The 144,179-nt window shown below is 36.8% G+C and overlaps 1 long non-coding RNA gene across 3 annotated transcripts; it reads right to left on the bottom strand.

The window, feature by feature from the left end:
* Nucleotides 1–39,850: 39,850 nt before the first annotated feature.
* Nucleotides 39,851–142,587, bottom strand: LOC127482920 (uncharacterized). 3 transcript variants are annotated; one of them, XR_007908841.1, is made up of 7 exons: nucleotides 142,200–142,587; nucleotides 139,106–139,385; nucleotides 136,153–136,455; nucleotides 127,174–127,432; nucleotides 119,970–120,112; nucleotides 118,319–118,565; nucleotides 39,851–39,958 (listed from the first exon to the last, which is right to left on the bottom strand). It is a non-coding gene; the product is annotated as an uncharacterized lncRNA (long non-coding RNA). The 3 variants fall into 3 exon arrangements; XR_007908842.2 differs by lacking the exon at nucleotides 39,851–39,958 and adding an exon at nucleotides 100,043–101,458; XR_011388362.1 differs by lacking the exons at nucleotides 39,851–39,958; nucleotides 139,106–139,385 and adding an exon at nucleotides 100,042–101,458.
* Between the last annotated feature and the right edge of the window lie 1,592 nt (nucleotides 142,588–144,179).

The following is a 144,179-nucleotide window of genomic DNA, read 5'->3' as shown; positions in this document are numbered from 1 at the left end:
CATTTTCAATTAACTTTATACACAGAAGACCAAGTCTATATTAAGTAAAGATTTCAACAATATCCACACACAAACACACACACACACACACAAACTGGGAACAAGTTTTACAGTTAATTCTCATAATACAATTCATTGAGGATAGAAATCCTGCATGGGAAGTAAGTGTACAGTGACTTCTGTTGTTAATTTACCAATTAACACTTCTATGTATGACATCAGGGATCACCCAAGGCTCCTTACATGAACTTCCAAGGCTATGGAAAGCTTTTAAATATACAACCTCCGTCATTATTTAGACAAGGCCATAAGCAAAGTGGAAGTTCTCTCCTCCCTTCAGAGAAAAGTACATCCTTCTTTGATGGCCACATCTTTCCACTGGGGTCTCTCTGAAAAAGATATTTCATATAGGACATTTTTTTGCAACAGTGTCTTGGCTTTCCATGCCTAAAATGCTCTCATGGGCTTTTCAGCCAGACTAGGAAGTCTTAAGGGCTGATTCTGAGGTCAGAGTGTTACTGAAAGAAATTGCCATTCTATGAGTCTGCTGTGAGGACTGCTTCCCAGGTTGGAGCATTCTCTCCTTTTTAATCCTATCTATTATTATTACCAGACACTTGATCCTATTTATATGATCACTTTAACACTTAATTCTATTTATATGTTCATCTTAACACTTAATATGATCTCTTTAACACTTAAGATAGCATTTTTATCACTTAGCTTAATGGGATTTGGGATCCCATGGAAAGTTTTTAAACTGTGTCCTTAGAAGTTAGTCTGTAGGAACAAATGCAAAACAATACAGCTTTACAGTTACAAACTTCCTCCTTTTTCTCTTATTCCCTCTATTATTTTTTACTGAGATATATTTTCAATTGACACATATGATTAACTCTGTTAAGTAAAGAGTTAACATACAGTATTAAGAGAAAAAACAGTCCTTGACAGTCGAGACAAGAGCTCTTCAAGTCATTGCTTCTCAAAGTGTCAATTTCACTTCTACAGTTTTCCTTTCAGGTGCTCTGTTAGTTATCATAAATCAATGAAAACATATGCTATTTGTCCCTTTGGGACTGGCTTATTTCACTAAGTATGATGTTTTCCAGATTCATCCATTTTGTTGCAAATTACTGGATTTCTTTTTTTTTTTACCACTATGTAGTATTCCAAAGAATACATATCCCATAATTTCTTTACCCAGTCTTCAGTTGAAGGGCATTTAGGCTGATTCTATGTCTTAGCTATTGTGAATTGAGCTTCAAGAAACATGGCGGTACAGATGAAACTTTTATTTACTGATTTCATTTCCCTTGGGTAAATTCCCAGAAGTGGGATGGCTGGGTCATATGTTAAACCTATATTCAGGTTTCTGAGGAACCTCCGTACTGTCTTGCACAGTAGCTTCACCAGATAGCATTCCCATTAACAATGGATTAGGGCATTTGTTATTGATTTCTGTCAGAGCCATCTAATTGGCATGAGATGAAAAATCATTGTGGTGATGATCATTGTGTGTAAACCTGAGCATTTTTTTTCAAGTGTCTGTTGGCCATTAGAATTTCTTCTCACTTTGCCCATTTCTCAACTGGATTGTTTTTTGTGGTTGTTGAATTTCTTGAGCTCTTCATAGATTCTGGATATTAATCCTTAATCAGTTGCATACTTTGCAAATACTTTCTCTCAGTGTGTCAGTTGCCTCTTCCCTTTGATGAGTGTTTCTTTTGCAGTGAAATAGCTTCTTCATTTGATGTAATCACAATTATCAATTTTGGATTTGATTGCCTGTGCTTCTGGGGGTATTTTCCAAGAACTCTTTACCTATGCCAATGTCTTGCAAAGTTTTTCCCATATTCTCTAATGATTTGATGGCATTGGGTCATAGATTTAGGTCTATAATCCAATTTGAGTGGATTTTTGTGTAAGGTGTAAAGGATGGGTCTTACTTCATACTTTTGCATGCAGAGATTAAGTTTTCCCAGCACCATTTGTTGAAGAGACTGTCCTTCCTCCAGACTGATTTTAGCTCCTTTGTCAAAGATAAGGTGGTTGTAGAAAAATGGATTGATTTCTGGTGTTTCTATTCTGTTCCATTGGTCTAACCATCTTTTTTTTTATTTTTTATTTTTTGCTAGTACCAGGTGGTTTTGATTTTAACTTTCCTGTAATATGTCTTGAAATCTGGTATCATGATGCCTCCAGCTTTGTTTTTCTTATATACGAGATTGCTTTAGCTATCTTGCATCTCCTGTGTTTCCATATGAATTTCAGCATCATTTTTTCTGGATCTGCAAAGAATGTTCTTGGTATTTTGATTGGGATCACATTGAATCAAAAATGTCTGAGCAGGGCTGGCCCTTTCACTCAGTAGGATAATTCTCTTCCTGTTTTGCCAGCATCCCATACGGGTGCCAGTTTTAGTCTCAGCTGCTTCTCTTCCAATTCAACTCTGTTATGACCTGGGAAAGCAATAGGAGATGGCCCAAGTGCTTGGACCTCTGCACCCACGTGGGAAACACGGAAGAAGCTCCTGGATCCTGGCTTCAGAACAGTTCAGCTCCAGCCATTGCAGTCACTTGTGGAGTGAACCAGCAGATGGAAGACCTTTTTTTTCTCTCTTTCCCTTTCAGTGTCGGTAACTCTACCTCTCAAACAAACAAATAGAATTTTTAAAAATGTATGGACATTTTGATGGTATCAATTTTCCAATCCGTGAACGTGGAAGGTTTTCCATTTTTCTGTGTCTTCCTATTTCTTTCTTTAATGTTTTGTAATTTTCATTGTAGAGATCTTTGATTTCTTGATTAAATTTATTCCAAGGTATTTAATTTTTTGTAGCTTTTGTGAATGGGATTAATCTTAAAAGTTTTATCTCAGCAATGACATTGTCTCTGTATACAAAAGTTATTGATTTTTGTGTGTTGATTACCAAATTTGCCAAACTCTTGTATGCATTCCAATAGTCTCACAGTGGAGAACTTTGAATCTCCTATATATACAATCATATCATCTGCAAATCGGGATAGTTTGATTTCATCTTTTCCAATTTGATCACTTTCATTTCATTTTCTTGCCTAATGTCTCTGGTTAAAACTTTCAGGACTATATTAATAATGATGGTGAGAGTGGACATCCTTGTCTGATTCCAGATTTTTGGGGGGAATGCTTCCAGCTCTTCCTCATTCAATTCAATGCTAGCAGTGGGTTTGTCATAAATTACTTTGATTGTATTGAGGAATGTTCCTTCTATACCCAATTTGCTTAAGATTTTCATACTGAAACTATGTTGTATTTTTATCAAATGCTTTCTTTGCATCTATTGAGATAACCATATGATTTTTATTTTTCAGTTTGTAAACGTGATGTATCACCTTGATAGATTTGTGAATGTTGAACCATCCCTGCATACCAGGGATAAATCCCACTTGGTCCAGGTGAATGCTCTTTCTGATGTGTTGTAGGTTTTGATTAGTCAGTATTTTTTGAAGATTTTTGCATCTATGTTCATCAGAAATGTTGATCTATATATAGTTCTTTTTCTCTGTTGCATCATTTTCAGGTTTAGGAATTAAGATGATGCAGGCTTCATAGAAGAAGTTTGGGAGGATTCCCTCACTTTCAATTGTTACGTATAATTTGATAATAATTGAAATTAATTATTCTTTAAATGTCTGGTAGGATTCAGCAGTGAAGCTGTCTAGTCTTGGGTTTTTCTTTGTTGGGCCGTTCTTTAGCACTGATTCAATCTCCAACTTGATTATTGCTGTGTTTGGGTTTCTACATCTTCACAACTCAATTTTGGTAGATTGTATGTGTCTCTCGTGCACATTTTAGAACTTTTTTTTTATGCTTTAATGTTGGAAGTTTGACCACAATTTGTCTTGGTGAAGATCTTTTCTGGTTATTTCTAACTTCTTTTCTTGTTTTTCTGAAATTTCTTGAGAATATTTTTTTAAAAAAAGCTGTATTGAAATATAACCCATATCTATATAACTTATAGAATTAAAGTGTAAGATGCAACTTATTTTAGTTTATTAACATAATTGTGTACTACAACACAAATCCTTTTGAATTATTTCCATCACTTTGGCCCATTAGCAGTCCTCCATATTTCACCTCTGTTCCTGCAGCCCAGGGCAACCACTATTATCCTCTCTCTTTGTAGGTTTGAATCTTCTGTAATTTTGTATAAATGAGATCATACATTATGGGCCTCCTAGGTTATATTGATTTAGTATAACATTTTCAAGGTTCAACCAATGTTGTATATGCAGGTATATTTCATTTTACTGCCAAATAATATCCTATTTAAGGCAATTATATATTATTCATATAGTCATTGCTTGATGGACATTTGATTTAGTTCTAATTTTTTGCTATTATGGATATGCAGCTATGAGAATTTGTGAAAAATTTTGTGTGGAAATATATTTTCAATTTCTATAAGTGTACACATACGTAGTTAGAGACACCATTAATGAATCATTAGGTAAATCCATATTACATATTTGAAGGAATTGGAAAACTGTTTTCCGAGGCTGTTTTATTTTTTTTTGCACTCCTACCAGAAATTTATAAGAATTCTGATATTTGCTCTCTTTACCAACATGTGTTCTTTTCTTTTTGACAATGGACATTATATTTGGCATTATATAGTTTTTCAGTGTGGTATTGATTTAGTTTCCTGATGATAATGATATTCAGCATTTTTTAACTTGCCTATTATTAGCCTTTTGTACTTCTCTTTTAGAGAAATATCTTTCACTCAACTTTAATTGGATTATTTCTTTTTTTATTGTGAGATTTTTAAGATAAATATTTACTGTCCTATGTATATATCTGTGATTTGACAATATTTTCTTTCATTCAGTTTGCTTTCTTTTCACATTTTGATGATTTCTTTTAAAGTAGATTTTTGAACATTGAAGATGTCGAATTTACCTATGCATTTATTATTTTGCTACTTATGTTGTTGATATGACATCTAAGAAACTACTGCCCAATATTTATGCCTTTATTTTTTCTAAGTTTTTTTTTATAGTATTAGCTCTTAGATTTACATCTTTTGTCAATTTTGAGTTAACTTTATGGTATGAGAGGGTTCTAAACTAATTATTTTGAGTGTGTCTAGATATCAGTTGTTAAAATGATTAATTTCCCTTTTTGTATTATTGGAGAATCCTTGCCAAAACTGGTAAAGAAGTGAATATTTGGCCTACTGGGTTATGCTGATGTTTGAGAAACCTACTCACATTTTGGAGTTCGAGCTGTATTTGAGTCTTGTCTCTGTTCCCATTTCCAATTTCCTGCTAATGCATACCCTGAGAGGCTACAGGTTATGATTTACATACTTGAGTCCTTATCCCCTACATGGGATACCTGGACTGAGTTCATAAATTTGGCCTGGCTCAGCCCCAGCCATTGCAGTCATTTGAAGACTGAATCAGTATATGGGCGATCACTGGCATACCGTTGGTAATCTAGAAACCTATGCTCATAGTTTAGTCAATCGATCTGGGCAAAAGTGCTGAGAGAATGCAACGAAAAGAGTCCTTTAGTTCTGAGCTTCTCTTGTAGGCAACTTATTTTTACTTATTGAACATAATTCTAAAAGATTTATTTATTTGTTTGAAAGGCAAATAATCAGAGAGAAGGAGAGAAAGAGAGACAGTTCTATCTCCAGGTTCACTCTCAAAATGGCTGCAACAGCAAGGCTTGAGCCAGGCTGAAGCCCAGAATCAGGAACCAGGAACTCATTCCTAACCTCATTCATATATATCTATATAGCTAGATATAGATATAGATACAATATAGATGTAAACATTCATATATATATAAATATCTTCTCAGGACTCTGAATATGTTGCTGCTTTATTTTTGTCTTCTAAAATGGAGTCTTCTAGGACAAAATCATCTAAGATAAAGTCAGTTAATTATTTTACTGGTTTTCCCCTGTATGAATTATTTTTCTGTTACTGCTTGCAAATTTTTTCTTTATGTGTGGCTTTCAGAATTTTAACTACGATGTGATATCTTTGTATTTATCCAAAGTTCATTGAGCTTCTTTAAGGCATAGGGCAAGGTTCTTCATCAATTTGGGAAAAATGGGGGCAACATTTGTTTTTCTTTTCTGTTTCCTGACTTCTCTGTTTTTGTTGAACACTTAATGGTGCTGCACATTTTTCTGAAGATGTTTCTGTTTTCATCCTTCATTCTTAATTTTCTTTGGGTTACATAACCTTAACTGATCTACTTATAGTTTACAAATTATTTCCTCTTCCAGTTCAAATCTACTCTATTTAGAAATATTTCCGTGGCTATTTCATTTTGGTTATTGAACTTGCCAACTCTTACACTCTCAATAGTCTCTTATATAATTCCTTTCTCAAGTAAAATTCACTTTTGATAAGATATATTGTCATCTTAGCTTCTTATATGTCCTTAAATTACTGCTTTTACTTACCAAATATATTTATACCACATACTTTAAAGTCTTTGTTAAATCCTACAGTTTGATTTTCTCCTAGGCAATTTCTGTTTCCTGGGTGTTTTCCTTTGGTTGAAAATTTGATATTTTAGGTAATGTGTTATAGTAATTCTGGATACTTATTCTCTGCATCTCTTTCTCATGGGAGGGGATTTCTGTTTGTTTGTTTGTTGTTCTTACTTTGTTTAGTGAATTTGGTAAATTACAGAGGTCTCTTTTCTCATCAGCATGACTTTCTAATGCTGCATCTCTGAGATTTCAGTCTTGAACATGCACTCAGACACCCATATAAGACAGAGGACTTAGCAATGCCCCTTTTACTATTCCTTTCTCTGATCCTTGTCAAACCACATGCTTGCTTTGATGTTACACTCAGCTCTTAGGTTTCTCTAATTGCTGACCAATTACTCTATTATTTTCAATAATACCCTGAGGCTTAAATAGGATCCAATCAAACCATATGCAATTAAATCTAAGCAGAGGTAAATTTTGAAGCTAGTCTTTGAGGATTATTCAGAGCCCATTGAAAGTTCTCCTTGTCTCTGTCTTTCTGTTATTCATTCTAATATGCTAGCTTGGCTTTTTATGTTCTAGTTTCATAATTTATTGTTAGCGAAAACCTCATGATTTCCTTTTTTCGTTTTCTTTCTCCATTCTAGCCATACCTCAGACTTTTAACCTAGAACTTCTAAGAAATTCTGCAGAAAAGTGTCAGATTGTTTCCATTGTTAACTCTTAATATGAGGGCTGTTGGCAGCAGGTTTCTTTATCGATATCTGTTTACTTTCATCTGCTACAGTTAAAAAGTGGCTCAAGGGCTAGCAGCGCAATGCAGTGAGTTAAGAACCTCTTGCAATACAAGCATCCCATTTCAGAGTGTCCTAAGTTGCTACACTCCAGTCCAACTTCCTAATAATGTACCGGGAAAGGCAGTGAATGATGTCCCAAGTGCTTGAGACCCTAACACCCGTACGGGACACTTGGATCAAATTCTTGGCTATTGGCTTCAGCCTGGCCCAGACCTGGGAGTGAATGGAAGATCTCTCTAAATTTCTTTTTTTAAAAAGATTTATTCATTTAATTTAAAGTCAGAGTTACACAGAGAGAAAAGGAGAGGTAGAGAGAGAGACAGAGAAAGAGGTCTTCCATCCTCTGGGTCACTCCCCAGATGGCCACAATGGCCAGAGCTGAAGCCAGGAGCCAGGAGCTTCCTCTGGGTCTCCCATATGTGTGCAAGGGCCCAAGGAGTTGGGTCATCTTCTACTGCTTTCCTAGGTCACATCAGAGAGCTGGATGGGAAGTGGAACCGCCTACACCGTAGGCGACGGCTTTACCCGCCATGTTACAGCACCAGTCCCCATCTCTCAAAATTTCTGTCTCTCCCACATTCCCTCTCACTCTGTTTTTATGTAAGTAAATAAATAAATACATTTTTAAAAAGTTGCATATATTAGTTAAGAAATAATCACCTCATATCTTTTTAAAACATTTAAATAAAATAATATTATTTAAATAATATCAATTTGTACACACACATATATGTAGAATATATATTGTACATATATAAAAGCATTATTATCACCCTCAAACTCTCCAATGCTATGGAGCTTGTTGAGTTGGAAAACCCCTGAGAATGTTAAGGGATTTTGATGGAATGTTTATTCAAACATAATATTATGAAGCATTGAGAAAACAGAATTTTCAAATGGTTTTTAATATGGTTGAGTAAGTGAGAGATTTTAAATTTTGAGGCATTATTTAGAATGGTGCAGCAATATGTTGGTATGTATATTTTGGGGTTTTGGATAAAAATAAGGTGGCATTAAGCTTTTGAGAGTTTGGAAAATGGTAAAATTAAAAAATAAGAAAATATTACAAGAGATTTATTTATATTTTAAAAATATTTATTTATTTATTTATTTGAAAGGCAGAATTACAGAGAGGCAGAGGCAGAGAGAGAGGTCTTCAATTCGTTGGTTCATTGCTCAAATGGCGGCAATGGCTGGAGACGGACCAATTGAAAGCCAGGACCCAGGAGTTTCTTCCAGGTTTTCAACAAGGAAGGGTGCAAGGACTTGGGCCACCTTCTACTGCTTTCTCAGACCATAGCAGAGAGCTGAATTGGAAGTGGAATAGCTGGGTCTTTAACCAGAGCCCACATGAGATTCTGGCACTGCAGGCAGTGGCTTTACCCACTATGCTACAGCGCTGGCCCCAGTGACAAGAGATTTAGAACACCCTCCTGTAGGAAGCCAAACAAAATTGCCAAAATTGAGTTCATATTATGCTTAATTCCATGTCCTAGTACTGTCATTATGTTTCATTTCATTAGCATGACTGGGCTATCTTATAGGGGGGCTATAATTCCAATAATTATCCCAGGTGGCTTGAATTTCAAACTAGATCTGTCATAATGGTTCCAAAAGAGAAGAACTCAGTCATATCACTTAACTGATTAAAAAAGAAAAATAGATTGAAGTCCGGTGCCGCGGCTCACTAGGCTAATCCTTGGCCTTGCGGTGCCGGCACACCAGGTTCTAGTCCCGGTAGGAGTGCCGGATTCTGTCCCAGTTGCCCCTCTTCCAGGCCAGCTCTCTGCTGTGGCCAGGGAGTGCAGTGGAGGATGGCCCAAGTGCTTGGGCCCTGCACCCCATGGGAGACCAGGATAAGTGCCTGGCTCCTGCCATCGGATCAGCGCGGTGCGCCAGCCGCAGTGGCGGCCATTGGAGGGTGAACCAATGGCAAAGGAAGACCTTTCTCTCTATCTCTCTCTCTCACTGTCCACTCTGCCTGTCAAAAAAAAAAAAATAGATTGAAACTTCCTACAGAAAGATGTCCATAAGAAATAGTGCATTAAATCAATCCATGCAACTACAATCAACTAATCTTTGACAAAGGAGCTAAAAACAAGCCCTGGAGAAAGCAGTCTTTTCAGCAAACAAAATTGGATCTTTGCCTGCAGTAGCATGAAACAAGATCCCTATTTGAATCTTATATGAAAATCAACTCAAAATGGATTAATGATTTAAAACAGATCTAAACCAGACTCCACCAAATTATGAGAGAAGAACATTGGAGAAACTCTGCAACACCTTGACATCAGCAAAGACTTCTCAGAAAAGACCCTGGAAGTACAGACAATAAAAGCCAAAATTGACAAATGGGATTACATCAAATTGAGAATCTCTGCACTGCAAAGAAAACACTTAGCAAAGTAAAGATTCAAAAGGCAGAATGAGATAATATATTTGCAAACTATGCAACAGATAAAGGATTAATATCCAGAATCCCTGAAGAGCTGAAGAAATGCAAAAACAGCAGCAACAACAAAAAAATCCATTTAAGAACTGGGCAAAGAACTTGAACAAGCATTTTTCAAAAGAGGAAATTCAGATGGCTAACAAACATATGAAAAAAATGCTTAGGCCATCTGAAAAATTCAAATCAAAACCACAATGACATTTCACCTCACCCCGGTTGGAAATGCTCTTACACAGAAATCAACCATTGTGGAGGACAGTATTAAGATTACTCAGATAGCTGAAAATAGACATACCATATTACCCAGCCATTCCACTCCTTGGAATTTACCCAAAGACAATGAAGTCAGCAAATGAGATGATTATCTGTACCCAATGTTTATTTCAGCTCAATTCAAAATAGTAAGATATGGAATCAACCAAGATGCCCATCAACTGATGACAGGATAAAGAAAATGTGGTTTATGTACATTATGGAATATTACTCTGCCATAAAAGAGAATGAAATCTTATCTTTTACAACAAAATGGATGCAACTGGAAACCATTATACTTTGTGAAATAAGCCAGTCCCAAAAAGACAAACACATATATTTCTCTGATTTCTGGTAATTAATACAGTGCAAAAAATGTAATGTATGTGAGCAAAATTGACATTATAAAATTTGATCATTGTATACAAGCCCTTATCTCTGGTATTGAAGAACAATGTCTTTTTTTCTTACTTTTTGTTGAATTCTTTACTTAGTGGGAAGGTTTATCTTATGATTGTAAGATAACCTGAAGATATATCATTGTAAACATTAAAAGAAAGAATAAGAAAGGAAGGAGGTGGGAGGGTAGTTAATGAAGTATCACTGTATTCCTAAATCTACATATATGAAATACATGAAATTTGTTTACCTTCTATAAATAAAAATTTTTAAAAATGAAGTAGCACATTAAGAGTTGTTAACACATCATTCTAAAACCAGGGCACTATACAGATAATGATATTTGTAGCCCTAGTTGGAAGGTTTGAGAATTCAATGTGTGTGTGTGTGTGTGTGTGTGTGTGTGTGTGTTACAAAGGGTATATTTGTATTGGATATGGGTGGACAGCAAGAACCTTGAATAAAACTGAAAATTCAACTCTGAGATGTTATTGTGTAGGAGGCTAAAATTCTCTTCAGTTCCCTTTTCCCCATCACTGAATGAAAAAACTAAATCAAAGGTAAAGAAACAGTTCTAAGTAGAGACGAAAGCAGACTTCACAACTGCCTTTCTTATTTGAAACAGAGTCAGAGAGAGAGAGAGAGAGAGAGACAGATTCACTCTCTAAATGACCACAGTGAGTAGGGCTTGGCCAGGTGCCAAAGCCGAGAATCAGGAGCTTCTTCTGGATCTCCCATGTGGGTTCAAGGGCCTTAGCACTTGGACCATCCTCTGTTACTTTCCCAGGTGCATTAGCAGGGAGATGAATCAGAAGCAAACAGACAGGACTCAACCAGCGCTCACATGGGATGCCAGCACTGCAGAAGATGGCTTAATCCACTGTGGTTGTGGTTGCTTTTGACAGTCTCAAAGATGCACAGTGACAAAACAGTGCTGTAGTGTGGTGCCTACCAATTACAAATGAGTATTATATGGGTTAGGATAGCCCAGAAACCCAAATCCTGAAAACAAGTCAGCACATAAAAGCCAAATTCACATTCTTTTCTAGTAATTTCAGTTTTGTGGCAGATTTACTTTATAATGTAGAATAAGTAAGTAGAAATGTCAGATAAATTATCTAACTATTTTATTTCATATGCTAATTTAAATTACTTTATCAACAGTAAGAGCCTCTATTGGGTTAATTTGCTCTTTAGATGTGGTTTTAAAATCCGTGTGAAATGGCTCCACCGTGTGGCTGAACTATGTATTTTGCTCACTATTATCCAACAATGCTACAATAGAGTGCATTTAGATGAGCTAATGCCATTTATTAATTCATTCAAGAAATATCGATTGAGAGAAATAAGTGTTCGGTTATGTTGCCTGGATCGGGACACTGTAAACAAAACAAATACAATTCTTGACTCCTTGTATTTTGCACACTTTATCTCAAACATAAATTAAGTCTGTGATTATAGAGCAGACTAAAATTATATGTGCAAAAAATTAATGAAAAGAAGGGAGGGACGAAGGGATTGTGGAGATAGAAGGGGAAGGAGGGAAGTACGGACATCTTCTTATGACAGTACCCATGAAATCTTTTCTCTTTATATTAAGAAAAATGTGTAAATTTAAAAAATTAAACTTTTTTCAATATTTATTATGTATATTGAATAGAGGCAAAAATAGGCTTTAGTTCTGTCTCTGTCATTAACGTATCGACATATTCAATTGACCTCTATGCTATCCAACTTTTTATTGGTTTCACCAATAAGTGTAAAAGGCTTCTTATATTGTTAATGTGATAAAATGGTAAAGAAATTTTTTATTTATTTATTTATTTATTTATTTATTTATCTGACAGGTAGAGTTATAGACAGTGAGAGAGAGAGACAGAGAGAAAGGTCTTCCTTCCATTGGTTCACACCCTAAATGGCCACTACTGCCAGAGCTACACTGATATAAAGCCAGGAGCCAGGTGCTTCCTCCCGGTCTCCCATGCGGGTGCAGGGGCCCAAGCACTTGGGCCATCCTCCACTGCCCTCCCAGGCCACAGGAGAGAGCTGGACTGGAAGAGGAGCTACCGGGACTAGAACCTGGTGCCCATATGGGATGCCGGGGCTGCAGGCAGAGGATTAACCAAGTGAGCCACGGCACCAGCCCCAAAACAGTAAAGAAATTTTCTCAGGAAAGTAAAAGAAAATGAAAACCACATATACTAAAACATTTCAAAGTTCGTACATTCCAAAGTTTGAGGAGAGGGATTGAGACATAACTTTACTGAAGGTCATCTATAGTTTCTGTGTCCACATAACAGATAATGAACTTTGTATACATCTATGAGACTAGATGATTTCATTTATTTATTTATTTACTTACTTACTTATTTACTTACTTATTAACTTATTACTTGAAAGTCAGAGTTACACACAGAGAGAAAGAGAGGTAGGGAGAGAGAGAGAGAGAGAGAGAGAGAGAGAGAGGTAGTCCATCCACTGTTTCACTCCCCAGCTGGCTGCAACGGCCAGAGCTGTGCTGATCAAAAGCAAGGATCTAAGAATCTTCTATGGGTCTCCCACATGGGTGCAGGGGCCCAAGGACTTGAGCCATCTTCTGCTTTCCCAGGCCACAGCAGAGAGCTGGATAGAAAGTGGAGCAGATTTCACCGCAATTCAAGGAACAAAATAGAACAATTTATGACAAAAGTTAATGCTGTGCTCAAAACAAGGCACAACGCCTTCACAGTTAAGCACATGGACTCTGGAATAAAATTATCCAGGTTCTAATTGTGATATTATTTACCAGTTACATAATGTAGGGCATGTGTATCTTTAATTATTCTGTAATTCATTTTTTAATGTATAGTGCTAGTTGTAATGATATTTTTCACCTATAAAATCACTGCAGGTTGGGGGTAGTGCTGTGACAGGTGGTAAAGCCACTGCTTGTAGTGCTGGCATCCCATATGGGTGCCCATTCAAGGCCTGGCTGCTCCACTTCCCATCTAGCTCTCTGCTATGGCCTGGAAAAGCAGTAGAAAATGGGCCAAATCTTTGGATCTGGAAGAAACTTCTGTCTCCTGGCTTCAGATCAGCCCAGCTCCAGCCATTGCCACCATTTGGTGAGTGAATCAACAGATGGAAGTTTCCCTTTCTCTCTCTCACTCTCTTTCTCTCTCTCTCTCTCTCTCCCGTCCTTCCTTCCTCTCTCCCTTTCAAATAAAATGATAATAACTTAAACACATAGATTCTTTTCATTTTTTCTTCCTCCTGACTTTTCAAAATGTTGGGTCTTCCCTGATTTCAGGGTCACACAGAATTGTCTCTGACCTTTAAAAAACTTTGGGCAAAATCCATAGGATGCTGTGCTGGATAATAGCGCCACAGCTGGAGTAGTAACCTCCTCTCTCTCCACTTTCCATTTTCACAGTGGCAAGCTAAACTTTCTCTTGTAAACTCTGATCATGTTACACATTTCCTCAAAACTCCCATTGCCTTTGAATTACACTGAAACTCTTCAGCTTGGCTGCACAGGCTTTCTCTTAGTGGGACCACAGTCTATCTTGCTTCAATCTTTGTTCTCAGTACTTACATTCCAGCCACCTTAGGCTCACTTTCCCTGCTCCCATCCTCATACCTTCCACACTGTAAAGGATTTCTTCATGTTCCTCTTTTATCTGAAATGTACTCGCTGCTCTCTGTTTTCTAGATTATATTATCCTGGACAAAACAATTTTAATAATAAAAATGAGTGTTATTGGTTTTTGTCAGTTTTCATTATTAAAACAAAATTTCTGGCCGGCGCCACAGCTCACTAGGCTAATCCTCCGCCTTGCGGCGCCGGCACACCGGGTTCTAGTCCCGGTCGGGGTGCCGGATTTTGTCCCGGTTGCCCCTCTTCCAGGCCAGCTCTCTGCTGTGGCCAGGGAGTGCAATGGAGGATGGCCCAAGTCCTTGGGCCCTGCACCCCATGGGAGACCAGGAGAAGCGCCTGGCTCCTGCCATCGACTCAGTGCAGTGCGCTGGCCGCAGCGCGCTGGCCGCGGCGGCCATTGGAGGGTGAACCAACGGCAAAGGAAGACCTTTCTCTCTGTCTCTCTCTCTCTCACTGTCCACTCTGCCTGTCAAAAAAAAATTTCTGAAAGGAGCCACTTATAAAGGAAAATAAATTTATTTCAGAACACAGTTTTGAAAGTTTACAGTCCTACAGCTTATAGCACCTGACTTCACTTTAATTCCTAAACCTGAAAAAGATGCAACAAAGAAAGAGAATTACAGACCAATTTCCCTGATGAACATAGATGCAAAAATCCTCAATAACATTCTGGCTAATAGAATGCAACAACACATCAGAAAGATCATCCACCCAGACCAAGTGGAATTTATCCCAGGTATGCAGGGGTGGTTCAATGTTCGCAAATCCATCAATGTGATACACCACATTAACAAACTGCAGAAGAAAAACCATATGATTATCTCAATAGATGCAGAGAAAGCATTTGATAAAATACAACACCCTTTCATGATGAAAACTCTAAGCAAATTTGGTATAGAAGAAACATTCCTCAATACAATAACAGCAATTTATGACAAACAAATGGCCAGCATCCTATTGAATGGGAAAAAGTTGGAAGCATTTCCACTGAGGTCTGGCACCAGACAGGGATGCCCACTCTCACCACTGCTATTCAATATAGTTCTGGAAGTTTTAGCCAGAGACATTGGGCAAGAAAAAGAAATTAAAGGGATACAAATTGGGAAGGAAGAAGTCAAACTATCACTCTTTGCAGATGATATGATTCTCTATCTAGGGGGGATCCAAAGAACTCTACTAAGAGACTATTGGAACTCATAGAAGAGTTTGGCCTAGTAGAAGGATATAAAATCAATGCACAAAAATCAACAGCCTTTGTATACACACGTAATGCCATGGCTGAGAAAGAACTTAAGATCAATCCCATTCACAATAGCCACAAAAAACGATCAAATACCTTGGAATAAACTTAAACAAGGATGTTAATGATCTCTACAATGAGAATTACAAAATCTTAAAGATAGAAATAGAAGAGGATACACAAAAAAGGAAAAATCTTCCATGCTCATGAATTGGAAGAATCAATATCATCAAAATGTACATTCTCCCAAAAGCAATTTATATATTCAATGCGATACCAATCAAAATACCAAAGACATTCTTCTCAGATCTGGAAAAAATTGATGCTGAAATTCATATAGAGACACAGGAGACCTTGGATAGCTAAAGTAATCTTGTACAACAAAAACAAAGCCAGAGGCATCACAACATGTGATTTCAATATACTACAGGGCAGTTGTCATCAAAACAGCCTGGTAATGGTACAGAAACAGATGTATAGACCAATGGAACAGAAAAGAAACACCAGAAATCAATCCAAACATCTACATCCTTCTTATATTTGATCAAGGATCTAAAACCAATTCCTGGAGCAAACAGTGTATTCAACAAATGGTGCTGGGAAAACTGGATTTCCATGTGCAGAAGCATGAAGCAAGACCCCTACCGTATACCTCACACAAAAATCCTCTCAACATAGATTAAAGATCTAAATCATTGACCTGACACCATCATATTATTAGAGAATATCCTAGAAACCCTGCAAGATAAAGGCAGAAGCAAAGACTTCTTGGAAACGTCCCTAGAGGCACAGGCAGTCAAAGCCAAAATTAACAACTGGGATTGAATCAAATTGAGAAGTTCTGGACTGCAAAAGAAACAGTCAGGAAAGTGAAGAGGCAACCGACAAATGGGAAAAATTATTTGCAAATTAGCAACCAATAAAGGTTTAATAACTAGATCTACAAAGAGATCAAGACTCTTCCCAATAACAAAACAAACTACCCGTTAAGAGATGGGCTAAGGACCTCAATAGACATTTATCAAAAGAGGAAATCCAAATGGCCAACAGACACATTACAAAATGTTCAGGATCACTAGCAATGACATAAATGCAAATCAAAACCACAATGAGATTTCACCTCACCCTGGTTAGAATGGCTCACATACAGAATTCTACCAACAACAGATGCTGGCGAGGATGTGGAGAAAAAGGGACACTAACCCATTCTTGGTGGGAATGCAAAATGGCAAAGCCACTTGGAAGTCAGTTTGGAGATTGCTTAGACACCTGAATATAGCTCTACCACAGGACCCAGCCATCCCACTCCTTGGAATTTACCCAAAGGAAATTAAATTTGCAAGTAAAAGAGCTGTCTGCAGCTCAATGTTTATTGCAGCACAATTCACAATAGCTAAGACCTGGAATCAATCTAAATGCCCATCAACAAAAGACTGGATAAAGAAATTATGGGGGCTGGCAACTGGCTCAATAGGCTCTTCCTCCACCTGTGGGGCCGGCACACCAGGTTCTAGTCCCAGTCAGGGCTCCGGATTCTGTCCCAGTCGCTCCTCTTCCTATCCAGCTCTCTGCAGTGGCCCGGGAGTGCAGTGGAAGATCGCCCAAGGGCTTGGGCCCTGCACCCGCCTGGGAGACCAGGAGAAGCTCCTGGCTTCGGATCAGCATGGTGCACCAGCCGCAGCGCGCCGGCTGTGGCGGCCATTGGAGGGTGAACCTACGGAAAAGGAAGACCTTTCTCTGTCTGTCTCTCTCACTGTCCACTCTGCCTGTCAAAAAAAAAAAAAAAAAAAAAGAAAGAAAGAAAGAAAGAAATTATGGGATATGTACTCTATAGAATACTATATAGCTGTAAAAAAAAATGAAATCTGGTCAATTGCAACAAAATGGAGGAATCTGGAAAACATCATGCTGAGTGAAATAAGCCAGTCCCAAAGGGACAAATATCATACGTTCTCCTTGATTGGTGACAACTAACAGAGCACCTAAAAGGAAACCTGTTGAAGTGAAACAGACACGAATGGAAACAATGTCTTGATCAACCCTTGTTCTGAAAGTCGAGGAATAACTTACTATTTTATTCTTTTTAGTATTTTTTGTTCTACTTAATGCCACTGGTTGAACTCTTTAATTAACACACAAATATTCTTAGGCATTTAAAATTAACTGAAAAATAATCCCTGTTAAATATAAGAGTGGGAATAAGAGAGGGAGGAGATGTACAGTTTGGCACATGCTCACTCAGACTTACCCCTAATGGTAGAGCTAGAAATGTGCCAGGGGATTCCAATCCAATCCCATCAAGGTGGCATGTACCAATGCCATCTCTAGTCAAAGTGATCAGTTTAAGCTAATAATGGATCAAAAAGATAGGATTAACTCTCAAAGGGATTACATAAATAAGACCTGTGTCTGCAAATAGTAATTGATAGAATTAAAAAGGAGAGAATTATCCTACATGGGCAGCAGACTCAGAATGGCTAATGCCCTAAATAGCACTCTGACATCAGAATCAGCCCTAATGCATTCGGATCTGGCATAAAAGCCCATGAGAGTTTCACAGGCATGGAAAGCCAAGACACTGTGGCAAAGAAAGAAAAATGACCTAAATGAAAGATCTCTGTGAGTGAGATCCCATCGGAAAGAACAGGCTATCAAAGAAGGAGGTACCTTTCTCTAAAGGGAGGAGAAGACTTCCACTTTGACTATGGCCTTGTCTAAATAAGATCAGAGTTGGCAAACCAAAGAGGCTTACATAGCATTGGCAGCTCATGACAAGAGCTTCGAGTGATTACTGACGTCATAAATAAAAGTGTCAATTATTAAATCAACAACAGGAGTCACTGTGCACCTACTCCCCATGTAGGATCTTTGTCCTTAATGTGTTGTACTAAGCAAATTAATGGTAAAACTACTACTCAAACAGTACTCTGTATTTTGTGTGTCTGAGTGGGTGCAGTCTGTTGAAATCTTTACTTAGTATATACTAAATTGATCTTCTGTATATAAGGATAATTGAAAATGAGTCTTGATGAAGAATGGGATGGGAGAGAGAGTGGGAGATGGGATGATTGTGGGTGGGAGAGTGGTTATGGAGGGAAAAGCTGCTATAATTCAACAGTGTACTTTGGAAATTTATTTATTAAATAAAAGTTGAAAAAAAGTAAAAAATAATGTGGATAGTGCAACACATATAGTTCTGATTGTTCTGGAATTTCAAATAAATAGAATCTTACAAAATATATAATTTCGTGTCTTCATTTTTTTGGCATAATACTTCAAAATTCATTTTGGGATTTATTAACATTCCATTCAATTTATTGCTGAGCAGTATTCCATTGAATGCATATACCACAATTTGTTTATCTATTTATGAGTTGATAGACACCTTGGTTGTCTGAAGTTTGTGTTTATCCTGAATATTGTGGCACTGAGAATTTGAGTGCGACTTTTGTGTGGATACATGTTTTATTATTCTATGGTAAATATCTAGAAATAAGATTATGTAGTCTTAAAATAGTTGAATGTTAATAAATTACTGAACTTATCCAAATTGATTATAATTTAATTATCATCATCTATTTGTTAGTGCTTCATTTGCTACAAACCCAAGGCAACACTTTATATGGCCATGTTTGTTAGATTTAAGCATTCTGTTAGTGTGTATAGTGTTAATTACCTGATGACTGATGAATCTTAGCATTTTTATGTATTTCTTGTCTATTCATACTACTCATAATCATGATTGGTGAAGTTTACTTCAAGTAATTTCCCTATTTTTATTGTTTTTAAGTTAAAATGATTTAAGAGTTATTTAAATGGTATGCTCATGTTTGTGCACATAATTCTTTAATATATAAGTTATCTCTATATTTTCTAATATGTCAATTGAAAAGCAAATGTTTTGAACTTTAAGATAAGTTGAGAAATTTTATTTTTCATAATACCTGCTTGTTATGTCTTACTAAGAAAAACCTAACCTATATCACAAAGAATTTCTCCTGTTTTCTGATAGAAATTCTATAGATTGGCTAATATATTTATGTCCGTAATGCATTTTAAATTATTCCTTTCATACAATATGGAGTAAAGTTTAAGTTTTATTGTTTTCCAGTGTTTATGACTAATTATCCCAGCACATTTGTGGAAAAGGTTATCCTTTCTCCACTGTCCTTTCAATTTTATCAGAAATTAATTGACAATTTATAAGTAGACACTGTTCTATTGGTCTACACATGTATCTCTTCAGTAATAGCAAACTGTCTTTATTAGCATAGTTTTATAAATTGCTATTTATAGTAATTCCTGAAGTAATAGAAATTCTTCAACTTTGTTGCTTTTCAAATTGTCTTTGCCTATTGGAGAAAAATATCAGGTTTAGATTGGAATTTTACTGAATCTATAGCTTAACCAGGGAGACACAGTAGTGTTGAATTTTCTGGTCCATTTACTTTATATGCTTCTCCATTGATTTAAGTCATTAATTTCTCTCAACAATGTTTATAATTCTCAGTTACAGGATTTAAACACAATTTATTATGATTATCACTTTGTATTCATATTTCTTAGTGCTATTGCACATTTTAATTGAATTTTCAAATTATTTCTAGCATGATTAATATTTGTATATTGGCTTGTATTCTATAACTATACTAAATTCCAACATTATTCTTGTAGTTATTTTGTATTTATGTTAGGATAATCCACTTAGTTAAAAAGGTTGCTGTTGATTGAGCATATTTTAAATTTAACATTTTTAGACTACGTGCTCTTTAGTTCTTTCATTTCCCAAATTGCTCTTTCACCTCCAATATGATATAAAATAAAATTGATGAATGGATATATTTGCCTTGTTCCTGATCTCATGAGGAAAAGAAATCCATCAACCACTGAATATATTTATAGAAGTAGATTTCTTACAGAAAAAAATATATTTCTTTATCACACTTAAGAACTGTTGCCCACTTGTGAACTGATGTTGAACATAGTTCAATATTATTCTTCATCTTTTAAGATCATTGTGTTTTCATTCCCCTTGTATGTTTAAATGATAAGTTACAATGATTTTAAAATTGTTATCTTTAATTCCTAAGATGAATCCGACTTGATTATGATCCTTTCCAAATATTGTTGGTGGGAATGTAAACTAGTACAACCACTGTGGAAAACACAATGGGGATTCCTCAGAAAACTGAAAATAGATCTACCATACGACCTAGCCATCTCACTCTTGGGAATTTACCCAAACACAATGAAGTCAGCAAATGAAATAATTATTTATACCCAATGTTTATTGCAGCTCAATTCAAAAAAGTAAGATATGGAATCAACCCAGATGCCCATCAACTGATGACTGGATAAAGAAAATTTGGTATATATACACTATGGAATTCTATTCAGCCATAAAAAAGAATGAAATCCTTTCTTCTGCAACAAAATGTATGCAATTGGAAACCATTATGCTTAGTGAAATAAGCCAGTACCCCAGTACAAATACCTTACGTTTTCCTTTGTCTGTGCTAACTAATTGAATACAAAATATTTATTCTATTTGAGCAAAATTGACATTTTGAGATTTGATTCTTGTTTGCAGCCCTTGTTTCTACTGTTGTGGAAGAGTGTTTTTTTTTTCTTACTTTTCATTGAATTCTTTACATAATGGATTATTAAGCTTATGACTACAAGCTAAATTGAATGCATGTCATTGTAAAATTAAAAGAATAAGAAAAGAAGGAGGGAGGGTGAGTGTGGACAGGAGGGAGAGTAGAGTGGATAGCATCACTATGCTCCTAAATCTATATATATGAAATACATGAAATTTATACACCTTATATAATAAAATGTTTAAAAATAAATAAAATTGTTGGATTTGATTTGCTTAAATGTTATTTCATTTATATATATCTATTATATTGGTCTATATGTTTCTCTTAATAGATTTTTCTTATTTCAATACTGGGCTTATTGTGATATTTTAGAGAGTTGAAATTGTTCCAATTTCTACTATTTTCTAGCTGATTTTGGTTTGACTGATATTATTGCTTTCTTGGTGTCTGAAACAAATTGAAGGGAAGTTATCTGGAATTGGAGTGGAAAGATTCAGAAGCTTTTGAACTATAAATTCAATTTTAGTTGTTAAGAATGATTTCTAAATATTTCTAACCATGAAATCAAATTTTATCAGAAACAGGGATACTCATATTATCTATTTCTACTAATTCTTTGTATTTTATATGTTCCCTAAATGCCCAATTATTTTTCTATTGTTGAATTTATTTTCACAAAATTGTTTATAAAACTGTATCATTATACCCCTGATGGCTGTAGCTTACCCAATGATGTTCAATTTTTTATTTACTAAAAGTATAATATTTTTATTTTAATTTCTCATTTAATATTGCTAAAGAGTTACTAATTTATTGCTCCTTACAAAAGGCTTATTTTCACTTTTTGTGTTGATTTTGTTTTCTAGCTAATTGATTTATTCTTGCATCATTGCATAATTCTTTTATTTACTTTGTGCTGGATTTTTCTTTTGCTAATTTCTTGTGGTAGAAGCTTATGCCACTGAGTTTGGAACTTTTTCCTTATTAGCACAAATATATGGATGATATAAATTTCCCTCTGCTTACTATTGTATTTGCATTGTACAGATTTTTATATGTTGTATTACCATTTTAATTCAGCTTGATTTCTTAATGTCTGTGATTTCTTCTACAATGTATGAGTTACATAAAATTTGTTTTTTGATTTCTAAATTTTTGGGAATGTTCCAGATATCGTTATGGTATAGATTTCTCATTAATATTTCATTGTAGTAAGAGAACATACATTGTAAGATATGGACATTTTGAGTCATTGAGATTTATTTTAGTCAATAAAATGTCTCAATGAGTATCACATATGCAGATGAAAAACCTGGTACTCTGCTGATTTTGTGTACAGTGATGTGTGATTGACATTCAGATCAAATCCGTACTTATTTAAGCATCCCATAATTTTATAGCTTTTCTGCTTTGTGGTCTAATCATTAATATTAGAAAGGTCAAAAACTTTATTTACTACTTTTATCTCCTTTGCTTCCATTAGCTCACTTTTTATTAATAAATTAATTATGAATATGGAATAGTATGAAATTTTAAAATTCAGTATCTGAAGATTAAATCTGTTTAATTTTTCCATTTCCTTATTTTTTTAAAAAAAATTAAAAATCATTGTGTATGTTCATAGGATATAGTGCAGCACTTCAACGTTTAGATATAATACATATTGATCAAATCAGGAAAACCAATGCCTCCCTCTCCCAGTGACCACTTTATGATTGGATCCCTCAAGCTCCCGTTTTATTTGTGTAGAAAATATTTAATAGATTATTATTAATTATAGTTACCCCACTATGCTAACACTAGGAACTTATTTTGTAACTTATTGTGTAATACAAGAATTTATTCCTTCTATCTAACTCTGATCTGGTTCCCACTATTCAACAGGCCTCTATGCTCCTTCCCCATAACCATCCTAGCCTCTTGTAATTACTCTTCTATGTTCAGATCAATATTTTAACTTTCACATAAGAAGAACACACAACATTTATTTCTGTGACTTATTTCAGATAAAACAACGTCTTCCAATTCCACTTATTTTATGATCCTCTATGATTAGCCTCTGACAAGAGTTCAGTTCAATCTGTAAGAACATTTTTTTATTGTGATGCCCATCTTTTGAGTTTTCTGTTAATGCCATGATTGCTTTAGCGAATAGTTTCAGAGTTTAAGTTCCATGGATTGAAGTAGTTACAGCTTAGGAACGGAAATGAAATAGTAAGTAAGGACAGCCAAAAATTGTAAAGTAATGTAAAGAACTTGGAGTAACTAGTTTATGTTTTTGAAAATACTTAGGCCTCTTAATCTACCCAGGGTATACCAGATTTTTCCTTTAACTTAATTTGATTTTTAAAATGGTTATTTTATCTGTACTAAGAAAGTTGTGCCATTAGGCACTTTTAGAAGTTTTCAGGGGCCAGCTTTGTGACACAGTCAGTTAAGTTGCTGCCTGTGATGGCTGGCTTCCCAAATGAGTGCTGATTTGAATCCTGGCTGCTCTACTTTCTTGTTGTTGTTGTTAAATATTTATTTATTTATTTGAAAGGCAGAGTTACAGAGAGGCAGATGCAGAGAGAGAAAGATAGAGAGAGGGGTCTTCCATCCATTAGTTCATTTCCCAAATGGCTGCAGTGGTGGAAGCTGTGCTGATTCCCAGCCTGGAGCCTGGGGCTTCTTCCAGGTCTCCAATGTGGGTGCAGGGGCCCAAGGACTTGGGACATCTTCTACTGTTTTCCCAGGCCATTGTAGAGCGCTGGATTGGAAGTGGAGCAGACATAACTAGAACTGGCACCCATATGGGATGCCAGCACTGCAGGTGGTGGCTTTACGGGCTATGCCAGACCGCCGGCCCCTACTTCACTTCTAATCCAACATCCCTAGAGATACACCTGGGCAAGCAGCAGAAGATGGCCCCAGTACATGGGACCCTACCACTCGTATGGGAGACCTGCTGTTGTGGCCATTTGGGGAGTGAATCGGAAAATGGGAGATCTCTCTCTATGTATCTCTCCATCTTTCTCTCTGTAACTCTCTTTCAAATGAGCAAATAAATTTTTAAAACATCTGGAGATCATCTCTAATAATCTCCAAAATGTGATTTCTCACTCAAACCTTTGGCATGTAATGCTCCACACTTTTCTTTGATACATTTATTTAACTACCTTGCTATGCTGCTATTGATGTGCCTGATTTGCCTTTATTCTGCAAAGTCATACTTAAATTGTTCTTTTTAATTATTTAATCTCTAAATTCTATGATATAAAAGCCAGAGCCAGGTTCTCATCTGAGTATCTGAATCTTGTGGATAATTTCTGATCAAATTGGAAGAAATTCATTTTATACTTCTGCAAATCTTTTTTACTAGAAAAAAAGTTTTTTTTATATATGAATTCCAACCCATTCCTTTACTTTAAAATCACTTTGTTAGCTTGAAAACATCTAAGTCTCTCCTTGCATTAATGCAGTAAGATTTAGTAACCGCTAATCAGTGTATCTAAGTATCTCAATCTGAATAGAATTCAGATTTATCAGACAGATGGCAGATTGAAAACAAATACTAATTGTTTATCTTAAAATATAAGAGGTCATTTTTGGTAAGTTCCTGTATACTAGTATAATGAATGCATAAGAAGAGATACAGAGAGGAAGGGAGACAGCCAGCAGACAGCTGGAAAGTTGGAAAGGAAACGAACTTTAAAGCACTCTTTTGTTTTAAACGAAATAATAAGAGCAGCCAACTCACACAGTTTGATCTTTTTGCATGCAAAACGCATTAGCATCCTGAGAAAACAAGCAGTGAAAGTTAAGAAAAAGAAAACTAAGCTATTTGCTGTCTGGAAAAAAATTGTCACATTACTGTATCAGACAGAATGTTCTCTGGAAAAGAATGGAATGAGACTCAATCTGAATTACATGAACTTCTTAACAGAAGAAAACTAAAGAAAAGTAAAAAATATGGCAAAAATACCAGCACACTCTTTCTGTCTGTATGAAGAATCCTGGAGTTACTATATCATTATTAAATTGTATACATATGTGCTGCACATTTCCAAGCTTGCATGTTAGATACCTGTCTGAAATGAAGCAGAATCTGAAATACACATTAAATCTCAATAGAGGGGAATTAGTTGTAGAATCCTAAGCTCAAATTTCTTTCTACTAACTAAATAATGTTCAGATTGAATTTCAAAAACATGCAATTGGGAGTAGGATGGCAAGAAAAGTCCAAAGAATTTCTGAAGTTGTTATATTCCATTTATTGTCCTAAATTTATGAATATGAATGAATAGGAAAAGATTACATTTGGAGCACACACATGCAACTACTAAGTATCCTGGCTGAGCAATACTCTCGTGCCTTCACAAGACAGGTTTTCCTGAAAACCTATGGGAAACATTATCAGAAACAGTTCTCAGAGATAGACTTTATGTTCTGATCACTAACCCTGCTGTATATATTCTAAAAGTTCAGAATAATGAATTCTACCACTACTTAAGTTGAATTACACAACCTAGAAGATATTTAAAATATGAAACAATTATTTGTTAAGGAGCAGGCACTATGGCCTAGTGGGTAAAAGCTGCTGCCTCCAATGCCCACATCATATATGGGCTCCGGTTTGAGTCCCGGCTGCTCCACTTCCTATCCTGCTCCCTGCTAATGCACCTGGGAAAGCAATGGAGAGTGGCTCAAGTCATTGGGCCCCAGTACCCACATGGGAGACCAAGAAGCTCCGGCTCCTGGCTTCAGACCAGCCCAGCACTGACTGTGCAGTCATTTGGGGAGTGAAACAGCATATGGAAGATCTCTCTGTCTCTCTGTCTCTGTCTCTGTCTCTCTCTCTCCAACTCTGCCTAATAAATTTTTTTAAAAAAAGGTTTTGATATTAAAAATATTTATTTAATACCTACTATGTCCCAATAATACTTGTAGGTTACTAGGATTAGCAGCTAAGAAATAGGACAAAGTTTTTAAAGTGGCCTATTTACTCAGTCCTTGTATATTTACTTTTTAGACATTGTCTTATATCAACTCCCTTTCTCTCTCTCAAGTTCAACAGCAATAGCATGTTTATCTTTCTCAAATTCCTTGCAGCATGAGATCTTGCACTTCCCTGTCTTCTCAGTCACCTCATTTCACTAGTTACTTCCTAAGTCTCCGCAGGATATCAGCTCAGATTTTTCTTTCAGGGGAATCTTTTTTTTAAAAGATTTATTTTTAATTTTATTAAGAGTTACAGAGAGAGGTAGAGACACAGAGAGAGAGAGAGGTCTTCCATCTGCTGGTTCACTCCCCACATGGCTGTCATGGCTGGAGCTGTCTCCCATGCACGTGCAGGGGCCCAAGCCTTGGGCCATCTTCCACTGCTTTCTCAGGCCAAAACAGAGAGCTGAATCGGAAGAGGAGTAGCCGGGACTAGAACTAGTGCCCATATGGGATGCCAGCGCTTCAGGCTGGGGCTTTAACCCACTGTGCCACAGCGCTGGCCCCAGAGGAATTTTCTAAAACCAGGTTGTTTCTGTGTATTGGATATTTTTATTCCTCTTTGGTCCTTCTTCCCTTCCCACAATTTCAATTTTTCATGTGATCATGGTGATTTTTCCAGTAGTGTCTGTTCTCCCCTGTATTTTAGTATTTATCCTCAAAAAGTCCATGTATGTTTTGCTCTTCATTTATCAAGTATTTAGCACAGAATCTGGCGTGGATTGTGCACTCAATAAATATTTATTAAATGACTAGGTTAGCCACCTTAAGAATTAATTTATATATTACTTGACTAAACACATGAGGAATCCAATGATTATCTTAGCTAGTAAGTACTAGACCAATGATAATGATGACCATCCAGATTTTCTGAATTTAATTTTAGTGATCTTTCTGGGATAATGATATACAGTAAGTTAAATTTTTAGTCCAGTGTGTATAAGCAAACAAGTCAGTGTTAATGGTTTTCAGGTAAAAAACACCATAAATGTAACTATACTGAACACACTGGTTGCATTACTGATTGCTTTGAGAGAACATATCAGGGGTATACCAGGGGCAACTGTGGTATGTCTCCACAAGAGGATAGTAGAAAGAACTTACAGGATTTAGACTTTAGTATGGATGATTTGATTGAATTTTCAAGGAAGTGGGGCTTTCAGGGAATAGGACTACTCTATGTGCATCCTGATAAATCTTACACAAGGATACTTCAAAATATTCAGGAAATATGTGCTGTGAAAGCAATAACATGTATTTCAAAACTTTACACCTAAATAAACATTTTAATTCCATTTTGTCTATTAACTTTTTGAAGTACATTTGTACATACACATACACAGAGGAGACTAGAACATTGGTAAAATATTACTTAGTAACATAGCAGTAGTCATTGCTATAGACCAAGAGAGGGGAAAATTAGTATGTGGTAGGTGTCACAGTAATCTTGCTTTTTTTGTCTCTGCTTAGACAAAATGACGAGGGTCTTTCTTTTTCCTCATGTTATGATCTCAGCGTAATCTTCCTCTAGTATTAGTGTTCTATAAAATTATTAATATTTCATAATAAAATATTGTTAGTAGTAGATGTTCTATTTTTTCTTTCTTTTTTCTTTCATTCTTTCATTGTTTCTCTTTCCTTTCTTCTGTCATTCCTTCTTTCTTTTTTCCTTTTTACCTCATCTGTAAAATAAGTTTCATTTAAGTTAAAGGTATGGGAGAGTATTCACAGGTGAAATTATAAATTGGGTATTGATCACTACATAGTTAGAATTGTCAGAGTGGTTCCTCCTCCCCTTAGGAAGAAAGAAAAGTGTGGATATGCAGATTCTAACTATGCACACATTTAAGGCAGGAAGAGGAAAGCAAGGAACATAGACAAAGATGGGGTTTCAAAGCATCAGTAGAGTTCCTTTGTCTTTGAACAATCTTACAGGAAAAGGAAAACACTCTTGGTCTTCTCTCATTGATGCCACTTGTCAATGCACTAAGAACTCCCTTCCTCTGATGATCTTGAGTTCAGCACCTAAGCTTCAAGCACAGATCATTGTTCTCATACATAATTCCAACACCTCTGATCCTTCAGTATTCCTTGTACCGGTTTGTGCTACTTGCATTCTCAGTACAAATATTCACCTGTTTGCTAAACCAGAGTTGTTCTATGGCAGCAGGACAACAATTCACCACTTTGTCTATATGAACATTTCCAAGCAAAGTTAATTGAAATTACTGTGTAATAACTTTTGGTGATACAGACCTATCAAATTGAATATGCAAGTATTGCTCATCAGGAAACAACATCCCACAGCTGTATCTGGGTCAAGAATTATTTCTGTATCAGCACTACTCTAAACTCAATACCAGCACTCAGTTATTACCTTTCTTTCTACTGCAGACTAACATCACCCTTTCAACTGTATGCATAGCTTCCTGTATCATTGTCTCAATTTGAATATAATCAGTTATCTATGAGTGTTCCTGAAGCTCAACAGTGATAGGCAGAGCACAGAAAGGATTTAAACTGTGGTTTCAGGGGCCGGCGCCTTGGCTCACTTGGTTAATCCTCCGCCTGCAGCGCCGGCATCCCATGTGGACACCAGGTTCTAGTCCCGGTTGCTCCTCTTCCAGGCCAGCTCTCTGCTGTGGCCTGGGAGGGCAGTGGAGGATGGCCCAGATCTTTGGGACCTGCACCTGCATGGGAGACCAGGAGGAAGCACCTGGTTCCTGGCTTCGGATCAACGCAGCGCTGGCCATAGCAGCCATTTGGGGAGTGAACCAACAGAAGGAAGATCTTTCTCTCTGTCTCTCTCTCACTGTCTATAACTCTACCTGTCAAAATAAAAAATAAATAAATAAACAAACAAACTGTGGTTTGAGTCTGAGTGTTGCGACTACCCAAATTTAGTCTTTTTTCATCTGAGGAGATGCTTTTCTTCCCAACAGTGGATGATACACATAGGTTTGTATGGGGAGCAATTCCTCCTAATTCTGCTTGCCAAAAACAGATGACCTTTAGTTCACATTAAATAATGATATTTAGCATGGTTTAACTTTTTGGGATGTTCTCTTACCCACTGAAAAATAAAATAAAAACATTATCTCTGTGTAAAATTATCACAATGCTATCCATGTAACATACTTGGAATGTATTTGTACACTAAATTATATTGACTTAGTATACGGGCCTATTAACATGAATATAATGACTGACAAGATATTCCACTGATGTAGAGCTCAAATTAGCCTTGGGATTATGTTATTATGTTAGCTGAACTTCTTTTATAGATTATACATTACTGTTGAACTCCCAGAGTAAGGTAGTGACTCTCCCAAGTTTTACTTATTGCCAGATATGGAGGAGAATTCAAGTTTATTGACAGCCTAAGGCCATTGTGTCTGCACTGGACATTTCTCTTTTTTTAGTAAAGATAATTTTAAAGTCATGTTTCCTGTGTTATTTTATAATATTGAATAGTAGAAAGTTTGTGCTCAAATTATACCCTTTTCATTCCAATGATAAACACAATTCAGATTTTGATTGGTTCTATTTTATATATTTTAGACATAAATGATAAGGAATAATATAAAATGTATGATACTGTATAGCACTCCACACTATAATTGCTTTTAAACAGTATCAGAATATTTTATCCCCCTCAACCTTGGTTTTCATAATATTCTGTTTATTTCACTCTTTTACAAATTTTCCTCATTCCTCATATTATATGAATCTTTAGAAGGCAAGTACCATTGCATTTTCATTATCCTGAATACAATGGATTCTATGCAATTATTTGTTGAATGGCAATAAATAAAACTGTGTGTAACAGAGAATATGTGGTAGGTCTTTGATTCAATTATTCCTAATTTAAGATGAACTATACAAGGACATTTACTTACATAACTGTACTTATGTAATCACTTCTAAAACTAACACAAGCAATTTAATAGTTTTCAGAAAAGAAATGAGAAGAAACATGTAATTAATTAGGCACGCTACAAATATGCCATACAAAGACAAAAATTTTAAAGTGAGAAAAAAATTTCCAAAGATACTAGCAAATTCTGCTTCCAGTAAATAAAATTGATCAAAAAAAGAAAAATAGCTGATGAAGATTTTTGTCATTTCCTCTACAAAAGATGAGAATCCCCATTCATCTTTGCTGAACTGCTTTAATCTGGCAGTAGGTACGAGAATATCTGTGTAGACTTCCAGTTCCCATGATACAACAGCATGAAACCCTTAAGTACTTCAGTGAGTCTCTAATCTCGAGAAATCATTCTGCCCTTGGGAGAGCACTAGTACAAAAATATTTCAAGGTTTCTTAAAATTATTTTTTGTTAAAGATTTACTCATTTATTTGAAAGGTAGAGTTACAGAGAGAGGAGAAACAAAGAGAAAAGAGATCTTCCATCTGCTGTTTCACTCTGCTAATGGCTGCAAAAGCCAGGGCTGGGCCAGACTGAAGCCAGGATCCAGGAACTTCTTTTGGGTTTTGGAGCCTAAGCACTTGGGCCTCTTCCGCTGCTTTCCCAGGTTTATTAGCAGGGAGTTGAATTGGAAGAGTAGCAGCCAGCACAATAACCATCACCTTTATGGGATGCCGGCATTGTAGATGGCGGCTTAACTCACTATGTCACAATGCTGGCCCCAAGCTTTTATTATGATGATGATTTTTTAAGATTTATTTTATTTATTTGAAAGAATGAGTTAGAGAAAGGTAGAAAGGAGAGAGAGAGGTCTTCTGTCCATTGTCTCACTCTCCAAATGGCTGCAATGGCCAGAGCTGAGCCAATCTGAAGCCAGGAGCCAGGAGCTTCTTCCAGGTCTCCCACTTGGGTGTAGAGGCCCAAGGACTTGAGCCATCTTCTACTGCTTTCCCAGGCCATAGCAGAGGGCTGGATTAGAAGTGGAGCAGCTGGGACTCAAAACTGCACCCATATGTGATGCTGGCACTGCAGGCGGCAGCTTTACCCACTATGCCCCAGTGCTGGCTCCAAGCTTTTATTATTTTTAAAGAAAAGTATTTACCATCTACTACATTTAATTTGGAAAATGTTAACACAATATTGTCAAAGTTATTGAATGTAGTATTCTACACTACTTGTAAAAAGACATCTCCACATGTTGGAAGGCAAATTAGAAGTCCTATTACATAGATTCTTCTGTTGTTTCAGGATTTACCAAGCTCTTTGAGAAACTAGCACTTTCGTAGTTCTTTGTTTTAAACTATGTTTTCTTTACATGTGCTTTAAAACAGATACTTAAAATATTTAATTTATCTTTTACTAATGCAGTCAAAGACCTGAAAAAGAGTAATTCAATTGTGATATTTTACACTTGAGTACTATGTATCTCTTCATTAAAAAAATAATCTACCTGGGATTTCACAATTTAATCAAGGCTTTGATGTGAACCCAGATCTTTGTATAGCCAAGAAATTTTCTTACAGTAGAGAGAAATACAAAGAGTAATGGGAATATACGATTGCCTTATTGTATCAATATAGGAATGACTAGAATGTCTGAAGGCCAGTTATTGACAAGGACACAATTTATTTGTATTAGAAGCAAACACAAGATGTCCAATTCCTCCCAGTTCTGAAATTTGATTGTAGTCATCCATCCTTCTGAGTGAAGGAGTTCTTAAAATTGTATCTGAGGATTCTGGTAAACCAAGCAGTTTTCAACTGTATTTTCAATTGTTGTCATATACATGAAAGATGAGTTATGTACTTCTACATGAATTTTTGATAGTTTTCTATGTGCTCCAAAATTTATCTTATTGACTAGGAATATATTTTGTAAGTTTTATTCTTTGGGATTTAGGAAATGTAAAAGCTAAAATGTTTTTATAGTCCATTATATCTAGAAATCTGGACCTATAAAGTATTTGTGTTCTCATTTACTTGGCAATGTAAAACAATGACAAGAAGGAAAACGCAAAACAGTAAAATAGTGAGTTTTTTTCTCAGGTTGCAAGTTACTCATTTCTTTAAAGGAAGAAAATTGAGAGGAATTTATTCTATTAATATATGAATTATTAATCCATTTGTTTATCCTTCCAATGAGACTTCTTAGCAACAAATGTCAAGCATATATCAAGCTTGGGGCCTGCCCTGTGGCATAGCTGGTAAAGCAACCACCTGAATTGATGGCATTGCATATGGGCTCCAGTTAGAGTTCCAGCTGCTCTACTTCCCAACCAGTTCCCTGCTATGGCCTGGGAAAGCAGTGGAAGATGGCCCAAGTCCTTGGGCCCCTGCACCCATGTGGGAGACCCAGAAGAAACTCCTGGTTCCTGGCTTCGGACTGATGCAGCTCCAGTCATTGCGGTTATTTGGGAAGTGAACTAGCAGATGAAAGACTCCTCTCTTTCTCATTCTGCCTCTAACTCTGCCTTTCAAATAAAGTAAACGAATCTCAAAAAAAGAATCTATAAAACTCTAATATCATGGCATTTTCAAAGGTATGCAATTAAAATCAAAAGTTAATGAAGAAAAAATCAAAATGTTCCTATGTGATGTCTTATAAATGAAAATATTTGAGGAAATTTGTTCTGTCTGCTTTGTTCCGTTTCTTGTACATTTCACTATCAATAAAGTCTTTTTTTTTTCTTTGACAGTCAGAGAGAGAGAGAGACAGAGAGAAAGGTCTTCCTTCCCCTGGTTCACCCCCAAATGGCCACTATTGTCGGTGTGCTGCGCCGAACCTGAAGCCAGGAGCCAGGTGCTTCCTCCTCGTCTCCCATGCGGGTGCAGGGCCCAAGCACTTGGGCCATCCTGCATTGCCTTCCTGAGCCACAGCAGAGAGCTGGACTGGAAGAGGAGCAACCAGAACAGAATCCGGCACCCCAACCGGGACTAGAACGCGGGGTGCCAGTGCCGCAGGCAGAGGATTAGCCTAGTAAGCCACAGCGCCGGCCTTCAATGAAGTCTTTAGAATACCAGTGCTGTATGAAACACTTTATCCGTAATAATTTTCACATTAATAATCAGCAAAATATGTCAGATAATATGCAGAGTTATACTTTTTCTTTATTTTTTCAAAATTAGCCTTTTCAGTTTATTTCAATGTTTATGTAGAGACAACTATTTCCTACATTCGGGAATAATATGGAGAACATTTTAAGATATAAAAGAGAAGCTCTTGTCAATTTTAGTTCCACAATGAATAGATACAAAATCTATCTGGAATGATAATGGAAGCAATACAAAAATGAAATTCACTTACAAACCAATGTGTTTTCAGATTATATCAAATTAATTAGGAATACCTAATAATTTAAAAATTAAATATATATCATGTATATTAATGTATTTAGAAAATAATATTGGACTTGTTTTGACATATGATAATTTTTGATATCCTTTATACAACTAAGTAGCCAATTTAATGGACACACAGGAGTGTAGCTATGTCCCCTCTGATTCTGTCCGCCATTCTTCATCAATGTATTTCGCAAAATGAAGTCATAGTCAAGTTTAATTGGTTTCATTTGATGAATAGGTAGCCTAAAATTGGGGGAGAGGGGCTGTAATTTATTCTTCCAGGATAAATTTGTCTTAGAACCCAACAGACTGTTTTTTTATCAGCTCTCACCTACTACCTCTCCTACTACAACTGACTTTATTCTAAAGAAGTAAAATTATTTTAAAACACATTAATGAGTTTCTACACAAGGGTTAATTTATTTTCTAACTGTGTGTGTATTTCTAAGAAAAGGAACTGTATATTTCAGGCTGCAAACATTTCTAGAATCTGTTCCTGCTTGATATATTTGACAGGTCATATGTTAGCGTGGTGGTAACAGGTCCTCCGTCTTGGTTTCCTAGCAGCAGCTTGGAGTTCCGGAAAAAACGGTAGTAGTAGACACAGGAAACGTGTATTTTCTGCAACATATGGGAAGTCCTTTAACTTCAGCAAAATGGGAATTATATCTTCCTTGTGTTCCTTATTACAGTATTATGAGAGCAATTTAATACAATAAGGTAAGGCGATTTGTTAACTTAAAAGCATTCCAAATGAATTTTAGACAGTATTATTTCACAGGGAGTATTATTATCAGCCATAAGGTAAAGAGTATCCAATGTAGCAATTAAGCTACGAGCACAAAAGTCATACCATTAGCTATGCAGACAGAGATGTCTTTGTTGTAGATGATATGGATCTAAAACACTCACTTTGTAAAATGCTATATTTTTATTCATGTTAATGTGATATTAATACAAAAGAAGAGTTAACATAGTTCATAGAGACAGTTCTAAGAATACAATGATATTCCCTTCCTCCCTCCCTTCCTCTCCCTTTTTTTTCTTCCTCCCTCATTCCTTCCTTCCTGTCTTTGGATTGATGACCAATTTGATTTTAAACAACTCAATTCAAAGTGAGAAGAATATTGGATTCTAATTTTAGTGCTCTGATATCTGATAACAATTCTGTGGCCTGGAAAGGAATTATGTCTGTGATTAAGTCTCTCAAAAAAACAGCATTAGAGAAAAACCGTTTCTTTTTTTTTTAGCTTTTCTTTAATAATATAAATTTCCAAAGTACAGATTTTGGATTAGAGTGGATTTTCCCTGTAAGTACCGCACGCTACCGGTTGTACCACTGGAGCACCCTACAATGGATTTCCCCCCCCATAACCTCCCTCCCACTGACAACTCTCCCATCTCCCGCACCCTCTCCCATTCCATTCACATCAAGACTCATTTTCTTTTTTTTAATTTTTTATTTAGTAAATATAAATTTTCAATGTACAGTTAATGGATTACAATGGCTTCCCCCCCCCATAATTTCCCTCCCACTCACACCCCTCCCATCTCCCACTCCCTCTCCCATCCCATTCACATCAAGATTCATTTTCAATTATCTATATACAGAAGATCAATTTAGTATATATTAAGTAAAGATTTGAACAGTTTGCACCCTACAGAAACACAAAGTGTGAAATACTGTTTGAGTACTAGTTATAGCATTAATTCACATTGGACAACATATTAAGGACAGAGCTCCTACATGGGGAGCAAGTGCACAGTGACTCCTGTTGTTGATTTAGCAATTGACACTCTTGTTTATGGCATCAGTAACCACCCTAGGCTCTTGTCATGAGTTGCCAAGGCTATGGAAGCCTTTTGAGTTCGCCAACTCCGATCTTATTTAGACCAGGTCATAGTGGAAGTTCTCTCCTCCCTTCAGAGAAAGGTACCTCCTTCTTTGATGGCCCGTTCTTTCTACTGGGATCTCACTAGTAGAGATCTTTCATTTAGGGTTTTGTTGTTGTTGTTGTTGTTGTTGTTTTGCCATTGTGTCTTGGCTTTCCATGCCCAAAAAACTCTCATGGGCTCTTTAGCCAGATCTGATGCCTTCAGGGCTGATTCTGAGGCCAGAGTGCTGTTTAGGCCACCTGCCCTTCTATGAGTCTGCTGTGTATCCCCCTTTCCTTGTTGGATCATTCTCTCCCTTTTTCATTCTATCAGTTAGTATTAGCAGACACTAGTCTTGTTTATGTGATCCTTTTGACTCTTAATCCTATCATTGTGATCAATTGTGAACTGAAACTGATCAATTTGACTAGTGAGATGACATTGGTATATGCCACCTTGATGGGATTTAATTGGAATCCCCTGGCACATTTCTAACTCTACCATTTGGGGCAAGACTGATTGGGCATGTCCCAAATTGTACATCTCTTCCCTCTCTTATTCCCATTCTTATTTTTAACAGGGATCACTTTTTAGTTAAATTTAAGCAGCTAAGAATAATTGTGTATTAATTAAAGAGTTCAACCAATAGTGTTAAGTAGAACAAAGAAATACTAAAAGGGATAAAGTATTAAGTTGTTCATCAACAGTCAGGACAAGGGCTGATCAAGTCACTGTTTCTTATAGTGTCCATTTCACTTCAACAGGTTTCATTTCTTTTGCAGCTCAATTCACAATAGCTAAGACCTGGAATCAACCTAAATGCCCATCAACAGTAGACTGGATAAAGAAATTATGGGATATGTACTCTATAGAATACTTTACAGCAGTCAAAAACAATGAAATCTGGTCATTTGCAACAAAATGGAGGAATCTGGAACACATCATGCTGAGTGAAATAAGCTAGTCCCAAAGGGACAAATATGATATGTTCTCCCTGATTGGTGACAACTAACCAAGCACCGAAAAAAAAAAGATAAAAATAATTTCTAATGTAAATTTTGAGTTTTTGACATTGTAACATCCAGCTTTCACCACAGGCATCTTAATACTATTAGGGCAGCCACTGTTGATTTTTATATTTACATTCTCTAGGTTCCTCTTTTGAATTACATGAATTGTAGTAGCTTAATACAAATGTAATGTATAGATATGAAAATAATTTAGCTTTTTACTCTGATATTAAAATTTCAACAATGTAAATTGTTACTGGTTTTGTTTTACAGACAACTCAATTGAAGTCATGAGAGTTGGGTCTGGAATTGTGGCACAGGAGGTTAATGCAGGCATTCCATATGAGTACCAGTGTGACTTCTAACTGCTCCACTTCTTTTTTTTTCTTTTTTTCTTCTTTTTTTATTTAGTAAATATAAATTTCCAAAGTACAGTTTATGGATTACAATGGCTTTCCTCCCCCCATAATTTCCCTCCCACTCGCACCCCTCATCAGTTTCACTCACACAGAAACACAAAGTGTAAAATACTGTTTTAGTACTAGTTATAACATTACTTCACATTGGACAACACATTAAGGACAGATCCCACATGAGGATTAAGTGCACAGTGACTCCTGTTGTTGACTTAACAATTTGACACTCTTGTTTATGGCGTCAGTAATCTCCCTAGGCTCTAGTCATGAGTTGCCAAGGCTATGGAAGCCTCTTGAGTAACTGCTCCACTTCTGATCCATCTACCTATACATGCACCTGGGAAAGCAACAGAAGATGGTCCAAACATTTGGGCACCTTCACACACATGGAAGACCCAGAAGAAGCTCCTATCTCCTATCTTGCACCTGGCCCAGCCCTGGCCATTGCAGCCACTTGGGGAGTGAACGAGTGAGTGGAAGACCTCTCTCTGTCTCTCCCATTCTCTGTAATCCTTTTTTTCAAATAAATAAATGAATTTTTTTAAAAATAAATAATGTCCCAAGTTTAAATCACTTGCCTAAAATGATACAGTTACTAACATATGAATACTATTTACTTGCACTCTCTCTTACAGTTATTTCTCAGTCATTGGGAAAATCTTTCTTCAGATACTCTTATAAATGCTTCATAAAATATCTCCAAATGAATTAGCCCATCTGAGTTGCAGTTTCATATTTTAATTTCAATGAACTCTGGTTTGCCATTTAAAATCCCTTAAGCTTTAAGAAGGACACTTGAGGTCATAGATGTTTTTAAACCAATAGATTATTCAGGTGTGCAATTTCACTTAACTGCTTTTTTCATTGGAAAGAAGGTTCAGAAGAAAGAGCTTAGGTTAGCTGAGATCATACCTCTAGAATTGCATACTGAAGAACAATCATGGACTTCATTGAATGTCATGTTTGTTTTCTTTAGCGATAGCTCTCAGTGGTCAATGGAAAAGTCAGGATGGATTGCAAATGAATTTAATCTCTGATCTTTGTTTTTGTGAAAACATTGTGATATCTATGTTGACAGGCAGAAAAAATTTCAGGAAAACTTTAATGGAAAATTCACATACAGAGTTTCACAGATGGTTTAGTTAATAGAAATAAGAGTACAACAGTGGTTCCAGAGCCTGGGGAACAAAGTCCACAAAGGGAATTAGGAGATTGGTTAGTAAGTAAAAAAAATGATAAATAAGAGAGATAAATTCTGGTATGCACAAAGGAGAATTATAGTTAACAATATTGTATCATATAAATCAGAATAGCAAGAAAAGATTTTTAACATTCTTTTAACCAAAAAAATGACAACTGTTAGAGATGTTGGATAATCTAAATATCCTGAGCTAATCCTATACACAAAGTATACATGCGTTGAAACATTGTGCTATACTCTATAAATATGTAAATTTTAACCTGTACATTTAAAATAAAAAAATCAGATTTCAGAGTAATTTTAAGCTTTTTTGTCCCTCCACCATCGAAGTTTGCTCTTGTAAGGAAAAAGTGTCTAATTTATAAATGTACTGACTGGAATTTCTTGCTGTTTAAGAGAATTTTCTGAAATAATTCTGGTCACCCTAATCTCTTTGCTAGGACTCCATTGTCTCCTGTTCTTTTTCTTTCCATAACCCAGTTAATTCTATTGGTTCTCCTTCATTCAATGAATAGAAGTTCTATCACAAAGACTTAAAAATTATTTTCATTATTAAAAGAGATTGGCCAGCAAATTTTTCTTGATTTTTAGATTCAAAGCCATCTGGCCCTTATATTTATCTCCTAATGGAAAAATCTGTGTGATTACCTTTCACTTCATTTATCTTTCTTGCAGAAGTCTCTCTATTATAACTTCATTATATCTTTCATTATCAGTGTTTCCACAGATTGGAAGGCTGTGCCTACTGTGGTTTGAAGTCTGTGTCTCATGGTGAAAGAAAGAGAAAGAGATAGAGATAGAGAGAGAGAGAGAGAGAGAGAGAGAGAGAGAAAGGAGGAAAGCTCTTTTTTTCTTTAACTCAAGTCATTCCTATTCATTATAAGATGAAACTCACCAACTCTGAATAGTTTGATTAAAGATACATACTGAATGAAGAGTGGAAGTTGGCATCCTGTTCCACAATCTTTGTCATATTGAAACAAATAAAACTATCATTGCTTATGTTTGCACATATATGTTGATAGATGACAGTTGTAGACTGCAAACAAAATTTTCATGATAGGAAAAAATTCCACTTTTGAGACCCTTAAAGTAAATATTTTTTCAGAACTTTAAATTTTACTCAATTTTGCCTCTGATTTTTGACCAGAAAAAAGTCTAAATCAATCCAGCTGGAGACTACAACATATGTATTAGGTGATGGCACATAATCCCTCTCTTGGATTCTCAGCTTTGAAGCTGTAAATCTGGGAAATTAATTTATTGTACAAGTGTATCTAACACAGGCATCCTAGTGACATTTTTAAAGTAAAGAACTGACTCCGAGGAATCAAGAAGAGTAAAAAGAAGAGAGAAAGGGAGACAGGGAGGGAAGTATGGTTATCTTATTGGAATTTTACCTATGAAATACATAAAAATATGCTCTCTTTATATTAATAAATATTTAAACAAAAAAGAAAACAAATAATAAAATAAAATAATATAGAAAGGACTTAATTACTTTCATCAGTCTTGATGTAAAAATTAAACCAGATTTTGCATGTATTTATAAAAGTGTAAATTTGCATTAATGTAGGTTTCATTGTTACTTAGACACAGTAGGGGTAACAAAGATAACTTCCATTGAAAATAGAGTCTGTTATACTTTTAGATCCCATTAGAAAGGGAACAGTATATCATAGTAAAATATTAGAGGGTGTACTGTGCATTGGAGTCAGTCAGGTGGTAGAAGGATAGGAGAAAAATGTTGAGAAGAGTCATAATTGTATTTTCTAATAGAAAAGACAGATGAGGCAGGATAAACAGGCTTATGACTGGCTATTTAGTGTAATTTCAGCAGGATCTCTGGCATAGGATCTGTCCCTAGCTGTGTGGTACCAGACCCTGGGGCCATAAAAAGAAGTGAATAGTGGCCCAACTTATGAGATCCCAACAAAAAAGTTGACTGGGGAGTGGGTTCTGGATTAATCAGTTTTACATTTGAAAGATACATTCCTGGCTGAGTTGTTTACTATTCTAACCTGAGCTAAGCCATATATCCAGCACCAGCAAAGAAACAGATAGCAAAGCATCAAAATGCAGAAAATAAAAGGCATGATTAACACAGAGACACATAGCAGACAGATTGTAAGTATTAACTGATAAAATATTATATTGGAAGTGTTTCAATCTTTGAAAAAGTAGCAAGGAATAATAAAATGAATAGTTACATACCAGATATCATTTCAGTTTGTTTCCTGATTGTATTGCCTCTTCTCTGTCTTCTGGAAATAACTTGAATTGGTTGCCTTTATATCCTTCAACCAAGCGCAGTAACATATTGTGTGCTATTTACAATAAATACAGATGTAATTTTACTGTGTGTTATTTATTACCTTCCTTCTTTTTGCTCACATTATGTTAGTGAAATTCATCCTGATTTTCACTTTATTCCAGTGTTTCCCAAATTATGTAAAATCTCACGTCTATATCTTAGTTAATGTTTCTCCTCTTGTTGAATATGTGTTTTAATCCTAATGTTTGGTATTATCTTGAATTTTATTAAAATTTTGTGCATAATTTTTACATGTACATACTTTGGTGTCTAGTTTTTAGAGAATTTGATGGATATTTTGGTCTAAATATTCAACTTATGAACATTGCCAAATTTTTTCTAGCATGATTTTATGAAGTTACAGTCAAACACTATCATATGAGTCTTCCATATTCCACATTCTCAGCAAAACAACTTTTGCAAACTTACTTTTTATCAGTGTGATAGGTAAGAAGGCATTTAATTTCTGGGAAGTCTGAACACTTTATAATGTGTTGACCAATCCAATTTCTTTTCTATGAAGTGTTTATACTTACCATTTGTTCTTATTTTCCCCTGATGGATTGTTTGCTTCTTTCTTTTGATTTATAGGAGAACTTTGTATACTCTGAATATTAATCCTTTGTAGTTATATGACTAAAAATATATTATCACACTGGTGTCCACTCTAGCCATTGCGGCATTTGAGGAGTGAACCATTGGATAGAAGTACTTTCTCTCTGTCTCTCCCTCACTCTATAACTCTGCCTTCCAAATAAATAAATAAATCTTTTTAAATTTTTTTTAAAAACAGGAAATTAACATTTTTATGAAACTATTAACTAAAGTACAGAATTATCTCAAATTTAGCTATTTTCCTTAATGTTCTTTTTCTATTGCAAGATCCAATATAACATCCCATGTTGCACTAGTTGTGTCTCCATATTTTTTCCTCCAGTCTGTGACAGTTTCTCTACTCTTACATCTTCCACTATTCTTTATGAGTACTGCTTAACTGTTTTGCACAATGTTTCTAAATTTAGATTTTTCTGATATTTATCATCATTAGGCTTAGGTTATGCATATCAGAAAATAATCCACAATATTTTATGCTGTTCTCGTGCATTTGCTTATATATCTCCTTGCTGGTGTTGTTAACTTTGACCACATGTTTAAGGAAATTCCTGCCACATCCACATTTTCCATTGTAAAATTATTGGTTTTCCATTGATAATGAATGTAAGAATATGAACTCTTCATACTCTGGTTTCTCTTCAGATTGTATAAATCTTTTGCCTTTTACGAATATGAACTCTTAAGTATATAATTTAAGGAATTTTAACACAGAATGCAAACAAGTAACCAGCACATTTGTCAAAATAGTTCCATTACTTCAGGAAATCTTATGTAATTTCCTAGTCATCACCCCATAGTAATATCCCATGACAGCAAACTATTTTATTTCATTCAGCTTATTTTTTACTAGTTCTTTATACATTCCTTAAGATATTCTACAGAAACCATCATGCCATCTGTAAATTTCCTCCTGGTCTTTGACTTGATTTCGTTAACTGAGACTTCCATTACAATGTTGGATAGAAGTGGTAGCAGCAAGCCCTGCATTGTTCTCAACAGATGAAGAAAGTCCTCCAATTCCCTCAATTAATTAAGATGCTATCTATAGAAGTGATGTCAGGAAGATGAAGCAATACAAATCCCCTACTTTTTGTTCCCTATAGAAACAGTAATTTAAAACTTCCATGGATTAAAATACATACATGAATACCCTGGAGTTTGAAAGGTTTCGGCACCCTAGTGGGAGGTGATGTCCATGATCAGATGCAAATAGAACAAGTTTCCATCACTGGCATCAGTTCTCCCTGAATCCAACACAGCTTAGCATAAAAGAAACCTGCTACTTCACACACCAGAAGAGAAAGAGAAAGTTAACTGAGGGCCCAGCTTCCCTAGATTTATTGGGGAAATACCCAAGAGAATTGTTTCTCTCTTGCTGCACTTGTGATGGAAAAAAAAAAAGTGAGCAGGCTAAATTATCTGGAGCTGATAAAACCAAAGAAAATTGATACAGGCTCATAGAAATAGAAATAGCACATAAATCTCAACAACTGCAACAACTGTTTAATACAACTGGCATCCCATGTGCCTCAGCAAATAGCACATGAATCTCAGTACACTGTACAGGTTTCAGCAGATGTCTTGGTGCTGCAGCATTGAGATAAGGTAGAAAACCCTAGACTGTCCCTTTAGGAGCAAAGAAGTGGAGTTTGTGCTCATCATTTCAGGCTTTATGTCCATCACCCTAGGGAAAAACAGTGAGTGAACTCAACAGATACCGGGCTCCACAGTTCAGGGAGTAGACGCACCATCCAAAAACTTCCCTTCAGGAGGGAGACAAAGAAGCTTACCCCCAAGCTCTACCGTAAGAGAAAAGAGAAAGCAGAGTCCAGCACTCAACGTGGCTGGAACACAGCCACAAGACTTCTCTCTCAATATGAAGACCTCTGTGGAGCAGGGACATCCATTGGCAAGATCTGAGAGGCCCCCATGATCTAGGAGGGGTGTGTACTGAAGATCTGTACCTCCTGAAGCCAGTCTGTAAAGACCGGAAAAAATACCAGTTTAATCAAATGTGCAAACATCAACAAATATCTATAAGCATCAGAAGAAGTTAAGAAAACTTGACACCACCGAAGAATTTAAATGTCCAGCAACTCATCTCCAAAAGAAGGGAGATTTAGGAATTTCCTTGAAAAGAATTAAAAACAATCTGAAAAACAGCAAACAATTATAAAGGAAAATAAATCAGTCAGTAAAATAATATATAAGCAAAATGAGAACTTCGAAAAGATCCTTAAGAGGAGTAATTTTAGAGCTGAAGAACATAATTACTAAAGTGAAAATTTCAATAGCATTTAAAAACAGACTTGATCATGCAGAAGAAATATTTGGAGGACAGATCCTTAGGAATTACCTAGAGGAGCTAAGAGAAAGTGAAGAATGAAATGAGTGAAGACTGTCTGTGAAACTTATAAGAAATTATCAAGTGAACCAACAGCTGCATTATGGTAGTTATAGAAGAGATTGGGGGGGGGAATGCTTATTTCAAAAAGTAATGACTGAAAAATTCCCAAATACAGAGAGGGAAATGAAGACCCAGATTCATGAAGCTTAAAGAATTTCAAATATGCTGAACCTAAAAATGTTCACAACAAGAAACATTATAGTTAATTGTAAACAGTTAAAGACAGAGAATTATGAAAACAGTGATGAGCAAATGGGTTGTCACCTAAAAGGGACCCATAATATTACTATAAGTAGATTTGTCAGCAAAAACCTTTCACACAGGAGAGTATATGACATATTCAACGTTAAAAGAAACAAAAACCTACCAGCCAGTAATGCTATGCTCAGCAAAATTGTCATTTAAAAATGGAAAGATTAAGATTCTGTTGGACAAGGAAAAATTAAGAAATTTTAATAAAATTAGACTGATATCATGTACCCTCCTTTATTCATCAAATTGTCAATGTGCATTCTCTGTGGGTGTGCCTTGTGTTAGTCTGTGTAGGTACAGTTTTCCACATTACTGATACTTTCAAACCACTAGTGTGATTTTGTTAATCTTCTCTTGTTAGCCTAGTTTACATTTCACGGATTTCTACTCTTTAGTATTTTTTTCCTCCTTTTTACATTTGAGTTTCTTACTTTTAAAGAGAATTTTAAAATTATTTTAAAAGATTTGTTTATTTATTTGAAAGTCAGTGTCACAGACAGAGAGAGGAAGAGACAGAAGGAAATAGCTTGTATCTGCTGGTTCACTCCCTAGATGGCCACCAAGGCTGGGACTGGACCAGGTGGAAGCCAAGAGAAATGAGCTTCTTCCAAGTCTCCCATGAGGGTGGCAGGTGCCTATGCACTCGGATCATCTTCTGCTGCTTTCTCAGGCTATTAGCTGGGAGCTGGATCAGAAATAGAGGAATTGGGACATAAACAGGCACTCATATAGGATACTTGTATTGCAGGCCGTGGCTTAACCTGCTACACCACAATGCTGATCCCTTAAAAGGAAACATTTAGATAATCATTTCTAACATTTTATTCCATGATTATAAATTGAATTACAGGGCTGGCGCCGCGGCTCACTTGGCTAATCCTCTGCCTGTGGCACTGTTACCCTGGGTTCTAGTCCCGTTTGGGGCACCAGATTCTGTCCTGATTGCTCCTCTTCCAGTCCAGCTCTCTGTTGTGGCCCAGGAAGGCAGTGGAGGATGGCCCAAGTGCTTGGGCCCTACACCCACATAGGAGACCAGGAGGAAGCACTTGGCTCCTGGCTTTGGATCAGCGCAGCACGCCAGCGGTAGCAGCCATTTGGGGAGTGAACCAATGGAAGGAAGACCTTTCTCTCTGTCTCTCTCTCTCACTAACTCTGCCTGTTTAAAAAAAGAAAAGAAAATTGAATTACAGATATGAACCTCTTTAATTTTGTAGTTGGTACAGTTTTAGAGTCCCCCCATAAGATTTTGTATCCAGAGTTCAAGCAAAAGAAAAGATAGCTTTAAATGTCCAGGTATGTCTATCATTACAACAATTCATCCTCACTGATGAGACCTATTCAATTGTACATAACACTCTGTTGTAGGTTTAGGGAATGTAGTCTATCTGTGGACCAAGCAAAAGAGGAACATTTATATTGGATTGCATTGAGCTGGCAGTACTACTATCTATGCTTCAAGTCACCAAATATTTTTTTTCTAGGTAGACACCCCGATGAGAAATATCCCAAACACAAAACATCACAACAACTGTTCAAAGGTCAACATCTTCAGGATTTTTTTATTTCTTTTCTCTACATCCAAATGTGGTTTTTATTCTAGCAAACCTCTAATAAATAAAACTAATCCTCTGTTCCCTTACTCACATATTATACAGTATTAAAATGAGAACAGAATGATCAGTGCATAAGCTGTGATTCAAAAAGAGAACAATTATTGATACTTATCATTACAATACACAAAGTCCTAATTTTTCTGCATTATTACAAAAAATCATACATGATACATTGCTCTTCCACCTCCACCTAGAAGGTGGGAGAAGTTCTTTAAATTTATTGAATCAATCAGACTTCATTTTTATTCTACCAGAAACCTTTCTGTCCATTGTTTCCTGAGGATACAGATTTCAATGTCTGTTAATTTATTCCTTTGTCCACCATTAGTCCACTTTTATTTCTATTCCCATTTATCTCTACTGGAATTAGGTGATAACTGTCTAACATTTCTCAACTGTGGTTGACCTCTGTGTTACCTTTCTATTATTTTCTATTCCTATCTATGCCATCAGTTTAATGAATCAAGCATTATCAGAATTTGTCCCCCATGAACCAATCTGTTTTGACCACAATCTCCTATCCAAGTGGGTTATATGTAGGACAAACTTTTACTGCACCTGTGGACTCTTTTTTCCTGTGTGTGCTAAGTCGTATGGTTCTTATACTCCTTGGATTCCCTCCACCTTAGGTTGCAGTGTGTTGGTGTTTTTTTTTTTTTTTTAGATTAAATGGAGAAAAATATTATTTTCCTACAGCTACTATCTTCACATTATGCTCAGTGGTTCGCTCATCTCATGCTTCGGTTCAGGAGTGATAATGGTTCCCTCATGCTGCTGGCCTCAGGATTAGTTAGTCACTACCCCATTTTGGATTATGCTGTGGTTTTGATGTAGATTTACTCCCATAAAACTCATGTGTTGGAAACATGATCCCAATATCACAATATCTCAATATCACAGATGTGTGATATTGAGATGATGTGATGGGACATTTAGGAGGCAGTGGCTAGTGGGAGATGATTAGCTCTTTATGAGAGAATCAATTCTTATATTGAAGGAGTGTGCTCTCACTTTTGCTCTCACAGGAAAGCCCACAGGAACAGGTGGTTATAAATGAGCTTGACACCATCCCTGCATGTATTTTCTACACGTACTTCCACTATTGTGATGCCATCTGCCATGGGGCACCAATCAAAGTCAAACAGATCCTGATGCCATGCTCTTGAATTTCCAAAACTGTGAGCTAAATAGACTTTTTTTTTTACATTGACCAGCTTTGGATATTTTTATCTAGCAACACAGAATAGAATAAGACAAATTACTTATATCAACCTAAATGTTGTAAATACTTTATTCATTAAGTTATCTCAATTACCTTATTTGAATAGTCCCTGTTTGTTATTACTGAGACATAATGATGAAGTAAAAAAAAAATTGAGATTCAGCTCTACTACTTACTTGCTAGAAGCACAAATTTTGTGAAATAACTGTTTATTTCACACAATTTTATTTCGCATGATATCATTCTAACAACATAGTTGGCATAAACTACAAATATGTGTAATTTGTGAGTTTCTTTTGGTAGCAAGGGTTTTATGTGTGTGTATATGTGTGTGTGTCTGTATGTGTGAGTGTGTTTTTAAATATTATTTACCTTCAGTTCTCTCAAAAGCAGAACTTTGGCAAAGGCTAAAATGTAGCAAGTTTATTTTAGGAAGATAGCTTAGTAAATAGGAGTGATAGAATTTCAAGAATGAAATAGAAAAACAATGGAGATTAATCCAAGTATGCATCATGAAGTTGGTTCTTCTGTGGAAAACTGAAACTAAAACCCTCTGTAGAGTTTCTTAAAACATGTAGAATATGTCTAAGACATATTATCTGTACCTCATGTTTACAGCATCTCAATTCACAACAACTAAGATATGGCATCAAGCCTGATGTCCATCAACTGATAACCAGATAAAGAAATTATGGTATATATACACTATGGAGTACTACTCAGCTATACAAGAAAATGAAATCCTGTCTTTTGCAACAAAATAGATGCAACTGAAAACCATTATACTTAGTGAATAAGCCAGTCCCAAAAAGACAGACATCATATGTTTTCCCTGATCTGCTTTAACTAGTAGTTAAACCAGTAGTATTAACTTTTTTTAAGATTATTTATTTATTTGAAAGTCAGCATCACACAGAGAGAAGGAGAGGCAGAGAGAGATAGAGATCTTCCATGCACTGGTTCACTCCCCATGTGCAGGAAATGGCCGGAGATGCACTAATCTGAAGCCAGGAGCCAGGAGCTCCTCCGGGTCTCCCACATGGGTGAAGGGGCCCAAGGACTTGGACCATCTTCTACTGCTTTCCCAGGCCATAGCAGAGAGCCTGATTCGAAGTGGTGCAGCCGGAACTCGAACTGGCACCCATGTGGGATGCCAGCAGGCAGGCAGCAGTTTACCCGCTACGCCACAGCGTCAACCCCAGTATTAACTTTTAAAGAGTCTTATGAAAGGGATTTAATGATGCAGAAAAAGTTCAACATAAAATTTTTAATATTATAATAAATAAAAGTCCTGAAAAGATGAATAATGGTCAAAATACCACATTATATTATAAATATTATAAAAAGCATCAGTTTTTGAAAATTACCACATATAGGACTGACGTTATACTATTTTTAAGCAAGTGGTACAAACTTGTTAAGAATATATCTTTCACTGTCTCCTACTCTTTTTGTCTGTAAGAAGAAATATGTGTGACTATAACTCATTTAAAGTTATAGTATTTAAAGTATCTTAAGAGGCAAATGAGTAGGCAAGGAAACAGGGAGACATCAACAGATGTTTAGTGAATATGCTTGTTAATATACAGAGAGATGTTAAATAGTATATAATGTCATGCTTACATAAAGTAAAGGAGATACCATTGACAATAATTGAAAACCAAGAGAGAAAAATTTTTGAGGGGAGGATATCAAATGTTGATTCAGGGCTGAAAAGCCCATGAGAGTATTTCAGGCATGGAAAGCCAAGACACTCAGGCAAAAAAAATAAATAAATAAAAAAAATAAAAAATAAAAAAAAAAACCTAAATGAAAGATCTCTGTGAGTGAGATCCCAGTGAAAAGAACAGGTCTTCAAAGAAGGAGGTACCTTTCTCTGAAGGGAGGAGAGAACCTCCACTTTGACTATGACCTTGTCTAAACAAGATAAGAGTCGGAGAACTCAAGGGGCTTCCATAGCCTTGGAAACTCATGACTGGAGCATGGGGAGATTACTGATGCCATAAACAAGAGTGTCAATTTGTAAAGTCAACAACAGGAGTCACTGTGCACATACTCCTCATGTAGGATCTTTGTCCTTAGCGTGCTGTACATCGAGACTTAATGCTATAATGAGTACTCAAACAGTATATTTCACTTTGTGTTTCTATGGGGGTGCAAACTGTTGAAAACTTTACTTAATGTATACTAAACTGATCTTCTGTAAAAAAAAAAAAAAAAAGAAGAAGGAGAAATTATCAATTCCCAACTTGACTCTCACTGGGATTAAACATGACGATAGGTCTGATCTGATTTCATCATCATTTAAAAAATCATCTATTATTTTTCACTTTATGTTTCTGTGTGGGAGCAAACTGTTGAAATCTTTACTTAATGTATGCTAAACTGATCTTCTGTAGATAAAGAGAATCGAAAATGAATCTTGATGTGAATGGAAGGGGAAAGGGAGTGGGAGAGGGGAGGGTTGCGGGTGGGAGGGACATTATGGGGGGGAAGCCATTGTAATCCATAAGCTGTACTTTGGAAATTTATATTCATTAAATAAAAGTTAAAAAAAAATTTTGATTCAGATGTACTTAGTGTGAAGTGACAGTAGGACTCCAAACAAAAATATTCAAAAGTTCACATTTGAATGATAAATTGAGGATCAATTAAAAACCTCAGAGATTCAAACTGGGTAAGTCAGTATTTCATAGTGGAAGGGTGGGGTGACCAGAATGGTTCTGCTGAGTAGCTGAGAACTCAGCATAGTGGAGAGAGACATCTGGGGTTCTGTTGCCAACTCTGGCACTCATTCTCCTAATTTAGAAATTAGGTATTCAAAGAAACTTTTTATTTTTTAAGAAAAATTTCAGTAAGAATTTTCTCTAGAAATAAATATTTATCACATTTTTCTTTATATGATTTAAAAGGAAAATGCTTATACTTCTAAGACTGTGATTATACATCATCAAACAATATAAAGGCAATTATTTATTAAGGGTAGATCTGACCTGACTTTTCAACAAAACTTAACAATTTGTTAACAGTTAAGCATGCAACTGCTAGCTTATTTATAAGCATATAGTGCTATGTAAAAATAAGAATATATATCCAAGAAATATACTACTTTTTTAAAATTTGGGTTTCCCTTAAAATCTAGGGAGACTAAAAATAGTTACTTGTATATATTCTTGATACCAGGGAATTTTAGTATCAATCTTCCTCATTAGATACATCCATTGTATCTCCTGACATCTTTCCATTCTTCCTATTAATATAAAGTGATAATCAGGAAACTCAAGACTAGATTTCCTAATTTGAGTTCATATATTCATCCTCTTGAAACATTTTCTCCTTCTTTATTGTTGATCATACATGGACAGTGTATATTCATGAAAATTTAATAAAATTTAACTTTTAAAATATACCACAAAGCAGAAACAGTGGCAATTGCCAAGCTTTGCACTGACTAATGTAATGGTAGTCCATAATCACAGACTTCAATCTGCCCCCAAACAAATTACACTGTGACAAAAACTGTGCAAAAGAAAAATCAAAGTGAATATAGTATTGGACTCAGCCTCAGCAGAGTGCTCCAACAGAATAGTCACCAAAGTTTAAAATGGGTTCTGACAACAAAGCAAGATATGACTCCCAGATCCAGAGCACAGAGGTTTAATGCCAGTGCTGAGCTGGAATCTTGTCCTGGAAAGAAGGGATGTCCAGAAGGAAGCCACATTGGGTTTGGGAAGCAGGCTTTTGCCCATAAAGTTTAGTAATGTTGAAACCTCAAAAACCTCAAAGGTTCAAACTGGGTAAGTCAGTATTTCATAGTGGAAGGGTGGGGTGACCAGTATGGTTCTGCTGAGTAGCTGAGAACTCAGCATAGTGGAGAGAGACATCTGGGGTTCTGTTGCCAGCCCTGGCACTCATTCTCCTAAGAAATCAGTTATCCACTTAACATTCTGTGTCCCAGTTTTCTTCTAAGTATAATCAGATGAATACATTTACCACATATTGAATTTGCTAGAATGTCACCATTTTGAGACTTAAAATAGAAGGGAGTAAAATAGAACAGAACAGAAATTATAGACCTATAAGAGATTTTACAGATCCACTAATCCAATCCTTTCAACACTATGGCTTAGAGAGAAAGGACACATCCCAAATCATACATCTACTTAGTGCTTTGAAAGCTTCTCTTTTTCAACTTGGAATTATAGACCAGAACATTTTCTCTTAGTGTTTTATTGTATTTGGGACTGAACAGATAAGTCTTTCTTTGTGGAGAGTTAAAAGTTATGTAGTAGAAATTTAGTGACATTAAAATAACACATAATTTGAAGAAAAATAATATAAAACACTGTGTATAATATATCAGTCTGCTTCAATCAAAATTAAACAAAGTATTAACTTTCCTGAAGAAAAATCTGAGAGACATATGTCAAAATAATCATGAGATTATATGTTATTTTTATATTCTTTTTTGATTTATCAGTGATTTCTGATATGGCAAATATGAACTTTGTTTTGTAGTAGAGAAAACACAAGAATACTCCAAAAAGTTTATGAACAATGGAATTAAAAGATAAGTTTATTTTTTAAAACTGTTTTTGCTTGTGATACATAATCTGTAAAATTAAAAATACAGCAAATCTGAAATTTTCAATTTTGACCTTGACATTCATTCTTTAATGTTTTGGCCACTTATATCATGATAAGTCCCAAATATAAATGTCCAACTCAAATCTCTCTTAAGACCTAAGGTCATGGGACCAGTGTTGCAGTGCAGTGGAATAAATGCCTGTGCCAGCATCCCATATGTGAGTGCTGCTCAAATCCCACTGTTATGTTTCTGATATACTTATCTGTTAATGTGCTGGGGAAAGTAGCAGAAGATGGCATAAGTAATTGGACCCTTGCCACCAATGTGTGATATTTGGATGGAGTTCTGGGCTACTGGATTTTGCCTGACCTACCTCCATTCTCTCTCTCTCTCTCTGGTTTTGAATCCCCCTCTCTGTCATTTCTGTCACTCTGCCTTAAAAAATCCAGACTCTTTATCCAACTATCTACTTCACATATGTACTTAGATGATTCAAAGGAACTTCCAACTCATTAAATCTCAAAATAAACTCATTATCCTCTTCACTCCTTTGACACTTCTTTCTAATTCAGTGATAATCAATGCTGCCCACTAAGTTAATGGTGCCTTCCATCTCATTATTTAAATAACCTAAGAATACTTTACACCCATTAACTCATGTAGTCCTCTATAAGAACATAATGAAGTCTGTTAGATTATCATCCCCAATGACTTGCATCATGCAGAGGTAGCATATTCATCAAAAGATGCAGAAGAAGTAGAAGAGCCATGCTTTGGCCCAGGCTATCTACTTTTGCTTGCCAATTTTCCCTAATGCTATGTAAATGTAGGAATATCACTAGTAGTGAGGGAAATTTGCAGTAGGATTCTTCAGGCAAAAAATTCAAGTCCTTCGCTTATTGTTTAAGATACATCTATAACATATTTCCCCCCACTTGCACTGTGTAGACTTCAGACACAGGGTATCACTCATATTTCCCTATAATCTTCCTGAATTTTCCAGTCTATGTGCATAAGATCCTGCACTATATCATTCTTCTTCATTATAATTTTAATTAGATATTAGAGGCAGCACATTATAAACTGGCTCTCAATTAGTGTGTGTGGAATTTAATTAGTCCTCTAAAGAAATGAAATATAAATTGCCTTAAATTCACATATTTTTAATGATTCATTTATTATTTGGAAGGCAGAGTGACAGAAAGAAAGGAGAGAGAAAGAAAGAACTTCCCTCTACTGGTTCATGTTCCCTAACTCCCCCAAAAGTCAGAGCTAGGCCATGCTGAAGCCAGGAGCCAGGAACTCCATTTGGGTCTCCCATATGGGTAGAAGGAACCCAAGCACTTGAGCCATCATCTGCTGCCTCCCATGCACATTAGTAAGAAACTAGATTAGAAGTGCAGAGTGGACATGCCTTTAATTGGCACTCTTATATGGGATGCAGGCACCCCAAACCTTAACAGGAACCAATATGCTACAGCGCTTGCCCTTTAAGTCACATAATAATGTTCCAAAGTAAACAACTTATAATTCCCATAACTTTACCTCTTGTCATAAATGTACATCAAAACAATGATCTGTGCTTGGAGTGAGTGTTGAAAGAAAGCTAACAAAAATGTTAAAAACTTGTATGCTGTAAAGTGATTTATATTCCACAGAAATGTGGAAGAGGGAAACTGAAAATTATGGTCAATTTGTTTGTATGAAAAATAGATTTCTAAAGCCCACACTTAAAAATCAACCCCCCATTTTATATTCACAGTCATCATGGTATCCTTACTCACAAGATATTCCTGTATTTTCCCGTTACTTAAAGATGCTAATAAAGAAGAGTCTTCCCCTTCCTCCAAGATCAGAAAAGATTGGGTGTGCTCAGTTGGGTATGGACATGGACAGTCTTCCCTTCTTACATGATATGGCTATGCCACAATTTTGTTGGGATGTTTCCTACTTTGAACGTAGAAGAGAAGAAAGCTTATAGTTCAGTATTTAACATATAACACTTTTTTTTGACAGGCAGAGTTAGACAGTGAGAGAGACAGACAGAGACAGAGAGAAAGGTTTTCCTTTTTCTGTTGGTTCTCCCCCCAAGTGGTCGCTACGGCTGGTGCGTTGCTGCTGTTGAGCTGTGCCAATCTGAAGCCAGGAGCCAGGTGCTTCCTCTTGGTCTCCCATGCAGGTGCAGGGCCCAAGGACCTGGGCCATCCTCCACTGCACTCCTGGGCCACAACAGAGAGCTGGACTAGTAGAGGAGCAACCAGGACAGAATCCGGCGACCTGACCAGGACTAGAACCCAGGGTGCAGGCGCCGCAGGCGGAGGATTACCCTAGTGAGCAGCGGTGCCGGCCAATAACTCTGACTTTGATCTATGGTTCAAACAAATAAACTTGGTGTCTGGCTCTTACCTCATATGTTAATTCTTTTGTTGTTGTTGTTATTTGTAAAGATTTATTTTATTTATTTGAAAGGCAGAGTTACAGAGAGAGGTAGAGAAAGAGAGAGAGGTCTTCCATCCGCTGCTTCACTCCCCAGATGGCCACAACGGAGGGATCTGTGTGGATCTGAAGCCAGGAGCCAGAAGCCTCTTCTGGGTCTCCCACATGGGTGCAGGGGTCCAAGTACTTGGGTCATCTTCTATTGCTTTCCAGGCCATAGCAGAGAGCTGGACGGGAAGAGGAGCAGCCAGGACTAGGATTGGCACCCATATGGAATGCCGGTGCTTCAGGTCAGGGTTTCAACCCACTGCACCACAATGCTGGCCCCATATGTTAAATCTTTATAATAGCAATCAGACATATAGAGCCTTAGGCTCTCATAGAGGTGAAGAACATAGACTATGAAGAAGGGTTGTGGTTGCTGGTATCAGCAGTGTGTTTGGAAGAAAACTGGAAAAGGAATAAAGTTTCTTGTCTTCTAGGCTTTATCATCCAATATCTTAGAAAAATTTCTCCTCAATTATAAATTGGAGTATTTGCACTATTACTTCAAAGATTTGTCCTTGCTTTCTTAGATTGTATGATCCTATGTTAAGTGTGGAAAATTCTACAAAGCTAAGTTCTTCAGCTCTTGTCCACATCATTATTTGAGAAGGAAGATAGGAAAATCAGTAGCCCTAAAATTTAAATCCTAAAAATCAGAATTAATAAACTTTTGATACTGATCATTTCTCATGTGTAATTATAGCATTTATTTCATTGCAACATCAGCTTATCCACTAATATAGTAGCACAAGAGTGTGGTAAAATTCTATAGCATTTAATACAATCATACATTCAAGTTATGTATTTTGTTCCTTTGAACTGCAAAGGCCCAGAAACAGTGCTCTGAATTCTTAACACAGGGTATTCAACGAACACTTAGAAGATAAAACAAATCTTATTTTCCTTTAGGGATACCCTATGAGAGCCTAGTTCTGAAGATGATTCTAGTGTCCTTGATCCCAAGAGAGCAAGCAAAGAGAGTCCTTTACTCAAAGCTGCAAGAAGGAAAATAAAATCCCAAAGTTAAGTATGACCATCCAGTTGGCACATGTGCCTAGGCCACAATTGGCTTTGGCAAGTCCTTACTCTCAATGCCTCCAATGGCTCTGAAGCCCTTACCACAAGAAAATCATGGGTTTTAAAATGCAAGAACTAAAGAACACATTGATGTAATTTTGGTGCAAAAACATTTAGAGAAATGTATGTTTGTCTTTGAAGGTTGGATAACCTTGGGAATGCTTAAGACTTGTAAAGGGACTTTTTGCCTGGTGAATTGGTTCTATTGCCCCTCAAGAGATCAAAACATTGACCATATCCAAAGCACAACCTTGAACCTTTGTCCTTCTCTCTGATCTGTGCCCAGGAAGAGCAATATATGCACAAAATGCTTAAAATTTAAAATATGTTTCTATATTATATACATATACATCTTTAGATAAGCACATATGTGCATATATATTAAAATATATGAATTGATAACCCAGAATCGTAAGTAATAGGAAAGTGAAACTAATACTTGAATATACTTATAAAAATGTACTTCTACTTGATTTCACATGTAAGAAGAAATCTTAAGACAGTCTTTGAGATGTTAGAAACAAAATATATCCCTTTTTAATTCTACCCATTCATTTTTGTTTTTCCCTAAGGATCAAAAGAAATAATCCACCATCTTGGCTATACACATTCCCCACATCCAATTTATTCTGCAGGCTAATTATTCCAATTATTTCATTGGACATCACCTTTTAAAGTACTTCCGTATCTTAAAAACTTTATTTACATAATGGAACACTATTCAGACTTAATAGTAGAAGGAAATATTGATGTTTCTAACAACATTAATGAATCTGGAGGACATACTGCTACATGAAATAAGCCAGAAACAAGGAGAAAAATTCTATGATTTCACTTTTGTACGTAATATAAAAATATCAAACACAAGAAAAGAGAGAATAGAAGAGTGATTACCAGGGGCTAGAGATGATGAAGGAAATAGACATATGTTGATCAAAGGACCCCAAGTTCCAATTATAAGACAAAAAGTTTCTGGAGACTGAGTGTGCAATGTGGTGACTATAGTTAATGATAATAGATTGTATACTTGAAGTTTACTAGCAGAATAAATCTTACATATTTTCACTGATAAAAAGGAAGGTAACTATGCAAGATTGTGAATATATTAATTTGATTGTGGTAATCATTCCACAGTATATGTGTAATTTTTTTTAGTAACAAACCTTGCATATTTCAAAATTACAACTTTAGGAACATTATGATTCTTCCCACCATGCCTGCCTTCCCACCACATTCCCATCCCCTTTCTTCCTCCATCTCTTATTCCCACTCTTATTTTTTGCTAAGATCTATTTTCAGTTAAATTTATACACATATAATTAACTCTATGTTATATAAAGAGTTTAACAAATAGTATGAAAAAAATCTTCAAAAGTCAAGACAAGGGCTGTTTAAACTCATTGCTTCTCAAAGTGTCTATTTAACTTCTATAGATTGCCTTTTAGAGCTCTATTAGTTATTACCGGTCAGGGAGAACATATGGTATTTATCCCTTTGGGACTGGCTTCTTTAGCTAAGTATGATGTTTTCCAATTTCATATATTTTGATTTTTATCATATAATTATATGCATAATATGCATAATACTGCATAGTATTCCATGGTATACATATCCCATAATTTTTTTATGCAGCCTTCAGTTGACGGGCATTTGGGTTGATTCCATGTTTTAGCTATTGCAATTAGCATGAGGGTGCAGATAACTCTTTCGTATGCTGATTTCATTTCCCTTGGGTAAATTCCCAGGAGTGGGATGCATCCATCATATGGTAGGTCTATATTACAGATTTCAGAGGTATCTCCATACTATCTACCATAGTGGTTTGACCAGGTTGCATTCCCACCAATAGTGTGTGGGGTACCTTTTTCCCCAAGATCCTCACCAGCATCTGTTGTTTGTTGATTTCTTTGTGAAAGCCATTCTAACTGGGGTGAAGGTGAAACCTCATTGTGGTTTTGATTTGCATTTCCCTGTTAGCTAGTGATCCTGAACATGCTTTCATGTGTCTGTTGGCCATTTGGATTTCCTCTTTTGAAAAATGTCTGTTTAAGTCCTTTGCCCATTTCTTAACTGGGTTGTTTGTTGTTGTTGTTGCGGGGTGTCTTGACCTCTTTATATATTCTGGTTATTAATCCTTTATCAAATGCATAGATTGCAAATAATATCTCCCATTCTGTTGCTTGCCTCATCACTTTTCTGAGTGTTTATTTTGCAGTACAGAAGCTTCTCAATTTGATGTAATCCCATTTGTTAATTTTGGCTTTGGCTGCCTATGACTCTGGGGTCTTTTCCAAGAATGCTCTCTTGTGCCAATAATTTGCAAATTTTCCATTTTCCACAATTTCTCTAATAATTCAACAGTATCAGTTCATAGATTTAAGTCTTTAATCCATTTTGAATGGATTTTTGTGTAAGGTGTAAGGTAGGGGTCAGTCTTGCTTCATAATTCTTCCTGTAGTGATCCAGTTTTCCAAGCACCATTTGTTGAAGAGACTGCTTGCTCCAGGGATTGATTTTAGCTCCTTTGTGGAGGATAAGTTGGTTGTAGATACTTGGATTGATTTCTGGTATCTCTATCCTGTTCCATTGGTCTAACCATCTGTTTTTGAACGAGTACCAGGCTGTTTTTTTTTTAAATTTTTTTTATTTATTTTTTGACAGGTAGAGTTATAGACAGTGAGAGAGAGGGACAGAGAGAAAGGTCTTCCTTCCATTGGTTCACCTTCCCAAATGGCTACGCTGATCTGAAGCCAGAAGCCAGGTGCCTCCTCCTGGTCTCCCATGCGGATGCAGATCCCAAGCACTTGGGCCATCTTCCACTGCCCTCCCAGGCCACAGCAGAGTGCTGGACTGGAAGAGGAGCAACCGGGACTAGAACCCGGAGCCCATATGGGATGCTGGTGCCGCAGGCGGAGGATCAACCAAGTGAGCCATGGCACTGGCCCCAGGCTTTTTTGATTATGACTGTCCTGTAGTATGTCTTCAAATCTGTTACTCTGATGCCTCCAGCTTTTTTTTTATTTTTTGTATAAGATTGCTTTAGCCATTTGGGGTCTCCTGTGCCTCCTTATGAATTTCAGCATCATTTTTTCTCTAACTGAGAAGAATGTTCTTGGTTTTGTTTAGTATCAAATTGCTTTTGGTAGTTTGGACATTTTGATGATATTGATTCTTCCATCCATGAACATGGAAGATTTTTTTTTGTATCTTCTTGTACTTCTTATTTTAATGTTTTGTAATTTTCATCATAGAGATCTTTGACATCCTTGGTTAAGTTTATTCCAAGATATTTGATTTTTTGGTAGCTGATATGAATGGGATTAATCTTAGAAGTTCTTTCTCAGCTGTGTCGTTGTGTGTTCAAAGGCTGTTGATTTTTGCATTTATGTTTATCAGGGAAATAGGTCTCTAGCTCTCTTTCTCTGTTTTATCTTTTTCAAGCTTAGGGATTAAAGTGATGCTGGCTTCATAGAAAGAATTAGAAGGATCCCCTCCCTTTCAATTGTTTTGAATAACTTAAGAAGAATTGGGGTTAGTTCTTTTTAAATGTCTGGTAGAATTCAGCAGTGAAGCCAACTGGTCTTGGGCTTTTCTTTGTTGGGAGGGTCTTTTTTACTGATTCTGTTTTTGCTATCTGTCTGTTTAGGTTTTCTGTGTCTTTATGGCTCAATTTAAGTAGGTTGTATTCATTCAGGAATTTGTCCATTTCTTCTAGGTTTCCCTGTTTGTTGGCATACAGCTCTTTCTAGTAATTTCAGATGATGCCACTTTTTTTATTTGAAAGAGACAGATCTACAGAAATAGGTAGAGACAGAGAGAGACAGAGACAGAGAGAGAGAGAGAGGTCTTCCATCTGCTGGTTCACTCCGCAACTGGCCACAATGGCTAGAGATGAGCTGATCTGAAGTTGGGAGCCAGGAGCTTCTTCAGGGTCTAAAAAGTGGGTGCAGAGGCCCAAAGCGTTGGGTCATCTTTTACTGTTTTCCCAAGCCATCCCAGGGAGCTGGATTGGAAGAGGATTTGCTGGAACTTGAACCAGTGCCCATATAGGATGCTGGTGCTTCAGGCCAGGGCTTTAATCCACTGCACCAAAGCACTTGCCCTGTTGGTGATTCTTTTTATTTCTATGGTGTCTGTTACATTTCCTTATTCATCTCTAATTTTATTAATGTGGGTCTTCTCTCTCTTTTTTGGTTAGTTGAGCCAATGGTGTGTTGATTTTGCTTATTTTTTCAAAAAATCATCTGTTCAGTTGGCTGATCTTTTATAATTTTTTCTTGGTTTTGATTTTGTATATTTCTTCTCTAATATTGGTTATTTCTTTTCTTCTACTAGTTTTGGGTTTTTTGCTGTTGTTTTCCTAGGTCCTTGAGATGCATTGACGGCTCATTATTTGGTGCCTTTCCAATTTCTTGATGTATGAACTAATTGCTCTAAACATTCCTCTTAACACTGTTTTTCCATTTCCCATGCATTTTAATTGTCGTATTGTTGTCTTTGATTTGTTTCCAGAAATTTTTTGATTCCTCTTTTGATTTCTTCTATGACCCATTATTCATTCAGGAACATGTTCAATCTCCATATGTTTGCATATGTTCTTGAGATTCCTGAGTTGTTGATTTCCAACTTTATTCCATTGTGGTCAGAGAACATACATGGTATGATTTCGATTTTTTATTTTATACCCCAGCATGTGGTCAATCCTAGAGAAAGTCCCATGCACTGATGAGAAGAATGTGTGTTCTGCTACTGTCAGATGGAAAGTTCTGTGGATATGTTAGGTCCATTTGTTCCACAGTGTAGACTAACTCTGTTGTTTCTTTGCTGATTTTCTGTCTGATTGATCTGTCCATTGCTGAAAGTAGGGAATTGATGTCCCTCATTACTATTTGTATTTCAGTCTATGTCTCCCTTTAGATCCCTTAACATTTCTTTTTAATGCCAAGGTGCCCATAATTAGGTACATATATGTTTATAATGGTCACATTTTCCTGTTGAATTGCTCCCTTAATCATTACATAATGCCAAAGAAATTGAGGCAAAGAAATTGTCTCTTTCAACAGTTTTTGTGTTAAAGTCTATTTTCTGATATTAGGTGGCTACAGTAGCTCTTTTGTGGTTTCTATTGGCATGGAATAACTTTTTCCATCCTTTCACTTTCAGTCTGCACACATCTTTGTTGGGAGATGTGTTTCCTGTAGGCAGCAAATAGATATGTTTTATTTTTAATCCATTCAGCCAGTCCGTGTCTTTTAACTGGAGAGTTGAAGCCATTTACATTGAAAGTGACTATGGATTAAATAAGGACTTTGCCCTGCCACCTTTCCATAAATATGCTTAATTTTTTACTTTGGATTTCCTTTGTACTTTTACTGTGATATTTTCTTCCTTTACCTTCTTTCATAGTAATGACCATGTTTCTGTTTTTCATTGTGAAGCACATCCTTAAGCATCTTTTGTAAGGCTGGACAGGTGACAAATTCTCTCAATTTCTGTTTCTCATGGAAGTCTTCATTTTAATTCCATTTATAAATGAGAGTATTGCAGGGGACAGAATTCTGGGTTGACAGGTGTTTTTTTCTCTTTAGTCTGGGACTGTATCTCACCATTCTCTCCTAGCCTGAAGGGTTTATGATGAGATATCTGCTGTGAATATAATTAGAGATCCTCTGAAAGTAATCTGGCTTTTCTCTTGCGTACATTTTAGAATCTTTTTTTTTTTTTGAAAGGCAGAGTTAAACAGTGAGAGAGAGAGAGAGAAAGGTCTTCCTTCCATTGGTTCACCCCCCAAATGGCCGCTACAGCTGGAGCACTGCGCTGATCCAAAGCCGGAGCCAGGTGCTTCCTCCTGGTCTCCCATGAAGGTGCAGGGCCCAAGCACTTGGGCCTTCCTCCTCTGCCTTCCTGGGCCACAGCAGAGAGCTGGACTGGAAGAGAAGCAAACAGGACAGAATCCGGCACCCCTCCTGGGACTAGAACTTGCAGTGATGGCGACGCAGGTGGAGGATTAGCCTAGTGAGCCATGGCGCCAGCCTAGAATCTTTTCTTTATGTTTATTGTGGAGAGTTTGATTACAATGTGTCATGGTGAAGATCTATTCTGGTCATGTCTGTTAGGTGTCATATATGTGCTTTTTTGCACTTGGATGCCCCTTTCTTTCTCTAAATTAGGGAAATTTCCAGTTATTATTTTACTAAAAAGGCCTTCTAATCCTTTCTCTCTTTCCACATCTTCAAGAACTCTTTTTTTTTTAACTTTTATTTAATGAATATAAATTTCCAAAGTACAGAATATGGATTACAATGGCTCCCCCCCCCCATAACGTCCCTCCAACCCACAACCCTCCCCTTATCCAATACCTCTCCCCTTCCATTCATATCAAGATTCATTTTCGATTCTCTTTATATACAGAAGATCAGTTGAGCATACATTAAGTAAAGATTTTAACAGTTTGCTCCCACACAGAAACATAAAGTGAAAAATACTGTTTGAGTACTAGTTATAGCATTAAATCTCAATGTACAGCACACTAAGGACAAAGATCCTACATGAGGAGTAAGTGCTCAGTGACTCCTGTTGTTGACTTAACAAATTGACACTCTTGTTTATGGCATCAGTAATCACCCTAGGCTCTTGTCATGAGCTGCCAAGGCTATGGAAGCCCCCTGAGTTCACCAGCTCTGATCATATTTAGACAAGGCCATGGTCAAAGTGGAAGTTCTCTCCTCCCTTCAGAGAAAGGTACCTCCTTCATTGATGACCCATTCTTTCCACTGGGATCTCACTCATGGAGATCTTTCATTTAGGTTTTTTTTTCCCCAGAGTGTCTTGGCTTTCCATGCCTGAAATACTCTCATGGGCTTTTCAGCCTGATCCACGTGCCTTAAGGGCTGATTCTGAGGCCAGAGTGCTGTTTAGGACATTTGCCATTCTATGGGTCTGCTGTGTATCTCACTTCCCATGTTGGATCATTCTCTCCCTTTTTGATTCTATCAGCTAGTATTTGCAGACACTGTTCTTGTTTATGTGATCCCTTTGGTTCTTAGTCCTATCATTATGATCAATTGTGAACAGAAATTGATCACTGGGACTAGTGAGATGGCATTGGTACATGCCACCTTGATGGGATTGAATTGGAATCCCCTGGTATGTTTCTAACCCTACTGTTTGAGGTAAGTCAGCTTTAGCATGTCCTGAATTGCACATCTCTTCCCTCTCTTATTCCCACTCTTATATTTAACAGCAATCACTTTTCAGTTAAGTTTCAGCACTTAAGAAGAATTGTGTATTGGTTACAGTATTCAACCAAAAGTATTAAGTAGAACAAACAAAAAAAAATACTAAGAGGGAGAACATATCAAGTTGCTCATCAACAGTCAGGGTGAGGGCTGTTCAAGTCACCGTTTCTCATAGTGTTCATTTCACTTTAACAGGTTTCCTTTTTGGTGCTCAGTTAGTTGTCACCAATCAAGGAGAATAAGCGGTATTTGTCCCTTTGGGATTGGCTTATTTCACTCAGCATAATGTTTTCCAAATTCCTAACAGGGATCACTTTTCAGTTAAAATTTAAACACCTAAGAATAATTGTGTGTTAATTACAGAGTTCAACCAACGGTACTAGAACAAAAAAAAATAATAAAATGGATAAAGTATTACATTGTACATCAACCGTCAGGACAAGAGCTGATCAAGTCACTGTTTCTCATAGTGTCCATTTCACTGCAACAAGTTTCCCCTTTGGTGCTCAGTTAGTTGTCGCCAATCAGGGAGAACATATGGTATTTGTCCCTTTGGGACTGGCTTAATTCACTCAGCATGATGTTTTCCAAATTCCTCCATCTTGTTGCAAATGACTGGGTTTCATTGTTTTTGACTGCTGTATAGTATTCTATAGATGCCGAGAAAGCATTTGATAAAATACAACACCCTTTCATGATGAAAACTCTAAGCAAATTGGGTATGGAAGGAACATTCCTCAATACAATCAAAGCAATCTATAAAAAACCCACAGCCAACATCCTATTGAATGGGGAAAAGCTGGAAGTATTTCCACTGAGATCTGGTACCAGACAGGGATGCCCACTCTCACCACTGCTATTCAAAATAGTTCTGGAGGTTCTAGCCAGAGCTATTAGGCAAGAAAAAGAAATTAAAGGTATACAAATTGTGAAGGAAGAACTCAAACTATCCCTCTTTGCAGATGATATGATTCTTTATTTAGAGAACCCAAAGAACTCTATTAAGACTATTGGAACTCATAGAAGATTTTGGCAAAGTAGCAGGGTATAAAATCAATGTACAAAAATCAACAGCCTTTGTATACACAGACAATGCCATGGCTGAGGAAGAACTTCTAAGATCAATCCCATTCACAATAGCTACAAAAACAATCAAATACCTTGGAATAAACTTAACCAAGGATATTAAAGATCTCTACGATGAAAATTACAAAACCTTAAAGAAAGAAATAGAAGAGGATACCAACAAATGGAAAAATCTTCCATGCTCATGGATTGGAAGAATCAATATCATCAAAATGTCCATTCTCCCAAAAGCAATTTATAGATTCAATGCAATACCAATCAAGATACCGAAGACCTCCTTCTCAGATCTAGAAAAAATGATGCTGAAATTTATATGGAGACACAGGAGACCTCTAATAGCTAAAGCAATCTTGTACAACAAAAACAAAGCTGGAGGCATCACAATACCAGATTTCAGGACATACTACAGGGCAGTTGTAATCAAAACAGCATGGTACTGGTACAGAAACAGATAGATAGACCAATGGAATAGAATTGAAACACCAGAAATCAATCCAAACATCTACAGCCAACTCATATTTGATCAAGGGTCCAAAACCAATCCCTGGTGTAAGGACAGTCTATTCAATAAATGGTGCTGGGAAAATTGGATTTCCACGTGCAGAAGCATGAAGCAAGACCCCTACCTTTCACCTTACACAAAAATCCACTCAACATGGATTAAAGACTTAAATCCACGACCTGACACCATCAAATTATTAGAGAGCATTGGAAAAACCCTGCAAGATATAGGTACCGGCAATGACTTCTTGGAAAACACCCCAGAAGCACAGGCAGGCAAAGCCAAAATCAACTACTGGGATTGCATCAAATTGAGAAGTTTCTGTACTGCAAAAGAAACAGTCAGGAAAGTGAAGAGGCAAACCACAGAATGGAAAAATATATTTGCAAACTATGCAACCGATAAATGATTAATAACCATAATCTACAAAGAGATCAAGAAACTCCACAATATCAAAACAAACAACCCACTTAAGAGATGGGCCAAGGACTTCAATAGACATTTTTCAAAAGAGGAAATCCAAATGGCCAACAGGCACATGAAAAAATGTTTAAGATCACTAGCAATCAGGGAAATGCAAATCAAAACCACAATGAGGTTCCACCTCACCCCAGTTAGAATGACCCACATTCAGAAATCTACCAACAATAGATACTGGAGAGGATGTGGGGAAAAAGGGACACTAACCCACTGTTGGTGGGAATGCAAACTGGTTAAGCCACTATGGAAGTCAGTCTGGAGATTCCTCAGAAACCTGAAGATAACCCTACCATTCAATCCAGTCATCCCACTCCTTGGAATTTACCCAAAGGAAATTAAATTGGCAAACAAAAAAGCAGTCTGCACATTAATGTTTATTGCAGCTTTATTCACAATAGCTAAGACCTGGAACCAACCCAAATGCCCATCAACAGTAGACTGGATAAAGAAATTATGGGACATGTACTCTATAGGAACTCTTAAGACTCATATGTTGGGTCATTTGATAGTATCCTGTAGATCTCCAACAATGCTTTTTGGTTTTCTAACCAATTCTTGTTTTTGATCTGTCTGTAAAATTTCCTGTTATTTGTCTTCTAATTTAGATATTAATTAATTCTGCTGCACAAATCTATTGTTAAGGCTTTCTACTGCATTTTTATTTGTTCTATTGAATTATTCATTTCCAGGATTTCATTTTGATTTCTCTTTAAGATCTCAATTTCATGGCAGAAATTCTTTCATGTCATGTATAGATTTCATTAGTTCATGGATTTGCTTTCGATTACTTCTAAGGAATTTTTATTACATATTTGACATTTCCTCAATCTCTTCTTCTTCACATTCTAGTACTGAAGTGCTGTGCTCTTTTGGGGGTGTTGTGTTGTCTTCCTTATTCTTGTTTCTTGAACTGCTGCATTTATTATTTGGCATTTGGGAAGATACTCTTTGGTTTCTTTGTTTTTTCCCTGTGATGATGTTTAATCTTTGGACAATGCCTTTGTGGATTAGTGGAGTTTCTGCTTTTTCAGTGAATACCTAGAGGCTTTTGGTGGGTGTGGCCAGGGAGCTCTGTTCAGTACTCCAGGGTGAAGAGAATGCCCAAGGTGACAGCCGGGTTGGGCATGGTAAATCTCTCTCTCTTTTTCTTTTATCAGACGGGAGGTTTGTTCCACTCTGTTGGCATAGACTCAACTCACCTCCTCTTCTTAAAGGATACTAGTGTCTGGATATTAGCTCCAGTGGGTATAATATTCATCCACACTGCCACATGAACCACACAAAGGATCTTTGCAATCCTTGGTATGAGCACAGATTCTGCAGTAATGACCCTCACCAGGGTATCAGGGAGTCCTGAGTATATGGAGCCTCCCATGGTGACAGCCCAACATCCCAGTCTCACCCTGAAACCTCCCACACAGACACAGCATTTTCACAATTATGGCACAGAAGCCTCCCACAGTCATAAGCACCCAGCCTCCATCAGTTCTCCCTACCAGACTCAGGTGTCTCCACTCAGCTGTTTGCTGGGCATGTGGACTCCATTTGTCACAGCTGTTATATGTGTACAAAATGGCACCTACCCTCTATTGGCTTGCTACAGGACATTGTGCAGGGTTGTTGGTGAGAGAGAAATGAGCCCCCCTCTACTTTGGAAGGTACACTATCTCCCACAGGGCTCCAAGCCAGGCTCTTCATATACCTTTATTAGTTGCTTGGGCTTCCACAGACTGGTGTCACCTCACTCCAGAGCTGGTACTGAGGTTCTTGGCTGTTGGGGTCCTGAGATGTACATGTCCACACCCTTCATGTAGGTCCGTAGTGTTCTTCTAATTTGTGTGGATTTTCCTTTGTCCTTTTTTCCCTAACTCTTCCCTGAGACTGCACTCTTTCCACTTTTTTAAAGCTATCTTCCAGACTAGGCATTAAGCTCCTTCCCTATTTCACCACTTTAATCCAATCCCATGTATATGTATATTAAAACATTGCATGGTACTTAGTATATTTATACAGAAACAATCTTTAGCATAATACAGATGAAAAAAAGCAGTGTCTGAATATGTGTATCATTCATTTTCTCTGTGAGTCAGAAATTTAGCATTCTTATTGGGAATGGTTTATCCCATCATTTGATAAGACACCCTTCTCCAGTTATGTTAAACTCAAGTAAAAGTTCAAGATTTCTTCATTCACGTGTCTGGTTATCACCTAGAAAGGTTTGAATTGTGAGGATGTGTGGGAGCTTCTTTTCATGACATGTCAATTAAGTCTTGATATGTATCTGCTCTCTCAGTTGTTCTTTGTCCCTACCTCTCAGTTGGACATTCTATATTGAGTTTGGGTTACCCTTGAGCAAAAGCAGATCCAACAACTCTTAAAATCTTGGTTCTGAAATCTCAAAAGGCCAATTCCAACATCTCTTATTGGTCAGTGCAAGTGGGAGGTCCAACCCTGATTCAAGTACGGGAAAAGAGCTCAAATACCTACAAAGATCAAGGGATCAAATAATCAAGGTTGAAATCTATTAATTTCAGAGATGTATAAGAATTCATATTTTGTTTTCAACTTACAACATAAAAACCAAGGAATATGCTAGCCATTATCTTTAGATCAGCATTTGATTTCTATCAATATTGTCCATTAAATTTAATTTAATGAATAGATTGACTATATGTTTGAGTATATGATATTCTGATGTTCTTTACAAGGCATAAAGTTTTCAGGCTGTTTCAGATACTGTTTCAAAAGCTTTCAAATACTGTTGATGTCCTAAATTTTTTGATACTAATCTTTCTCTCTCTGTCTCTGTCTCTGTCTCTCTCTCTCTCTCTCTCTCACACACACACACACACAAACACACACACACACATACTGGCTTTAGAACTTGTAAAATTCACTACTTTCTATGAAGACTTGATTACATAATTAAAGTTCACTCTAGCTCTTTATCTTCTAAAGCTACATTTTACTATATCACTTATCTATGTGATCATTTTATTCATTAGTTTTGAATATTATGATATTCCCAATTGTTGGTTATTTTGATTATTATTATAGTTACTATGCTTATTTATAAAGCTCTTCATAGGAGGGAAGTTTAAACAGTTTTTAGAAACAATTTTTTGGGCACAAATACATTTTGAAATCTCTATATTTTTCTCCTAATATACATCTTCCAAAACTTTTGTGAAGACCCATCATATATTCATTTCACATTCTTTGTATACACTTCTAAGCCATAGTAAAAACTACAGAAGCTTTTTTTCCATATTTAGTCAAAAATCTTTGCAAAATGCTAAAATAACTAATCTTTTTCTAATCACATATGTCCATGTATTTAATTTTTGCCAACATCTGTTATTAATAGTTAGTCATGGCTGGCGCCGTGGCTCAATAGGCTAATCCTCCACCTGCGGCGCTGGCACACTGGATTCTAGTCCTGGTCGGGTCACCGGATTCTGTCCCATTTGCCCCTCTTCCAGTCCAGCTCTCTGCTGAGGCCCAGGAAGGCAGTGGAGGATGGGTCAAGTCCTTGGGCCCTGCACCCGCATGGGAGACCAGGAGAAGCACCTGACTCCTGGCTTCGGATCAGTGCGGTGTGCCAGCCGCAGCACGCCAGCCACAGCAGCCATTGGAGGGTGAACCAACGGTAAAGGAAAACCTTTCCCTCTGTTTCTCTCTCTCACTGTCCACTCTGCCTGTAAAAAAAAAAATAGTTAGTCATTCTTAATTTCTTAAATAACAAATAGCTTTTTTTATGCTTATTACTTTGGTTATTAATGAAGTTTATCATCTTTGGATTATATTGCACACTATAAAAAATCATTTTCTAAAAGTGATAGTTTAGTCATTTCCTAAATATGAGAGTGCATCAAAAAGTTCATGGAAAATGCAAATTAGAAAAAAAGTCGGATTTTTTAAACTGAAATACACTTATCTTTTACTCCTGTTTTTACAACTATATGAAATGCCCTTATATATGTAATATGCATGTATGTACACTGACTATTCTGATTCCTTATTGATGAATGAGTGGTTGTTATTATTTTATTCTTTTCTATATATTTCCAAATTTTCCCAATAATTCATATAAATGCACAATGGCATGCAATAGAATTTTGCAAAATTTAGAACATACTTTTTATGATCCCATTACAATGAAACTCTCTGAATTTAAAAATATTTCAAAATTATAGGACTTAAGTGGTAACTACCTCTATTCTCTCTCTCCCTATTTCTCTCTCTCTCTCTCACTCTGACTCTGCCTTTCAAATAAGTATCTTTTTCAAAAATAGAAGTATAGGACATTATCATATTCACCAAATACTGTTTCTATATTCCAAATGCACCTCCAACAATAGAGTATAGCAGTAGAAAAGACAACAAAATTAGGTTAGATATTATTAGTAAGTAGTTTACAGATGGAAAGATATATCTGAATATTTAAGGTTTTAAGTCATATCTCAGTGATAAAGAAAAGAATATAAATGGAACAAGTGTTTAGCCTAGCAGTTAAGATGCCTACATCAGCGTCCGGCATTGTGGCGTAGCAGGTTAACATACCCTGGCCTGGATTGTGGACATCCCATATGGGCGCCGGTTCGAGATCCAGCTGCTCCACTTCCAATCCAGCTCTCTGCTATGGCCTGGGAAAGTAGTAGAAGATGGCCCAAGTCCTGGGGCCTGTGCATCCACTTGGGAGACCTGGAGGAACCTCCTGGTTCCTGGCTTCAGATCAGCACACCTCCGGCCATTGTGGCTAATTGGGGCATGAACCATCAGATGAAAGACCTCTCTCTCTGTCTCTCTCTCTCTCTCTCTCTCTCTCTCTCTCTCTGTGTGTGTGTGTGTGTGTGTGTAACTCTGACTTTCCAATAAATAAATAAATCTTAAAAAAAGATGCCTGCATCATACATTGGAGTGTCTAGTTTCAATTCCTAGTTCTGGTTCTTTTCAATGCAAACCCTAGGAAGCAGCATAGAGTGATAGCTCAAGTAATTAGGTTCCTGCCACATAAAGAGCACACCTGTTTTGCATTCTCAGCTTTTTTCACTCTCCCCAGGCCAGTCTCAGCTTTTGTGGACTTTGGGATGGCAATTTCTACCTCTACCTCTACCTCTGCCACTGCCTTTAACTCTATACCTCTATCTCTTTCTATCTCTATTAATTGTATCTCTTTTTCTCTGTCTCTCAGTGTATGTGTGTGTTAGAAAAATAAACTCAAGATCATAGAAAGACCTATAAGAAGTAACAGCATTTTTCTACTCTCATAAAATTGAATGTTCAAAAACACTCAAAAAATTAATAAAAGATGCAGTACCTTAAAATCTAAAGAAGTTTTAAAAATAATTTTTATTTATTTATTTATTTATTTTGCCAGAGTGTCTTGGCTTTCCATGCCTGAAATACTCTCATGGGCTTTTCAGCCAGATCGGAATGCCTTTAGGGCTGATTCTGAGGCCAGAGTGCTGTTTAGGACATCCGCCATTCTATGAGTCTGAGAGTATCTCGCTTCCCATGTTGGATCACTCTCCCCTTTATTTATTCTATCAGTTAGTATTAGCAGACACTAGTCTTGTTTATGTGCTCCCTTTGACTCTTAGTCCTTTCATTATGATCAATTGTGAACTGAAATTGATCACTTGGACTAGTGAGATGGCATTGGTACATGCCACCTTGATGGGATTAAATAGGAATCCCCTGGTATGTTTCTAACTCTACCATTTGGGGCAAGTCAGCTTGAGCATGTCCCAAATTGTACATCTCTTCCCTCTCTTATTCCCACTCTTATGTTTAACAGGGATCACATTTCAGTTAAATTTCAACACTTAAGAATAACTGTGTGATAATTACAGAATTAAACCAGTCATATTAAGTAGAACAGACAAAAAAAACTACTAAGAGGGATAATGTATTAAGTTGTTCATTAACAATCAGGGCTATGCTGATCAAGTCACCGTTTCCCATAGTGTCCATTTCACTTCAACAGGTTTCCTTTTTGGTGTTCAGTCAGTTGTCACCGATCAGGGAGAACATATGGTATTTGTCCCTTTGGGACTGGCTTAGTTCACTCAGCATGATGTGTTCCAGATTCCTCCATTTTGTTGCAAATGACTGGATTTCGTTGTTTCTTACTGCGGTATAGTATTCTAAAGAGTACATATCCCATAATTTCTTTATCCAGTCTACCGTTGATGGGCATTTAGGTTGGTTCCAGGTCTTGGCTATTGTGAATTGTGCTGCAATAAACATTAGGGTGCAGACCGCTTTTTTGTTTGCCAATTTCATTTCCTTATGAAAGATCTCCGTGAGTGAGATCCCAGATCTCTATGAGTGAGATCCCAGTGGAAAGAACAGGTCTTCAAAGAAGGAGGTATCTTTCTCTGAAGGGAGGAGAGAACCTCCACTTTGACTATGACCTTGTCTAAACAAGATAAGAGTCGGAGAACTCAAGGGGCTTCCATAGCCTTGGAAACTCATGACTGGTGCCTAGGGAGATTACTGATGCCATAAACAGGAGTGTCAATTTGTAAAGTCAACAACAGGAGTCACTGTGCACTTACTCCTCATGTAGGATCTCTGTCCTTAATGTGCTGTACATTGAGGCTTAATGCTATAATGAGTACTCAAATAGTATATTTCACTTTGTGTTTCTATGGGGGTGCAAACTGTTGAAATCTTTACTTAATGTATACTAAACTGATCTTCTGTTAAAAAAAAAAAAGAAGAAGAAATTAGCAATTCCCAACTTTACACTCGCTGGGATTAAACATGACAATAGGTCTGATCTGATTTCATCATCATTTTAAAAATCATCTATTATTTTTCACTTTATGTTTCTGTGTGGGAGCAAACTGTTGAAATCTTTACTTAAAAAATGCTAAACTGATCTTCTGTATATAAAGAGAATTGAAAATGAATCCTCATGTGAATGGAAGGGGAGAGGGAATGGGAAAGGGGAGGGTTGCGGGTGGGAGGGACGTTATGGGGGAGAAGCCATTGTAATCCATAAGCCGTACTTTGGAAATTTATATTCATTAAATAAAAGTTAAAAAAATAATTTTTAATTACTTTGTCATTGTTTTGCAAGAACTGATGTCTTCAAATGTATCAGTTCAAGATCTAAAGGCATCTTATTGTTGCAAAATTATCTGGTTTGAGTGTGTGTGTGTATTTGCTTTTGAATTCCCTTTGAAACCATTCATTTATTCAGTTTCCATAAAACCCCTAATAACTGTTTAAATTTTTTTCTGTTCTTGGCTCTTCTTAAAATCATAAATACAGGTTTAAAAACTAAACATGAATCTGTGCCAGTAATTCTCTTCCCTGTGCGCACCCCCACTAATTGCTAAGGAGGTACAACAATGTCCATCATTTTTATTTATGATGAACTCATATTTTATCACCCCTAGGAAATGAAAGACTTGCTATAGGCGAGGTTGTATCAAACCATTGTAACTACCAGATCTCTCCAAGTCAAATAATGACAATCAGTGAAAGTAAGATTGAAATGAGTCTGCTTTTAAAACAAAAGAATCAAAGGCAATTTCAAATTGTTCTTTTATACTTGCTTGTTACTAATGTGAAATATCTAAATATCTTATAACTATCATAACAGAATTTCATGAGGAAATTACAGTTTGTGTTTGTGAATAATACTATACTGTTTAGGTTGTTGTCTGTAAAATATTATGTGGTCATTTATGCAATATATATACATAGGTACATTTGTTGGGCATAAAAATCTTTTTAGCACTCCTGCCTCAGAATCAACCCTTGGGACATTCAGATCTGGCTAAAAGGTCCATGAGAGTCTCACAGGCATGGAAAGCCATGACACAGTGGCAAAAAACAATCTAAATGAAAGATCCTGGTGAACAAGACCCCAGCAGAAGTAACAGGCCATCAAGGAGAGAGGCGCCTTTCTCTGAAGGGAGGAAGGAACCTCCACTGTGATATGGCCTTGACTAAACAAGTTCAGAGTCAGTGAACTCAAGGGGCTTCCATAGCCTAGACAGCTCATAGCAAGAGTCTCAGGTGATTGCTGACGTCATAAATAAGAGTGCCAATTGTTAAATCAACAACGGGAGTCACTGAGTACATGCTCCCCACGTAGGATCTCTGTCCTTAATGTGTTTTACTATGAAACTTAAAAACAACACTACTAGTTGAACAATAAACTATACCTTGTGCAGTTGTGTGAGTACAGCCTGTTGAAATCCTTGCTTAGTATATACTAAGTTGATCTTCAGTATATGAAGGTAATTGAAAATAAAACTCTATGAAGGGCGGGATGGGAGAGGGAGTGGGAGAGGGGAGGGCCACGGGAGGGAGGGAGGTTGGGGGAGGGAAGCCACAACAATACAAAAGTTGCACTTTGTAAATTCACATTTATTAAATTAAAAAAAAAAACTATATAACAAACAAAAAAAGAAAAAAAGAACTTAATACTTTACCCATTTAGTATTTTTTTATTTTCTACTTTAAACTATTGGTTGAACTCTGTAATTAATGCACAATTACTCTTAGGTGTTTAATTAATGCTATAACTAGTACTCAAATAGTATTTTACACTTTGTGTTTCTGTGTGGGTGCAAACTGTTGAAATCTTTACTTAATATATGCTAAATTGACCTTCTGTATATAAAGATAATTGAAAATGAATCTTGATGTGAATGGAAGGGGAGAGGGAGTGGGAGAGGGGAGTGTTGTGGGTGGGAGGGAAGTTATGGGAGGGGGAAGCTATTGTAATCCATAAGCTATACTTTGGAAATTTATGTTCATTAAATAAAATCAAAAAAAGAAATTTATTGTTATAACCACAGTACATTTAATATTTTGCTTAGTTGTTCTTGTAATTTGTCCTAAAAAAAGATTTATTATCTATTCTCCTAGATTTTGCATATTTTCATATTGTATGGCCTCCATTTAATTTCTAGTTCCTATAATCTAAAACCTTGACAAAATGTTTTAGAAATATGTTTTAGGGGCGAGCACTGTGGTATAGTGAGTTAAGCTGCCACCTGCAGTGCCAGTATCCCATATGGGCACCAGTTCGAGACCCATCTGCTCCATTTCTGATCCAGCTCTCTGCAATTGCCTGGGAAAGCAGTATAAGTTGGCCCAAGTCGTTGGACCGACCCCAGCACTCACATGGGAAGACCCAGCCAATTGGGGACTGAACCAGCGGATGGAAGACCTCCCTCTGTCCCTGCCTCTCTTCTGTGTAACTCTAAATTTCAAATAAACAAATGAATCTTTAAAAGAGAAATATGTTTTAAAATCTCTGTATATTAGGAAGAAAAACTCACTCGAAGAGATGGGAAGCCCATTTTTTTTCATACTTGTACGGTTTATAGTGATGATTAAAATTCTAATGAAGTTTGATAAAAAATCTCATTCTTTTATGAATTCTCGTTTGCAAGAAACAAAAAAAACTGTTGCTGTGGTCATTATGAGAAATATTTATAATAGCAACTATGAATAATGTCAGCAATAACAGTAGCTAACATTTATTTTATTCTTACCACGTATCAGTCCTAGCACTGACTGCTATGTAAATATTGTCTTATTTAATCATCATAATTATCCTACAAAGCATTTATTATCAACTTCTATATTTTGTAGTTGAAAAAATTGAGACTCAGAGATATAAAAAACCTGTGTTGTAATATCTGACAACAGTAAATATATTTTTTAGTGATTATTGTATACTTCACCAGATTGACAAACATTAAAATTAAGACTAACAAGTTATTTGATATGTAACTTCTCTAAATATATGCTATTATATGCACAAATTAAAGTCATAATTTAGTAATACTGAACGTGCACAAATAAATTCTTCCTCAACTTGTATAAAGGATTATGTATTATGCCAGACATAAAACAGAAGTCTAATTCAAACAAAGTACAAAATTTATATTTTCTAACGCTACTTTAGAGGGAAAAGTGCTTAAATATTAACCCTTGTATACTGCAGTTGTTCTACTGATGTTTGGTTTCTGCTGATATTTTGGTTTCTTTAAAAGAAATCTCATGGGAATTTTCACACATGCAACAAGAGTCTACCTTAGATCTTAATTGTTTTAGGACTTTCTAGTATATGATATAAACTCTCCTTCTACAGCTTTACATTTTTCTCTCTGAGGTTCCACAAATGCAAAAATGTATTCATAGATATACTCAATACCATCATTATAATATTTTTAACCTACTCAGTTTTAAACTTCTCCAGAATTAATTATCTAGGTCACAGTTGATTGCATGATAACAAACAAATTTCACTGCCTACTGCACATCACTGTGGTGTTACTAAATAAAAGTAAACTCAAGAGTCACTTTAAAAGATTTGGGAGATTAAACTGCTGTTTCACCATTTTTATTTTGAAATACTAAAAAGTTATTTAAATTTGAATTATAATATATTGTTATTACTGTTATTCATTTCATATTGTTATGACTTTATTATTCTGTTTTAGATAGAACTAACTTCTGTGTTCTGACAAATCACAAAAGAAAAAACATAAAGGTGAAAGGTGTGTGTACCAAATGAAAATTTTCCCATTATAAAGCTCCATACAATGTTACTAAAGGAATTGAAAGACATTTATGAAGAATTTCAATAAGCTAAATTATGCTCTCCTAGGAAGTTAGATTTCAGTTGTAAACATATCAATCCCAGAATGTTATATCCTGCAAAGCTCTCATTTGTGAATGAAGGTGAAATAAAGACCTTTCATAGCAAACAGAAATTGAAAGACTTTGTTGCAACTTGTCCAGTCTTGCAAAAGATGCTTAAAGATGTGTTACACACAGAAACACAGAAACACGGCCATCAATATGAAAGAAGGTAAAGGAAGAAAAACCACCAGTAAAAGATCACAGGAAGTTCAAAGCATGTATTAAAAATATCTTTGGGAAAATGGCAGGGCAAAGTCACTACTTATCAATAGTCACATTGAATGTTAATGGCCTCAACTCTCCAGGTAAAAGACACAGACTGGCAGAATGGATTAAGGAACAAAACTCATCTATTTGCTGCTTAGAAGAAACACATCTTTCCAACAAAGATGCATACAGACTGAAAGTGAAAGGCTGGAAAAAGATATTCCATGCCAACAGAAACCAATAAAGAGCTGGCATAACCATCTTAAAATCAGACAAAATAAACTTGAACACAAAAATTGTTAAGAGAGACAAAGAGGGGCACTATATAATGATTAAGGGATCAATTCAACAGGAAGATGTAACTATTATAAATGTATATGCACCTAATTACAGGGGACCAGTTTATTTGAAAGATATGTTAAGTGACATAAAAGGGAGACTTAGACCCCAATACAATAGTACTGGGGGACTTCAATACTCCACTCTCAGAAATAGATCAACCAGACAGAAGATCCACAAGGAAGCAGCAGATTTAATCAACACTATAGCCAAAATGGATTTAACAGATATCTACAGAACTTTATATCCTACAATTAAGAATCTACATTCTTTTCAGAAGTACATGGAACCTATGCTAGGATCGACCACATACAGGCCATAAAGCAAGTCTTAGCAAATTCAAAAGAATTAGAATCATATGATGCAGCTTCTCAGACCACAGTAGAATGAAGCTGGAAATTAGCAACTCAGGAGTCCCTAGAGCATATGCAAACACATGGATTTGAACAACATGCTCCTGAATGAATATTGGGTCATAGAAGAAATCAAAAAAGAGAAATCAAAAACTTTCTGGGAGTAAATGAGGATAACAACACAACATATCAAAACTTATGGGATATGGCAAAAGCAGTGTTGAGAGGAAAGTTTATAGCAATAGGTGCTTACATCAAGAAATTAGAAAGGCACCAATCAAATGAGATTTCAATGACCTCAAGGATCTAGAAAACTGCAGCAAAATGACCCAAATCTAGTAGGAGAATAGAAATAATTAAAATCAGAGAAGAAATCAACAGGATTGAATCCAAAAAACATTACAAAAAATCAGCCAACGAAGAGCTGATTTTTTGAAAAAATAAACAAAAATGACACCCCATTGGCTCAACTACCTAAAAAAAGAAAAGACCCAAATCAATAAAATCAGAGATGAAAAAGGAAATGTAATGACACCACAGAAATAAAAAGAATCATCAGAAATTACTACAAAGTGTTGTATGCCAGCAAACAGGAAAATCTATCAGAAATGGATAGATTCATGGATAAATACAACCTACCTAAATTGAACCATGAAGACAGAAAATCTAAACAGACCCATAACAGAGACAGAAATTGAATCAGTCCCTCCCAACAAATAAAAGCACAGGACCAGATGGATTCACTGCTGAATTCCACTAGACATTTAAAAAAGAACTACAATTCTTCTCAAACTATTCAGAACAATCAAAAAAGACAGAATCCTCCAAAATTCTTTCAAAGAAGCCAGCATGATCTTAATCCCTAAGTCTGAAAAAGATGCAGCATAAAATTACGGATCAATATCCCTGATGAACATAGATGCAAAAATCCTCAATAAAATTCTGGCTAGTAGAATGCAACAACACATCAGAAAGATCATCCACCCAGGCCAAGTGGAATTTATCCCTGGTATGCAGGGATGGTTCAATATTTGCAAACCAATCAATGTGATATACCACATTAATAAACTGCAGAACAAAAACCATATGGTTATCTCAATAGATGCAGAGAAAGCATTTGATAAAATACAACACCCTTTCATGATGAAAAGTCTAAGCAAATTGGGTATAGAAGGAACATTCCTCAATACAATCAAAGCAATTTATGAAAAACCCATGGCCAGCATCCTATTGAATGGGGAACAGTTGGAAGCATTTCCACTGAGATCTGGTACCAGACAGGGATGCCCACTCTCACCACTGCTATTCAATATAGTTCTGGAAGTTTTAGCCAGAGCCATTAGGAAAGAAAAAGAAATTAAAGAGATACAATTTGGGAAGGAAGAACTCAAACTATTCCTCTTTGCAGATGATATGATTCTTAACTTAGAGGATCCAAAGAACTCTACTAAGAGAATATTGGAACTCACAGAAGAGTTTGGCAGAGTAGCAGGATATAAAATCAATGCACAAAAATCAACAGCCTTTGTATACCCAGGCAATTTCATGGCTGAGAAAGAACTTCTAAGATCTATCCCATTCACAATAGCCACAAAAAAAAAATCAAACACCTTGGAATAAACTTAACCAAGGATATTAAAGATCTCTACGATGAAAATTACAAAATCTTAAAGAAAGAAATAGAAGAGGATACCAACAAATGGAAAAATCTTCCATGCTCATGGATTGGAAGAATCAATATCATCAAAATGTCCATTCTCCCAAAAGCAATTTATAGATTCAATGCAATACCAATCAAGATACCGAAGACCTCCTTCTCAGATCTAGAAAAAATGATGCTGAAATTTATATGGAGACACAGGAGACCTTGGATAGCTAAAGCAATCTTGTGCAAAAAAACAAAAACAAAAACAAAAAACAAACAAACAAAAAAAACAAAAAACAAAGCCAGAGGCATCACAACACCAGATTTCGGGACATACTACAGGGCAGTTGTAATCAAAACAACATGGTACTGGTACAGAAACAGATGTATAGACCAATGGAACAGAATAGAAACACCAGAAATCAATCCAAACATCTACAGCCAACCTATATTTGATCAAGGATCTAAAACCAATTCAAGGAGCAAGGACAGTCTATAAAACTAATGGTGCTGGGAAAACTGGATTTCCACATGGAGAATCATGAAGCAGACACGTTACAACTTACACAAAAATCCACTCAACATGCATTAAAGATATAAATCCAAGACCCAACACCATCAAATTATTAGAGAACATCAAAGAACCCCTACATGATATAGGCACAGGCAAAGAATTCTTGGAAAAACCCTGGAGGCACAGGCAGTCAAAGCTAAAATTAACAATTGGATTGCATCAAATTGAGAAGTTTCTGTACTGCAAAAGAAACAGTCAGGAAAGTGAAGAGGCAAACCACAGAATGGAAAAAAATTTGCAAACTATGCAACCGATAAAGGATTAATAACCAGAATCTACAAAGAGATCAAGAAACTCTAAAACAATAAAACAAACAACCCACTTAAGAAATGGGTCAAGGATCTCAATAGACATTTATCAAAAGAGGAAATCCAAATGGCCAACAGACACAAGAAAAAATGTTCAGGATCACTAGCAATCAGGGAAATGCAAATCAAAACCACAATGAGGTTCCACCTCACCCCAATTAGAATGGCTCACATACAGAAAACTACCAACAACAGATGCTGGCAAGGATGTAGGGAAAAAGGGACACTAAACCACTGTTGGTGGGAATGCAAACTGGTAAAGACACTTGGAAGTCAGTCTGGAGATTCCTCAGAAACCTGAATATAACCCTACCATACAACCCAGCTATACCATCCTTGGAATTTACCCAGAGGAAATTAAATTGGCAAATATAAGAGCTATCTAAACCTCAATGTTTATTGCAGCTCAATTCACAATAGCTAAGACATGGAATCAACGTAAATGCCCATCAACAGTAGACTGGATAAAGAAATTATGGGATATGTACTCTATAGAATACTATACAGCAGTCAAAAAAACAATGGAGGAATCTGGAAAACATTACGCTGATTGAAATAAGCCAGTCCCAAAGGGACAAATATCATATGTTCTCCCTGATCAGTGACAACTAACCACGCACCAAAAAAGGAAGCCTGTTGAAGTGAAATGGACATTATAATAACAGTGACTTGATTGCCCCTTGTCCTGACTGTTGATGTATAACTTAATACTTTATCCCTTTTAGTATTTTCTTTGTTCTACTTAATACTATTGGTTGAACTCTTTAATTAACACACAATTATTCTTAGGTGCTTAAATTTAACTGAAAAGTGATCTCTGTTAAATATAAGAGTGTGAATAAGAGAGGGAGGAGATGTACAATTTGGGACATGTTCAAGCTGACTTGCCCCAGATGGTAAAGTTATAAATGTGCCAGAGGATTCCAATTAAATCCCATCAAGGTGGCAGGTACCAATGCCATCTCACTAGTCCAAGTCATCAATTTCAGTTCACAATTGATCATAATGATAGGACTAAGAGTCAAAGGGATCACATAAACAAGAACAGTGTCTGCAAATACTAGCTGATAGACCAAAAAAGGGAGAGAACGATCCATCATGGGAAGCGGGATACACAGCAGACTCATAGAATGACAGATGTCCTAAACAGTCTCTGGCCTCAGAATCAGCCCTTAAGGCATTCGGATATGGCTGAAGAGATCATGAGAGTATTTTAGGCATGGAAAAGACACTCTGGCAAAAAAAAAAAAAAAAAAAAAAAAAAAAAACCTGAATGAAATATCTCTGTGAGTGAGATCCCATTAGAAAGAACAGGCCATCAAAGAAGGAGGTACCTTTCTCTGAAGGGAGGAGAGAACTTTCACTTTGACTATGACCTTGTCTAAATATGATCGGAGTTGGTGAACTCAAAAGGCTTCCATAACCTTGGCAACTCATGACAAGAGCTTACTGATGCCATAAACAAGAGTGTCAATTGTTAAATCAACAACAGGAGTCACTGTGCACTATTCCCCATGTAGGATCTCTGTCCTTAATGTGTTGTCTAATGTGAATTAATGCTATAACTAGTACTCAAACAGTACTTTACACTTTATGTTTTGTGTGGGTGCAAACTGTTGAAATCTTTACTTAATATATACTAAGTTCATCTTCTGTATATAAAGATAATTGAAAATGAATCTTGATGTGAATGGGATGGGAGAGGGAGCGGGAGATGGGAGGGGTGTGAGTGGGAGGGAAGTTGTTGGGGGGCAGGGGGGAAGACACTGTAATCCCAAAGCTGTGCTTTGGAAATTTATATTTATTAAATAAAAGTTAAAAAAATAAAATTTTTAAAAGTGTGTCTATGTATACACAAGCAATGCCATGACTGAGAAAGAACTGCTAAGATCAATCCCATTCACAATAGCTACAAAAACAATCAAATACCTTGGAATAAACTTAACCAAGGACGTTAAAGATCTCTACGATGAAAATTACAAAACCTTAAAGAAAGAAATAGAAGAGGATACCAAAAAATGGAAAAATCTTCCATGCTCATGGATTGGAAGAATCAACATCATCAAAATGTCCATTCTCCCAAAAGCAATTTATAGATTCAATGCAATCCCAATCAAGATACCAAAGACATTCTTCGCAGATCTAGAAAAAATGATGCTGAAATTCATATGGAGGCACAAGAGACCTCTAATAGCTAAAGCAATCTTGTACAACAAAAACAATGCTGGAGGCATCACAATACCAGACTTCAAGACATACTACAGGGCAGTTGTAATCAAAACAGCATGGTACTGGTACAGAAACAGATAGATAGACCAATGGAACAGAATTGAAACACCAGAAATCAATCCAAACATCTACAGCCAACTTATATTTGATCAAGGATCTAAAACTAATTCCTGGAGCAAGGACAGTCTATTCAATAAATGGTGCTGGGAAAACTGGATTTCCACGTGCAGAAGCATGAAGCAAGACCCCTAACTTACACCTTACACAAAAATCCACTCAACGTGGATTAAAGACCTAAATCTACGTCCTGACACCATTAAGTTATTAGAGAACATTGGAGAAACCCTTCAAGATATTGGCACAGGCAAAGAATTTCTGGAAAAGACCCGGGAGGCACAGACAGTCAAAGCCAAAATCAACTATTGGGATTGCATCAAATTGAGAAGTTTCTGTACTGCAAAAGAAACAGTCAGGAGAGTGAAGAGACAACCGACAGAATGGGAAAAAATATTTGCAAACTATGCAACAGATAAAGGGTTAATAACCAGAATCTACAAAGAAATCAAGAAACTCCACAATATCAAAACAAACAACCCACTTAAGAGATGGGCCAAGGACTTCAATAGACATTTTTCAAAAGAGGAAATCCAAATGGCCAACAGGCACATGAAAAAATGTTCAAGGTCACTAGCAATCAGGGAAATGCAAATCAAAACCACAATGAGGTTTCACTTCACCCCGGTTAGAATGGCTCACATACAGAAATCTACCAACAACAGATGCTGGCGAGGATGTGGGGAAAAAGGGACACTAACCCACTGTTGGTGGGAATGCAAGCTGGTCAAGCCACTATGGAAGTCAGTCTGGAGATTCCTCAGAAACCTGAAGATAACCCTACCGTTCGACCCAGCCATCCCACTCCTTGGAATTTACCCAAAGGAGTTTAAATTGATAAAGAAAAAAGCGGTCTGCACCCTAATGTTTATTGCAGCACAATTCACAATAGCCAAGACCTGGAACCAACCTAAATGCCCATCAATGGTAGACTGGATAAAGAAATTATGGGATATGTATTCTTTAGAGTACTATACCGCAGTAAGAAACAACGAAATCCAGTCATTTGCAACAAAATGGAGGAATCTGGAACACATCACGCTGAGTGAACTAAGCCAGTCCCAAAGGGACAAATACCATATGTTCTCCCTGATCGGTGACAACTGACTGAACACCAAAAAGGAAACCTCCTGAAGTGAAATGGACACTATGAGAAATGGTGACTTGATCAGCATAGCCCTGACTGCTAATGGACAACTTAATACATTATCCCTCTTAGTAGTTTTTTTTGTCTGTTCTACTTAATATGACTGGTTTAATTCTATAATTATCACACAGTTATTCTTAAGTGTTGAAAATTAACTGAAATGTGATCCCTGTTAAACATAAGAGTGGGAATAAGAGAGGGAAGAGATGTATAATTTGGGGCATGCTCGGGCTGACTTGCCCCAATTGGTAGAGTTGGAAACATACCAGGGGATTCCAATTCAATCCCATCAAGGTGGCATGTGCCAATGCCATCTCACTATTCCAAGTGATCAATTTCAGTTCACAATTGATCATAATGAAAGGACTAAGAGTCAAAGGGAGCACATAAACAAGTCTAGTATCTGCTAACACCAACCGATAGAATAAATAAAGGGGAGAGTGATCCAACATGGGAAGTGAGATACTCAGCAGACTCATAGAATGGCGGATGTCCTAAACAGCACTCTGGCCTCAGAATCAGCCCTAAAGGCACTCGGATCTGGCTGAAAAGCCCATGAGAGTATTTCAGGCATGGAAAGCCAAGACACTCTGGCAAAAAGATCTCTGTGAGTGAGATCCCAGTGGAAAGAACAGGTCTTCAAAGAGGGAGGTGCCTTTCTCTGAAGGGAGGAGAGAACCTCCACTTTGACTATGACCGTGTCTAAACAAGATAAGAGTCGGAGAACTCAAGGGGCTTCCATAGCCTTGGAAACTCATAACTGGTGCATAGGGAGATTACTGATGCCATAAACAGGGGTGTCAATTTGTAAAGTCAACAACAGGAGTCACTGTGCACTTACTCCTCATGTAGGATCTCTGTCCTTAATGTGCTGTACACTGAGGCTTAATGCTATAACGAGTACTCAAACAGTATATTTCACTTTGTGTTTCTATGGGGGTGCAAACTGTTGAAATCTTTACTTAATGTACACTAAACTGATCTTCTGTAAAAAAAAAAAAAGAAAGAAAGAAATTATCAATTCCCAACTTGACTCTCACTGGGATTAAACATGACAATAGGTCTGATCTGATTTCATCATCATTTAAAAAAAATCATCTATTATTTTTCACTTTATGTTTCTGTGTGGGAGCAAACTGTTGAAATACTTACTTAAAGTATACTAAGCTGATCTTCTGTATATTAAGATAATCGAAAATGAATCTTGATGTGAATGGAAGGGGAGAGGGAGTGGGAAAGGGGAGGGTTGTGGGTGGGAGGGACGGTATGGGGGGGGAAGCCATTGTAACACATGAGTCGTACTTTGGAAATTTATATTCATTAAATAAAAGATAAAAAAAAATCTCAATGTACAGCAAAAAAAAAAAGAGATCAATAGAGATGTAGTAATTGAGTTGAAAATGTATAAAATTTATTTTCTAAAATGGAAATGTCTTGTGAGGAAAATATCAATTTCATAAATGATATTGTTTAATCAAATTTTATAATATTCATACCCTACATAAATGACAAATTCAAAAAAATGTTCATTGTATTGAAAATGCAAACTGGTTTTTTTTCTTTAATATCTCTTCAGTGAAGCCAATTAAAACAAGTAAATAATACTACCAGTTTGGTTTGATGTATTTACATATTATGTTTCCTTGGAATGTATATGTATTTATTTTTACATTGAACTTTCTCTAATAAACTGTAAAAAAATAAATAAATAAATAAAATAAAATAAAAAGTGTGTCTATATAATGAGAATTAATTTAGTTTATATGTTCTATCCTATGCTCACTTATGAGAAATACAATGATTTCATGCAAGAAGTTTCAGGGGCAGACAATACTGAAACAGCCTTTCCAAGAGATGTGAAGCTGTGGTTTCAATACAAGCAGACATACTCCAAAATTTATAAGCTTGAACTGAAATGAAAAATTCATCCACAGACACTTTTTTAATCATATTAGTTAATAAACAATTAATGTATAAAGCATCTGTAATTGGTGGATATTTAACTCAACATCTGATTTACTTATTCCTGTATTTAGACTTTTTGTCTAAACAAGTTTAAAATAAAATAAAATATACTATTTCATTTCTTATATCTTTCTAAGTTTTAATTGGTAAAATGAAGAAAACAAAAGTCTTTATCAATCACTTTGGATTTCCTGTATTTAAAGGAAGTCCTGGCTGCTCCTCTTCTGTTCCAGCTCTCTGCTGTGGCCTAGGAAAGCAGTAAGAAGATGGCCGAGTGCTTGGGCCCCTGAACCCACATGAGAGACCCAGAGGAAGCTCCTGGCTCCTGGCTCCGGACAATGCGGCCAATTGGGGAATGAACCATCTGATGGAAGTCCTCTCTCTCTCTCTCCTCTCTCTCTCTCTGCATCTCCTCTCTATGTGTAACTCTTTCAAATAAATAAACAAATCTTTAAAAAAAAAGAAAGTAGAGAATATTTCTCTCTGAAGTTCATCACTCAAAAAATAAATATCCATAATGGATTCAGCTTTCAAAATTCCATTTTTGGTACTGTGCTACTATACACTTTTAAATGAGAATTGAAACCTGTGAGGTGAATTTAAACTCTTAAAAAGTTTAAATTTCCCATTAAGCATATGCAAACTTGCTCTGTGCTGCTTGTTTTATCTAATGTCATGCTTGGATGGAACATACCCGTGGTTTTTGAAATGCACATTTTGATCAAATCGCAGGCTCCCACATCAGCACAATATCTGTGTGGTTTTGCAATAGCACAGTCTGAATAAGCTTCTTAGTCCTCATCTAGACTCTGGAAAGCAAACTGCTGCATGATGTGCATCAGATATTGTAATTTGTATTTTTCTGCTGTCCATTAAAATGCTGGCATAGATCAGAGAGCTCAGTGAATTTCAAACCAATTACAATCAAAATGAAACCTGAACTTGTGTTTAATAATACCTAAGATTGAAGCACTTCCCTTAGATTTCCCTACAAGTCCTCTGAGGCTTTTCATTTTCTTATAAATAAATATATATATATATATAGATCCATATATTTAATGATTGAAAAATACTGTTGTAAATAGAGAGTTGCTAAATACACTGTATACACACCATCAATTTTTAAGCAGGGAGACAAATTCAAAGTAAGAGAAAAGCCGAAGATAAGCATGAGTATGTCATAGTGTGTTTGGGAAACAGGAGGCAATAAGCTTAACTGGTACCCCAGGTGGTTCTTAAGAAACTGTAGGGAGTGGAGCAACAGAAAAGCTCATGCAGTCAGTTGTACAGTAATAAAAATTAATTTAATGTATTTAATTAACAAATTAATTGATTTCTGTAATTCACAATGCTATGCATTGGTGATTCTGATTTGACCAAGCTATGATACCAGGTGTCAAGGAGCTCAGAACCTTACAGGGAAAAGAGACATGAAAACAATGGAGGAACTCTAAATGAGCAATGAGGACTGGAGGGAAAAGTTCTTTAATTTTTCTAGGAATAGAAGAGAAACCTTTCACAAAATAGAGCTCAATTAATCTTTGCATGGAGACTGATAGTTTACTGTACTTTTCTTTCAGAGGAACCAATGCTTCCAAAAATCCAAAAGCAGGTACTTTGTTCAGATTGCACAAATAACACTTTGAGATGCTACTCTCTCTTGAGGATTACAATGATAGATAAAATACCCCTTTCAAAAATAAAATTTAAGACAAAATCTTGTTTGTATTTGACTAAAACAAAAATTTGCAGGGACAAGAGGAGAATGCAGCCGATGTCTCCTAGGCTGTACCAAAACAGACTGAAGGAATTCATTTTTATCTACCATGAGGAATGGATGTGTCAGGTGACACAAGCCACATTTATTACGTTAAATAAGAAGCCAGGATGAGATGCCATATCCTATGAGATAAGTCTGAAAACTATGACTACTGCTGTGGTTATTTCATTGGCAAAACTGTGCATCTGGGATAACGAGAGAAAGAAAGACTTGAGCCAGCCCACCAAGGATTCGATGAGTGAACAAACCGTTCTGTAGTTTCATTACAAGACAGTGCAGTTGTGGAAAATCTTAGCTCTGTTTCCCTTTTTGTTTGTATTAATTTTCATTTTGTTTGAAAAGCAGAGAGAGAAAGAGAGAGAACTTCCATCTGCTGCTTAATTCTTGTTCTGGAATAGGCAATGTCAGGTCCATATGCAAAATGATCACACAGGACCACAGCATACAGAGATCAGAGAAAAATAACAAACACATAAACAAGCAAAAACCTCCCATTGAAGACTGCAAACAAAAGGCCTACAGCACAGAACAATTGGAATCAAAAATCAACTCTTTACTACAGCTTAGTATGTTAGATAGTCAGAGCCACCCTCTCCACTAAAGCAATGAAAATGTTGAATAAAATATGTTTGAAATGTATGCACATCCAAACATTCACACACACACACACGCACACACACACACGCACACGTTTTAGAAGTTTTAAAACATGTTTTTTCTTTTTTAAAAAATATTTAAGTTATACACATTTCATGTATTTTTTATATACAGTTTCAGGAACATAATGATGCCTCCTACGCTACCCTCCATACTGCCCATGCACCCATAATTCTTCCTCCTGCCTCTCCTAGCCCCACTCTTACTTTTTTAAAGATTTATTCATTTATTTGGAAGGCAGAGTTACAGAGAGGCAGAGGCAGAGAGAGAGAGAGAGAGAGAAGGAAAGAGAGAGAGAGAAAGAGAAAAAGAGAAAGAGAAAAAGAGAGAGAAAGAGAAAGAGAGAAAGAGATCTTCCATCCTCTGTTCATTCCCCAAGTGGTTGCAATGGCCAGAATTGGGCCTATCTGAAGCCAGGAGCCAGGAGCTTCTTCCAGGTCTCCCACCTGGGTACAGGGGCCCAAGGATTTGGGCCATCTTCTACTGCTTTCTCAGGATAGCAGGGAGCTAGATAGGAAGAGGAGCAGCCGGGACTGGAACCAGTGCACACATGGGATGCCAGCACTGCAAGCCGCAGCTTGATCCACTACACCACAGCACAGGCCCCTCTTACTCTTAACTTTTACAAAGATCTATTTTCAGTTAACTTTATACTCATAAGATTAACCCTACACTACGTACAGAGTTCAATAAATAGTATGAAGAAATAAACACTGTCAGGCCGATGCCGCGGCTCACTAGGCTAATTCTCCACTTTGCGGCGCCGGCATCCCGGGTTCTAGTCCCGGTCGGGGCACCGGATTCTGTCCCGGTTGCCCCTCTTCCAGGCCAGCTCTCTGCTGTGGCCAGGGAGTGCAGTGGAGGATGGCCCAAGTGCTTGGGCCCTGCACCCCATGGGAGACCAGGAAAAGCACCTGGCTCCTGCCATTGGATCAGCGCGGTGCGCTGGCCACAGCGCGCTGGCCACAGCGGCCATTGGAGGGTGAACCAACGGCAAAGGAAGACCTTTCTCTCTGTCTCTCTCTCTCACTGTCCACTCTGCCTGTCAAAAAAAATTTTTAAAAAAAATAGAAATAAACACTGTTCCTCAACAGTTAAGACAAGACCTGTAAACAATCATTGAATCTTAAAATGTCAATTTTAAAGTGATTTGAACATAGGGTTATGATGAACAAAAGAAACAAAACAGAAATCTTGATGTGGTAGGGCCAGATTTTATATTGAAGGTATCTGCTATACCTTGGAGAAAGTGCTTTGATGACTACATGTGATCAGGAAAGAAGATGAATTTCAAAAAACTCCCAAGTTGACATCTCTCAGCTAAAGCTAGGACCTCAAAAAGTCCCCACCTAGTAAAAAGATAAATATGACACAGGCAAGAATAAGATAAAAAATCTAGTTTCTTTCCTCTGACAGTAGCTAGAAGAGTATTTCAGTGATGTGCCCAAGGAAATATTTTTTTAAAAATTTGATTACTTGTAACTAGCTTATATTAATCTTTAAACATTTAAGATACATAAATATTAAATAGCACTTTTTCATATATGGTGAAGCAGATTTTATTTAGGATTTTCTTGACAGGCATAGGAACCACTGGAGAGTGCTCAATTTCCAATGCAGAATAGAGAAGTGAATTTCTTATCCAAAGAACAGGTGAGAGTTAGTGGAGGGAAAATTATTAAGAATTAGGGGCTTCTGACTAAACTAACTTAACAGGATTCTTGCTGAAGACAGGTCAGGCTGATCACACATCACTGGAGAGATACTAGAGGATGAGGAATTCAATAAGATATTAAGAGTGGACATATATCAAAGGTTAGGGTTCTTACTGAAATAGTTTATCAGAATTATTGTTAAAAGTACATTATAAAAGGGGCGTTTACAGGAAGTATAAAGGGTCTACCTAGCAGAAGGTTCAGGATGCTGATTAAAGTTTGGTGAAGCTAAGAATCATTTTTAGGGAAAGAAATCATTTGCCTAAGGATAGAAACAGTGTAATTCAGAATTTTCAAAATAGGTGAACTAACATGTAGCAAGAAGCAAATAGCACTCACTTATTATTTTATGTCACTCAACATATGTAACTCAACTAACTAAATTTCTGTTGCATTTGTCCACCGAAAGTTTTATGTATATTGGGTAGCAATTTCCTTATTATTGATAACATCTATTCCAGCTTTTGAGAGTTCTCTACTCAAGTCATAACTATATATTTCCATATGAAGTCTCAGTATTCGCAATGTTTGCTTTACTTGAATTTGAATAACACAATGGAAGTTATAGAAGAAAGTCTATTTTAATACAGGTCATTTGTTGTTTCATTGTTATAATATATTTTAATTCTCTATCTACTTTAAACATAAAACACTAGAGGACTTTCCAGAATGGTGGGTCTAATTATAAAAGTTTATTTAGGCCGGCGCCGCGGCTCACTAGGCTAATCCTCCGCCTAGCGGCGCCGGCACACCGGGTTCTAGTCCCGGTCGGGGCGCCGGATTCTGTCCCGGTTGCCCCTCTTCCAGGCCAGCCCTCTGCTGTGGCCCGGGAGTGCAGTGGAGGATGGCCCAGGTGCTTGGGCCCTGCACCCCATGGGAGACCAGGAAAAGCACCTGGCTCCTGGCTCCTGCCATCGGATCAGCGCGGTGCGCCGGCCGCATCGCGCTGGCCGCGGCGGCCATTGGAGGGTGAACCAACGGCAAAGGAAGACCTTTCTCTCTGTCTCTCTCTCTCTCACTGTCCACTCTGCCTGTCAAAAAAAAAAAAAAGTTTATTTAAATTTCTCTGGAATAGTTTTTCATTCTCCAATTAGTTAGACTCACCAACAGTATAAACTCAATCCAGTGCAATTAGAACTCAAAACTAGTCAATGCCTCATCTAAGATCTCCCATAGAAATTTATTTGTCTCAATAAATTTTCATCAAGTTAGCTAAAGCTCATATTTGGCAACCAGCATCCACTACAAACTCCAAAACCTGTTATTGTCATATCTGAATAAATCAGAATGACATTATATATTGCAGATAGATTTGAACCATGAGAAACCTCAGCTTTTGCCATTCCTTCTTTTGTAACTATTATATATCCTTCCCTTTTGTTACTCAACAGACCGAGCCAAAGTTCTAATAATTTTCCTGGTTTGGGCCAGAGAAATCATGATTATCCCTCCTTTAACACTAATTAATGATGTGCACCTGTCTAACTATTGTCTGAAAGGGGTCATAATCTCCTGATCCCCAAGACTGCCTGTTTAGTGTTAGTTGTCACAGTGAACTAAAATAGATGTAGACTACTAGACTACTGAAGAAATCCCACTTTACAGAAGAGATAACCAACAAGTAGGTCACAATTTAAGCAACTCCCTTTGAATCTACTCAGTCAACAACCACTTCCTCAATCCATTCTCATTCCAAAGAAATAAAATAGAAGAATGTTTATTGTCCAAATGGCCATAAAATTCAACAGACAAGCTCCCGCATTTAATATTGATTTCTATGAACTTCCTTCAAATCCCATTAATAGGGCCACAAATCCTTTATATTTTCTCTCCCAGAAGTCATATATCTGTCAGGATTCTACATGTGTTGCTGTGCATGGATATAAACATCTTCTGAAAGACAGTACAAGTAGTGTGTACACCTAATATACAATCTTTATTAGTAAATATGATTCCATTCTAAATGTTTCTTAGAAAAATAAATATGAAAACAAGGCTGGGATGGTAAAATTAGAAAAGGAGTACATAACATCTACTTGAACAACATATTAAATCAATGCTTTGAAACATGCATACACGAAATGGAATCCAAATTGAGAGAGTCCCACTGTACCAACCTGAAAAAATTTTGAGATTCAAAGTGAGTACCAAGATGAATAAATATACAACAAATTTTTCACCACCAGGTGAAAATATTTCAGAGTGTCATATAACAAAGTATCTCCCAACAAAATAGCTATTTCAAACAGAAAAAAAAAAAAGTTACTTTACAGTGGAGAAACCTATGAAGTTAAAGAGTGGAGACAACTAACCATAGGATTTGATAAATATGAACCATAGGAATTGATAAATATGATAAATACGAGTTGATAAATCTGTGTTCTTGGTGAAGAACACACTGACATCATGCAACTTCTGACAAATTTACTGAAAAACGTAAATCCTTACATATTTCATCACCAAGAATGCACATCTGATCACAAAGAAAAGTCGTATCCAAACTAGAGGACATGCCCTAACACAACTGAACTGTACCTATACTTTTTCACAATGCTGAAGTGATAAAACATTGGTGGGCCGGTGCCGTGGCTCACTTGGCTAATCCTCTGCCTGTGGTGCTGGCACTCTGGGTTCTAGTCCCGGGTGCTCCTCTTCCAGTCCAGCTCTCTGCTGTGGCCCAGGAAGGCAGTGGAAGATGGCCCAAGTGCTTGGGCCCTGCACCCTCATGGGAGACCAGGAGGAAGCACCTGGCTCCTGGCTTCGGATCAGCGAGGTGAGCGGGCCGTGGCAGCCATTTGGGGGGTGAACCAACGGAAAAAGGAAGACCTTTCTCTCTGACTCTCTCTCTCGCTCTCTCACTGCCTAACTCTGCCTGTCAACAAAAAAAAAAAAAAAAAAAAAAAAAAAAAAAACACATAAAGTGGTAGACAATTTCAAAACTTGCTCCTCATGGTATCTGTGAAATGAATTTTATGAATTGCTTTTTTTTCTTTATCCGTCCAAATGCCCACAATAGGTGTGGCTCAACCAGGCAAAAACCAGATACCCAGAACTCAATCTAAGTCATCTAAGTCTCCCACATGGGAGGCAAGGCCCAAGTGCTTGAGTCATTATCCACCACCTCCCAGGGTCTACATTAGCAGCAAGTGAGAAGTGAGGGAGTCAGAACTTGAACCCAGTGTTCCTTTTTTGTTCCCAGAAACCATTTATATAAGGTATACAAACTTAAAGCATTTCATAAGTGCAACTCTAGGAACATAGTGATTCTTTCCACCCTACTACCCTCCCGTTGTTCTTCTTCCTCCCTCTCCTATTCCCATTATTTTTTACGAAGATCTATTTTCAATTAACTTTATACACATATGATTAACTCTATACTAAGTAAAGAGTTCAACAAATAGTATGAAAATAAAAACACTATTCTTCAACAGTTGAGAGAAGGGCTGTTCAAAGTCATCACATCTTGAAGTGCCAGTATGACCATACCACCTTGAACATGCCCAGTCTCATATGAATTGCTTTTAATGAATAGAATTTAACAAGGGTTTTATTTGTATTATTAGCCTGTACAACACTGAGATTAACATCTTATTTAGTCTCTGTGCTTCTGTTTTCATTTTTCTGGTCTGATGAAAGCAGCTTCCATGCTGTCAAATATCCTATGATTAGGTCACATGCCAATGAATGGAGGGTGGCCTCTGCATAACATCCTATAGGAGACTGAAACGGTCCAACAGTCAAAAATTCTTCCAACAAACACGTTAGTGAGGTTGATATCTAGTTCCCTCCCAATGGATTCTTGAGATTTCTACAACCCAAGTTGTCACCTAATTGAAACCTTTTTGTTTGTTTGTTTACTTTTATTTTTATTTATTTTTTTATTTAGTAAATACAAATTTCCAAAGTACAGTTTATGGATTACAATGGTTCCCCCCACCCATAATATCCCTCCAACTCGCACCCCTCCCATCTCCCGCTCCCTCTCCCATTCCATTCACATCAAGATTCATTTTCTTTCTTTCTTTTTTTCTTTCTTTCTTTCTTTCTTTCTTTCTTTCTTTCTTTCTTTCTTTCTTTCTTTTTTTGACAGGCAGAGTGGACAGTGAGAGAGAGAGACAGAGAGAGAAAGGTCTTCCTTTTCCGTTGGTTCACCCTCCAATGGCCGCCGTGGCCGGCGGGCTGCGGCTGGCGCACCACGCTGATCCGAAGGCAGGAGCCAGGTACTTCTCCTGGTCTCCCATGGGGTGCAGGGCCCAAGTACTTGGGCCATCCTCCACTGCACTCCCTGGCCACAGCAGAGAGCTGGCCTGGAAGAGGGGCAACCAGGACAGAATCCGGCGCCCCAACCGGGACTAGGACCCAGTGTGCCAGCGCTGCAAGGTGGAGGATTAGCCTAGTGAGCCACGTTCTTTCTACTGGGATCTCACTCGCAGAGATCTTTCATTGAGGTCTTTTTTTTTTCCAGAGTGTCTTGGCTTTCCAAGCCTAAAATATTCTCCTGGGCTCTTCAGCCATAACTGAATGCCTTAAGGGCTGATTCTGAGGCCAGTGTGCTGTTTAGGACATCTGCCATTCTATGAGTCTGCTGTGTATCTCACTCTAATTGAAGCCTTAGAGAGACTCTGAAGTGGACAACCTAAGGTATGTCCAGAGTCCTAACCTTCAGAATTGTGAAATAATGTTCCTTTAATCTACTAAGATTTTGGATGATGTGTTATGTGGCAATAAATAATTAGTACAAAGTAATTTGTAGTCATTGAGCAAATACAAGCTACCTAAAACATAAAATGTACATGGAAAGATGGGGTAATGAAGGCAGAACTACAGTGCAATACAATAACAGAATAAATATTAAATAAAATTAATGTAAATTTATGTTTTACAGATCATTTGTATAGTAGTCTAGATAAAATTTTCAAACCTAGCTATTACATATCTTATAATAGATTGCATACATTATATATATATAATAAACTTAAATGAACAAATATTGAAAGGACGTTGAAAACATGCTTCAAGAGAAACTTAAAGAAATGGAAATGGAATAGGTCTACTATAATCAGAACTATTTTTAGGTCTGATTTTGACCTAAAATCAATAGGTTTTAGGTTAAAAAAATAGAGATAAAAATAAATGACTAAATTGAGCAGAATAGCATAGCAATTTTAAACTTGTATGCAAGTTTATGCTTGTTTCATCTTATTTATTCTTAATGAGCAAATAGATGCTCTAATATTTTGTTTTTTTCTATAAAATCAAATATATGTTAGATGTTTTCTTTAGAGATGATATATGTTTACTTTGCTGTTTTGGTTTTATTGTCTTTAACATGTTCCTATACTTAAACTTTTTCACAGATACGCTAACTCAAGATGTGTATTTACATGGAATATTTGATAGAGGACACTTTATTAGATAGTGCTCAAATCGGGATAAAGAAAAAAGGAATAGAATAGTAATACAGATAGGAATCACATTACAGAAGGTTTTATGTGATAAAGCAAAAAAGATAGCAATTTCTTTCTTTTTTTTTTTTTTTTTGACAGAGTGGACAGTGAGAGAGAGAGAGAGAGACAGAGAGAAAGGTCTTCCTTTGCCGTTGGTTCACCCTCCAATGGCTGCTGTGGCCGGCGTGCTGTGGCTGGCACACCGCACTGATCCGAAGGCAGGAGCCAGGTGCTTCTCCTGGTCTCCCATGGGGTGCAGGGCCCAAGCACTTGGGCCATCCTCCACTGCACTCCCGGGCCATAGCAGAGAGCTGGCCTGCAAGAGTGGCAACCGGGACTAGAACCTGGTGTGCCAGTGCTGCTAGGTGGAGGATTAGCCTAGTGAGCCGCGGTGCAGGCCAAAAGATAGCAATTTCTTTAGGAGTCAATAGATTGTCACATGGATGTTACAGCAAGGGACTAAGTTTGACATATTAGTAATTTTGAAAGATAACTGATGAGAAAGTGAATGGGAGACTACTGATATGTTGAAAATGAAGATAAGGAGAAAAAAAACCCAAGTAAGAGAAGATGTGTATCTAAATTAAAATATTAAGAATGAGCCAAATTAAAGTTATAAATATTAAAAGTTACTTTCCTGGTATCTCTATTTTTTATTGATCCCTCATCTGGCAGTCCTTATAGACTGCTTACTGCACAGTGTTCATGCTCTACACATTTGGGATTTTCTGATGACAGCGTCATATATTCCACAATTCTGCTAAATACATCAAACCCCCAGTTTACTCTTTGGAAAGCTGAGTCTTTAGCTGGCAAAAAGAAAGAATTTTTAAGCACTTGTCTAGCATTAGTGACTTTGTTTAGAGTAGGGAAATGTTTTTTTCCTCAAGGGTTTAAAACTTAACTTTTCTACTAATTAAATTATCAGTTTCTCTAGTTTTCCATAAAAGATGTTTCATCCAGTACTGGTTGATCTTGGTGTCTATTCTCTCAGGTAACTGGCTTAGCCGAAATCCATCCAATTATATTTTCCATCCAAGTGCTGTAGCAATCAACACCTGAACATATTATACAAAGAAATTTCAAATATGGTTAAAGAAAATCCATGTCAGAAGCACCAAATGAAAATACAGGTTGCATAGATAAGAATGTAAAATAAATTTATTTTACATAAAAATTTTTCTTTTCTTTTTTTCTCTTTAATAAGAAGTCAGGGCAGTTGGGAATTGTTCTCAGTTATAAAATGAATCGTTCTATATAAATTTCCAATGCAATATACTGGAAAAAACACCTGCTAAGGAAAAGCAGAAATATACTAGGTTAATTATGAGTAAAAATGAGAAAACTCAAGCAAACATTGCTTTTTTCCCCACAACTGAGTCTAGGGAACTGTTAAACTAACATTTATTTGCACAGTGGGCATAAATTTTATGAAATATTTGATAAACATGTCTTCAAACTTACCAACAAATATATTTTGACTTCATAAAATATCATAATGTTTAGAATATATATATGTGTGTGTGTATATATGTATATGAGAGAGACAGACAGACAGACACACACACACACACATACACACAATTACCAAGAATATGAGATAGGTCTCAGAAGATGCCTGAAAAATATTGCTTATTTCTTGAGATTTTAAAATTGATTTATTTAGTTTGTTTTAAATTTTTTATTTAAGATAAACAAATTTTATGTAATTCATATGTACAGATTTAGGAATATTGTGATATTTCCCACCATACCCTCCCTCTTACCAATGCTACTAGGCTTTTCCTCCTTCCTCTCTTATACTCTCTCTAAATTTTTGCAGTGATCTACTTTCAGTGTACTTTATATTCATAAGATTAACCCGACACTAAATAAAGCACTCAACAAATAGAAGGAAAAAAAAAAAAAACACTCTTCGTCAACTGTAGAGACAAGGTATAAACAACCACTGAATCTCAAAATGTGAATTTCACTCCTATACGTTCTATTTTTGGTACTTTATTAGTCATCACATATTGGAGAAAATATATGGTATTTGTCTTTTGGGGATTGGCTTACTCACTAAGTGTATGGTTTTCTATTTTGTTGCAAAAGACAACATTTCATTTTTTATGGATGAATAGTATCCCATTCTCTCTCTCTCTCTCTCTCTCTCTCTCTCTTCCCCCCCCTTCATTCACTTTTATGTTCCAGTCATCAGATGATAGGCATCTGATAACTCTTTCATATGCTGATTTCATGTCCCTTGGGTAAATTCTCAGGATTGGGATTGCTGGGTGATATGGTACCTCTATTTTCAACTTTCTGAGATCTTCATACTATCTTCCACAAGAGCCATAATAGTTTACATTCCCACCACAGTGAATTAAGGTACCCTTTTCCCCACATCCTCATCAACATTTCTTGTTTGTTGATTTCTGTATGACAGTGATTCTATCAGGGGTGAGGTAAACCTCATAGTGGTTTTGATTTGTGCTTCCCTGATGGCTAGTGATCCTGCACATTTTTTCATGTGTCTGTTGGCCATGTGAACTTCATCTTTTAAAAAATGTCTGTTCAAATCCCTTGCCCGTTTTTCAATTGGATTGTTTGTTTTGTTGTTGTTGAGTTTCTCAAGGTCTTTCTGGATATTAATCCTTTCTCAGTTTAATAGCTTGCAACTATTTTCTCTCATTTTGTCAGTTTCCTCTTCATTTTGCTGAGTGTTTTCTTTGCAGTGCAGAAGCTTCTCAGCTTGATATAATCCAATTTGCTTATTGTTTTTATTTTATTTTCTGTGATTCTTGGATCTTTTCCAATAAGTCTTTCCTATGACAATTCCTTGCAGAGTTTCCCCAATTTTCTTCTCTAGTAATGTGATGGTATCAAGTCATTGATTTAGATACAGATCCATTTGAAGTTGATTTTTATATAAGGTGTAAGGTAGGATCTTGTTTCATACTTTTGCCCACAGAGATCCAATTTTGCCAACACTATTTGTTGAAGAGATTGTCCATTCTCCAGGAATTGATTTTAGCTCCTTTGTCAAAATTGAGTTGATTGTAGATGTGTGTATTGAATTCTGCAGTTTCCATTCTGTTCCATCATTCTGTGTGTCTATTTTTGTGCTAGTTTCAGGTTGTTTGATTATAACTGCTCTATTTTATGTCCTGAAGTCTTGTATTATGTTGCCTCTGGCCTTGTTTTTATTTTTTAAGATTGCATTATCTCGGGGCTGCACTGTGGCATACTAGATAAAGCTGCCGCCTGCAGTGTTGGCATCCCATATGGGTGCCAGTTTGAGTCTGCCTGCTTTGCTTCCAGTGCAGCTCTTTGCTATGGTCTGGGAAAGCACTGGAAGATGACCCAAGTCTTTGGGCCCCTGCACCTGCGTGGGAAGACCCAGAGGAAGCTCCTGGTTTCTGGCTTTGGATTGACGCAGCTCTGGCCATTGCAGCCAGTTGGGGAGTGAAGAACCAGTGGATGGAAGATCTTTCTCTCTCTCTCTGTTTCTCTCTCCCTCCCTCCCTTTATCCCTCCCTCCCTCTTCTTTTCTCTTTGTGTAATTCTGACTTTCAAATAAATGAATAAATATTTAAAAAATATTTTGAAAAAGATTGTGTTAGTTCATGAAAGGACATTGTATTTTATTAAATGCTTTCTCTACATCTATTGAGATAGTCACATGGTTTTTATACTTCAGTTTGTTAATGCAATGTATAACATTTGATTATTTGTGTTGCACCATCCCTGCATATCCAGGATAATTTTCAGTTGGTCCAGATAACTGATCTTTCTGATGTGTTTTGGAATTGTTTAGTTAGTATTTTGTTGAGAATTTTGCATCTATGTTCACCAGGATATTTGTCATACAGATCTCTTTGTTATATCTTTTTCTGGTTTTGGAATAAAGGTGATACTGGCTTCATAGAAGGAATTTACAAGGATTCTCTCCCTTGCATTTTTTTTTCGTAGCTTGGGGAGAATTGGAATTCATCAGTGAAGCTGTAAGACTTGAACTTTTCTTTGTTGGGAGGGTCTTTATTACTTATTCAATCTGGCTCAGAAGATAATGCACAGAAGTAGATGAAACACAAGAACAGAGCAGAGAAGTAAATTAGCATTCCCATTTTAAATTTTAAAAGAGGCATTATTATCATTGGTTTTAAAATAGTTCAGAAAGTTATTCATTAAAAAGTATCAATACTACCAGTTGATCTGTAATCCTATTTCTCTGAGGTCACCATTCTATTACAGATAGTCTTACTCTTACTCTATTTAACTATGTATCAGGGCTGGCAAGGTGGTGTAGTAGGTTAAGCCTCTGCCTGAGATGCTGGCATACCATATGGAAGGTATTTCAAGTCCCACTGCTCCTCTTCTGATCTAGCTCTCTGCTATGGCCTGGGAAAGCAGAGGAAGATGGCCCATGTCCTAGGACCTCTGCACCCATCTGCAAAACCCGGAATTAGCTCCTGTCTCCTGGTTTCAGAACAGCCCAGCTCCTGCATTGCAGATATTTGGGGAATGAACCTGCAGATGGGAGATCTCTCGGGGCCAGCGCTGAGGCGTAGAGGGTAGAGCCACCACCTGCAGTGCCTACATTCCATTTGGGCGCTGGTTCAAGTCCTGGCTGCTCCACTGGGAAGGCAGTGGAAGATGCCCCAAGTCCTTGAGCCACTCCACCTACATAGGAGACCCAGAGGAAGCTCCTGGCCCCTGTCTTAGGAAGTGGCACACCTCTAGCCATTGTGGCCAACTGGGGCATGACCCAGTGGTTGGAAGACCTCTCTCTCTCTCTTTCTCTCTGCCTCTCCTTTTCTCTCTGTGTAACTCTGACTTTCAAGTAAATAAAATCTTTTAAAAAGCCTCTCTCTATCTCTGGTCTCTCTCTCTCTCTCTCTCTCTCTCTCTAATTCTGTCAAATCAATAAACTATGTGTCAATTTACACATACAAAAATATAATATGCACAGAAGTTTTTCAAAATACATATTTTTATAACTTGTTTTACTGCTTTAAACTATAACAGATTTTTATGTTTAATTGCATGAACATAAATAAATCAAAATACATAAATTGATTTTAGGCAACTGGTTATTACAAAAAGTATCAAAAGTATCATAATTTACCTAATTTTAAACTGAAAGACATTTGTTCTGTTTCTAATTTTTTTTCTTAAATATAATGTTGCTATTATGAACAATTTCATACATATATCCTGATCTGTGAGTGTATTTATTTGGAAGTGGAATTAATTGCTTAAGAACAGATTCATCAATGAATATTATCAATATTAATGTACCAGTTAAAATACATTTTTGATGATTATCTTAAGTTTCATTTCTTTAATTGCAAATGTTTAGAAAGCATTTATAAATGCTCCTCCACATTGAAGCATCATTAGTTCATGCCTGCCATCACCATAGCAACCCATTTAATGAAACAGGAACAGCTTTAGCAAAAGAGATGGCAAGAATCAGCCTGCATATGCCATGCTTTTCACAATTTTTAGCACTAGCTATCAAATAGATTATCAATGACCTTCTGTTCCTATGGATTCTTGGTGTGAGATATCGCTATTGACTTTTTAAAAGTAATATCTTAAATATCTATAAAAGTTCTCTCAACATGGGACAAACAGAAGAAATACAAACAATAAGAACTGCCCACTTACTCTTTGTACCTAGAATATTTTATCCCAGACATGATTGAATACTCTTTATCTGTTATCTTGAACCATATGAATTTTCAGAGTTAAAAGTCAAAAAAGTCAAATAGCAGCAATTGCAAACAACTCAATCTAGTAAAATCAGTAATGGTAGAAACTACAGTCATGGCCACAGTATTTTAAAATTTTAAGAACTCAAAGTCTCCTGTGTTCTGGATACTCTAATTGCTTCTCATTGTATCATAATTTACATTACCACAATGTAATTCCTCATCAATGCTGGCTGCTCAAGATTGCAATTTAATTCTTCTTTTGTTAGGTTCCATGCCTCCTTCAAATGTCATCTCAGATCCCTCTTCCTCTGTGGGAAATCTTATACTCACAGAACCTTCCAACCCAACTCTCCACTCTAACTTTATCTGTACTCACTTTCATTGATGGAAGGATACCTGTAAATGTCCAAATTTTGTTAATAAAGAGTACTCATTGAAATAGCCCTAGTAAAGTATCATAAAGATGGTAAACTTTGGGGTCAAACACTGATCTTTCCAACAAAACAGTCACAACTATCTGTGGATGAAAATAGCTTATGGAGAGCTCTGGGATACTAGAAACCTTACAGATCACACAAACCAAGGATAGCTGCGTAGAGAACAGTAGGAAACACCTTGACTGCAATCATGCTACTCTCCCATTGGAATTAGTTTAGAGCCTAGAAAGAGTTATTCTTCTTGGGAGAAGATGAACAGAATGACCCCAGTGGCCCTCATCACCATCACTGGGGACTCCTGCAGTCTTCATTGGTCCTGAGATAAGATGTGTAGGAGAGAAGAAAGGTTATTTGGACTTAGAGTTTTGGAAGTTCACAGCTCATGATTAGGAAGCCACACAGGTCCAAGCATTTGATGAAGCCAGGGTAGAAGGGTGATTATCTCATGAACAAGGGAACAGAGAACACTTTTTATTCTTGAATTTATTTTTATTGTATATATTTAAGGAACTAGGTGAATGATGAGTTTATCAGTGTTACTAATCATCCAGAAATAACCACAATGAGACACTATATAACACCTTTTAGGAAGACTGCTCTCAAAAAATGAAATAGTGTTGGTGAGTATGTAGAAAAAAGGAAACACTGATACACTGTGGATAAGAAATAAAATCAGAACCTTGAAGAGGCATTTTCTTCCCCATGTTCATTGAAGAATTCTTCAAAAATAACCAAGACATGAAAGCTTCTGAAGTGTCCATTGATGGATGAATGGATAGAGAAAATGTGATGCATATGCTGAACAGTGTATTTCATTTGCAATAAAATGAATGAGCCTGGAGGATATTATACTAAGTGAAATGATCCAGAAACGGAAGAAAACTCCTGCACGATCACACTTCTATTTGGAAAATAAAAATAAATTAAAATTCAAAGAAACAGAAAATACAATGGTGAACATCAAAGTCAAGAAAACCGGAGAGAAAAATTTTAATTCAAACAGTACAAAGTTGCAATTATGTAGGATGAATAAGTTTAGAGATCTAATATATAGCATGATAAATATAATTAATAATATTGTATACTGGAAATTTTCAAGACAGTAGATTTTCAGTGTTTACCACCAAAAAAAGAGTAATTATGTGAAGTGATGGATACATAAATTTGCTTTGCTACAGCAATCATTTTATTATGTATAAGTACATCAAAATACCACTTTTTCATCTAAAAATCATGGAAAATAGCAATTAAAAATATATGTTAATAAATATGGCCCAAAATGTTCCAAGAAATACATATCAAGAAAAGGAGACCCCAGCTCATACTTATGGAATAAGCAAAAATTGATATTTAGAATAGGCTTCAAAGGTGGCTGCCTATTTAAGTTAACATTTCATAAATATCTGGCAACATTTATGACCAAATTAATGGATAGTTAGGAGCCCAGACACTTGAGTCAGATATACTAAGCTTATGTTTTGTGATTGCATTTACTACCATGGACAAGTTACATGGGCTTCAGTTTTCTCATCTGTAAAATGGGAGTATAATAACAGCCCATATCTTATAGATTAGTTGTAATGGTAAAAAGGATAAATACATGTGAAAACTTAGGAAACTTCCTGCAACCAAGTAAGTGCTAGTCAAAGTAGTGACTACTTTATTTTCAGAAATTTGTTGGGTAGTCTCTAAGATCTCACAGAAGTATACAATCACCCTGTAGCTCTCAAGAATCGATATATGTCCCCATATTTTCATATTCCATGTAGCAAAATAAAATCATAGGAGTTTCCTAAAAGTTCTCCTTAGAAGGTAGATTAGAGAGGTATAATGCCTCTAAGGAGCCCAATTTCCTGTGTTCAGTGATCACTCCAACTATAATCACTTCCTCTGGCAAATCCACTTGTTTTTCTAGCATTTTACAGTTTTAGTGATGTTCAATTCTCTCTACATTGTGAGATTGATAACAATGTATAGTCCTGCTCACAGAAGTTAGGGTAGTGTTTGTGACTAGGTCAGTGAAAGGAACTGAGGGAAGGCAGGTGAAGAGGGAGATGGAAGTGTAAAGGGTGTATAAGTCTTAGCATTCTGGGGAGAGAAGACTTTTAAAAAACATTATTTTTTTATTTCTTAGTAAATTACTCAAATTTTAATTCCATAATCTTTTTAGGTTTGTCTTTAGACCTGACATGCTTTGATAAATTATTTGTTTACAAATAGATCATACCAGGTAAATGTGGGGTAGTTGAACCCTGGGCGCACAATTGCCTTATCATAACATCCTATTCCATTTTTGCACCACACTTATATCTTACCCTAGAAGTCATGCATTTATATGCATTTAGGCTAGGAAGCATTACAGAACAAAGAAAAGACCTGCTAAAATAAATTTTTAGGAGGAAGGCCTTCATAATTATTCATTTCAGCAATCCCTGTCTAGAGCAGATACTCAAGACATGCCTGATGAAACACTGACTCAACAAACGAGTTAATCATTTTCCTCACCAAAAATTGAGCCAATCTCCCTTTTTTTATTTTGCATGGAGAATTTATCTTTTTCAAAACCTCCAACTCAGACTGGGTTTAACACTCCATTAAACAAGGGAAGGGAAGCCTTTTCATTGCCAGATAGTTTGCAAAATTACTCTTCCTGCAAAAGAGCAAAAGGGAAAGCAATCAAAAACAGATAAATGTGGAAAAATGTAAGTAACTATTTGTCCCATGTAGGTCACTATTCTCCACCATGGAGAATGTAGTATGTCCTCTAACTGCAAAAATACTTCTTAGAACTAACACCTAAATAAAAAAAAAGCAGCTTTTGTTAATTAGCAGTATTCTCTTGAAATACACACATAAATACACACATATACATATATGTTGCATATATTATGAATTACTTTGGGAAAGTTAAACAAAAAAGTAAAAATTAAAATATAGAATAGTTCCTGCCACCTAGTAAATGCAACTGCAAGAGCATATATATTCATCAATAAAAGGAAGCTTAAGAGTAGGATTATTTATATATTATATAACAGGCACCCTTGCCATGAAAAAAGTATCAAAGATTTTGCATAAGAAGCATTATGATTTCTCTAAATATACCAAGTGAAAAGCAACAACTGTGATAGCAATAGTAGTTATTCATGTGTCTCATATTGTTCTAATAGTTTTATAAATATTAACTCATCTAATATTTACAACATATGAGGAGATGGTATTACTACCATCTCTTCTTTATAAATTATAAAACTGAAGCAAAAATGTTTATTTGTTAAATGAACTAATAATTATTGAGTATGGATACAAACTGAGGCATTTTCACTCTGTGTTTTGTGCCCTTAACTACTATTCTATGTGGAAAGTAAATACGAAAAATATTTGTTTCAAGTAATGGACTATTCCACTGAAGTTTCTGCACTAAATGATTGATGATGTCTCTTGAATTTGAGACTCCAGCAAATCAATTTAATAAATATATTTGCCAATTACTGTGTTTAGCACTGTGGGAATTGTGCACTGAAAGATAAGGAACAATCCCTGTACCACAGAATTTGCAATCTGGTCTTAGAGGCAGATGTTTATATCCAAATGGCAACAGGAGTCAGATGAAATTAATGACATAAAGAGACACTTTGTGATATGTGAGATCAGTGTTAGAAAGAACTGACAGCAGGAGTGTTTGATGGTTATCTAATTCTTAGTTCAACTAAGAATCCAGCCTTTAGAGACCTTAATTTCGTTAGTAGAAGATCATAAACATTTGAGTGATATGACAGAGAGGGCTACAGATTAGAAATCAAAAGATACAGTACTGGCCAGCGCCGTGGCTCAATAGGATAATCCTCCACCTAGTGGCGCCGGCACACAGTGTTCTAGTCCTGGTCGGGGCACCGGATTCTGTCCTGGCTGCCCCTCTTCCAGGCCAGCTCTCTGCTGTGGCCCGGGGAAGGCAGTGGAGGATGGCCCAAGTGCTTGGGCCCTGCACCTGCATGGGAGACCAGGAGAAGCACCTCTGCTCCTGGCTTTGGATCAGCACAGTGCGCCGGCCTCAGCGCACCAGCCGTGGAGGCCATTGGAGGGTGAACCAATGGCAAAAGGAAGAGCTTTCTGTCTCTCTCTCTCACTATCCACTCTGCCTGTCAAAAAAAATTTTAAAAAAAAAGATACAGTACTTACTATGTGGCTAGCTATTTCACAAGCTAGCAACTTGAGTTTCAGTTACTTTATCTTTTACCTGGATATGTGGGAATCTTTCTTCTACCTATTTTGAATATTTTCATTGGATTATTTATTTTAGGTGAGATTCTAGTAAGACAACATATAGAATGGACAGACTTCCTAGAAGATGCAAAGAATGTTGTTAGTTCACAGCTACCAATCATTGATTCCTTCAGGATTCATCTTGACTTAAAGGAGCATAAGTTGAGGGGTTCCAAGAAGGCTAAATAGGGAGCAGATAAGCTGACTTCGACCAGGGGAAGATAACAGGATAAAAGCAGAGGAAGTACATTCATTGTCAGGGGAGAATTGGAGTGGAATTTACAGTGGAAATTATACAGAAAGAGAGATCCCTGCCAGGACACATTTCTTGATATCCACCAAAGAAACAGATACTCCACTAAGTCACAGAAGTATAGTTCAAAGTTAAAAACCCATAAGTGGAAAAAATCAACAAGTGTTTCCACAAATGCCTGAAATAACACAGATATACAAGTAACATGAACAACAACAACAACAACAAAACACACTATCTCTCAATATTAGAGACAAGGGATGTAAAAAATCATTGAATCACAAATTGTTCATTTCACTCCAATACATTAGATCTTTTTTGACAGGCAGAGTCAGACAGTGAGAGAGAGAGACAGACAGAAAGGTCTTCCTTCCATTGGTTCACCCCCCAAATGGCCGCTACGGCCAGCTCACTGCACCAATCCGAAGCCAGGAGCCAGGTGCCTCCTCCTGGTCTCCCATGCGGGTGCAGGGCCCAAGCACTTGGGCCATCCTCCACTGCCTACCCCGGGCCACAGCAGAGAGCTTGACTGGAAGAGGAGCAATTGGGACAGAATCCTGTGCCCCAACTGGGACTAGAACCCGGGGTGCCGGCGCTGCAGGCGGAGGATTAGCCAAGTGAATCACGGCACTGGCTGGTATTTGTCTTTTTGAAACTGGCTGATTTCATTAAGTATAATGGTATCCAGTTGCATCCATTGTTACAAAAAAACAGGAATTCTTTTTTTGTTTTTTGCTTGTTTTACCACTGAGTAGTACACCATAGTGTCTATGTACCATAATTTCTTTATCTAGTCATGTGTTGATTGAATCTATCTTTTTTATTTAGTAAATATAAATTTCCAAAGTACAGTTTATGCATTACAATGGCTTCTCCCCCATAATTTCCCTCCCACTAAAACCCCTCCAATCTCCCGCTCCATCTCCCATTCCATTCACATCAAGATTCATTTTCAATTATCTTTATATACAGAAGATCGATTCAGTATATATTAAGTAAAGATTTCATCAGTTTGCACCCACACAGAAACACAAAGTGTAAAATACTGTTTCAATACTAGTTATAGCATTACTTCACATTGGACAACACATTAAGGACAGAGATCCCAAATGAGGAGTAAATACACAGTGACTCCTGTTGCTGACTTAGCAATTTGACACTCTTGTTTATGGCATCAGTAATCTCCCTAGGCTCTAGTCATGAGTTGCAAAGGCTATGGAAGCCCTTTGAGTTGCCGACTTCGATCTTATTCTGACAGGGTCAAAGTCAAAGTGGAAGTTCTCTCATCCCTTCAGAGAAAGGTAACTCCTTCTTTGATGGCCCCATTCTTTCTACTGGGATCTCCTTTGCAGAGATCTTTCATTTAGGTCTTCTTATTTTTTTTTCCAGAGTGCCTTGGCTTTCCATGCCTAAAATACTCTCATGGGCTCTTCAGCCAGACCCAAATGCCTTCAGGGCTGATTCTGAGGCCAGAGTGCTATTTAGGACATCTACCATTCTATGAGTCTACTGTGTATCCTGCTTCCCATGATGGATCGTTCTCTCCCTTTTTGATTCTATCACTTAGTATTAGCAGACACTAGAGTTATTTGTGTGATCCCTTTGACTCTTAGACCTATCAATGTGATCAATTGTGAACTGAAATTGATCACTTGGACTAGTGAGATGGTATTGGTACCTGCCACCTTGATGGGATTGTATTGGAATCCTCTGGCACGATTCTAACTCCACCATTTGGGGCAAGTCCGATTGAGCATGTCCCAAATTGTACGTCTCCTCCCTCTCTTATTCCCACTCTTATATTTAACAGGGATCACTTTTCAGTTAAAATTTAAACACCTAAGAATAATTGTGTGTTAATTACAGAGTTCAACTAATAGTACTAGAACAAAACAAAATACTAAAATTGATAAAGTATTACATTGTACATCAACAGTCAGCACAAGAGCTGATCAAGTCACTGTTATTATAATGTCCATTTCACTTCATCAGGTTTCCCCTTTGGTGCCCAGTTAGTCATCGCTGATCAGGGAGAACATGTGATATTTGTCCCTTTGGGACTGGCTTAATTCACTCAGCATGATGTTTTTCAAATTCCTCCATCTTGTTGCAGATGACCGGATTTCATTGTTTTTGACTGCTGTATAGTAATCTATAGAGTACATGTCCCATAATTTCTTTATCCAGTCTACTGTTGATGGGCATTTAGGTTGATTCCAGGTCTTAGCTATTGTGAATTGAGCTGCAATAAACATTGAGGTGCAGACAGCTCTTTTATTTGCCAATTTAATTTTCTTTGGGTAAATTTCAAGGAGTGGGATGGCTGGGTTGTATGGTAGGGTTATATTCAGGTCTCTGAGGAATCTCCAAACTGACTTCCATAATGGCTTAACCAGTTATGGACATCTCCCTTGATTCAATATCTTACCTATTGTGAATTGAGCTGCTATAAACCAGGAGGTACAGATAACCCTTTCATATGCTGATTTCTATTTCTTCCCTCTTATTTTGAGTGTGGTATTTTTTGTTTTGTTTTGTTTTGTTTTTTTTCAGGAACTTGAGACACACTGATATATCATTTATTTAATGCATTTCAAACGCAAGAGACCTCAAATAGCTAGAGCAAATCTTAAAAAAAAAAAAAAAACCAAAGCCGGAAGCAACACAATATCAGATTTCCAAAGATGCTACAGAGCATTTATAATCAAAACAGCCAAGAACTGGCACAAAAATTGACAAGTAGATCAATTGAACAAAATAGAAATCTCAGAAATTAATACACACATATACAATCAACTAATCTATGACAAATGAGTTGAAATCAATCCTTGGAGAAAGAACAGTCTCTTCAACAAACACTGATGGGAAAATTGGATCTATAGATACCGCATTATGAAGCAAGAAATGTACCTTACACCTTATACAGAAATCAACTCAAAATAGATGAAAGATCTAAATCTATGACCTGATGCCCCCCAAAAAAACTAGAGTAAGACATCATAGAAACTCTGCATGACATTGGCACAGGAAAGGCTTTTTGGAAAAGATCCCAGAATCACAGGCAATAAAGACTGAAATAGACAAATTGGATTACATCAAGCTAAGGAGCTTCTATACTGCAAAGGAAATACTCAGCAATGTGAAGAGGCAGCTGACAGAAAGAGAAAATATTTGCAAACTATGCAACTGATAAAGAATTACTATCCATTACCTACAAAGAGCTCAAGAAACTCAACAACAAAAAAAACTATCCAATTAAGAAATGGGCAAAGGACATGAACAGACAATTTTCAAAGGATGAAATACAAATGGCCAACAGACACATGAAAAAATGTTTGTGATCACCAGCCATCAGGGAAATTTAAATAAAAACCACAATGATATTTCACCTCATCTCAGTTAGAATGGCTATAATCCAATAATAATAATAAAAATACTGGCAAGGATGTAGTGGAAAAGGTACCCTAATACACTGTTGGTGGAAATGTAAAGTAGTACAACCATTGTGGAAGACAATGTGGATATACCTCAGAGATCTGAAAATAGATCTACCATACAACCCAGCAATCCAACTCCTGGGAATTTACCCTAAGGAAATGCAATCAACATATAAAAGAGTTATTTGCCTTCCCATGTTTATTGCAGCTCAATTCACAAGTGCTAAGATATGCAATCAATCCAGATGTCCATCAACTGATGACTAGGTAAAGAAAATATAATGTATAGACACTATAGAGTAGTACTTAGCCATAAAAAAGAACGAAATCCTGGATGCAACTGGAAACCATTATGCATGGTGAAAAAAACCAGTCTCAAAAGGATAAATATATGTTTGCTCTCATATGTGGCAGATAATGGAAAATACCAAAAATGTACAGGAGTGAAATGGTCATTTTGGGATATGATTGTCAATTTTAGCCCTTGTTTATACTCCTGTGGAACTGTGGTTTTTATACTTTTTACTTGGTGAATATCATGACTGATGGCTAAATAAACCTGTGAATATAGTATGGATTAAAATTATAGCTTTGCAAAAACTGATGAAGAAAGGGTAAGGAGGGAATGGGTTTGGGGTGGAACAGGGGAGTGAGGGTAGTATGGCAGTCTTCTTGGAATTTTACCTTAGGAATGCACAAAATATGCTTTCTTTATATTAATAAAAAGGTTTAAAAAAAAAGAAGCAGAGGTCATGATCTTTTCCTGGTGGCTCCTGGCCAATTAAGGAACAAAGCAGTGGCCCAAAAACTGACAGTATTTTAGCCAAATACTGTACTATTGAGACTCTGTTGAGCTGGAAGAGAGCTTGTCTAGTATGCATCATGCCAAATCCAATTTCTTCCTTTTTTTTCCTTTCACAAGCATTACTTCCTTTTTTTAAAACTTTTATTTAGTAAATATAATTTTCTGAAGTACAGTTTATGGATTACAATGGCTTCCCCCCCATAACTTCCCTCCCACCCTCAACCCTCCCATCTCCTGCTCCCTCTCCCATTCCATTCACATCATGTTTCATTTTCAATAATCTTTATATACAAAAGATCAATTTAGTATATATACATAGTAAAGATTTCATCAGTTTGCACCCACACAGAACATAAAGTGTTAAATACTGTTTGAGTACTAGTTATAGTATTAATTCACATTGGGCAACACAGTAAGGACAGAGATCCCAAATGAGGAGTAAGTACACAGTGACTCCTGTTGTTGACTTAACAAATTGACACTCTTGTTTATGGCATCAGAAATCTCCCTGGACTCTAGTCATGAGTTGTCAAGGCTATGGAAGCTGTTTGAGTTCACTGATTTCCATCTTATTTAGACAAGGTCATAGTCAAAGTGGAAGTTCTTTCCTCCCTTCAGAGAAAGGTAACTCCTTCTTTGATGGCCCATTATTTCTACTGGGATCTCACTCACAGCAATGTTTCATTTAGTTTTTTTTTTTTTTTTTCCCAGAGTGTCTTGGCTTTCCATGCCTAAAAAACTCTCATGGGCTCATCAGCCAGACCCAAATGCCTTCAGGGCTGATTCTGAGGCCAGAGTGCTATTTAGGACATCTACCATTCTATGAGTCTGCTGTGTATCCTAATTTCCTTGTTGGATTGTTCTCTCCCTTTTTTGTTCTATCAGTTAGTATTAGCAGACACTAGTCTTGTTTGTGTGATCCCTTTGACTCTTTGACCTATCAGTGTGATCAATTGTGAACTGAACTTGATCACTTGGACTAGTGAGATGGCATTGGTACCTGCCACCTTGATGGGATTGTATTGGAATCCTCTGGCACGATTCTAACTCCACCATTTGGGGCAAGTCCGATTGAGCATGTCCCAAATTGTACGTCTCCTCCCTCTCTTATTCCCACTCTTATATTTAACAGGGATCACTTTTCAGTTAAAATTTCAACACCTAAGAATAAATGTGTGTTAATTACAGAGTTCAACCAATAGTTCACAAGCATTAGAATAAAGCTTTTCCACTTCTAATTTTTGATATTGGCTTTTAGGAAAAGCTAATCATTACAGAGAATATAAAAATAGAAAGGCAGAGGTAAAATCAATCACAGTTTTATAATCCCTACTAATTGGTTTCATTTTTTTCTGTGAGTCAGTGATCTTCAAATTACTTGAATGTGAGCACCTACTAATAAAGAGTTCTTGACATATACTCTCAGTATATGTTTATATACATTAATTTATAAAATATATGGCAAGTAGACTGTTAGATATTATATGTTATAAACAGACACAAAAGTAAGCTTTTACTAGTAAAAATATAAAAATTAGTAAAAATTTATGTATTCTTTTTTATTAGTTACCAACAAATTTTGGGATTTATTGACATAAATGCATACTCCACTGGATACTATTGAATTTGGAAATGAAGGTCCCTAGGTGTTTTATGTGTTTAAATTATTGAGATATATATTTTACAAATGCCATTCGGATGAGACTGTGGAGGGTGAATCAATTAGGGCTCAAACCAGGAGGAAATGATAAGTTAAAAGGTTACATCACATGGAAAACCAGAGTCCTAGTGTGAATAGAAAGGATATTAAACTTTTAAGAAGAGTTTTTCAGATAAAATGAAGATAATTTAACATCATGGGATACATGCAGTGAGAGATCTCAAATTTAAAATGATACTTAGATAGGGAGCTTTAACAAATCAATGGATGACTATACCACAGAATGATTCAGGATACAGAAAAAGAGAACCTTTCAGAGAATATTATCATAAATTCAGTTTTGACAGTTTAAGCTGATAAGGACTTCTGGCTGGAAAGGAAGATACTGAAAGTGTAGTGGGGCCGGCGCTGTGGCACAGTAGGTTAATCCTCCGCCTACAATGCCAGCATCCTGTTTGGGCACTGGTTCTAGTCCTGGCTACTCCTCTTCCAATTCAGCTCTCTGTTATAGTCTGGGGAAGCAGTGGAAGATGGCCCAAGTGCTTGGGCCCCATACCTGTGAGGGAGACCCGGAAAAAGCTCCTGGCTTCTGGCTTTAGATCGGCCCAGCTCTGGCCATTGTGGCCATTTGGGAAGTGAACCAGCAGAAGGAAGACCTTTCTCTGTTTCTCCTCTCCCTCTCACTATAATTATACCTCTCAAATAAATAAATAAAATATTTTAGAAAAAGAAAGTATGGCATATATTTAATATCCTATGGAAATTTATTACATAGTGTGTACATTAGAGGCAGCCGTGACAGTGAAATATAAATTAGATCAACCAGAGAAGGTGTACACTGAGAAGAGAGCCACATGCTTAAATTGTCATTGCTATGAAAATAGTTTAATATTATATTACTGATAATTCTTGTTTTAAGATTTACCTATTTATTTGAAAGTCAGAGTTACAGAGAGAGAAGGAGAGGCAGAGAGAGTGAGAGGTCTTGCGTCTGCTGGATCACTCCCCAATTGGCCACAATGGCCAGAGCTGCACCAATCTGAAGCCAGGAGCCAGGAGCTTCTTCCAGGTCTCCATGCAGGTGCAGGGGCCCAAGAACTTGTGCCATCTTGTACTGTTTTCCCAGGCCATAGCAGAGAGCTGGGTTGGAAGTGGAGCAGCCAGGACTCAAACCATCTCTCATTTGGGATGCCGGCAAGGCAGTAAGTGGCTTTACCAGCTGTGCCACAACGCAGGCCCCACTACTAATTCTTAAAAGCATTTCTCTGGTTATTTTAAATTATTTTCTCGTAAGATTAAAAACAACTGAATCTAAAATACAACCACTGAAGAAATAAGAAAAAGATGTTATGGTTATATAGTTTCCATCAGAAAATGAAAGAAAATCTTTTTGGAGAGGAAAAACTGTTACCACTAAACTATATAAAAATTACCTGCAATAACTCCTATCAATAAACTAGTAATTTTTGAAAAAGTCTTTTTTTAATTATTCCAGAGACTTCCAAGGGAAGAAGTTCTCTAGATTAGAAACATAAAGATAATATCAGATGGACAAAGGACTCAAACTCTCTATTATAAGAAACAGTTCTCCTTTGGCATAAACATGATTTATCACGTCTTTTTTCCCATTATAATTTAATAAATTCCATTTACTTTTCTTCTTTCCACTTCTATTCATTATAGACTGTTACTGGAAAAAGAAACAGCAAGTATAGCTCGATTAAAAATCGTATACATACCACAATATATCATTTGCTGTCTTGAAAAAAGAAATTTTTCTGATATTTACAGAATTTAGCAAGAATCACTTGTTGTTTTAGTGGTTTTTAAATCAGCTTAATAATATTGGAAACTAACAAATTGCTGTAACAAATATTTGGACACCACAAACTATGTGTATCATCAATAGATGATGCTCCTTGCCTCAATAAACAAATTAAGGCATTTTTGAACCTAGAAAAAAACATATAATGATAGTCATATATTTTAACAGAACCCTATCATCTGAAAAACACTTGCCCTTGCTTGCTTGATATTTTTAGTAAACCAGACATGATAGGTATGATTACTCCCACTTTACAAAACAAAATAAAACCAAACAACAGAAACCTGGGATCCTGGGAAAGTAAGGAACCAATATCACACAAAGAGTAGGAGATTCCAAGTTAGGACAGAATGAACATCAGACACATACTCTTGTTTGATTTATACTACTCATGCAGCCTTTAGAAAACTGTAAGAGTAATAAGGGTTCATAGTTTTTTTTTTATTTTTTTTTAACTTTTATTTAATGAATATAAATTTCCAAAGTACGGCTTATGGATTACAATGGCTTCCCCCCAATAACATCCCTCCAACCCGCAACCCTCCCCTTTCCCACTCCCTCTCCCCTTCCATTCACATCAAGATTCATTTTCTATTCTCTTTATATACAGAAGATCAGTTAGCATACATTAAGATTTCAACAGTTTGCTCTCACACAGAAACATAAAGTGAAAAATACTGTGTGAGTACTAGTTATAGCATTAAATCTCAATGTACAGCACAAACATCCTACATGAGGAGTAAGTGCACAGTGACTCCTGTTGTTGACTTAACAAATTGACACTCTTGTTTATGGCCTCAGTAATCACCCTAGGCTCTTGCCATGAGCTGCCAAGGCTATGGAAGCCCCCTGAGTTCACCGACTCTGATCATATTTAGACAAAGCCATGGTCAAAGTGGAAGTTCTTTCCTCCCTTCAGAGAAAGGTACCTCCTTCTTTGATGACCCGTTCTTTCCACTGGGATCTCACTTGCAGAGATCTTTCATTTAGGTTTTTTTTCTTTTCCCAGAGTGTCTTGGCTTTCCATGCCTGAAATACTCTCATGGGCATTTCAGCCAGATCCGCATGCCTTAAGGGTTCATAGTTTTGCCTTTCCTCTACCCATCAGGAAAAGTGAAAAACCTTAAATTTTCTTCTGCATTATTTACCACGTTGCTTAAATGAGTCTTCCCAGGAATGCTAGATAAATGTTATGTGGAAGTACAAGTCAATAAAAGGGTCTGAACAATAAGCAAGAGATCTGGTAGCTGGCAATGAGTGCCATTGTAGTGAGTGGAAGCTTGGAACAAACACAGTAACACACGCCCTGTGTCCAGTGACAGTAGTGTGAAGGAAGTGTTGAGATGGCAAACTTGATAAGAGGAGTTTTCTGAGAATCATGGTATGTCTCTGAGCTTGGTAGGTTAAAGCTATTCACTGGGATGTGACTGAAGGAAAGTTTCAAAGGCAGGGTTCCGTTATTAGCTGACAGTAAAACCAGCATGGCTGTTTTCCCCCATGAGTATCTGTTGTGAATTGTGTAAATGTGGTTTTGTTCCTGCAGCTGTGATCCCCAACTCTTCCATGCCCTTCAAAATTTCCAAAAATCTTGAAAAATCTAGCACAATATGCATGAATGATGAATTTCATACTTCTGCATATGGAGATCCAATTTTCCCAACACCATTTGTTGAAGACTATCTTTCTCAAAGGAGTGACTTTCACTCACTTGTCAAACACGAGTTGGTTTTAGATGTGTGGATTAATTTCTGGGATTTCTAATCCTATGCATTGTTCCCCATGTCTATTTTTGTGTATCAGACTGCTTTGATTATAATTTCCCTGTAATATATCTTGAAATCTGGCATTGTAATGTCCCAAATTTTTTTTTATTGTTTAATATGGATTTAGGTATTTGGGGTCTCTTGTGTTTCCTATGAATTTTAAGGTCATTTTTGTAGATCTGAGAAGAATGTTCTTGTTATTTTGATGGGATTGCATTGACTCTGTAAATTGTTCTGGGTAGTATGGACATTTTGATGACATTAACTCTTCCAATCCATTAACATGGAAGATTTTTTCATGTGTGTATTTTCCATTTCTTTCCTTAATGTTTTATAATTTCCATTTTAGAGATCTTTCACATTCTTGGTGAAATTGATTGCAAGGTATTTAAGTCTTTTGTAGCTATTGTGAATGGGACAAACCTTACAATTTCTTTCTCAGCCATGGCATTGTTTGTGTATACAAATACTATTGATTTTTGTGTGTTGATTTTATATACTTCAGTTTGCCAAACTCTCTTATTGTGAGAAATGACCACAGTTATTTTCATAGAAGTCTTAGCTTAGCCTTAGTGTGGCTATGATACTAGGCCTCTGTAGCACATAGGATAGAGAGTGGTAAGAACCCCAGAGTAGGTCAATTGCTGAACTTACTTTGCAGCTTGTTACAAAGTGCTCTTGAGTCTCAGTTTCTGGAATTGCATTGGCCTTGCTGATACCACAGTGTAACTTCTATACCCAGCTCCTCTGTCCTAAATCAGTTCAGCAACACTCATCCCGTTACCCCCAACCCTGCTTTGGGAGCAATGTCAGGGTCAGGTTGTACCTCCCAAGTTTCCCAACCAACGATAACTGGGAAATAAATCTGTGTGATTAGGATAAAAGCTGAATTTCCAAGTGCAGTGCCTGCTTCCTTTGGCTGGTCACAGCTCTCAAGACCAGGAATCAATAAAAGCCTCACCTTCTACTTCCTTCATTTTTATGCGTTTATCATTTGATGGATAGGTGGTCCCAGGTGAGCTGATTTCACACACTTGTGAGTTCCAATAGTTTCTTAGTGGAGTCTTTTGGTTACCCTATGCATAGGATAATATCACCTCCATGTCCTCTATTTCTTTCTCATCCCTAAGTGCTCTTGCTAAAATATCCAATACTATACTGAATAATGGGGGTGAAAGTGGGCATCCTCGTCTTTGTCCAGTTCTGAGGAGAAATGCTTTCAATTTTTCCACAATCAGTATGCCATTACTCTTGGGTAGTCATATATATAGCCTTTATAATTTTGAGATATGTTCCTTCTGTGCCTAATTTGTGAAGAGTTTTTTTTTTTTATCATGAATGGATGTTGAACCTTAAATGCTTTATTTGTGTCTATTGAGATGACCATATCATTTTTGCTTTTCATTCTGTTTATGTAATTTATGAAATTTATTGATTTGCAAATTTTGAATAACCCTAGCATCTCTGGGATAAATCACACTTGATCAGGATGTATGATCTTTTTGATCTGGTATTACATGCAATTTGCTAGTATATTGAGAAATTTTGTATCTATGTTCAGCAAGGATATAATTCTGTAGTTTTCATGTTATATCTTTGTTCAGTTCTGGTATCATCAGAGTGTTGCTGGCCTCATTTATAGTTTCATAGTGTTTGATCTTGTTCAGTATTTTGGGATGGTTTTAAAGTATTATTGTTAGTTTTTCTTTAAATGTTTTGTAGTAGTCAGTAGTAAAGCCATCATATTATGTACTTTCCATGATAGACTTTTAATTACTGCTTCAATCTTCTTGCTTGTTATAGGTCTGTTTAGATTATCTATACCTTCTTTATTTAACCTTGGTAGGTTATATGTATCCAGGAATTTATCTATTTCTTTGAGGCCCTCTAATTTGTTATCACATGGTTGTTCTTGCTAGTTTTGTTACGATCTTTTGTATTTCATTTGTGTCAGTTATAATGTATCTATTTTCATCTCTTATTTGAGTTTTTTCTCTTTTTTATCTTTGATAGTATGGCTAAGGGTTAGTAAATTTTTTTTATGTTCTCAAAAAATAACTTTTTGTTTTCTTGTTCTTTTGATTTTTTTTTAAAATTTCAATTCATTTATTCCTTCTCCAATCATTATTTCTCACCGCCTGCTAATGTGGAGTTTGGTTTATTGCTTTTCTAAATCCTTTAAATGCATCTTTAGATAATTTATTTAGACCTTTTTTTTTCTTTTTTTTTAACTTTTATTTAATGAATATAAATTTCCAAAGTACGATTTATGGATTACAATGGCTTCCCCCCCATACCGTCCCTCCCACCCACAACCCTCCCCCCTCCCACTCCCTCTCCCCTTCCATTCACATCAAGATTCACTTTCGATTATCCTAATATACAGAAGATCAGCTTAGTATACATTAAGTAAGGATTTCAACAGTTTGCTCCCACACAGAAACATAAAGTGAAAAATAATAGATGATTTTTTAAATGATGATGAAATCAGATCAGACCTATTGTCATGTTTAATCCCAGTGAGAGTCAAGTTGGGAGTTGATAATTTCTTTTTTTTTTTTTTTTTTTTTACAGAGGATCAGTTTAGTATGCATTAAGTAAAGATTTCAACAGTTTGCACCCCCATAGAAACACAAAGTGAAACATATTGTTTGAGTACTCGTTATAGCACCAAATCTCAATGCACAGAACATTAAGGACAGAGATCCCACACGAGGAGTAAGTGCACAGTGACTCCTGTTGTTGACTTTACCAATTGACACTCCTGTCTATGGCATCAGTAATCTCCCTATGCACCAGTTATGAGTTTCCAAGGCTATGGAAGCCCTCTGAGTTCTCCGATTCTTATCTTGTTTAGACAAGGTCATAGTCAAAGTGGAGGTTCTCTCCTCCCTTCAGAGAAAGGTACCTCCTTCTTTGAAGACCTGTTCTTTCCACTGGGATCTGACTCACAGAGATCTTTTGCCAGAGTGTCTTGGCTTTCCATGCCTGAAATACTCTCATGGGCTTTTCAGCCAGATCGGAATGCCTTTAGGGCTGATTCTGAGGCCAGAGTGCTATTTAGGACATCTGCCATTCTATGAGTCTGCTGAGTATCTCACTTCCCATGTTGGATCACTCTCCCCTTTATTTATTCTATCGGTTAGTATTAGCAGACACTAGTCTTGTTTATGTGCTCCCTTTGACTCTTAGTCCTTTCATTATGATCAATTGTGAACTGAAATTGATCACTTGGAATAGTGAGATGGCATTGGTACATGCCACCTTGATGGGATTGAATTGGAATCCCCTGGTATGTTTCTAACTCTACCATTTGGGGCAAGTCAGCTTGAGCATGTCCCAAATTATACATCTCTTCCCTCTCTTATTCCCACTCTTATGTTTAACAGGGATCACATTTCAGTTAATTTTCAACACTTAAGAATAACTTTGTATTAATTACAGAATTAAACCAGTCATATTAAGTAGAACAGACAAAAAAAACTACTAAGAGGGATAATGTATTAAGTTGTTCATTAACAGTCAGGGCTATGCTGATCAAGTCACCGTTTCCCATAGTGTCCATTTCACTTCAACAGGTTTCCTTTTTGGTGTTCAGTCAGTTGTCACCAATCAGGGAGAACATATGGTATTTGTCCCTTTGGGACTGGCTTATTTCACTCAGCATGATGTGTTCCAGATTCCTCCATTTTGTTGCAAATGACTGGATTTCATTGTTTCTTACTGCGGTATAGTATTCTAAAGAGTACATATCCCATAATTTCTTTATCCAGTCTACCGTTGATGGGCATTTAGGTTGGTTCCAGGTCTTAGTTATTGTGAATTGAGCTGCAATAAACATTAGGGTGCAGAAAAAATATTTGCAAACTATGCAACAGATAAAGGGTTAATAACCAGAATCTACAAAGAGATCAAGAAACTCCACAAAAACAAAACAAACAACCCACTTAAGAGATGGGCCAAGGACCTCAATAGACATTTTTCAAAAGAGGAAATACAAATGTCTAACAGGCACATGAAAAAATGTTCAAGGTCATTAGCAATCAGGGAAATGCAAATCAAAACCACAATGAGGTTTCACCTCACCCCGGTTAGAATGGCTCACATGCAGAAATCTACCAACAACAGATGCTGGCGAGGATGTGGGGAAAAAGGGACACTAACCCACTGTTGGTGGGAATGCAAACTGGTCAAGCCACTATGGAAGTCAGTCTGGAGATTCCTCAGAAACCTGAAGATAACCCTACCGTTCGACCCAGCCATCCCACTCCTTGGAATTTACCCAAAGGAATTTAAATTGGCAAACAAAAAAGTGGTCTGCACCCTAATGTTTATTTAGACCTTTTTAAATGTAATTTGTTTTACTTATTTGAAATTCAGAGATACAGAGAGAGCAAAGGAGAGATGGAGAGAGAGGTCTTCCATCTGCTGGTCCATTCCTCAAATGACCACAACAGCCGAGACTGGGCCAGGCCAAAGCCAGAAGTCAAGAGCTTCTTCTGGGTCTCCCACATGGGTTCAAGAGCTCAAACACTTGGGCCATCCTCCACTGCTTTTCCAGGCACATTAGCTAGGAACTGGATCAAAAATGGAGCAGCTGGGACTCAAACCATCACCAATATGGGATGCTGGTGCTATCATGGTGGTTTAACTCACTACATCACAACACCAGGCTGATTTGGTTCTTCTTAATGGTTTGCAACTCTATAGTTAATTCTTCATTCATGTCACCTATTGATTTCCTTGTTTGTTTAAATATTCCATATTTTCTCACATTGAGTTTCCTTATAATCAGTACTTTGAAATCCATTTCTGGCATTTCATAGATCTCCTTCAAATCAGTATCTATTTCTGGAGAACTAGTGTGTTCTTTTGGAGGTGTCATCCTACCTTGCTTATTCAAATTTTTTGTGTTCCTATGTTGATGTGTGGATGTGGTATAATGCTTCCTCCTTATTTATGGAGTAGGTTTTATTTTTTAAAAAAATATTGTTTAGATGGAATTCAGGGTATCATTTGTCTTGTTGCTTTGGCATTGGTTCTATGCTAGCCCAGCAGTATAACAGTTGAGCGATTTATTTTGCTTTCATCAATATCAATGGTGTCTATAAGTAACCTCAGATCAGGATCAGATTTTCTATGGACTGTTGTTGGTGCTAGCCCCAATAAACTGAGGGGGAAGCCCCTGGATTACATAGACTGAGCGAGCACAGGTTCAGGGCTTATGACCAGAATTCCCACATTTGCAGAATGCATGCGATCAGCCCACTGCCCTATAAATTGTTCTGATTCTAACTCTTGTTGCTTTTGGTAGCTGTGTGAATGTGTGCTATTTGCTGAATCAGACCACAGTTCTGCGAAGACCATGTGAAACCCATCTGAGACTGGCACTTTGAGACTTGGTAGGGAGGGGACAAGACAATGTGATTTCACTTTTCAGATCAGAGCAGCTTCTCAGAGCCCCAGTTTGAGCTGGTGGTGTTGAGGCACCACAGCAATCTTCCTACCTTGTCTGGGGAAGATGGCATATCCCAGATGACAGCAGCTGAATGGATGCAGTGCTGGCTAGTGGCTTGGCTGGCCATGTCAGTGGGTTTGTCCTGTTTCCTCTCTGCCCCAGAGTCTTTGTTCTGTTCTGTCACTTCTCCGCTGAAAGCGTCTGTCAGTCTGTCCCCGGGAAAATGGTCCTTCTTTTGTTTTTCTGTTATCTTTCTGAGATCAGTGCAGCTTCTCACTATTCAGTCATAGTAGATGCTAAAAATATACACATTTTAAATGTGGCATGCACATATGATGGAATGCTATTCAGCCTTAAAAGGAAAGGAAACTCTTGCACATGCTTCAACATATATAAATCTTGAGGACATTACTATACTAATTAAATAAATCAGTGGAAAAAATAAACTTTGCAATTCCACTAGTATAAAATATCAAAAGTAGTCAAAAATCATTAACATGTAAATTAGAATTCAGATACCAGGACATGGATGAAAGGATGAATGAGAATTTAGTGTTTAATAGGTAATATTTTCAGTATAGGAAGAAAAAAAACTTTGGAAATGGATGTGGTGATGGTTGTATTATGTGATTGTACTTAATGCCAATGAATTGCATGCATAAAATGGTTAAAATGGTAAATTTATGATATATGTATTTTACCACAATTATAATATTATTTTAAGTGTAGAATTAAAAAGTAGGAAAATTTATATGACCTGCATCAACCCATACCAAGAAACAAACAATATAAAATGATAATTAAAGAAGTAAGCAAATAATGTTGGACACATACAGTGATGGCACAAAAATATAGACTGGAAAACCCAAAAAGAAACATATTATATCTCCTCAGTTCCTTCTAGCATGCCTCTTCACTATATTTTCATTGTGCTTTATATCCAACAATAGGTCAATAAGAATTTCACAGAAAAGACTTTTCTGTATGCCCAAGTCTGTGTTCTATAGTATGGGGAATTCACAATAACTAAAATCACCTGACTATGATGTGCATTAGACATTTCAGAGGCATAAATATTATCACCGACTTTTTTAAATTAACTTGCCATTCCTAAAAGTGTCCTTAAATTTCCAGTCTTTAGACCTGTTTTTAGTCACTGTAAGTGACTGTACATGATTCTATTCATATTCCACACTTCTATATCCAAATGTTTTATAAATATCTTGCTTATCATTATACCATAATGTAGAAAAGAGATTTACAGGGACAGACATTTGTCACAGGGATTAAAATGTTACTGGGGACACCAACATCCTATAGGGAAGGACCTAGCTTTAAGTCCCAGCCCTGCTTCAGATTACAGCTTCCTATGAATGTTCACCTTGGAGGAAAGCAACTGATAGATCAAGTGCTCAAGTTCCTACAATGCATACCAATGACCTATGTTGAATTTTCAGCTCCCAGTTTGACCTGGCCCAGACCTAGCTGTTGTGGGCATTTGAAGAGTGAACCAGCAAATGGAACATTCTCTCTCTCTCTTTCTTTCTCTCTCCCCTGTTCCCCCCCCCCACCACTTTCAAATAAAATAAAAATAAATGAAGAAATTGTTTAAAATAAAAGATTCACATATTTTGTTGGACTTTCCTACAGTTGTTTGTAGATTAATACTAAACACATCATGCTATTAATTAAAAACTTACGCATAGGGAGCTCGGCAGACATTTCAGCTTCCTAGAAATCTGTTTATCTGTTTGGCATGATCCTATGTGAATTTGCCTTTCTTGAAGGAAGATATTTAATTAAAATGTTAATTATTGTTATTCTCTCCCTAGGAATGTTGATTCTGAAAGTATAAAGAGAAAATGTATACACACAGGTTGTTATTTATATATGCCAAAAATATATATTGAATAATTTCTATGTACATCAAATTATAGGAGACAATAGGAAGTGATGAAAAATACAGAGCTTAGTAAGAATATACATTTCTCATGAGTAATGAAGCAAACTATAATATAAAGAAGAAAATGACATATTGTTGAAAGAGAAATAGAAGGCTTTAGTGTTAAAAGCAAGAAGAGCTTGCTTCTGCTTGGAAGGAACCCAGAAAGCTTCCTATTAAAACAAGATATTTCCATTTGTCTTCAGCAAACGTCAACCACAATGGAAAAACATCCAGACAGCTAAGTATAAAACCCTTCAAACTGGATATGTTTCCATGGTGTCAATTCTATATGTTTACGTAGGCTTTTTTTCTTAGTCTCATGAAGATCTTAATAAATGTACATATAATAAAGCATTGAAAACCACATACACCACAAAATACCAAGGTTCTTAAATCTGAGTGACTTGGAATATTACTGTATATTCCCACCCTAGACTAGTAATTTTTAAATATTTCATGGATTATTGTCAGACTACTCCCTCTTTGAAACTATTAATGCTCATCAACTGCATCAGCATAAAATGCTTGAAGAGTAGGAATGTAAGTTTCAGGAACTCAGTTCAGCCTTTCACAAATGTAATGGGCTACAGGTGACCTTATCCATCAATATCGGCTCATTTTTGGACTCGCCTTTAAAGACGTGCTCTAGAAACTGTGCATTCCTTCTTTACTTGAATAGATGATGAAGGAATGAGCAACAAGAAATCCTGAGCAAATCATAAACTTTGAAATATTGCTACTGAAGAATAATAAACCAAAATAGTGATGATTTTTAAAAACCAAGCAAAGTAATAAGCTTTTAAAAACCTTAATAAGTGTTAATTTAGTTTCTTCTTGGTGCCCATTTCAGGCATAACAAGCACAGCAATAGAAATAAGGCTCAAGCTCTCTATGAACTCCGTATCCTAGATGTGTATGACACGGATTATGCTGGTACAGGAGGCAACAGGTGAGAAAGAAAAGGAGAGAAAATACGCATAACAAACACAGTTCAAAATATAACTTCCCATAGTATATCAGTGCTATGAAGATGGAAACTTAGATTGATTTGATATTAGATGAGATGTACATTATGGTCTAAAAACTGAGTTCACCTAAAGTTTTTATGTTAAAGTTCTAATTCCAAGGGTGATGATATTAGGATGTGAGGCCTTTTCGGAGGAGATTCTTTTGTGAAGATAGAGTCCTCAGAAATAGGATTAAAGTCCTCACAGGGAGGTGGGTGTGGAAAGCATTCACCACATCCACATTGTCAGATGACAGCTAGAAGACAATGAAATGGGAAACAAGCCCATGTCAGACATTAGGTTTCTTGGCACCTTGATCTTGCTCTTTATAATCTCCAAAAGTTTCAGAAATAAATATCTATTGTTTTAAACCATTCAGTCAGTTGTATGTTGTTATAACAGGCTGAACTGACCAAGACAGTGGGCAAAGAAGTCCTGTGTTCACTTCAGATTCCAGCTTCCAGTTAATTGGAGAGCTGCAAGTGATGTCTCAAGTACTTGGCTCCCTGCCATCTGTGTGAGTGACACAAATTGAATTCCTTGTTCCCATCTTTGGCTTGTTTATATGTGATACTTGAGTTGATACTTTAGTTACCAATTTATATAACAACAAGCCATATAAAAATCTAAGAAATAAAGCAGCAACAGCCAAAGCAATTATTGAAGAGCTCCTATGACTTAGTATCTGGAGTAGAAGGAGAAGGGGATAGATGGCGCAAACAGTCCAGACTTGTAATTGTTCAACTTACAATATTTTGACTTTTCAATGGTGTGAAAATGATATGCATAAACATTCAACAGAATAGATATGTTGAACTTTTATTTTGTTTCCTGGACTACTGATAGGTGACATCAGCAAGCCACAGCAAACAGGAGGGTAAACAACTGGTATTCTGCAGTGTGCTGTCTTGTTAAGCTATTATGTTCAGCAGAATAAGTATATTAAATGCATTTTTGCTTATGGTATTTTCAACCCATAATGAGTTTATCAGTATACAATCTTATCATAGGTTGAGAAGAATCTATACTTACTATGTAAATATATGCTTACTTAGTATACACTAAATGAGCTAACCACATTACATTTATAAAGAATTATCAATATTCCAAGGACTAATATAACTTCCAGTGCATAGGATGCTTGCATATAAACAGCCTTGAAAAGTAAGTATGATTTGAGCATACAGAAAGGGAAGTCATTTCTTACACAGTATAAATATGTAGAATAATGGAGAGAAATTCAATCAGTCAGTGAATATTTACTGAGCAAGTACTTGTGAAAGTACAGTTCCAGCTACTGATGAGCATTAATGGAGAAAAGTATCTGTGTTTATGGATCAGTCCAGTAGGGGGAGACAGACAATAAACAAATAAGTAAATACAGACTACAAGGTGGTAACAAGTACTATAGACAGAATTAAAGCAGAGTTGAAGGGAAGGCAGTATGTAGGTGCTACATTTACAAAGGGCAACATTAGAGCAGAGACCGAAAAGACATTCAAATAAGATTCAACCAAGCAGAGGGAACAGGAGGGGAGATGCCTGGAATATTCAAGAAACAGTGCCAAGACTAATAAAATAGAAATATTATAAGTGATCCTGAATGTGATAGGAGTCAGGAAGATGGGATTAAAAGAGGGGATATAGACACACACAGTACTTTGTAGATGAAAAGCAAAGTGACAACCCTTTGGGGATCAATAAAAGAAAACATACTGTAAGCTGACATTTCATCTCAAAGAAAAATATGAATACTGCTTTGAGAAGAATTCAAGAGGCAATAACAGGTAGATGGATCAACTAGTATTCCATTGAAGTTTTAAGAGGTAAAAAGTAGTACTGCCTAGGAACTGAGTGATTATAGAGGAAGTAATGAGAATGCTCAAGTCCTGGATATACTTTTGACTGATTGGATTTTATAATGTGTCAGTATTTGATCAATTTGACACCAAGTTTTTCTTTGTTATCTTTGCATAAGCAACTAGAATGAAATTTCCATTCACTCAGATGAGGAAGGCCTGAAGAAGAGCAAATACTTATCAGACAATACAGATTCAGTTTTAGATAATCTATTACCAATTTGAAATGGTAAAACATATTGCTATGGACATAGTGACTTAACATAGCAGCAGGCATTTTTATCTCGCTATTCTCAAGGCTAGGAAGTCTAATCAAGGGACCAGTATCTCTGGTGCCTGTGTAGGATACTATTCCTGCTTTGAAGAGGCATTCTTCTCTGTTTGCATCCCAAATGCTGTGAATACATAGTAGGTAGGGAGCGGGAATGAGATTGTGTTTCCAATTCTCTTAATGGCATTATGAAATCAATGTAGATTTACCTAATCAACATTAATTTCCTATCAGAGGTCTCACCTGAAAATTTGAAGACCTTGGGAATTAGGAATTCAATGTGTGAATTTTGAGGAAATACAAACATTTAACTCATAACAGAAAGTTGAAGATGTCTGTTTATAACTAGCTAGAGATGTTGATTAGACACCTAGATACGTTCATCTGGAGATCAAGGAATATGTATGGATTAGAAACAAAAGCTAAAGCTCATTAAGATATAGACTTTAATGTCTTGAACTGGATTATGTGAAGCACATAAAATGCCTGTATGGAATGGAGCCCTGAGGCATTGAAAATTTTAGAAGTCTCATCACTATTACACTTAGACAAATGAAGATTATCAAGAATTATGTGACAGGACCAAAACCAGAGCCAACATCATCTGGTAATTGGTTTTTCTTTGCACTCAGTTCTGCATCCGTATAATGACTGGGGTTGGGATGCTGACATACTTAGTAACTGTAAGGTTCTTTCCATGTCTGAAAATGTGATGATGGTACTAACAGGGAGAAAACTACAACTAAAATCCCATCGTGAACATGCACATACCATAAAATAAAAGTGGCAGTTCTTCTTTTCTCAGCTAAAATCAAAAGGTAAACCTAGCTTACGGAAATAGTAGTTGTTCAGAATACTTGGTCAAGATATAAAAGATAAGCAATTATACAAAATACTGGAACACCCAAACTGATTTCCATGAGTAGGATGAATCATTGTTGGCTAGTCTGATTAACATAATTTGGTTGATGCTCAATTTTCACTGAATATTTCATTTGAATTCGGAGAAATAAAACCAAAACTTTAAAACAAAGACAGCAAGTTTTTCCTTTATGTATATGTTTACATAATTTTTGTAACAGAAAGTTATGACAAAAAACAATTTTCAGTGGAAAAATTCAGTCTAAGTTTTTTCTACTCAAACTAGGACCAGACATGAGGAGTAGTGAAGATACCAAACATCAAATTACAAAACCAGAACAAAACCACTGTCCAATGTCTTAGACTTTGCAAAGCACCAAAATGACATGCTTTAAGAATCAACACAAATCTGAACGAAACCATCTTATTCCAAGAACAGTACTGGATTAAATGATCCAGGGATTTGGATTAAATAGTTCCATCACGGATCTCACAGGAATCTCTGTTAACGTTTGATCAAAGTTATGGAGAATGATCATTAATCATACTGAAGTGTTTACTGTTCTACAGACACCGTGCTTGTATCCACTTTGATATCCTGTTTTTAAATATTCCCTTGTGAGTCTGCTTTCTGCTTTTCTCCTCATCTGTTTTATTACTACTTATCATTTATCCTCCAGTTCAAATTCAATTATGACATAACATTTGCCATAAATACTCCACTACTCCTTTGGAGATAATCAAAAGATCATCCAACCCTCTTATTTTATAAAGTTGAAGTTATAGCTTAATAATTAAAAATTTATTTGAGATTCACAAATCTCTGTAGTTATAAATATCTATAAACCAATATTTATCATAACCAGAGAAGGGCATCCCTTCTCCCAGTTTATGAACATTCAATGTGTGAACAATAGAATCCCATGAACATTTTAGGAGCTACCCATCAAAAGCCCTAGGATGCTAGAAATGCTCTTTAAGTGCTACAATCTACTGCCCATATTGCTCTTTTCTTCATAGGTACAGAAGACTAAATGGGTAAAGTAATTTTTTAATTCTTTTAAAGTGATTCTAGGATCAGAAACTAGTGCTTTAGTTTATTACAAAATGCCATAAATTATGGTAACGTCATAAGTTACTCACCACACTATTACACTGAAAATTTTTTTATTATTCTGGTGTGTTAGTCCATGTAGAATGCCAGAAGAAAAATACAATAAGCTGGGTGTTTTGTAGACAGAACTTTATTTCTCATAGCTTTGAAGGTTGATATATTCAAAATCAGGGTACCAGCATATTTGGTGTCTAGTGTGGACCTGTTCACAGCTGGTACCTTCTTAACATGTCTCTACCTGATGGAAGGGGTCAACAAGCACTCTGGGTCCTCCTTGACAAAGACACTAACCCTGTTCATGAGGTCCCATCACTTCCCCTCATCTTCTACAATTATAAAATCATGGTTAGGTGTCAAAGTAGGAATACAAGGGAGAGGGGAAGAGAAACATAATTAGACTATATAATGCAATATTTAAAACCCGAGTTTTTTTATTTTCTTTTTGTCAAGTATTCAACCAGAGAAGAATAACAAGATAATTTATGTTTGTCCCTGATCATAAATGAAGATTCCAAAATCAATAATGTCAAGTCACTTGGAATCAAGTAGCTACCCAGGAGATAAAGAAACTCAGTAGCCTAAAATTTCTTCATAATATATGTATATACACATGTACAAATGTATATATACATTATTATACATATATAAACATTATATGTGTATATACATTATTAAGAAATTTAAGTATATATATATGCCTATAGTATGTGTCAAATTCTGGAACCCAAGTGTTTCAGTTCTAAGCCCAATATTATTCCTCCTTGACATACAAATGTGGCATTGCCATTTGTTTCTGGCTCTTCAGGCAAGGATTCTAGTACCATTTCATCTATAGTTCATTTACAATGGGCATAGTTTCATTTTGTTTGTAACGATTTCTGGAAAGGACAAAAAATTGTTTTCTTTTTTCAAAATTTTAAGAACCTTATAAGACATGGGATAGAACAAGGATATCTACGTGATAGATACCCAAAAATGGATATATGAGTCAGTCCTCTGACTCATATCCTGGAAGCCATGCATTCATGGTGTTGTTAAAGGCTTAAACACTCTAAATTTTCCAGAGTGATTGTCTCACTTCTTGAATTCCCTAAGGGTATTTTTCTCTGATACATAATCCTTAATAAATTAGCAGATTTAGGTAAACAGCAAGGGTATAAGGATTTAAGATAATAACACCATCAACTTTGAGAAGTTAGATGTGAAGCCTTCAGGATCAAGGATTAATATCTCAGTAAATGAACTTCTTGTTTATTTATTCTTTCAATTCTCTAATTTGAGAAGGTCACATGATAGCAATTCTGGAATAATTGGATGACAAAAGCATAAAATTACAACTTGCCTTTATTAGTTAATCTATACGTAAGGGAAAATTCAAAAATGTACAACCTGATTTCATAAGGCATACAATTAAGGAGGAGAGAAAATGCCTCCTTAATACGGACTTCATATTAGTTTACTTATATAAAATTCAAAATACCAAATCTGACAAGTGGAAATAAGAATGAAAACATAAATTACTGTTATTTTATATCTCTAAAACAAGAGGGGTACAATTTTTTTTCAATGCTGGTCTCATATGAAATTACAGATGGGAAATGAGAGGCTGTTTCAATTTTATTTTGGTGTATTTAAAAATTAGAAAAATAGATTACATATGTAACTCATAGATGAGCAATATTTGTACATGAATAGACTGTAAAACTGAAAATCCAATTCAGTAGAAGGAAAAGGTAAATATATTCAAAGGTATATTCTGAGCATAAGGTGTGTTGGAATGAGAAGGCCATGCCAAGATGGCCGCTGGCAAGTAAGCTCAGTTACTCAGGAATGACTTTGAAACCCACCTGACAACGGAGCCTGCCTGGCAACAGGCTGTGATTGGATGGCTTCAGAGCCTGCCTGGCAACAGGCTGTGATTGGATAGGGCATAAACCGCCCCTTGACCAGATTGGCTGTCTTGGCTATATAAGCTGTTGTACCAACTGACATAAACGAGTCTGCAGGCTGCTCGCCTCTGGCCCACTTTCACCCAGCTTCCGGGGTCTGTGTGGTGACTCCGCGCCTCTTGCCCCCACCACACTCCTCCTCTCAGGAACAAATCCACTGCAACAATAAGGAACAAATATTTCCTGTTATATTATCTCTCATAGATAATCAACTGAATATGGGAAAGTTCTTTATTCATTATAAGAAATTAGAAACCCAAACTACTGCTCTCCCAACACACACAGAACTCTAGATAAAGTCTTATTTACATGCCTAAATTCAAAGTATCTTAAATAATGCACTTAAAAGTTTGGCAGGCAGAAAAATTAAAATATTCTGGAAAACAAGGGCAATGTTCCAAATATGTTCATAATATTATGATTGCTTCCTTAATGTTTCTAATTTATTGTTAGACTTCTTTTAACATTTGTCTGGCCTATGCTAGGTTTTCATTTCATAATTTAATGATGTATTAATTTATTTGAAAGACAGAGTTATAGGGAGGCAGAGGCAGAGAGAGAGAGATTTTTCCATCTGCTGGTTCATTCCCCAAATGGCTGCAACAACCAGAGCTGGGCTGATCCTAAGCCAGGAGCCAGGTGTTTCTTCCAGGTCTCCCATGTGAGTGCAGGCGCCCAAGGACTTGGGCCATCTTCTAGTGCTTTTCCAGTCCATAGTAGAGAGCTGGATTAGAAGTGGAGCAGCCAGGTCTTGAACCAGCACCTATATGGGATGCTGGCACTGTTGATGGCAGCTTTATCCTCTACACCACAGTGCCGGCCCCTTCATACCATGTTTTGGTGGATGTTATCTAACCTGCCCCAATTCCCCCTCTCTCACCCATCACAGTCTCTAGTAAGTTCAGATCTATTATTTTTTGATTTCAATGTATGAAGTCAGAACATCAAAGAGATAATTACACTCCCATGATCATTGCAGTATTAATCACAATAGTCAGATATGAAATGAACCTTGGGTTCAAATTGCCAGATGAATGGATAAAGAAAACATGATGTAAACATAAAATGGAATATGAATAATGTGCAATTTAGAATAAAATCCTGATACTTGCAATGAAATGGATAGGAGAAGACATCATTTTATTAATGTGAAATTAGCCAGATATTTAAATCAAATGTATGTTCTCATATGTGAATTTAAAAAAAAAAGAAGAGAAGAAAGGAATGAAGGAATTCATATGTAAATTTAAAAAAGAAAGAAGAAAGCAATGACCTACAATGAGGGAGGGAGGGAAGGAGGGAGGGAGGGAGGGAAGGAGGGAGGGAGGGAGGAAGGAAGGAAGGAAGGAAGGAAGGAAGGAAGGAAGGAAGGAAGGAAGGAAGGAAGGAGAGAGAATTAAAGAAAGACATAAATTCATTTTTTATAGCTTTCCTTTTCTTTGATGATGTCTTTTTCTGGCTTCTCTCTTTTCTCCTTCTCAGACTCCTTTTTTCTGAATTCTACTCAAATTCTGAACATTAGCATTATTCTGTATTTGTTTATTTGTTCTCTGTTTACTTCAAACTTGTCCTCTTTATCCATCCCTGTAGCCGTAAATTTTTTTCTGTATAAAAAGGACTTCAAACTTATATATCCCTATCTTAGATCTCTCTTCTTGGCCCCAGAATAAAATATAAAATATCTTAAGGTCTTTAATCATATTTCATAAGCCTGTCAAGTTGAAGTGCCCTCTTCAATTATAACCCCAGGAAAATATCAATTTACCAACAAATATGACTAACTTTCCCTCCACCAGTTTTACATATATAAAATATACACTCCACTGAAGTCACTTTAATCTAAGAGGCCATATTCCTGCATTAGAATTACTACATTAACTTCTTTAAATAGTTGTTCCTTCTTCTATTTTTACATCCTCCTTATCAACTTTCTTTATTACATTAGACTTATCTATTAATATTATAAGCAATCTCATATCACTAATAGTGATCCCTAAAGACTTAACATATTTTCCAGTTCATTTATACTGAGTAATATGAACTTATGAACTTTCACCCTTTACTTCATGGCCCTGAATTATGCAAAACTTCTATTCTGTTCCTCCAATCATTTTTTTCTCCCAACTTACTCCTCATCTTTCGTGTTCAAATGATTGTACTTTCCTTTTTGTTCCTCAAATATTTTGAAATTCCTTTCTGTCTTAGAGCTTTTACTTATATACCCTGGGCTTAGAATACCCTTCTCTATACTCTATCATTTGCTAATTTATTCTCATCATGGCATCTCAGTCCAACCTTATATTTGCAAGGGAAGAATTCAGGGAGAATAATATTTTCTTCTTCTCCATAGAGAATGTTGTGTTTCCAAGGGGTAGACTCCCTTGTTAGAGTGAAAGCAAATACTCTTTTGAACTGTTAAAAGATAAGCTCCTTCTTGGTGGCAGAAAGTAAACTGGAATGTATCTATTGTCTGTAAAGACCAGCATGAAAAGGATTGAACCTCAGAGAATTGAGGGAGAAAGAGTACCAGATCTCATATTTGGATACCTAGATCCTATCCAAGTTGCAATTCAGAGATCAACCAGTGACCTACAACCAAAGGACCAGAGTTGAAAGAAATTATCAAAGCAAAGCATGGAATTATCTACATTTATCCAAGTTTTGAGCAATAGTCAGTACAATTGCCAAGAATGTCTCATCTGGGTAAGATAAAATTATCATTCCAACTCAATATTATCATATTTGCACATCACTTTATCCTTATATATTTTATCAGTTGAAGTAGTAGTCTCAAAGAGTCTTACGTTATTTATAATTATCTATCTAAACTCTGTAAGGACATATCTAAACTGTAAGGACCAAATTCCTAACAAAAGTATTTGAGCCTATATTACTTCTGTTTATCACTTATGACAACAAGAACTGAAAATTCTTTTGGAAAAGGGATCAGTAATTAGAATATTCTGTGTTTGTTTCACTGTATTATCACTTTATCCCATCTTGAAGTAGCCAGAAAAGCACCTGGTATAGTACTCACTTTATTCTATTCCCCTCAGGTGACTTTGAAATGATCATACCAGACACAAAAATACAGATCTTGCAAAAGATTTCAAACAATACAGCTATAATTTTAGGAATAGGAGAGTAGTTACCATTTTCTTGTTCTTCAATTAGGTAGAATGTTTTGGGCTGGAGATCTACTTTGATCTCCAGTTTATATGATAGATCTCTGGGTGTCAGAGGACCACGTCAACTCCAGAAAGTGATTTCTATGAGCCTATTTAACCTTTACGTTTTCACTAGGATGGTCATTATGTCTACTGTTTTTTTTTTTTTTTAAGAAAGGTCTAAATTGAATTACAATGTCAAATATTAGATTATTATTCAAATGTTTTGGTGGTCTGCATATTGAATAAAAGGGGTTAATAATAATCCTGTGCATGTAATTGTCCATTTAGCTGACTGGTTTGAGACCAGGGCATACTTTTGAATGTCAATTCAACTTGTGAAAATAACTTGGACTCCCAAACACTTGTGTCTGTATAATAATTTATAAGCATCAGATTAGAATCTCAGAGTAATTTGGAAATTTATTTAGGTAGATTTTATTCCAGGAAAATCTCATCATGTAAATTTGATAGCTAAAACAGTGTGCTAAATGTTCCATGCAATTGCCTGCAAACTTGAAATCTTGCCCACTCAAAAACTATGATCATTGAATTTTCAAAAAAATGTTTTATTCTCTTCAGTTAGGCAATATACTTATATTATATGCTCATCTACCTACTAATTAAGGGTAATGAAAAGGTCAGATAGCGCCTGACATTGTCTCTATTGTTTATATAATAAAACTAAAGTCTGAGGGGGAAAGTGGCTAATCTGGTTATACAGATAATTACTGCAGAGCAAAGAATAGAGAACAGCTTCCTCTACCAGTGCTCTCAATAGAATCACATATCTTATTGGTCTAACTATATATACATGTGATTACTGTTCATCATTTAAAGTTTCAATCTCTAATTGTGGTATATCAACTAGTAAAATGAGACAGACTATCTTTGTATTCAAATAACAAGTATAAAAACATTTTTCTTGAAAATTGTTAAGAAAAAATAATTTGCCATTATAAAAAAAACAGTTTATCATTTGAGTTCTAATAAAATTTGAGTTTCAAAGTGCTGGTTTTCAAGTATAAAAGAAAAACAGGCCAAAAATGATGGAATTGGACAGCCACCAAGGGATATTTACTCAAATATAACTAGGCAACCTTTTAATATGCTATGTATATGAAGTTCAAATGACTAATGATACAAACTACTTGGAGGAAAATATTTTCCCCACTGAGTCTTTTAGTTTATTGGCTTATAATATCTTGTTCTGTAGTTAAAAAGGTCATACTAAGTAAAGAATTTTTTGATATTTTACCTTTAATGATTTTAGGCTTATTAGGATGTTTAACTAAAAATCACTCAGTTTCAATAAGGTTTAAATGTACTCAAAGTAGGTTATTTTTTTCCATAGAAAGAGCATGTAATGAGAAGGATTTTTGAAAATAGAAATATCATAGGATGGTAATTTGGATCAATTAACAATGTTATAAGTAAATTTTGTATGATCTCTTGAACAATAACAAAATCTTTTCTTTAATCTTTATTTCTTTATTTTTATTTTATTTGAAAGGCAAAAAGATAGAGACAAACAGAAACAGACATCGCTCATCTGATGGTTTACTCTCCAAGAGCCAAAGTTGGGCTAAGCTGAAGCCAGAACTTCAGAATTCCATCTGGGTCTCCCACATGAGTGGCAGGGACCCAAGTATTTTATAATCACCTGCTGCCTTCAAGGCTGCACCTTACCAAGCAGAGTAGCCAACACTTGAACTCCAATGTGGGCTGTGTGTGTTCCAAGAAGCAAATTAACCACCATGTTAAATGCCTTCCCCCCAGTCACCAAGTTTTATTAAAGAGTTACAAAAACTTTATTCTCTCCCTTTCATTTTTTTCCAGAATATTCATAGGGTTGTAATTGTAAAAATAATGGCCCTCAAACATTTTTAATCCAAAACATAAAGTCCCACAGGAATTGTTTCTTTAAGATTTATTTGTTTGAATGGCAGAGTTACAGAAAGAAGAGGCAGAGAGAGAGAGAGGGAGATAGAGGCAAAGAAAGATCATCCACCCCCTGGTTCACTCCCCACATGGCTGGAAAGGCTAGGACTGAGTCAAGTTAAGGCCAGGAGCCAAGAGCTTTCATCTGGGTCTACCATGTGGGTTGCAGGGACCCTAGTATTTGGGCCATCTTCCACTGTCTTCACAGACACATAAAAGAGAGCTGGATCAGAAGTGGAGTAGCAGGGAATCAAATTGGCTGTCATATAGGATGTTGGTATTGCAAGTGGGAGTTTAACTCACTGCACCACAATTGCTGCCCTTACACAGGAATTTCCAAAGAAAATTATGATGGTTTGAGGAAATATTGCTTCACATTGGTGACTCCACAGGAAGGAAGGGCTTCACAACAACGCTGCTGATCAACATAAATCCAAAAATCCTCAACAAAATGCTAGCTTATCAAATCCAACAACATCTCAAAAAGATCACTTACCTACACCAAGTGGGATTTATCCCTGGTATATAGGGATGATTCAACATTTGCAAATCAATAAGTGTGATATATCACATTAACAAATGGAAGAGCAAAAACTATATGATTATTGCAATAGATTCAGATAAAACATAAGAAAAAATACAATATCTATTCGTGATAAAAGCCCTAAGCAAGTTGGTTATAGAAGGAACATACCTCAAAACAATCAAGGCAGTATATGACAAACCCATATTGAATGGGAAAAAGTTGGAAGCATTTTCACCAAGATCTGGAACCAAAGATGCCCACTCTCACCATTGCTATTCAATATAGTTCAGAAGGTTCATCCAGAGCCATTAGACAAGAAAAAAGAAATCAAAGGAATACAAATTGGAAAGGAGGAAGTCAAATTATCCCTGTTTGGAGATTATCTGATCCAATACACACAGGAACCAAGGTACTCCACTAAGAGACTATCGTAATTCATAAGAGAGTTTGGCAAAATTGTAAGACATAAAAATCAATACACAAAAATAGTATTTGTATACACAAATAATGCCATGACTAAGAATGGACTTGTGAGATCAGTACCATTCATAGTAGCTATTTTTTTTATTTTTCATTTTTTTATTTTATTTATTTATTTTTTGACAGGCAGAGTGGACAGTGAGAGAGAGAGACAGAGAGAAAAGTCTTCCTTTCCCATTGGTTCACCCTCCAATGGCCGCCGCGGCTGCCGCGCTGCGGCCAGCACACCACGCTGATCTGATGGCAGGAGCCAGGTACTTCTCCTGGTCTCCCGTGGGGTGCAGGGCCCAAGTACTTGGGCCATCCTCCACTGCACTCCCTGGCCACAGCAGAGAGCTGGCCTGGAAGAGGAGCAACCGGGACAGAATCCGGCGCCCCGACTGGGACTAGAACCTGGTGTGCCGGCGCTACAAGGTGGAGGATTAGCCTAGTGAGCCATGGCGCCGGCCACAGTAGCTATAAAAGAATTAAAATACCTTGGGCAAATTTAATGAATGATGTGAAATATCACTATAATGAAAGCTACAAAGCATTAATGAAAGAAATGAAAGACACAAAAAATGAAAAATATCTTCTGTGTTCATGGATTAGAGCAATACCATCAAAATGTCCATACTACTCAAAGCAATTTACAGATTCAATGCAATCTCAATCAAAATACCAAAGATGTTTTTGAATCTGAGAAAAATAACTCTAAATTTTGTATAGAATAACAAGAGGTCCTGAATCACTAAAATGTTATTAAGCAATAAAAATAAAGCTGGAGGCATCATAATGCCATATTTCAAGACATATTACAGGGCTGTTGTAATCAAAATAGCTTAGCAATAGTGTTAGAATAGATATGCTGAACAATGGAATAGACCAAAACCCCAGAAATTAATCCACACATCTATAGCCAATTAATCTTTGAGAAAGAAGCAAAATTGACACCCTGCAGAAAGGAAAATCTCTACAACAAATGGTGTTGGGGAAATTTGATCTGTGAATGCAGAATTATGAAAAAAGACCCCTGTATTACATCATATACATAAATCAATTCACAATGGATCAAGGATCTAAATCTAAGACCTAATAACATAAAATTACCGGAGGAAATCATAGGGGAAACACTGCAAAACATTAGCATAGGCAAAGACTTCTTGGAAAAGATCCCAGAAACACAGGCCATGAATGTAAAAGTAGACAAATTGGACTACATCAAGCTAAAAAGCTACTGCACAACAAAGGAAACATTCAACAAAGTGAAGAGGCAGCCAAAACAATAGGAGAAAATATTTGTAAATTATACATCTGATAAAGGATTACTATCCAGGATATCTATGGAGCTCAAAAAACTCTACAACAACAAACAAGCAGTACAGTTAAAAATGGGCTAAGGGTGTAAACAGGCATTTTTCATAGGATGACATGGAAAGATGCTCAGGATGACTAGTCATCAAGAAAATGCAAATGAAAACCACAATGAGGTTTCACCTCACATCAGTTAAAATGGCTATCTTCCAAAACTCAGAAAATAACAAATGCTGGAGAGGATGTGGAGAAATAGGTACCATAATCCACCATTGGTGGGAATGTAAACTAGTACAACATTTATGGAAGACACTATGGATATTCATCAGAAACCTGATGAATATCCAGCCATTCCGTTCCTAGAAATTAACTCAAATCAACTGAAATTAGCATGTGAAAGAGTTACTTGTACCCCCATGTTAATAGAAGCTCAACTCACAATACCATAAGATATAGAATCAATCAAGATGCCCATCAACTTATAACTGGATAAAGAAATTGTGGCATATATTAACTATGGAATACTACTCAGCTGAAAAAAGAATGAAATCCTGTTGTTTGCAACAAGATTGATGCAACTAGAGATTATTATGTTCAGTGAAATAAACCATTCCCCAAAAGATAAATATCACGTTTTCTCTGATTTGTGGTAATTAATACACAGAGCACAAAAAAATGCAATGTTATATGAGTGAAATTGACATTTTGAGATTTGATTATTGTATAGAACCTTTGTATATACTCTTAAAAATTAGTGGTCTTTTTACTTACTACTTGTTGAATTATTTATATAAGGAGAGTTAAGTTTATGATTATCAAATAAATTGAAAGTATTTCATTGCAAAAATTAAAAGAAAAATAAAGGAGGAGGAGGGAGTGTGGGATTAAAGGAGGAATTTAAGGTTGGATGGGAAGTATTATTATGTTCATAATACTGTGTATATGAAATACATGAAATTCGTTTCCTTTATATAAATCAAAAAAAAATTTTGCACCAAAAAGAAACCAAAATATGAAACAAACTAGAAAATAAATGAAGGGGCCATACAGAGCTGGCATTAACTAAAAATTATAAAGTTAACCACATTGAAAACAATATAATGAAAAATTTTAGAATTATTCAGCTGAAATTCTCAATTCAAGATTAAATTGAAAATTGTAATAGCAATTATTTAAATTAAAATTTTATGTATTAGTTGTATCCTACTGTTGTATTAGATATTATCTACAATATACAAAAAATAGAAATTCACTTAACAAAGAATTTATTTTGGAAAAGAAAGAAAATGTAATAATACAAATGGACACAAATGATATAAGATGGACTAAAAGCATTATTTTTGTGTTTATGGAGAAAATTAAATATTGTACATATGAAAGTGCTCCTAAAATTAACCTATAAATTCCTATAATTCCAAATTAAAATTAAGAAGACTCTTGAGGGACTCAAAAATTTATTTTAAAATTTACCTTAAAGAATGAAAGTAGGCCGGTAATCATCTGCCTGAGGTGCCAGTACCCAGGCTTCTAGTCCCAGTTGAGGTGCTGGATTCTGTCCCGGTTGCTCCTCTTCCAGTCCAGCACTCTGCTGTGGCCCGGGAAGACAGTGGAGGATGGCCCAAGCGCTAGGCCCTGAACCCGCATGGGAGACCAGGAGGAAGCACCTGGCTCCTGGCTTCGGATTGGCGCAGCAAGCCAGCCATAGTGGCCATTTGGGGGTGAACCAGCAGAAGGAAGACCTTTCTCTCTGTCTCTCTCTCGCACTAAATCTCCCTTCAAAAAAAAAAAAAAAAGAATGAAAGTACACAATAATTATTTCAATTCTAAAACGGGCAAAGATTCATTTTATCACATTATAAAGCACATTAATAAAAATGTTATAGGGCTAATTAATAAACATTTGTACTTATAAATGAACACTGTACTTATAAATCAAGCAGATAATTCAGAAGAATATTCACACACATAGAGAAAAACGATGACTAAAATGTTTGTGTTAAGGGCATGGAGCTAGACAATTTGCACCAAAAATAACATTCTGGCATTTAATAGTTGCATGGCCTTGGCCCACTTATGGACTTCTCCACCTTTTGCCTGTTTTTCATTCTGTAATACAGTAATTAAAACAAGTACCTTCTTTATTGGGTTATTGTAAGTATTAAGTAGAATACTTAGAGGACTACCAAGTACAGGGTAGGTGCTCAACAAATACAAGTTTGAAAACCTATTAGAAAGGAAAATGTGCACTCCTTAGTAAGTACTTCTCCCTTTCCAAGTTGTATCCTTTTGGTTTCCTTTTCTTGCCTAATAGCTCTGGATAAAATGTCCAGGACTCTTTTGGATAGCAATGATGAAAATGGGCATCCTTTTCTGGCTCTGAATCTTAATGGAAATAATTCCAAATTGTCCCCATTCAATATGATGTTGACTGTGAGTTCGCCATTAATTGCCTTGATTGAGTTGAGGAATGTTTTTTCCATACCCAATTTCCTTAAGATATTCGTCATAAAAGGATGTTGTATTTTATCAAGTGCTATCTCTGCATCTATTGAGATAAGCATATGCTTTTATTCTTCAGTTTGTAAATGTGGCATATCACATTTATAGATTTGCAAATATTTTTTTTTTGACAGGCAGAGTTAGACAGTGAGAGAGAGAGACAGAGAAAGGTCTTCCTTCTGTTGGTTCACCCCTCATATGGCTGCTATGGCCGGCACGCTGTGTCAATCTGAAGCCAGGAGCCAGGTGCTTCTTCCTGGTCTCCCATGCAGGTGCAAGGCCCAAGGACATGGGCCATCCTCCACTGTCCTCCTGGGCCACAGCAGAGAGCTGGACTGGAAGAGGAGCAACTGGGACTAGTACCCAGCATCCCAACTGGGACTAGAACCAGGGGTACTGGCACTGCAGGCATTGGATTAGCCTAGGAAGCTGTGGCTCCAGCCTAGATTTGCAAATATTGAACCAGCCACGCATACCAGGGATGAATCCCACTTAGTCTGGGTGAATGGTCTTTCTGATGGGTTGTTACATTCAATTAGCTAGTATTTTGTTGAGGAACTTTACATCTATGTTCATCAGGGATATTGGTCTATAGTTCTCTTTCTCTGTTGCATATTTTTCAGGTTTAGTAACTAAGGTCTCATATAAGGAGTTTTGGAGGATTCCCTCCTGTTTAACAGTTTTAAATAGCTTGAAAACAATAAGTTCTTCTTTAAAGGTCTGGTATAATTAAGCAGCTTGCCTGGAGACCCAGCTACACACTGTGCCCTACCATGCAATCACAAAGTTCCCACAGTATCAGAACACAAGGCTCCCATGGTCATGTGGTATAGAGGATCTGTTCCACCCCACTAGCCTGTCGGGTCCACAGAGAGAACAGACATTCCAAGAGCCAGCTGCCTGTGCATGCTCCACCTTGGCGGTTTGAACACTTAATTTCTTAAATTTCCTGCAACTCAAGCCAGAACTGATTATTCCAATTTTACTATCCCAGTTCAAGTCATTAAGTATTTCCCCTAATCCTAGTTTCATGAAGGAATTATATTTATAAAGAGTTTCACTATATCCATAATGCATCTCTTCAAATTTATTTTCTGTTCATCCTTATAACTATTATAAATAAACTTATTTGTCCCTCTCTTTGCTCAAAAACTTTAAGTAGGTGAGTCTGTGCTGTAGAGTACTGGGTAAAGCCACTGCTTGTATTGTTGCCATCCCATATGAGCCCCACTTCAAGTCTCAGCTGCTGCATTTCTCATCCAGTTCTCTGCTATGACCTGGAAAAGCAGTAGATGACCCAAGTCCTTGGGTCCCTGCACCTGCATGGGAGACCAGGAAGACACTCCAGGCTCCTGGCTTCAGATCAGCCCAGCTCCAACTGTTGTGGCCATTTGGGGAGCAAAGCAGCCAATGTAAGACCTCTCTCTCTCTTTCTCTCTCTCTCTCCTTCTGCATCTCTATAACTCTGTCCTTCACATAAACAAATAAGTGTTTTTAAAAAATTTTACAAGGGACAGACATTTGGCATATCAGTTAAGGCATTGTTTTGGACACCTGTATTTCATATCTGAGTGCATGGGTTCAAGTACTAACACCATTGCAATTTCCTGCTTATGGGCACCCTGTGAGGCATCAGATGATAGCTTAAGTTGTTGGGTCCTTGTCAACCATGTAGAAGACCCAGATGGAGTTCCTCCCTCCTGGCTTCAGCCTGGTGCCGCCCAACTGAAGCAGGCAACTGGAGAGTGAACTACTGAATAAGAGATTCTCTGTGTCTCTGCCATGCCAACAAAATTAGTTAACTGATTAGGAGTGAACCCAGCACTCTGTCTCTGCCTCTCTCTGTAACTCTTTCAAATAAATAAAATACTTAAAATAAGTAAACAATATATTATCACCTCATAATAAAATATTAATTCCTTACTATGAGCAGTAAGGCTTCAATTAAGTTTTCCTAGTATATATAAAAGTTCTGGGGTGCCCATTGTGGCACAATTGGTTAAGCTGGTGCTTTGGGCATCCACACTCCATTTCAGAATACTGTTTCCAGTGGTGGCTACTCTTCTTCTCATCTGACTTCCTTCTAATGCTCCGGGGAAGGCAGCAGATGATGGTCCAAGTATTTGATTTCCTGGGTCCTTGCCACCCATGTAAGAGAGCCAGATGTAATTCTAGGCTGGAACTCTAGTCCCATCTGTTGCACACTTTAGGGGATGAAACAGTGTATTAGTATTTTTTTTTTTGACAGGCAGAGTGGACAGTGAGAGAGAGAGACAGAGAGAAAGGTCTTCCTTTGCCGTTGGTTCACCCTCCAATGGCCACCACGGCCAGCGCGCTGCGGGCGGCGCACCACGCTGATCCGATGGCAGGAGCTGTGGGGAGCAGCCCGGACTGGACTGAGTTACTGGAATTAAGACTTATTCTATGCATCTGCTCTCCCACAATATGGCGCTGGGAGAGAAGTAAACAGCTTCTGTACAGCTGCCTCCAGTTCAACCAATAAACTGTAGGACTTGCTCCTGATTGGAGGAGAGCAGCGTACTCGGCGTGTGGGCAGCCGAGTTGGGATTGGCAGAGGAGGACTATAAAGGAGGAGAGAGACGGCATGCACCAGGAACATCTAAAGGGAACATCTGAGGGAACACCTGTGCAGCCCCCGAGAAAGCCGGCCGGCGGTGTGCCGCTCCCCTGCGGAAGTGGGGAATGTGGCCAGGGGGAGCTGCCCTTCCATGGAGGTGGAAGGGATAGTAGCCAACCCGGGAAGAACCAGCAGCAAACCCGGGGAGGGCCGAGCAGACGAAAGAACAGCGCAGGGTCCTGTGTTGTTCCTCCACGAAGAGGGGGAGCGACAGGAGCCAGGTACTTATCCTGGTCTCCCATGGGGTGCAGGGCCCAAATACTTGGGCCATCCTCCACTGCACTCCCTGGCCACAGCAGAGAGCTGGCCTGGAAGAGGGGCAACTGGGACAGAATCCAGCGCCCTGACCGGGACTAGAACCCGGTGTGCCGGCGCCACAAGGTGCAGGATTAGCCTAGTGAGCCGCGGCACCAGCCAGTATTGTTTTTACTAATCCTGTGATTAATGTCCTTGAAATTTTCATTGGGATTGCATTGAATGTTCAAATGACTTTGAGTAGTGTGGATATTTTGATGATATTAATTCTTTTAAAAAAAAAGAACATTGAATATTTTTCTATTTGTGTGTTTGTTCTATTTCTTTCATTGATGTTTTGTAATTTTCATTGTAGAAATCTTTCACATCCTTCGTTAAATTTATCCCAAGGTATTTAATTTTGTTTTTCACAATTATGAATATGTCTGATCTTAGAAGTCACTCTGCAGGAACTTTGTTTTAACATAACAGGTTAAGCCACTGCCTGCAATACTGGTATCCCATATGGGTACTAGTTCAAGACCCAGCTGCTCTACTTCCAATCCAGTTCCCTTCTAATGCACCTGGAAAAGCACTGGAAGATGACCCAGTTGCTTGGACTCCTGTACCCACTATTTCACCCACATGGAGTTCTGAGTCCCATGCTATGCCTGGGAGAAGTGTTGCTTTTCTAGACCAGAGAATCCAGCATGCCATAATATTGTGTAGTTAGGCACAGTACAAGCTCTCTTGGAAGTCCTGAATGGTGAGGTGTTGCTGGGCCAGGTAGAGCAGGTAAGAACCTGAGCTCCAGCAGTGTGTACTCATTGGGGCCAAAGTAATCCAGCCACTGTGATGGGGGAAAGGGTGAGACTAACACTGGAGATGGGCCAGGTGAAGCACCTCTGGCAATAGTCAATAGGAGGAGTGTGCTCAGAGTCCCACCTTTCCTCTGTGCCCAAGTGAGCTAAAGTAAGCTCAAGGTGACAGCACACTTCTTTTTTTTTTTTTTTTTTTTTTTTACAGGCAGAGTGGACAGTGAGAGAGAGACAGAGAGAAAGGTCTTCCTTTGCCATTGGTTCACCCTCCAATGGCCACCACGGCTGGCACACCGCGCTGATCCGATGGCAAGAGCCAGGTGCTTTTCCTGGTCTCCCATGGGGGTGCAGGGCCCAAGCACCTGGGCCATCCTCCACTGCACTCCCTGGCCACAGCAGAGAGCTGGCCTGGAAGAGGGGCAACCGGGACAGAATCCGGCGTCCCGACCAGGACTAGAACCTGGTGTGCCAACACCGCAAGGCGGAGGATTAGCCTAGTGAGCCGTGGTGCCTGTGACAGCACACTTCAATTGCACAAATGTGCTCACAATTCAGAGCACTGACTTACTCCACAATGACCCTCTGTCCTCATTGTGAGAGCCATCCCTGGTGTGTAGGAGCTCTAAGTCTCTACAGACTAAGTGGCATATAGGAACCCATCTAAACCTGTGATAGAGTTAACCTAGGAACTTTCCTAGGTAACAATTTAGCTTCCCCTTCTGTGAAGTCCAGAAGCACTGAATTTTCCAGGGAGTGCTCCTCACTGAGATACTGGTCTGTGAGAGCAGGATACCTCTCCAAGGATAATGGGGTAAGAGTTCCCACCAATAGGCTATGCCTATAATCTTTTTTTTTTTTTTTTTTTTTTTGACAGGCAGAGTGGACAATGAGAGAGAGAGAGACAAAGAGAAAGGTCTTCCTTTTTTCCATTGGTTCACCCCCCAGTGGCCACTGTGGCCGGCGCACCTCGCTGATCCGAAGCCAGGAGCCAGGTGCTTCCTCCTGGTCTCCCATGCGGGTGCAGGGCCCAAGGACTTGGGCCATCCTCCATTGCCTTCGCAGGCCACAGCAGAGCTGGACTGGAAGAGGAGCAACCAGGACAGAATCCAGCACCCTGACCGGGACTAGAACCTGGGGTGCCGCAGGCAGGGGATTAGCCTATTGAGCCATAGCACCGGCCTCTGCCTATAATCTTTTGTTCGCCCTTTCCCAGGGAACACAAAGACTCTGGTCCAGGACATTTGACAATGCTTTGTGCTCTTTACAGATACCCCAATGTATTCCTACTTCTCTCCTACTATCCCTGGTTCTCTTCCTGCTGTACTCACCCTTGACATAGCTGCTTTGGAGTATCTTAGTGGAGGAGCAGGTAAACACTGCATTTCTCTACTTGGTCATCTTGAATCTCCCACTCCTGGTACCAATTTTTGAATCCATTACTTCAGCTCTCCAATCAGAGGTCTAATTCAACCTTGTTGTTTGCTTCAAAGGCTCTTTTTCAACTCCCACAGATTCAGCAACATGGTTCTGGAATTTTTTGTTTTAAATATTTATTTCATTTATTTGAAAGAAAGGCAGAGTTACAGAAAGTGAGATATATATATAGAGAGAGACAGAGAGAGAGAGAGAGAGAGAGAGAGAGACAGAGACAGACATTCTTTCATCCACTGTTTCTTTTTAACTTTTATTTAATAAATATAAATTTCCAACGTACAACTTCTGGATTATAACAGCTTTTTTCACCCATGACCTCCCTCCCACCCACAACCATCCCATCACCCACTCCCTCTCCCATCCCATTCACATCAAGATTCATTTTCAATAATCTTTATATACAGAAGATCAATTTAGTATATATACATAGTAAAGATTTCAACAGTTTGCACCCACACAGAAACACAAAGTATAAAGTGCTGTTTGAGTACTAGTTATAGCATTAATTCACATAGTACAACACATTAAGGACAGAGATCCTACATGGGGAGTAAGTGCACAGAGAATCCAGTTGTTGATTTAACAATTGACACTCTTGTTTATGGCATCAGTAACCACCCTAGGCTCTTTCATGAGTTGCCAAGGCTATGGAAGCCTTTTGAGTTCACCGACTCTGATCATATTTAGACAAGGTCATATTCAAAGTGGAAGTTCTCTCCTCCCTTCAGAGAAAGGAACCTCCTTCTTTGATGACCTGTTTTTGTTTTTGTTTTTTTGCCAGAGTGTCTTGGTTTTCCATGCCTCAAATACCCTCATGGGATTTTTAGCCAGATCTGAATGCCTTCAGGGCTGATTCTGAGGCCAGAGTGATGTTTTGGACATCTGCTATTCTATGAGCCTGCTGTGTATCCCGCTTCCCATGTTGGATTGTTTTCTCCTTTTTAATTCTGTCAGTTAGTAGACACTATTCTTGTTTATGTGATCCCTTTGACACTTAATCCTATCATTATGATCAATTATGAACTAAAACTGATCACTTTGACTAGTGAGATGGCATTGGTACATGCCACCTTGATGGGATTGAATTGGAATCCCCTGGCACATATCTAACTCTACCATTTGGTGCAAGTCTGAATGAGTATGTCCCAAATTGTACATCTCCTCCCTCTCTTATTCCCACTCTTACATTTAACAGGGATCACTTTTCAGTTATATTTAAACACTGTGCCACAATGCTGGCCCCTTTGCAGAGTACTTCTAAGGAGTACAGAGGGAAAAGTTTGAAATTGCACAGTACTTAAAATCTTTCACCCTATAGTATGCAAGCTGTTATTTAATAAGCAACTGCTCTGTTTTTCTTTCCCATCCTCTCTTCCTTACTCAATGAGATCTATCCAGGTATCTTTTTCCATTTCTTCTGTAGGATCATTTAGCCTTATTTATGATGTTTTTAAAGTAAAATCATATACTTGACTTCCAATCACATCACCAGAAATAGCGACAGTAAAAATATTGATAAACCTTGACAATAATATGAAATCTCTATAACTTATTTCATTGACATTAATACAAATAGAAAGTCTGTGGGTTTCATAGTTCCAAGATTACCACTTCTTTTTCAATTACCATTGATAATAACTTGAAATGAAGAAACCCATGATATCTTAGATTGCATGGTTATTGTTTTTTATCCTAGTGCAAAGAAAAGAAATATATAAATTGAAAAATAAATTCAAAAGACAATGTTATAGAAAGATTCCAAGCAGAAAATTAATCTTGAAAATAATAATAGTCAGCCAGTGCTGTGGCTCAATAGGCTAATCCTCCACCTAGCGGCACCGGCACACCGGGTTCTAGTCCCGGTCGGGGCGCCA

This window comes from Oryctolagus cuniculus, chromosome 4 (genome assembly GCF_964237555.1).
Source record: "Oryctolagus cuniculus chromosome 4, mOryCun1.1, whole genome shotgun sequence".
In the NCBI taxonomy this organism is placed as follows: Eukaryota; Metazoa; Chordata; class Mammalia; order Lagomorpha; family Leporidae; genus Oryctolagus; species Oryctolagus cuniculus.
This window is presented reverse-complemented; position numbering and strand designations above follow the sequence as displayed.